We start from the raw sequence: 108,667 nt of genomic DNA on the forward strand, positions 1-108,667 counted from the left end.
AATATTTCTGGGTTAACTTTGAGATGGGTAGGTGGCCCCGTCCCTCAACTGGGGGCTGTGTCTATCCACTGGATATAGTCTCTATAGGTTCTCTCTCCCCTTTGGTGGATATTTCAGCTAAAGTCATCTACACTGGGTCCTGGGAGCCTCTTGCTTCCCTGGAGTCTGGGACTTTCTAGTGACTATCCCAGTTCCCCATCCCCCACTGCTACATGTTTCTATTCAATTTTCTGACCTCCTGTACCTCTCTCCTGTCCCTTTCAATACCTGATCCTGCTCCCCTTCTCCTCCCCCTCCCCTTTCCCACCCAGGTCCCTCTCTCCCTCTGCTTCCCATGATTATTTTGTTCCCCCTTCTATGTAGGATTGAAGCATCCACCCTTTGGTCTTCCTTCTTCTTAAGCTTCATATGGTTTGTGGGTATTGTGAGCTTTTGGACTAACATTCATGTATCAGTTTTGACATCTTTTTGTGTAGCATACCTGCAGTTTATAGAGTTTGTAGTCAATGATTCCATTCATATATTCTATTTAAATCTTTCTGCATAGTAAATTCCTTAGTCCTTAATAGGAGGTCTCTAAGGTCCAGTTTTTGAGACAGTTCAGGTTATATTAAAATCCAGAAATTTGTTGGTGATCAAACATATCAAGATCACAAACTAAATCTGAGTTTGTCTTTAAATGACCACCTTTCCCAGTTCGACAAGTTTGAGAACTGCCCCTACTCCTTCTGGTTTAGCCTACCAAGCATGGTGGCTATTCGGTGACATCGTAGAATCCTAGCAACAATAAAATATAAAACATTCAGTGACTTCCTGGGGTCAGTCTGTATAAAGAGCATTGATTATAGGCTGTTCTGCATCACACTGCCTTGCTGAAGTTCTCAGCTCCTTCTCTCAGAGATAATCTGTGTTACATACCCACTCACTCACTGACTGTCCCCAACATCTCCCTTGAATGGACTTTGCCTTCTAATCCTAAAGTATTCTATGATCTCATAATATAGATTTGATTCTCCAACCTGATCCTCAAAGATTTCTTCTCTGTAAAAACCACTATAAATAGAAGACACTCTAAAAAAACTCTCCCACGACTCAGGAAACCATGTTAAATATGTGTGTTACAAATCTAATTGTGATACATTTTACCTTCAAGTGGTTCCCATCTTCAGAAGTAGCATTATATATCTTCCTTACTCTCCCTTCGCTTATCTGCAAGGCTAAAGGTGAAAATGTTCTATTTGGCTAAGGAAAAGAATGGATGTGAAAATATATGTTTATAGATACGTAAGCAAAACTATCTCATTTCCCTCTTTTCAAATAGATTGTTATGGAGTCCACCTCTATCAATGGCCATATATTTGGGAGAAATTAATATCAACTAATAAAGTACTTTTTGGAAATTTTCACAATAGGAATTTCAGTGGCATAAAAGGATATTGAAAATGCATTTCTGATCATTAAAACATGGCATCTATAGGTAGTTTGGCTTTTCTACATCAATAGTGCACATATACACTGGGAACGTCTCAAAGGCAGTTCAGAGAGATGGCATTCTCAATCATTTCATCCAAAGCTTATCATGAGGAACATGATAATCTTTGGGTCTCAAGTTGACACTTCTGTGGGAATTTCAAACTGCCATTTGAGGAATCAATTTCAAGTCCAGAAGCTCATCTAAGAAGCTGTCATATCTAGATGTTTAAGAATTCTATGTGTTTTACTCTAGTTAAATGCAGCTACGAATTATTTTGGGTAAAATGTAGCAGGTAATAGATAAGATAGTAGGAGATTAGATAGCCTGGCTTGCCTTTCGTAGACATGCAGAGAAGTAAATAGTGAGCCATTTCAAAGCAGCTGTGCCCAAGACAGGGCAGAAATCTCAGGGAATTAAACATTGGTCCTTGTTGTAGGCTGACTTGTATTACCATCCTCAAATTCTGTGTTGAAATCATTAACCCCTAGTATTTTAAAATGTTACTATATTTGGAGACAAACCCTTAGAAAGAAATCCATTAGGGTGGGTCTTAATCCAATACAATTAATGTCTTCTCCATATGAAGACAAAGAGCCATGTAAATACACAGCAAAGAACAGAGTGAAGGAGAGGGAGAGGGAGAGGGGGAGAGGGAGAGGGAGAGGGGGAGAGGGAGAGGGAGGGACAGGGAGAGGGAGAGGGAGAGGGAGAGGGAGAGGGACAGGGAGAGGGAGAGGGAGAGGGAGAGGGACAGGGAGAGGGACAGGGAGAGGGACAGGGAGAGGGAGAGGGAGAGAAAGCCCTCAGGAAGAACTCAAACATGCTGGCACCTTGATCTTGGACTTCTAATTTCCAGAACTATGGGAAAATAAACCTTTGCTGTTAAATCTCTTCTGTCTGTGTAATTTTCCTGTGACAAGGCTAGCGTACTAATGTTCTTCCCTGAATATGATGCCTCTTCCAGAATTTTGGGAAGTCTCCACAGATGTATGATTGTGAAAGGCAGAACCTCTCCAGCAGCAGCAGCATCAACAGTAGCAGTAGCAGCAAATGTGTCAAGACTAAGTTTCTGGTTCAACACTGAGAGTAGTAGTAATGAGGCAAGCTCATTAGAGGTAAAGTCCAGTGTCCAGTGGTGGACACTGCAGTGATGTCATGAATGGACTAGGTTTCCGTTATTTTTTTTTCACCTTTCTGGCAAAAGGCCTCACAGACCTTATTTAAATAGCTTTATTTAAATAGCTTATTAGAGGAAGGATTTACTTTGGCTCATGGTTTCAGAGGTGTCAATCCATCAGTCTAAGAAAGGCATGGACAAGCACTTCAGTTTGTATCATGGTGAGTCAGGAGGGAAATAAATAGAAAAGGCCCTCCTTTATGTCATCCAGGCCCCTAGCCCATGGTGCACTAACCTCCCTCATTTAATCCTTTCTGGAAACCTCCTTAAAAGCATACATAGAAATCCCCCAGTTTTCCAAGTGATTCTAAACCAAGGCAAGCTGACAATTAGGATTATGAACACAGCCTGCTGTTGTAATAGGTTGGCTATTTTTCTTGTATTAACTTGACCTTGGTTTCCTACCCCCACTCCTTGAGGGATTTTATGAACTACCAAGACTCTTTAAATGTATTCCTTTTCTCCCTAAATTCATTAGTGATGGGGTCTATCCCCTACTGCTTTGCTGCAGGTCTGCATCTTAGGAGTGACCGCATTAGAAATAAAAGTCAGGGCATTTAGAACAGGATGGGTGATAACCCCAAGACTCAGGTTTTTTGAGCAGATATGCTGGCAAGGGTGACAGTTGAATCAGGCTGATAATTCTTTATTAAGTTTTTACTTTCTACCTTCCCTCTGTTTTCTTTTTATCCTCCTGGGCTAATGTTTTGGCTAGGCCAAAGGTAACATTTTGTTTGAGTTTACATGGGATCATTGGAACTAAGAAAATTCTAGTCCCTGCTTGGTGTGAGCTCTGTTGGGAATAAAAGCTGTTTGAAATGGGACCCTCTTGACCCACCTTAACCCATCTTGCACTTATCTATAAAGACTAAAAGATAACAATAACTCCACATTAGTTTTTCACAAACTGTGATTCTCAATTACTTGGAATGAAAGGTCAGCTTAGGACATAAGGAAAGCTCTAGAATATACCGGAAGAATATTGAGAGTGGTTATCAGTGAGAAGTATAGAAATTGTTGGAAAAAGAGACACTGACTTGAAGCTGAGTTCACACAATGAACGCACTCTTTCTATCTAGATGATATTTAACAGAGAAACAGGAAGAGAAGCCTGTGCTATGCTGTTTGTTAACCCTTTACCAGACATTATAAAACACATGCTGTCCTCATCAATCAATAGTGTAATGAGAGGAAGGACTAGGGATTGAACCTAGGGCCTCCTGCGTGCTAGACAAGCATTTCTACCATTAAGCTATGTACCTAGCCCTGGCTTTACCTCTTTTTGTTGTTTTGAGGCAGGTATCCAGGGTAGCTTTGATCTCATTTTATAGCCTAGACAGGCCTTGATCTTTAGATCTTATTTTAACTTTCTGAACTGCTGGCACTATAGGTCTGTGCCACTAAGCCTGGCAAGGAAGTTACATTATTTTTTTTTTAATTTAAACATTACTTTCAGAGACTTACGGAAATAACAGTTCCTGGATAAGCTCCCAAACAACTCGTCAATACTACCTACCTCTCCTGGGGCTCTTTCCCAATCTTATCTCAGAAAAGATTCATGCTGTTTCTCAGTAACTTGCTTGGGGTCTTACTTTCAGTTGCCTAGCAACCTTGTTGCACAGGATTTTTGTGGCCTCACCTCTTGGGCCCTGACTCTAGCTCTTAGGCAATTTGTTTGTGTGCATGTATGCATGTGTGTATGTTTGTATTCTAGTTTTGTTGGCTTGTTTTTAAGCACGCCCCTACCTTGTAGCCCAGGCAGACATTGGACTTGTGATCATACTGCCCCTCATCTCCAGACGGCTGGAATGATAGGCATGCCCCAGGCCCAGCAGCCATTCTTGTTAAAATATGGCTTCAGATCTATCAACTCCCAACTCTCCTCTGCATGGGTTGTCAAATATTTTTGTTATAGGCTGTAGAATATAGGCATGACAATGAAGTTAGCCTTTTTGCAGTGATATGCACAACCAAGGGAGAATTCTCAGGTTTTTGTTTTTCCTTTTGGAGAGTTTAGTTAGAATATATGGCTGGATATATAAAAATACAACAACAACGACACAGAAGGAAACAAATTGACTTGGAAATACAGGCTTTCTAGCACTCCCTAAAGTGAAAGACAACATTACACATAAAATATATCAAATTCCTTATCAAACTGCTTGGTTTAAGTTTTTATTTAATTTTTGGGGGGTGAAAAGGTCAGTAGAGCAAGGGTTTCCATAGCGACCCTGCAGTCACCCCTCTTGTAACCTATGAAATCATTAAGTAGAGAGGTGAGTAACTAAGTCAGAGAAGAGCTTCATTGGAGCTAGCTGACCAATGGTTACATAAGGTAAGGGAAGGTCACAGCCCACTCCTCCAGGAAGAAGCAGGTAGGACTCTCAAAAGCCCAAGGCTGCATCATATTGCCCTACGGTCAGGAGGACCTTCTTCACCTCAGTGTTGCCAGGATGAGAGGCCAGTGTGATGGATGCCACAAGGAGTCAAAGGACAAAACCTGAGAAAGCAGAAAAGTGTGACCAGGTGGCCCCCTGTTTACCTGCCACCTTGTCAAAAGGTCATAGGCCTCTTTGTAGGGGATTGGGGAATCCATCTTATTTTTTCAAGGCCAACTACGCTTTGAGAGCAAATGATGTATAAGAATAAAGCAAACAGGCAGGTAAACCAAGAGTGGTGTGGTAGCTGGAACAAAATCCCAGGCTAGTGTTACAGTCTAAATGTAGAATATACCCATGGGCTCATGTGTTTGAATACCTGGTCTCTAGCTGGTAGTCCTGTTTAGGGAGGCTGTGGAACCTCTGAGGCAGGAAGCATGGAAGGTAGAGGTGGATCACCAAGGGTAGGTTTTCGAGGGTTATGGCCCTGTCCCACTTCTGTTCAGGGTTCTTGGTTTCTTGCTTTACTAAGGTGTGAACAAGCTAAGTCAAAAACGCCTGTTGTGCTAGGCATGGTGGTGCAATGCCTTTAATCCTAGCACTCAAGTGGCAGAGACAGGTGGATCTCTGTGAGTCTGAGGCCAGCCTGGCCTACATAGCGAGTTCCAGGACAGCCAGAGCCACATAGTGAGACCTCAACTTAAAAAACTAAAACAAAACAAACCCTGCTGCCATGGAGCTACACAGCTGCTTTCTGGCCTCAACGAATTGGTATCTCCTGACTCTATGGTCCAAAAGAAATCTTTCTTTTCTTAAGCTGTTTGCGTGGATAGTCTGCCTCAGTGATGGGGAAAACGATTAATACAGATTAGGGAGCTAATGGTTTACCCAGATTGAGAGACTAAGCTTCTGTCAAACACCGCCCTTCAGATCCTTATTCTTCCCATTCTGTAACCCAGTGCAGTAACTAGAAATTCTCATTATGCTTACAAGTACAAAATTAGTGGCTTTACTCCTGCAAAACAAGCATAAATAAAATAATCAACCCAGTCACACGCACTGTGGGAATTTCAGAGAATGACATAAAGCAACCATTTTTTGTACCTGCTGAAGAGAGGAGACTTTGACTGGGAAAACTATTTCTAGGGTGGATCATCCAGAGACAGAGATGTATTCTATATTCTCAGCATCCCATGGCCCTACCATGGGGACTAGAGTCCCTACCCTGAGAAATTATGCCAATGCTGGAATGACGCTCAATTCTTGGACGTTGGAAATGACACATTTGTCAGACTCCTTGGTGTCTTAGAACCCATCTCTTCCCTCCTCCTTCTTCCAACAGCACATTTAAATACCTTACTTGCTGCCTTTGACCACATTTGCTAGAGGGAAGGAGGCATGAATGGGTGAAGGAGGTAAGAATCTGGGGGACTGGAGAGGAGGAGACAAGTCAGTTGGGAACAGCAACTAATCTGCAGTGCACTCATTCACTGGCTCTGATACTAAAGTCTAGGGTGATTCTGACTTGCTGGGTGACCTTCAGTGCTCCATGAGTCACAGCTTCAGCTGAGTCACAGGCAGTAGAAGAGGTTTTTTTTTCTGCTCATGCGACTCCTGCATGAGCAGATATATTGTTCCTCATTAATTGACAAAAGAACTAGATGTCTATTATTATTATTATTACTATTATTGTTACCTTCTGTAGATTCAGAGTCTCAGATTTGCCACTTACTATCTATAAATTGCTTCTGTCTGAGGCTTAATTTCCTCATCTACAAATGAGATCAAATAGTACTTTACAGCATATCACAAGAGCATGGTGGCATTTGGGTGGAATGAGTCATATAAAGAATTTCTCCAGGTCGGAAGATGACTCAGTGGGCAAAAAGTCCTGGCTTGTGTAAGTTTGAGGAGCAGAGTTTTTGGATCTCCATTACCTGTGCAAATGCCAGGTTGATGTGGTGTCCCACCTGTAAATTGAGTGCTTGGTAGGCAGAGACACGGCATCCCTGGGACAAGATTCCTAGACACACTGATTCAGTAAGCTCTGGGTCAAAGCAAGAGACCCTGACTCAATATAAAGTAACAAGCAATCAAGAAACACATGTAACATCAACCTTCAGCACACGCACACACACACACACACACACACACACACACACACGTTTACACATACTCACACATAGTGTGTGCCCACAAACGTGAATATGAATACATACGCCACACACATACAAATGCTAAGAAAAGAGTATCCAAGTTGCTATCAAATAGTAAAGACTCAAGGAATATGAATTTAATAATGAAACCTCAGTGTCTGGATATCATTCCTGTGTAGAAATCAGTGGACTATAATCCTCCATTATAAATTACTAACTTGGATTTTTAGTCTTTTTTTCCCATCTTTATTAACTTGAGAATTTATTTACATTTCAATTGTTATTCCCTTCCCCATTTCCGGGCCAACATCCCCCTAACCCCTCCCCTTCCCCTTCTCTATGGGTGTTCCCCTCCCCATCCTCCCCCCATTACCATCCTTCCCCCAACAATCACGTTCACTGGGGGTTCAGTCTTGGCAGGACCAAGGGCTTCCCCTTCGACTGATGCTCTTAATAGGCTATTCATTGCTACCTATGCAGTTGGAGCCCAGGGTCAGTCCATGTATAGTCTTTAGGTAGTGGCTTAGTCCCTGGAAGCTCTGGTTGCTTGGCATTGTTGTTCATATGGGGTCTCGAGCCTCTTCAAGCTCTTTCAGTACTTTCTAAGATTCCTTCAACGGGGGTCCCGTTCTCAATTCAGTGGTTTAGTCTTAAAAATCCATTTACCAGGACTTTGGTTAGTGAGGATCTTTATTCCAGAACACCATTACCCTAAAAGAAGGGGCACGTCTGGAGCTAGTTTCTAAAGTCTCAAAGATAAAGGCCCAGGACTCAGCACCTTTGCAAGCACATGCATGGCACAGGCTTACAGGAGACAGTAGATGGGCTTCTCTAGAAACCCTGCCAGCAGTGCATGGTACCTAAATGATGGATACATGCTGGGCTGTTACTAGGGGCTCAACCTATCTTGAGAGTCCTATATTACTGTTGACAGAGTGCTTTGTGTGGCCAACACAAAAAGATGAAGTTGCTTGTCACTGCCAGTAGAACCTGACCTTTGGCCACTGAATGTCTTCTTGGTGCCAGGCATGTGAGATCCCGTAGCTCTCAAAATGAAGACATCTTTGTTATGTTCCCCACACCCTGGAAAGAGCACATTCATTAAGGTTACTCTACTTGTTCTATGTTTAACTTCTCTCTTTACCCTCCAAAGAGAGCACCCAGTCTGTAGTGAGCTTGTATACAGTGTTCCAAAATTTCCCACAATAGATCCAGAGAACTGCTTTCAGGACAGAGTGTACTTTTATTATCTCTGGAGGTTGATAAGGACTGCCTTGTCATTTGGTCCTTCCTTTTCAGATCATGGTTATAGGGAATGGGAAGGCTGCCAGGCTCCAGAGCACAGCCCACTGTGTCCCCTCCCTAAGCCAAAGGTAAGATCAATGTAAATGTTATCATTGTTCAAGGCAGAATGTAAACAGAACCATCATGTGAGTGCAGCGTACAGTCTGCTAAACACTATCTATGGGAGGCCGTGGGTTCAGTGGGCCTCGTGGAGCTCACTGATGACGGACTCAGCTCTGTGCCATCTTTTCCAACAGAGTTTTGCAGAACAACTGCCATGCTGCAAGTCAACAACAGATTGCAGATGTGAGGCAAAGTGTGCTGTCTCAGAGTTGAGAAGTCGATGTGTTCTGTCACCTAAGTTATTACACTGGTGAGATCCACTAAGATCACTTGTTTCCTCACTTTGCAAGTGGGCTTCGCTGCAATAAGAGGTTTACAGAATTGCTTGGGGTGATATTTAAACTTTGGAAGGGCTGGTAGAAACTCCTCAGTTACAATGTTCATTTTACACACAGGAAGGACCTCAGGTTCAGAAAGATTCTCTTACTTAACCAAGCCCATTATGTCTATTTAATACCCAAACCAGAACTAGAATCTAACAATCCTGGCACTGATATCACTGAATCTTCAAGTACAACAGGCTACTTTTCACTGTAATGATTTGTTTTCTCTTAAATAATGACAGCTAATACTTAGTGATCTCTTTCTCTATACCAAGCAATCAAACGCATTACCACACCCGGTCCACAAGACATGCCTAAGTGACAGCAGATCTTATTTTCTTTGCTTAAACACGAAAAGATGGAAGTTTAGGTCAAGTAACTGAACCAAGGTCATCGCAAACTGAACTCCATTGAGATCTATTAGATCTAGTTGAATCCAAGAGGAAGACTGTTGAGACTAAAGGAGGTATTTATACACAGCAAACCGAATAAAGCGGAACATCCAAATGTACATTTGTTTATTTTGGTCCTGACAAGATAATTGCATTAGCACTTACAAGTCTATTTCTGGGAGACTCTTCCAGTTTCCGAATGCTCTCATCGATATTCACCACTATGTTTAGGAACTGTAATGACTGCATACAGGTTGGAATGAAGAGTGGCTTTATAAAGACTAGAGACAAAAATAGTAATCGATTTAAAAACCTTTCGTCTCAAAGAAGTTCAGAGTGAAATTGGAGTTTGGGGGTGGGAGAAGCATAGGAATCATCCCCCACTTACTCCTCAATTCAGAGCTAGCAGGTCCTCATACACTTGCGATTGGTTCTGTTCCTTGGCTATCTGTTTCTTGGCATAGGAAAATGTATACCTGAAACCACTGCCGTTGGCTGCTTGGCAGTAGTTTTTCAGAGAAGCCGACATTGCAGTAGTTTTGGGAAACATCCCTGTGTGGCTCTATGGTCTTAAAAGAATTTAACAATCCTAATTCATTTCCTATAGAAAGAGAAGTCATGCTCTGAAATGCTGTTAGTACAAAGGAAATATCCTTGACCTAAATTTTATTTTACTCTACCCCTCTTTCTCCACAAAGCTTTCCTGGTCACCTGATCAACACAGAACTCTTCCATGAGAAGGCCTGGTGAATTGAGAATTGCAGGTGGCCTTTCAAAATCCATTTTCCTAACTGGGCTGCCTTGTCTGGCCTCAGTGGGAGAGGATGCATCTAGCCCCTCAGAGACTTGATGTGCCAGGATCGGGGGATACCCAGGGGCCCCCACTTGTCCAGAGGAGAAGGGGAGGGGGAATAGGAGAGGGACTTCGAGGAGGCTGGGAAAAAAGAGCCATGGAGTTTCTCACACTCTCCTCAGCTGTGCGCTTGCTCTATTTGTTAGTGGTCTGCTGTCTCTCAAACATGCTGTTCACTTCTTGATAATTAGGCTATCTGTACTCAGATGAATGTTTCAAAATACAGCTGAGAATGGGCTGGGGGAGGATGTCATAAAACCCATGGTCTTATTAAGCATTTTAGAAACATCCAGAAGTGAGGGGTGGCAAAACAGCCAAGTACGTAAAGGGAATTGCTGGGGTTGGGGATTTAGCTCAGTGGTAGAGCGCTTGCCTAGGAAGCACAAGGCCCTGGGTTCGGTCCCCAGCTCCGAAAAAAAGAACCAAAAAAAAAAAAAAAAGGAATTGATGCCAAGACTAACGACATTCTTGATCCCTGGCACCCATACTGTGGAAGGAGAGACCCAACTCTGAAGATTGTCCTACCATCTCAATACATGCTCTGTAGCATATGCCCACAAACATTTGCACAAATAAATAAATGTTAACCATAAAAGAAGGGGAAAAAAGCAGTAAAGAGTCAGCTAGAAGGGAGTTCCTTTCATGAACGTCAGCTGTGACTTTTTTTCTGCAGGCGCTAAGACCATAAGTAAATTACACTGAGCTCCGTATTTAACCAGACTAAAATCTGGACCTTTTTCCCTGGGCCCTTTGCCATAATCACAGAGAAAACTCAGCCTTGGATGAGCGTCTGTTGGGAGGTGGAAAGACGAGGCCCAAGTGTTGGTGTGGGAAAAGCAGTGAGGATAGCTGAGTCACCTCCCTCACTGGAGGGTGACCAGGAAAATAGGAAATTACTATGCACAGTGGATTGTGGGATTGTGCTTTGTTGGCAGCTGGTGAGTGGCAAAGCTGGAATAAGAACCCAGGCAGCTGGCTCTACAAGCTGTGTTCTCAACTCCCGGGCTAGACAACCTCTCAGGAGAGTGCAGGGACTCTCTGTTTCTGTGCCTGTCTGTTGTTTCACTCCCAGTTCTTAACACACAATAACTGTTTTTTTTTAAAAATAAAATAAAAGCTTCTGCAAAGAAGTCCCTCTTCTGTCTCTACAATGGCCTATGATTATTGTCTCTGTCATTTCAGATGCTCTTGCTTCTGGGAAACTTTCAAATGAATCTGTACAAGAGGATCATCTCTGCATTTGGTAATTATCTTAATCATTTGGTGACACTGTCACCACACACACACACACACACACACACACACACACACACACACACATTCCATCAAAATGAGTTTCCTGCTTATTGTCCTGATGGAGAACATATAGCACAAACCGTGAGGCAGCTTAACCCTAGGATATTATGGGGTTTGGACTTTGGTTGAGTGGTTTCGAGGAAGTGAGTTGTGGTTTGCTCTATATTGGGCGTATCAGAAGGCACAGGCATTCTGTAAAGGAGTATCTTGATAAAACCTTATTCAGCAGGAGGGCAGACTAGAGCAGAGAAAGGTATATGAGGCAAGCAGCTGCAGGCACTCACGGAAGCTAGGAGAGGGTTGTTTTGTCATTGCGTTGGCTTGGGGAGTATTCACAGTCTGTCTGAATTCAGACATTATAGAGTGGTCTTGCTTTTGTCTGGATCAGTCATAGTCACAGAGCTGCCTTGTCTGATGCTGGCGTCCTGTGTCATTATGTTCAGCAGAACACCAAGACCTACTTTAGTGTTGCAACCATTGCCAGAGCAGCTCCTAGCAACACCATGGCCTAGCTGATAGCTCTACTTCCACTCCTGAATGGAAAAAAAAAGCAGCTTTTTCTCCTTATTCAGATCACCTTTTTCCAAGAAAGCTTTGTGCAAGGTTCTTTCTTAGGTGTGCAGGGGGGCTCCTGGTTGCTCTCACCATGTAGGTATGCCTATCTCCAAGCCTTTGTCCTCTCGTCCGCACCAAACTGATGTGTCATCATTACCCAGCCTATGGCATATTTCTGGGCTAACAGCCTAGCCTAGTTCACGTTCCTGTTGCTGTGATAAACAGGATGACCAAAAATCACTTGGGAAGAGCATCCATTCCAGCTTAAAAATTACAGTCTATCATCGGGGGAAGCCATAGTGGAACCTGGAGACAGGAACTGAAGCAGAAGCCATGGATACACACGGCTTTAGCCCGCTGCCAAACTCATATTCAGTTACCTGTCTTATGATGATGTAGGTGCACTCCCAGAAGGCTTTGTAAATCAGTAGTATGATGTGGCAATATTTTGCCAAGCAGTATCAAATGGACTTTTGAAGGTGAATTAGTCCAGAGCATGGACTAAGTGGGCTTCGCTGCAAAGGGAATTGTTTGGTTGCTTGCACAGGGCTTCCTGAGCTAGACTGGCACTCATTTTCTTTAGTTACAGTTATTTTCATTCGCAATGCCTCCTTCAGTGAATCTTTTCATAGTCCACTCGAGAACCAAGAACTCCTGGCTCGGCATAGAAATGCATCCCTGTTAGTCTAGCACTGAGGAGACTAAGGCAGGATGATGATGAGTTTGAGAGAAGCCTGGGTTATAGAATAAGACTTAAAAATATGATCAGGAGCCTACCCTGTTCTCCGAGAGGTCCACCAAGCTGCTGACTGAGACAGATGCAGATTCTTACACACAGTCAATGGACTGAAGTCAGGGACCCCTATGGTTGAATTAGGGGAAGTATGGAGGAAGCTGAGGAGGGGGCGACCTTATAGGAAGACCAGCAGCCTCAACTACCCCGGACCCCTGAGATCTCTCAGACACTGAGTCACCAATGAGGCAGCATACACCAACTGAGATGAAGCCCCTAACACATATACAGCAGAGGACTCCTGGGTCTGGGTTCAGTCAGAGAAGATGCACCTATCCCTCAAGAAAGTGAATGCCCCAGGGAGTGGGAAGGCCTGCTGAGGTGGGGGAGGGGAACATGGTCTTAAAGACAGGGTAGGAGGGACGGGATGAAGAACAGTTGAAGGGCAGAACAGGAGTTGGATAACAACTGGACTGTAAAAAAAATGATTAAAGATAAAAAAAGATTAGGTGAGGTAGCACAAACCTTGAATTCCAGCACTCAGGAAGCAGAAGCAGGCAGATCTCTGTAAGTTTAAGGCCAGCCCGGTCTGTACAGAGAAGTGAGCTAGGGAGATTCTGTCTCAAAATGAACAGAAATATTTGGATGAAAATAAAATAATAAAACAAAATAAAGACAGGCTAACCATTGGAAATGAGAGGCGAGGAAAATCTGGTTGCTTTCTTTCTGTCTGTCCATCTGTCTGCCTTCTGTCTGTCTGTGTATGTGACCTGAATTTTGTTCACGTTGCTGTGAGCTGGGATTGCTGAGATAGAACCTTGCCTGGTTCTTTCCCATTCTTTCTCTGCCTGCCTTTTTTGTCCTGCGTGGATCTGTGAGGCACCAGTGCGATGAGAATTTCTGAAGAATTAGCAGGCTGCTTGGCTGTGACACTGCAAGCTGGTGGAAGTCCTGGAAAACTCCTTCTCCCAGTTCTTTGTACCCTACTTCTTTTGTAACTCTCCGTTCAACTCCACTCAAAGGCTCGTGAGTGAGGCACAACATAAGGCAGGGCATCTGTGCATGTGGCTCTTTCTTCCAAACGTTATTTGAGCATAGTTCCCTTTATATAACACACTTCTGAAAATAGGTATGCCTGTGACTATGTTTGCTTGAACGAAGCAGCTTCCATTTCAGTGTGGATTAGAGTAGATTGTTGTGAGACTATAAGAAGACACTACATACCAAATCAGAACAAGTAAAATGTGCTGTGTAATTTTTTTCAATACCCTCCCAACGATGATACACTTGCCCTCATATTACATGTAAGAAAACTGAGGAAGTATGATTAGCAGAAGAAAAGAAAAAGAAGAGGAAGAAAGGATAGAGTGTGGAAAGATAAGAGGAAAATGGTCAGGAAAGTGCTAACCAGGAAGTAAGAGAATCTGGTAGAGCTTTGCAGAGGGGCCTTAGATGATGGAGAAAACTTTAAAGTAGATGTGCTTTTGTTATGAACGTAAGTCAAGAAGAAAAACTAAACCAAAACCTTCTTGAAATGGGACAGTGTGAGGTAATAATAATCAAGAATAACACAAACACACACACACACACACACACACACACACACACATCTTTTCATTACTTTGCTCTTTACTGTTGAGGCAAAGCCAGGAGTCTATTCCGATATAGAGCCATAGGGTTCCATCTTGTGGCCATCTTTAGAAAATGCATGAGGACTGTGCCATAGCCTCTAACAGGAAACTTGAAATACAGTGAAGCTACGTTATTTTTTTAAAAAGACTGTGAGGTCCTGTTGTGCTGCTACATTAAAATAAGTGTTGAATAATCATTTGTTTTACATATGGCAATCACCGAAGCACAGTGCCCTTGGATCAATCAGTCACTTCAGCCCACCTTCCTTTTTGCATTCTTCCCTCAGGAGGGTTACTCTTTGTCCCTCGGACCACTTCGCAGGATGTGTTTGTGTATCAGGTGTTGGGGACACAGTGTAGCACAATATTAACAATGTTCCTGTTCTAATGGAGCTTCTTGTGGGAAATATGGAATAGTCAAGGTCATTCCTTCCAATATTTTTTAAAACCTCTAATTTTCTATGGAAACAAAAGGCATTCAAAGGCAATCATAAGCAAAAATAATATTGCAGGATGTATCAGCATACTCGATTTCACGCCATAGTAACAAAGGAACGTGGTACTGACACGAAGACAGATAATGGAACAAAATGGAGGACCCAGACATAATCCCGTACAACTTTAGCCATTTGCTTCTAGACAAAAGTGTAAAAAGTGTATTTGGGAGATGAAAAAAAACCTTTTAAACAAGTGATGTTGTGAAATCTGGATGCCTACATGTAAAAGAATGAGACCAGATATGTATCCCTTACACTGAACAAAATTGAAATCCAAATGCACCAAAGACCTTAATATAAAAGACCTGAAACTTTGAAACTATGAAAAATGTTCAAGATAAAGGCATAGACATGGAGATTTGAAATAGGACTCCAAAATCACTAAAATGAAGCTTACAGTTGACAAATACAATCTCATAAGATGAAGCCTCAACACAACAAAGAAGATTGTTGGCCACGTGAAGAGACATCTGGGAGAATGGAACAAAATCTTTGTCACCTATACATGTGGCAAGTGATTTGTATCTAGAATATACAGATGACTCAAAAAGAAAAGAAAAATATCAACAAAGAAACAAAGAATTAAATCAAAACAGTGAGCTGGTCTAATAGTTAAGAATTCAGTTCAGAAGTCATATACAAATAAGTAACATTATAAGAACTGAGCTTCTATTTACATATTTAGGAACGTGTGTGTGTGTGTGTGTGTGTGTGTGTGTGTGTGTGTGTGTAAAATAACAATCAACAAAAAAGAGATAATCGATTTGAGAGAAAGAACAAGGGGGTACATGAAGGGATTTGAGGAAGGGAAGAATGATATAATTATATTTGAATTTCAAAATTAAAAGTAAATTAAAATAACAATGAGCTAAGAAATGGAATAGGGTACTCAAAATAAAATATACATGTGCCATTTATTTTTTAACTGATCAACAACTGTATCCTTTAGGGAAACATAAACTAATAATTACTTTTAGGCCCCACATCACTCCTGTCAGAATAGCAGTCATTAAGAAATCTAATACCGAGGTGGGCACTCCTGAGGCTGCAGAGCAGAAGAGACCACCAACACTGCCCACCCCTGCCCACATCCCTGGCCCAAGAGGAAACTGTATAAGGCCTCTGGACTCCCGTGGGGGAGGGCCCAGGAGCGGCAGGACCCCTCCCTGAGACACCACCGGAACCTGAAGGAAACAGACCGGATAAACAGTTCTCTGCACCCAAATCCCGTGGGAGGGTGAGCTAAACCTTCAGAGAGGCAGACAAGCCTGGGAAACCAGAAGAGACTGCTCTCTGTACATACATCTCGGACGCCAGAGGAAAACACCAAAGGGCATCTGGAACCCTCGTGCACTGAAGCTCCCGGAAGGGGCGGCACAGGTCTTCCTGGTTGCTGCCGCCGCAGAGAGCCCATGGGCAGCACCCCGCAAGCAAACTTGAACCTCGGGACCACAGGTAAGACCAACTTGTCTGTTGCAAGAAAGCTGCCTGGTGAAATCGGGACACACAGAGGCAGAATTCCTCTAGGACCAGGCACGTCCTGTGTTTACCGGAAGTCCCACACCCGAGGATCCCGGCCCACAGCTCTCTGCTCCCAGACCCCGTGGGAAAGAGACCTCACCGCCTGGTCAGGTGGGCACTCCTGAGGCTGGTAAGACCAACTTGTATGCTGCAAGTGACCTGCCTGGTGAACTCAAGACACAGGCCCACAGGAACAGCTGAAGACCTGTACAGAGGAAAAACTACACGCACGAAAGCAGAACACTCTGTCCCCATAACTGGCTGAAAGAAAACAGTAAAACAGGTCTACAGCACTCCTGACACACAGGCTTATAGGGACAGTCTAGCCACTGTCAGAAATAGCAGAACAAAGTAACACGAGATATATTCTGATGGCGAGAGGCAAGCGCAGGAACCCAAGCAACAGAAAACAAGACTACATGGCATCATCGGAGCCCAATTCTTCCACCAAAACAAACATGGAATATCCAAACACACCAGAAAAGCAAGATCTAGTTTCAAAATCATATTTGATCGTGATGCTGGAGGACTTCAAGAAAGATGTGAAGAACTCCCTTAGAGAAACACAGGAAAACATTAATAAACAAGTAGAAGCCTACAGAGAGGAATCGCAAAAATGCCTGAAAGAATTCCAGGAAATCATAAATAAACAAGTAGAAGCCCATAGAGAGGAGTCACAAAAATCCCTGAAAGAATTCCAGGAAAACACAATCAAACAGTTGAAGGAATTAAAAATGGAAATAGAAGCTATCAAGAAAGAACACATGGAAACAACCCTGGATATAGAAAACCAAAAGAAGAGACAAGGAGCTGTAGATACAAGCTTCACCAACAGAATACAAGAGATGGAAGAGAGAATCTCAGGAGCAGAAGATTCCATAGAAATCATTGACTCAACTGTCAAAGATAATGTAAAGCTGAATAAACTACTGGTCCAAAACATACAGAAAATCCAGGGCTCAATGAGAAGATCAAACCTAAGGATAATAGGTATAGAAGAGAGTGAAGACTCCCAGCTCAAAGGACCAGTAAATATCTTCAACAAAATCATAGAAGAAAACTTCCCTAACCTAAAAAAAGAGATACCCATAGGCATACAAGAAGCCTACAGAACTCCAAATAGATTGGACCAGAAAAGAAACACCTCCCGTCACATAATAGTCAAAACACCAAACGCACAAAATAAAGAAAGAATATTAAAAGCAGTAAGGGAAAAAGGTCAAGTAACATATAAAGGCAGACCTATCAGAATCACACCAGACTTTTCGCCAGAAACTATGAAGGCCAGAAGATCCTGCACTGATGTCATACAGACCCTAAGAGAACACAAATGCCAGCCCAGGTTACTGTATCCTGCAAAACTCTCAATTAACATAGATGGAGAAACCAAGATATTCCATGACAAAACCAAATTTACACAATATCTTTCTACAAATCCAGCACTACAAAGGATAATAAAGGGTAAAGCCCAACATAAGGAGGCAAGCTATACCCTAGAAGAAGCAAGAAACTAATCGTCTTGGCAACAAAACAAAGAGAATGAAAGCACACAAACATAACCTCATATCCAAATATGAATATAACGGGAAGCAATAATCACTATTCCTTAATATCTCTCAACATCAATGGCCTCAACTCCCCAATAAAAAGACATAGATTAACAAACTGGATACGCAACGAGGACCCTGCATTCTGCTGCCTACAGGAAACACACCTCAGAGACAAAGACAGACACTACCTCAGAGTGAAAGGCTGGAAAACAACTTTCCAAGCAAATGGTCAGAAGAAGAAAGCTGGAGTAGTCATTCTAATATCAAATAAAATCAATTTTCAACTAAAAGTCATCAAAAAAGATAAGGAAGGACACTTCATATTCATCAAAGGAAGAATGCACCAAGATGAACTCTCAATCCTAAATATCTACGCCCCAAATACAAGGGCACCTACATATGTAAAAGAAACCTTACTAAAGCTCAAAACACACATTGCACCTCACACAATAATAGTGGGAGATTTCAACACCCCACTCTCATCAATGGACAGATCATGGAAACAGAAATTAAACAGAGATGTAGACAGACTAAGAGAAGTCATGAGCCAAATGGACTTAACGTATATTTATAGACCATTCTATCCTAAAGCAAAAGGATATACCTTCTTCTCAGCTCCTCATGGTACTTTCTCCAAAATTGACCATATAATTGGTCAAAAAACGGGCCTCAACAGGTACAGAAAGATAGAAATAATCCCATGCGTGCTATCGGACCACCACAGCCTAAAACTGGTCTTCAATAACAATCAAGAAAGAATGCCCACATATACGTGGAAATTGAACAATGCTCTACTCAATGATAACCTGGTCAAGGAAGAAATAAAGAAAGAAATTAAAAACTTTTTAGAATTTAATGAAAATGAAGGTACAACATACCCAAACTTATGGGACACAATGAAAGCTGTGCTAAAAGGAAAACTCATAGCGCTGAGTGCCTGCAGAAAGAAACAGGAAAGAGCATATATCAGCAGCTTGACAGCACACCTAAAATCTCTAGAACAAAAAAAAGCAAATACACCCAGGAGGAGTGGAAGGCAGGAAATAATCAAACTCAGAGCAGAAATCAACCAAGTAGAAACAAAAAGGACCATAGAAAGAATCAACAGAACCAAAAGTTGGTTCTTTTAGAAAATTAACAAGATAGATAAACCCTTAGCCAGACTAACGAGAGGACACAGAGAGTGTATCCAAATTAACAAAATCAGAAATGAAAAGGGAGACATAACTACAGATTCAGAGGAAATTCAAAAAATCATCAGATCTTACTATAAAAACCTATATTCAACAAAACTTGAAAATCTTCAGGAAATGGACAATTTCCTAGACAGATACCAGGTATCGAAGTTAAATCAGGAACAGATAAACCAGTTAAACAACCCCATAACTCCTAAGGAAATAGAAGCAGTCATTAAAGGTCTCCCAACCAAAAAGAGCCCAGGTCCAGACGGGTTTAGTGCAGAATTCTATCAAACCTTCATAGAAGACCTCATACCAATATTATCCAAACTATTCCACAAAATTGAAACAGATGGATCACCACTATACCTTCTACGAAGCCACAATTACTCTTATACCTAAACCACACAAAGACACAACAAAGAAAGAGAACTTCAGACAAATTTCCCTTATGAATATCGACGCAAAAATACTCAACAAAATTCTGGCAAACCGAATCTAAGAGCACATCAAAACAATCATCCACCATGATCAAGTAGGCTTCATCCCAGGCATGCAGGGATGGTTTAATATACGGAAAACCATCAACGTGATCCATTATATAAACAAACTGAAAGAACAGAACCACATGATCATTTCATTAGATGCTGAGAAAGCATTTGACAAAATTCAACACCCCTTCATGATAAAAGTCCTGGAAAGAATAGGAATTCAAGGCCCATACCTGAACATAGTAAAAGCCATATACAGCAAACCAGTTGCTAACATTAAACTAAATGGAGAGAAACTTGAAGCAATCCCACTAAAATCAGGGACTAGACAAGGCTGCCCACTCTCTCCCTACTTATTCAATATAGTTCTTGAAGTTCTAGCCAGAGCAATCAGACAACAAAAGGAGGTCAAGGGGATACAGATCGGAAAAGAAGAAGTCAAAATATCATTATTTGCAGATGATATGATAGTATATTTAAGTGATCCCAAAAGTTCCACCAGAGAACTACTAAAGCTGATAAACAACTTCAGCAAAGTGGCTGGGTATAAAATTAACTCAAATAAATCGGTTGCCTTCCTCTATACAAAAGAGAAACAAGCCGAGAAAGAAATTAGGGAAACGACACCCTTCATAATAGACCCAAATAATATAAAGTACCTCGGTGTGACTTTAACAAAGCAAGTAAAAGATCTGTATAATAAGAACTTCAAGACACTGAAGAAGGAAATTGAAGAAGACCTCAGAAGATGGAAAGATCTCCCATGCTCATGGATTGGCAGGATTAATATAGTAAAAATGGCCATTTTACCAAAAGCAATCTACAGATTCAATGCAATCCCCATCAAAATACCAATCCAATTCTTCAAAGAGTTAGACAGAACAATTTGCAAATTCATCTGGAATAACAAAAAACCCAGGATAGCTAAAGCTATCCTCAACAATAAAAGGACTTCAGGGGGAATCACTATCCCTGAACTCAAGCAGTATTACAGAGCAATAGTGATAAAAACTGCATGGTATTGGTACAGAGACAGACAGATAGACCAATGGAATAGAATTGAAGACCCAGAAATGAACCCACACACCTATGGTCACTTGATTTTTGACAAAGGAGCCAAAACCATCCAATGGAAAAAAGATAGCATTTTCAGCAAATGGTGCTGGTTCAACTGGAGGGCAACATGTAGAAGAATGCAGATCGATCCATGCTTATCACCCTGTACAAAGCTTAAGTCCAAGTGGATCAAGGACCTCCACATCAAACCAGACACACTCAAACTAATAGAAGAAAAACTAGGGAAGCATCTGGAACACATGGGCACTGGAAAAAATTTCCTAAACAAAACACCAATGGCTTATGCTCTAAGATCAAGAATCAACAAATGGGATCTCATAAAACTGCAAAGTTTCTGTAAGGCAAAGGACACTGTGGTTAGGACAAAACGGCAACCAACAGATTGGGAAAAGATCTTTACCAATCCTACAACAGATAGAGGCCTTATATCCAAAATATACAAAGAACTCAAGAAGTTAGACCGCAGGGAGACAAATAACCCTATTAAAAAATGGGGTTCAGAGCTAAACAAACAATTCACAGCTGAGGAATGCTGAATGGCCGAGAAACACCTAAAGAAATGTTCAACATCTTTAGTCATAAGGGAAATGCAAATCAAAACAACCCTGAGATTTCACCTCACACCATTGAGAATGGCTAAGATCAAAAACTCAGGGGACAACAGATGCTGGCGAGGATGTGGAGGAAGAGGAACACTCCTCCATTGTTGGTGGGATTGCATACTGGTACAACCATTCTGGAAATCAGTCTGGAGGATCCTCAGAAAATTGGACATTGAACTGCCTGAGGATCCAGCTATACCTCTCTTGGGCATATACCCAAAAGATGCCCCAACATATAAAAAAGACACGTGCTCCACTATGTTCATTGCAGCCTTATTTATAATAGCCAGAAGCTGGAAAGAACCCAGATGCCCTTCAACAGAGGAATGGATACAGAAAATGTGGTACATCTACACAATGGAATATTACTCAACTATCAAAAACAACGACTTTATGAAATTCGTAGGCAAATGGTTGGAACTGGAAAATATCATCCTGAGTGAGCTAACCCATTCACAGAAAGACATACATGGTATGCACTCATTGATAAGTGGCTATTAGCCCAAATGCTTGAATTACCCTAGATGCCTAGAACAAATGAAACTCAAGACGGATGATCAAAACGTGAATGCTTCACTCCTTCTTTAAAAGGGGAACAAGAATACCCTTGGCAGGGAAGAGAGAGGCAAAGATTAAAACAGAGACTGAAGGAACACCCATTCGGAGCCTGCCCCACATGTGGCCCATACATATACAGCCACCGAATTAGACAAGATGGATGAAGCAAAGAAGTGCAGACCAACAGGAGCCGGATGTAGATCGCTCCCGAGAGACACAACCAGAATACAGCAAATACAGAGGCGAATACCAGCAGCAAACCACTGAACTGAGAATAGGACCCCCGTTGAAGGAATCAGAGAAAGACCTGGAAGAGCTTGAAGGGGCTTGAGACCCCATATGTACAACAATGCCAATCAACCAGAGCTTCCAGGGACTAAGCCAATACCTAAAGACTATACATGGACTGACCCTGGACTCTAACCTCATAGGTAGCAATGAATATCCTAGTAAGAGCACCAGTGGAAGGGGAAGCCCTGGGTCCTGCTAAGACTGAACCCCCAGTGAACTAGACTGGTGGGGGGAGGGCGGCAACGGGGGGGGAGGGTTGGGAGGGGAACACCCATAAGGAAGGGGAGGGGGGAGGGGATGTTTGCCCGGATACCGGGAAAGGGAATAACACTCGAAATGTATATAAGAAATACTCAAGTTAATAAAAAAAAAAGAAATCTAATACCAACAAATGTTGACAAGGATGGGGACAAAAGTGGATCTGTGTACACTGTTTTGAAAATGTAAACTAGTCCAGTAAGTGTGGAAATCAGTGTCAAGGTTTCTAAAAACTAAATAAAGCTCTATTATATGACTGAGCTATATCACTCTGGGTATTTATCCAAAAAGCTCTGAGCCAATGTATTAGAGAGACACTTGCATACCAATTATTTGCAATTGAGACAAAATGCAGGACTATTTACAACGGTTAAGCTGTGTGTGATGGTTTGTATATGCTTGGCCCAGGGAGTGGCAATGTTGGGAGGTGTGGCCTTGTTGGAGTAGGTGTGGCCTTGTGAATGTGGGCTTTGAGATCCTTGTCCTAGCTGTCTGGAAGCCAGTGTTCTGCTAGCAGCCTTCAGATGAAGATGTAGAACTCTCAGCTCCTCCTGCATCAGCCTAGATGCGGCCATGCTCCTGCCTTGATGATAATGGTCTGAACCTCTGAACCTGTAAGACAGCCCCAAATAAATGTTGTCCTTATAAGAGTTGCCTTGGTCATGGTGTCTGATCACAGCAGTAAAACCCTAAGACACTGTGGAACCAAACTAGGTGCTTCATGATGAGGAAATACGAAAATGTGGCATGGATATATTATAGAAAGATTTTTCATCCATAAAAAAGATAAGTGGTGTCATTTAAAGGATACATGTTGCTAAATTTTTCAAAGGGATTTGTAACCCAGAGGGTCTTGACCACAAACTGAACTGTAATTTCACCAAAGTTCACTCTAAGGAATCAATGAGTTTATTGCGCTTCCTAACAGAGCATAAGTGAGGGGTTAATTTACAGGTGTATGGGCACTTCTCTATCTCCCCCAACCTAAAAAGCCTTCTCATGAGACAGACAGACACACATACGCACATGTGCATGCGCACTTGTACACACACACCTCCCCTAGGCCATGTACAGAGTTGACAGCTGGTAAAGAGCAGTTGGATACTCCAGGGGGCTGATGTAAACTGTCAACAATTTAACTGGGATAATCTTTTACAAGAGGAACCTAGCTGAATGTTCCAAGAAAGCAGTTGGTTGCTCAGGATACAGTTACTGACAACACAGTCTACCTCTTCCTCCAGCTCTTACATTCTTTCCACTTCTTTCTTCTCCAAAGTTCCCTGAGCCACGCAGGGGATGGCACTGATGTACGACTGTTTCTTGTGCTTCAAGAGGGACTGTGCCTCCATTCCTTTCTATCCGTTCCTCCATCTCCAAAGCATAGTGGTTGAAGCCACTTTTGCACTAGTTGGTGCATCTTACCTGGTATTTCTTCTATCACAAATTATGCAGTATCCAGTGTGGAGGCACACATTTTTAATCCCAGCACTCAGGAAGCACAGTTAGGGGGATCTTTGTGAGTTCAATACTAGTCCGGTCTACCTAGCAAGTTGTAGGACTACATAGATAGGCCCTGTCTCAAAAAAGTGATTCAGTGGTACATTAAGGCTTAATTCTCCCCAGCATCCTTGGTAGCAACTTCTGATACTATAGGACGTAGCTCACAGGGAGAGGACACTTCAGGCCCTTTTCTAGTTTTGTTTCTCAAAGCACAGCAGTCAAAGTATATAACCTCTTCAGCTGTAGGCTCTAAGCATTCAGTGCTGGAATGCAACCAACAACTGTAGCAATAGCCTTTATTGTTTTGGAGGTCTCTGTGGCCTCTGTGACCTCTGTGGCCTCTGCAGCCTTTGCAGCCAATGGTGCTAGAGAAGTAACCCCTTTCCAGCTCTGGGATTTCCCATTAACCACCTTCCAGCTCCGGAGAACATCCATGGCTACCCTTTAGATACATTTCAACATTTACAGGACTTATAATGTCTGCTATAGACCTTCCTAAAATATCTTCTTACCCTCAGAGCACCTGACCTGTCAGGTGGCATCTTATTCCATAGCACCTGGAAGAACATTGCCTTTCTGGAGTCTCCTGCCCCAATGCCTGCACCTTACTTGCATGCTTCACTACTCTCTGCATGTTACATGCCCTTGGCACTATCCCTCCAAACTCTAGAGGAACAAACCACCACACCAAAACTTTCTCTGCAAGCATTCACACACAACTTCAGTTTGTCTGCTTACCTCATTCTGCATATGGGAGACAATGCTATTTGCAATTTCACTTCTCAACCCATTATGATTTTTGTTGTGTGTCCTCTCGACTATGCCAAGGGTTGCTAAAATTCCTTTCCCTGAGGTAGACTTAAAGGAACATCTTCCCCTGTTCCTGAGGTCCCAACAGCAAACTGAGCCAAAGAAATAATTCACCCACAGTTTACGCTGGCGAACCAATGAGTTCGTTCAACTTCCTCACCAAGGCAAGATGAGGAGTTACTTACAGGGCAACTTTCCTCCAACTGGCCCTACCTAAAAAGCTTTATTCAACAGGAATAAGGGCTTCCCTGGGACCACATGGTTGGGGTTCCCAATTCTAGTCTTCCCCAGCATGCAACACACACACACACACACACACACACACACACACACACACACACACTTCTCTTAGGCCACATGCAGGGTTGTCAGTTGGTTCGGAGCAGTTGGAGCAATTGGAAGGAGGTGGAGCTTGGTAATGTGCCCAGTTGGAATAATCTTTTCAAGGGGGGTCACAGAATACTACCACCAAGGTGATAATTACTTGGCTTGAGTGGCAGTTACTCACAATATATATGGTTCTTTGATTTTATATAGATATACAAAACCATATATATGGCACACATCTGGCATGAGAGCAAATGTGACACTGTCTAGAGGAACAAATGGGTCTGACAGGGGGATAAAAGGAGGAAGAAAAGTACAGAGGGTTCTGCAGGGACTATTCTTAGAATATAATAAATACTTGTATGTATGCCCTTTAACACACATGTACAGTAACACAATAAATGAAAGGAAACATCTTTGGGACACAGCAAGGCAGCTACACACATGAACTCACAGTATGCACAAAACCTATTCAATCCCAGGCCATACCAATTTCCAGAATAAAGAGGGGAATTGCGCACACAATCCCACCATTAGTCATAGAGTGTTTGGAAATTGATAGCTCTTGAGAAAGGAGACTGTTATCTCTAAGAGTATATGTGGACCCTGGTAAGTCAACTAGTGGAAGACCACACATCCAAGAATGTTTGGGCAATGAAAGTGGGTATTGAAGGTTTTTAAAAAAATAAAAAAGGATACCAAGGTGGGTGGCCAAGAAAAGGAGGCTGAATCTTGGATGAGTTGGGGGAGGATGAATATAATCAAGACATTGTATGAAAAGTGAAACTCTTAAAGAGTTAATAAAAGTGAAAAAATAAAATAAAAATGCTGCAAACAAGTCATTGGGAGTTATATTATTTCATGTTTACTTAAAATTATATACATACATATATATTACACAGTATAAACTACCCACACATGCACACACACATATATATATGTGTGTATATGTATATGTATGTATATATATATATATAATACCAAAATTGGGGTGACAATGATCTCTCAAAAACCCTAGATTATCCCAAAAAAACTCAGTTCCAAGCATGGAAAACCTCCTTTAGAGTTGTTGACCAGCACAGTCCAAGAGACCGGTAAAACAATACAGACCATTGCCATTGTCCTTAATGCCTTCCAGAAAAAGAAGGGAAGGCCCTGATGTTGAAGATATAACACATTTTGAACACAGGACTTTGAAAAATCAATCTGGATCCAACCTCAAAGCTGCCTCCCTGAAGACTAGCTCTCACAATATCAGGAGTCATGCAAGCTACCAAAGGCAAAAAGCTATTAATAGTCCTGTTCATCTATATACTTTTTGAAATACAACAATAAGCAGCATGGCAAGATATTTTGAAAAGCACAGTGTTGGCATTTATATCCCAAAGGTAACCAACAGCCACTCAATCAGACTTTAGGCCCACTCAGTGGGAAAGAATATGTATTTGGCACAATATATTAGCCAACTACCGTGGCTGGTGAGGCCATTGAACCTAGAGGAGACACTATTACTATCATATTCATAAACCAGTGTGATCTGTAACTGCAAATACCAATATTTGTATCCACAGATAAATGTTGCTTTCATTCCTCATCCAAAAACCCTTCCTGTTTTTTAGCAGATGGAGATCATGATAGAAAATTACAACCAGTAAAAATGCAGAAATCAACCGACCATGGAGTGTGGACTCCCAGTGAATACATTTACAATTCAAATCCTACACATAAGATTCAGGGAACATTTCAGAAGGGGAGAGGGGCACAAATATTATAAGAGCTACAGAACCAAGATAGTCTCTAAAGAAAAGAAAGGACACAGTGGGGTGGGAGTGGGAAGGGTAAGGAGGGGAGTGTTGGGTGAATACAATCAAGATAGCTTATATTAACTTCCCAAAGAACTAATAAAATGATTGTGTAATTTTTAAAAAAGTGGAGAAAAACTAATCACCAAATTTAATTGAGCAACAAATAATTTGTGTAGAAATTCAAATAAGCCTTGATTTTAACACACACTTTGAGATCAAGTCATATTTGCAAAACTGCTTTTCAATTCTAGCTTTAAAACTATAAAAATGTACATTTGATTAATAATAAAAAATAAGTGTACAGAAATATCAAACCCACAAAAGCTGTCAGACAAAATATCTGAGACCACAGAAAAGAATGAAGTTGAAGAGGGTATTTTGTTCCTAGAAGATATAAGCCACTATTTCAAAGATGTTTATAAAGTGAATTCACTATCTTTTAAAAATATATGGGGCTGGGGATTTAGCTCAGTGGTAGAGCGCTTACCTAGGAAGCGCAAGGCCCTGGGTTCGGTCCCCAGCTCCAAAAAAAAAAAAAAAAAAGCGTTAAAAATATATATTTATTATTAAATGTATTGGTGTTTTGTCTGCATGTATGTCTGTGCACCATGTACGTGCAGCATTCATGGAGGCCAGAAGGTGGCATTGAGTCCTCTGGAACTAGAGTTACAGACAGTTGTTAGCCGCTCTTTGGATGCTGAAAATTGAACTAGGGTTCTCTGAAAGAGCCATGGAATTCTCTTAACGACTGGGCTACCTCTCCAACCTCTGAATTTGTAATCTTAACAAAATATTCTAAAGTTTGTAAAAGGCTATAAAGCTGTTTACAAATCAACAGATGAACATTTACAATCAATTTTGACGATAGAGCACGTGAACATTAAACCTTATTTAGGCAGTATTGGCCTCCCAAAAGTTCAGTCTTGACCTTAATTCCTTTAAAAATAAATGCACTTACCATGTCTTAGTATAGTATTTGTGCAAATGATTTCTTTCCTTTCATAAATATATAATAATTTAGGTTTTAGCTTTCTCTGGGACCTTGAGAACCTAAAATATATACTCTCTACACTTTACAGAAGAAGCTTCCCTAACTTAGAATCCTTCAACTATATTTTAGCTGATAACCACAGAATCAAGAGAGTAGCACCAGGGATGGTGAGGCGGCTCGGCAGCTAAGAACACTTGCTGATCTTCCAGAATTTTGTTCCCAGCACTGACATCAGCCTGCTCATAATTGCCTTTAATGCTGGTTCTAGGGTAATCTGATGCCCTCGTAGGTTCCAACACTCACTAGGCATACACTAGCACATACACCTTTAAGAGAGGAGGGGAGAGGAGCAATAGGGTTGACTTTGATTTAAAGAGAGCCCGGATTTCTAAGAGCATAAACGAACGAACAAAAAGATGGTATTTCCTAACTATCACCCCACCACCGCAAGGTTTTCAATCATTTATTGGATGATGGACACATCAATCTTCACTTATCAGCCAATCATCTTAGACTATGTAATGACAAAACCGTTTATGTAGCCTTCATAAGTCCCGCCCCCACCACCTATGACATAAGCGTTTTCCATCTAGTCCCCGGATGTTAGCAGAGGCGCTTGGGTTGGCCTCCGCCTGGGCCGGTCGCTTCTGCCATCACGTCCCTGCTACTTCCATGGGACTACCTCAGGTACCATCACAGACTTTTATCCCTTCTCCTGCTGTCTCTTCCAAAACCCTGTCTCCTCTGAGCACGCCCTTCCCAACTTGTCTTTAGGGACCAGGAGCTTCCTAATCATAATCTTTACCAGAGGCCTTGTTGTCATCTCGCACTCCGTAGCCATCTGGTGTCATCTTGGCCGTTGCAGTCTGAGTAGTCATTATCATCATTATCCCAGGTCAGTCAAGGCCTTGTTGAGGTATCTACTAGTGTCATGTCGACCAGAGGGCGTCGAGATCCAATCAGAGAGAGCCGAGACAACCCAGTAACTCTTGAGGGAGAGTGGGTACTGGAAGCTGCAGAGGGCGGCGCGGTAGGCCTAGATGGGTCCTCTGCCACACTTGAAGCTGAAGAAGTAGTGGTAGATTGTCATAGAGAGGTGGAGGATGTTGGGCCCGAAAGAAACCCGGAGCAGGAGGGTGACAGGAGAGAGAGTGTGAATGTTGAGGAAGACTCGGATATTGAAGCTGTTGAGGAAGAGGAAGATGACCAGCACCAGGAAAGTGATTTAGCAAATCAAAACGTGGTGGATGCCCATCATTTCCCAATGGCTGGCTTCCGGTTTATGTTTCTGGATCTGGTCCATGCCATTCTCAATCGTGTCTATTACAACGACCACATCCTGGTTAGAGACCCCCGAGAAAACCAAGTGATGGGCTCATCTAACACTTCTGAATCTGGCCACCCACGTGAGCTCCAAGTACCACCCGGGCCCATCCCATCAACAGTGAGGGCCTCAGAGTATGAGCATCAGGGCTCCGACCTTCCGGAGGTTATCTCCACATTTCCAGAGCTGGAAGAGCCTGCTGACTTCGAGGAAGATTACCTGCAGGAGCCAGCATTTAGGGCAGCCGGACAAGCAGTGGAAGAGGTGGCAGAAGAGGCAGCAGCAGAAGAGCCAGCAAAGGAAATCATAGGGCAAGCCATGACTTCTGAAGGTAAGGAAAAAGGCCTAGGGTCCTAGAGGCAAACAGTACTGGGGAGGCAGAAGGGCAAAGATTGGCACTGGGAGGGAGGCTGCTGCTCTAGGTGAGAAACAATTGGCTGTTCAGTGTTGGCCTCTGGTGGGGAAAGTAATGGTTGGGTGGGTTGTACACATAAAGTCAAAGGTTATAAGACTGTTTTTTTTTTGTCGTTGTTTTCGCTTTTGTTCATTTGTTTTGAGACAAGGCCTCATTATTTATTTAGCCTGGGTGAGCCTGAAACTCACTCTGTAGCACAGACTGACGTTCCCTCACAATTCCCTGCCTATGCTGGCTACTGAGTGCTGAGATCATAGGCCTAGGTGACTAGGCCAATTCTATGACAACCTTTAGAGGTGTTTGTTTTGTGACAGTCTCACATAGCTAGGTTGGCCTTGAGCTCACTATGTGGCCAAGGTGTCCAAAAGAGAGCCTGGGAGCTAATAGAAGGTAAGGCTGACAACAAAAGAACAAGAAAATGGTATTCTTCATTTTGAGTTTATGGGTTTTTTTTTCTTTTTTCTTTTTTTTCGGAGCTGGGGACTGAACCCAGGGCCTTGTGCTTGCTAGGCAAGTGCTCTGCCACTGAGCTAAATCCCCAACCCCGAGTTTATGGTTTTTAAAAGTGTAAAAGTTCTTGGATATTTGATTCCCTGTATTGATGAAGTAGTTTTGAAGCACTTGCTGAAAAAGAAGTGTTGTTATTCATGGCTTGAGAAAAATTCATTATGGAATTTGTATTTGAGGCAAACAAAAGTATCTTACTTCTAATGTTCTGCCCAAGGTATAATGGATGCAAGGTGACTAACACTTCTGATGTCTCCTTCAAAGGAGAAGAAATGAACATCATTGCATGAGACATTTGCTAGGAAAAGGAATAATGTCACTAGAAAAATGGTCAGGTGGCAGAAGTGTCAGGGTTAGGGAAGCGTAGCATGAACAGTAGGAAGGTACCAACTACTGTTTTTGTACTTACTCATGCCTCCCTGTTTCTCCCAAGAGTATAAATATGCAAATTGTTTTGCTGTGTGGTTTGTAATGATCTTTACTAAATAAATAGGTGAAAACCATTGTGCTAGACAGTATAAAGATGACAACATAGTTGATGAGGAAGAAGAGGAAGAGGAAGAAGAAATGAAAAATGAAGGCTTTGAGAAAATGGATTCAGATGCAGAAGACTACTGCACCAACAAATTCAGGTCTCTGTGTATAGCTTTGAGTATCAATCACCTTCCCTATAGCTATTTATCAGCTTTTTCTTTTTAAATTCTAATTAATTAATTGAGGAAAGCTTTACTTTGAATTCAAACAAAATTCAATTTAACTTTCTTAGAATGTGACTAAAATATTCATGTACCTACTAATCTAAAACGTGGTGTGTCCTTTGTGGCTGTCCCTCACTTATTCTGAGGTCTTTTGTCCATGATGTAAGACTAATAACAAGTAGTAAATATATTAGACTTTATACTTGCATCAGATCTAGATGAATATGTGTTTAAAGAACAATTGTCTAAAGTAACAGTGGTGATGGCTGGGCCAGGCACTAATTAAGTCCCCAGGGCTTGGCCACAGTTATGCATATTTCCTCTATTCTAAGTAGGAAACAATGCTTTTAAGGTCCCTATGGACAAATAGTAAAAATGTTAGGCACTTTAAGTAGGAGGATTTTTTCAATGGTTAACACCTAACTATTCATTTAGCTGTGGATTTTTATATTTTATACCAGTCAAAAGAAATTTAGTTCTAATATGAACATTTAGCACACCAAATTGATAATTAAAATTTAAGGACTATCTCTTTAAATTAATTTTTCTTCTCTTTTATTTTCACAGCTGAGTGATCCATAAAATATGTGGAGGTAAAGGTCTGGGAGGGTAAGGAAGCATTATTGGTGGAATTAACACTGGCTTTTATAGTTCAATGACTTTCTTTACATGCCAACAGAGCCTTTCAAGCAGAATACAAGACTGGGGTTTTGCTCCGTGGAGTAGAGTGTGGGGTTGACATTTGCAGGGCTCTGAGTTCAAATTTTAGGAGCTGACCACATGCTTGTGTCTGTCTGTCTGTCTGTCTGTCTGTCTGTCTCTCTCTCTCTCTCTCTCTCTCTCTCTCTCTCTCTCTCTCTCTGTCTCTCTCTCTCTCTCTCTGTGTGTGTGTGTGTGTGTGTGTGTGTGTGTGTGTGTGTGTGTGTAGGACAGACTAATAGCCAAAAAGTTGGTGTAATCAGATGATCAGTTGCATAAGTACCCTGAGAGCCATGGGTTTGATTCATAAGAAGAAAGCATGTGTTCTTTTATAATTATTGAGATATAGCACAAACGCAGCAGGCATTCAGAAAGGCTGGTTGTTTTCTTAAATATAAGAGCCAAATTAATCTTGCATAATTCTTCATTTTCTCTTCTAGTTAAGAAGAATAGGAAGAAAAGGATGAAGAAGGTTTAATGAAGTTCACCAAATGTAGACTTTCCACTTCTTAGAAGCCCAACAAAGTTTCAACAATGACTTCATCCTAAAGTTCATTATCCAATAGCAAAAATCCCTCCTTCTACATTTAACATGGTTCGTTCAAGTTCTAAATGAAACAATGTCATGTAATAAAATAAAACACAGGCATGATTTGGAAACAACACTGTAATTCTATTCTACTGCTTTCATGTTTATTTGACAAGAATAACTTTGTAGTAATTCATTCTTATTTTAAAGTCCTTTATTGCAATCCAATAATTAAAATAACAAGGTTAAAACAATTTTATGAGTAGGAAGATGAAGTTTAAAGCATTAGTTAAAACTCCATGATACTATCCAGTTATGCATGCATTTTCTCTTACCTGTTACAGATATGTTTGACAATATTGGGTAAAGCAAAACAAACATATTGTAAAAAAAAAAAAAGAAATAGAAGTATTAGTAGCTTTCATTTAGATAAATATTCCTGACTTATTTCTACTTTTTACTTCTTTGGCCACACTACTTTAATTGTAAAGCAAACTTATTTTAGTCATTTTATTGTGGTTCAAATGAAATTAAATGTCAATTCTAAAACAATTTTTATATGTGAGAAAGCAAGGCTTTAGTGTTTTCTCTCCTACACGAGTGACTACTCTCATGTATCTATTGGATATTTAAAATACAGCTAGACTGATTTGCCATATGCTGTGTGAAAAACAATGTACAATATCTTATTGACTGCATGCCTAAATGACAACCTATTGGGCTAATTTTTACATGTATAATATTTTTATTCTATTTTTTCAATATAATAATTTTTCCTTATTTAAGAATTTCAAGGGACTTTTCAAAATATTTTTTAACTTTTATTTAAGTGTGAGTGTCTCAGTGGGTGGGTGGGTACCCATACAGACCAGACGAAGGCACCAGATCCTTTGGAGATGGAGTTCCAAGAGGTGTAAGAGTTAGGTAGCGAACTCCAGTCTTCTAGAAGGGCAGCAAATGCTCTTAAGCGCTGAGTTTATTCTCCAGTCCCTGTGATGCATTTTTGATTCATTGTTCCCTTTATCAGAATGACTTCTTTATCTTTTCTTATTAGAGTTTAGCTACTATTTATACAGATACTAGGATAACACTGCTTTGGTTTTTTCCCAAGTCCCATTTGCTTGAAATGCTTTTCTCTGTCCTCTCATTGTAAGGTGCTACCAGTCCTTAAAGCTAAAATGGATTGCTTGTAGACAGCAGAAAGATGGATTTTGTTTTGCAATTCACTGAAGTTGTGTCTTTTTGGTTGAATAAAATAACTATTTGAAGGTGTGCATTGAATTCTGTCTCTTCTGTTTGTGTTCACGGTCCTATTTGTTCTTCAGTAATTGTAGCTTCATTTGTTTTTAGCCTATGGCTTCTTGGATACACTTAGTTCTCTTCATAGTCGGAAGTTTCCAGTATTCTCTGCGGGGCTGGTTTGGTGGATATAAATTATTTAACCTTGTTTGTGTTGTGAAACACTCTTTGTTCTTCAATTCTGGAAGATAGTTTTGTTAGACAGAGTTCCTGGGTTTAGTATCGGAGGTCTCTTTGCTTTATGCTTATTTGACTATTCAAGTTTCCACTGGTGGTAGTTTCTCTGGATGAGAAAATAACTCAAGCTTAGTATAAAACTAGCTTTCATTGCCATTAAAAAGGCAAAGTAAAGGTTGGGAATTTAGCTCAGTGGTAGAGCACTTGCTAGCAAGGCCCTGGGTTTGGTCCCCAGCTCCAAAAAAAAAAAAAAAGAAAAGAAAAGAAAGAAAGAAAAAGAAAAAGAAAAAAAGGCAAAGTAGTTTGATTTTTGCAACATAAAAATGAAATTGCATAGTTATGAACATTAACCAATTTGCAAAACCAAATCAGACTAAATAGTATTTTCGACAAATTCTTAATTGTATCTGCTTCTATCTACCTGTATTACTGAAAATAATTTATAAATCATACTAGGAAGAAAACATATAGTTCATGTGACCGGAAAATACTGAAGTGTGACTATACCCCTTTCAAATATATCCTTTTCAAAAAGTAGGAGTATGTGTGTAGAGGGCTCGCACACTGCAAGCACATATGGAACTAGTCCCCTGGAACTCTCCGGCCCCTGTACTGGTGTGATTGCAAATACATGTTCCACCTAGTTGGTGATATGATCCAAACTCATGTGTTCCCCTATTTGAGCAGCAAGACCTTCACTCTGTGAACCATTTCCCCAGCACCTTTAAAAAACAATTTTAGCCATTTCAAGCCATCCAAAGTCTAGTCTTCTTGAGAACTTTTTTACTATTGCTGAATTTTGAGTTACATGCTTTCAAGACTATTCTGCTTGCCAGAATCAATACCAGGTGGAAACTGACAAATTACTCCGTTTAAACGTGTCTCAGGATCAAGTCTATACTGACTTCTATACTATGGGGAATACATATAAGATTACAACGGGGGCTGGAGAGATGGCTCAGTGGTTAAGAGCACTGAATGCTCTTCCAGAGGTCCTGAGTTCAATTCCCAGCAACCACATGGTGGCTCACAACCATCTGTAAAGAGAGCTGATGCCCTCTTCTGGTGTGTCTGAAGACAGCTACAGTGTATTCACATACATAAAATAAATAAATAAATATTTTTTTAAAAAACGGGCGGTATGTGTTTGAACATTTTTTAAAAGGTGAGAATTTCATACTAATTTTTAAAAATGGGCGGCCTGATTATTCATTGGATGATGGACATGTCACTCCTGAATGCTCAGCAAATCAACGTACAGTTTGTTATGCAAGGGGATGGGAAGTGGCTCTTGGCAGATCCTTGATAACACTGACCCCTATCGTCTGCTCCAACTTCCGGAATGAAGTCTGGGTTTTCCGTTCCTGAGATTGTACACCTGTCTTCCCGTAATTCTCGGGTGGCACTAAATAGGATGCTAGCCTATAGATTATTTCCTCCGTAGCACCTACTCTGCCCAGCCCCGGCCACTATCTTACTCTTCACTTCGTAACTCAGCCCCTACCCTCTTGTCCCACGAGTCCTATTCCCTATTCCCCTATTCCCCTTAAGCTCCCTTCATTACTGCAGCCCCCATCTCTTACCTTAGCCCCTCAACCCCTTTTCTCCTTTGGACCTCTCTTCCCCTCAGCCCCTACTTCTCACTCCACCCCTCTCCTCATTTGGAGGAACTCTACAAAGACAATGGAAGTAATGAAAACAACCAGACAAAAGAAAAGGGATTAATGCCAGAAGAACCTGGACAAGAAACTGATCCAGTACAAGGCCACCCCAGCAATTCCAGGTATAAGGGCATAGCTCTGAGTATTACTTCCCATCCCTGCATTTATCATAACTTTACTTTTAATACTATTAAAGTAACTGAGTAGACATATTTAAATTTAGATAGAAATTCAATTGATCCTTTTGTGAAACGTTGCCACAATATTCATGTTTCTTGGAATATAAAATGTGGTTTTGAAATATATAGTATAACATCTCTTCTGTACCTCTTTTTTAAAGACTATTAACAAGTAGTTATTACTCAGACTTGGTAGCTGTGTTCTACCTGACCGTTATCTCTTAAGTGAACAGTTAGTTACCAAAACAGCTTGGGCCAGGCACTGGTTGGCTGCTGTTATACAGTTAGTCTCCTGTAGTGACTAGAAGACAATGCCTTTTAGACTGTTATTACTGACAAACAGAAAAAGCTATTGATCACAGACAACACATGCTGCATGACTAAATAACTAAATATTAATTGGTGAATTTTATATTTTTGTCATTGCCTTAGAATTACCACTAAATGGTAATTAAGCTTTACTTTTTGTCTCGTTTATAAGTACATTTCAGTGACCATGAAATGCTTTCTACTCTTCTCTATTTAGTTTTTATTACTATATCTGTGTTTTGTGACAGGGTCTTGCTATTCAGGCCAGGATGGCCTGAAAATCCCTGTATAGACCATGTTGATATCAAATTTACAAAAGCATTTCCATATTAGATACTGAAATACTGGGATTACCAGTGCAAGTATTCATGCCCAGTTTCATTGTTCAATTTTTATTATTCCTACCCTCATATTTTCAATAGTGCAATTCCTAATACACTGTTCCTTTCCATCCTCCCCCCAGATTCCCCTCCCTACATTCCTTCCTCAAATTCATGTCCTTCCTCTTATTTGTTTGTTGTTGTTGCTGCTTTATAATCAAGATCTTTAAGATTGGGAGATTTATTTAGATTTATCTAAATCTCCAAATGCCCTCTCAAGCGAAAAGCAATCACCTAGTGTTAGGAAAGGAAGAAAGGATGCTGGCGTCACATGGTTGAAACCCCAATTGGAATAAGCGCTGAATAATGACATTGCAACATACAAGCTCCAAAAGGAAAGCGTGTCCTCTATTGGTTAATTCAGTACTCACATGGAGATCGATGGAGCTGTCTAGTTCTGTTTAGAGAGTTGTTGCAGCTGGTTGACGTTTAATTACTCCATTTTCTTTCAACTGATTCTGGAGTCAGGAGATATCAAAGGAAGGAGAAATAAAAAGAAATTCTGCTTTCTCTTGACTGGGGGATTTTCTGCTTTCAGAAGGCCTCAGAACTTTTAACGCTGATACCATTTTGCTTTTCATCACCGAAAGGTGGCTTTCCATGGCATGTGGCATTTCTTCTTCCTGTTGGAAATACATCTCACGATGTTTGGTGATCTTAGAAATAAAATTTAAAAATAGACAGAAACACTGTCAGGTTTTATTTACATAATCTTGACTAAAATCTGTGGTTTTCTTCTGGGCATTTTTAATTTCATTGAAAAGTGAACTTGTTTTAAAGTACTTTATGGAGCCCAAAAGAAATTAAAATGTCATGCCTAAAACAATTTTTGTGAAGAGGCAGATGGAGGCAAGCCTACACTAATCACTGAGTGCATGCGACAACTGAGTACCTACTTGAAACGGAGCCACTTGGATTGGAGATGTATTCTTTGGAGAGTAATTTTCAGATGAACAGTTAAAGTTAACATACAAAATGGTATGTTTTGTTCTGGCTTGTGTGTGTGTGTGTGTGTGTGTGTGTGTGTGTGTGTGTGTGCCTCTCTCTCTCTCTGTGTGTGTGTGTGGTGTGTGTGTGTGGTGTGTGTGTGTGTGTGTGAGAGAGAGAGAGAGAGATTTTTCTTTGTTCTTACTCAGATCTTTCAGTTACACTGCCTTATCGCTTCTGCCCAGACACTTTCTTCCCCATAAAAAGTCTTCCTTTCCACTTCTCCATGACATGTATTCCATTTTCTTCTCTTTTTCTCCTCTTTCATCTATCTCGACTCTTTTCTTCTCCTTTCTTTTTTTTATTAACTTGAGTATTTCTTATATACATTTCGAGTGTTATTCCCTTTCCCGGTTTCCGGGCAAACATCCCCCTACCCCCTCCCCTTCTTTATGGGTGTTCCCCTCCCCATTCTCCCCCCCCCTTGTCGCCCTCCCCCCAACAATCTAGTTCACTGGGGGTTCAGTCTTAGCAGGACCCAGGGCTTCCCCTTCCACTGGTGCTCTTACTAGGATATTCATTGCTACCTATGAGGTCAGAGTCCAGGGTCAGTCCATGTATAGCCTTTAGGTAGTGGCTTAGTCCCTGGAAGCTCTGGTTGCTTGGCATTGTTGTACATATGGGGACTTGAGCCCCTTCAAGCTCTTCCAGTTCTTTCTCTGATTCCTTCAACGGGGGTCCTATTCTCAATTCAGTGGTTTGCTGCTGGCATACGCCTCTGTGTTTGCTGTATTCTGGTTGTGTCTCTCGGGAGAGATCTACATCCGGCTCCTGTCGCTCTGCACTTCTTTGCTTCATCCATCTTGTCTAATTCGGTGGCTGTATATGCATGGGCCACATGTGGGGAAGGTTCTGAATGGGTGTTCCTTCAGTCTCTGTTTTAAACTTTGCCTCTCTCTTCCCTGCCAAGGGTATTCTTGTTCCCCTTTTAAAGAAGGAGTGATGCATTCACATTTTGACCATCCGCCTTGAGTTTCATTTGTTCTAGGCATCTAAGGTAATTCAAGCATTTGGGCTAATAGCCACTTATCAATGAGTGCATACCATGTGTGTTTTTCTGTGATTGGGTTACCTCACTCAGGATGGTATTTTCCAGTTCTGACCATTTGCCTACGAATTTCATAAAGTCATTGTTTTTGATAGCTGAGTAATATTCCATTGTGTAGATGTACCACATTTTCTGTATCCATTCCTCTGTTGAAGGGCATCTGGGTTCTTTCCAGCTTCTGGCTATTATAAATAAGGCTGCAATGAACATAGTGGAGCACGTGTCTTTTTTATATGTTGGGGCATCTTTTGGGTATATGCCCAAGAGAGGTATAGCTGGATCCTCAGGCAGTTCAATGTCCAATTTTCTGAGGATCCTCCAGACTGATTTCCAGAATGGTTGTACCAGTATGCAATCCCACCAACAATGGAGGAGTGTTCCTCTTCCTCCACATCCTCGCCAGCATCTGTTGTCCCCTGAGTTTTTGATCTTAGCCATTCTCACTGGTGTGAGGTGAAATCTCAGGGTTGTTTTGATTTGCATTTCCCTTATGACTAAAGATGTTGAACATTTCTTTAGGTGTTTCTAAGCCATTCGGCATTCCTCAGCTGTGAATTCTTTGTATAGATCTGAACCCCATTTTAATAGGGTTATTTGTCTCCCTGCGGTCTAACTTCTTGAGTTCTTTGTATATTTTGGATATAAGGCCTCTATCTGTTGTAGGATTGGTAAAGATCTTTTCCCAATCTGTTGGTTGCCATTTTGTCCTAACCACAGTGTCCTTTGCCTTACAGAAACTTTGCAGTATTATGAGATCCCATTTGTCGATTCTTGATCTTAGAGCAAAAGCCATTGGTGTTTTGTTCAGGAAATTTTTTCCAGTGCCCATGTGTTCAAGATGCTGCCCTAGTTTTTCTTCTATTAGTTTGAGTGTATCTGGTTTGATGTGGAGGTCCTTGATCCACTTGGACTTAAGCTTTGTACAGGGTGATAAACATGGATCGATTTGCATTCTTCTACATGTTGACCTCCAGTTGAACCAGCACCATTTGCTGAAAATGCTATCTTTTTTCCATTTGATGCTTTTGACCCCTTTCTCAAAAATCAAGTGCCCATAGGTGTGTGGGTTCATTTCTGGGTCTTGAATTCTGTCCCATTGGTCTATCTGTCTGTCTCTGTACCAATACCATGAAGTTTTTGTCACTATTGCTCTGTAATACTGCTTGAGTTCAGGGATAGTGATTCCCCCTGAAGTCCTTTTATTGTTGAGGATAGTTTTAGCTATCCTGGGTTTTTTGTTATTCCAGATGAGTTTGCAAATGGTTCTCTCTAACTCTTTGAGGAATTGGATTGGTATTTTATGGGGATGGCATTGAATCTGTAGATCGCTTTTGGTAAAATGGCCATTTTTACTATATTAATCCTGCCAATCCATGAGCATGGGAGATCTTTCCATCTTTTGAGGATACTTCAATTTCTTTCTTCAGAGTCTTGAAGTTCTTATTGTACAAATCTTTTACTTGCTTGGTTAAAGTCACACCAAGGTACTTTATATTATTTGGGTCTATTATGAAGGGTGTCGTTTCCCTAATTTCTTCTCGGCTTGTTTCTCTTTTGTGTAGAGGAAGGCTACTGATTTATTTGAATTAATTTTATACCCAGCCACTGTGCTGAAGTTGTTGATCAGTTTTACTAGTTCTCTGGTGGAACTTTTGGGATCACTTAAATATACTATCATATCATCTGCAAATAGTGATATTTTGACTTCTTCTTTTCCGATCTGTATCCCCTTGACCTCCTTTTGTTGTCTGATTGCTCTGGCTAGAACTTCAAGAACTATATTGCATAAGTAGGGAGAGAGTGGGCAGCCTTGTCTAGTCCCTGATTTTAGTGGGATTGCTTCAAGTTTCTCTCCATTTAGTTTAATGTTAGCAACTGGTTTGCTGTATATGGCTTTTACTATGTTTAGGTATGGGCCTTGAATTCCTATTCTTTCCAGGACTTTTATCATGAAGGGGTGTTGAATTTTGTCAAATGCTTTCTCAGCATCTAATGAAATGATCATGTGGTTTTTTTCTTTCAGTTTGTTTATATAATGGATCACGTTGATAGTTTTCCGTGTATTAAACCATCCCTGCATGCCTGGGATGAAGCCTACTTGATCATGGTGGATGATTGTTTTGATGTGCTCTTGGATTCGGTTTGCCAGAATTTTATTGAGTAATTTTGCGTCGATATTCATAAGGGAAATTGGTCTGAAGTTCTCTTTCTTTGTTGTGTCTTTGTGTGGTTTAGGTATAAGAGTAATTGTGGCTTCATAGAAGGAATTCGGTAGTGCTCCATCTGTTTCAAATTTGTGGAATAGTTTGGATAATATTGGTATGAGGTCTTCTATGAAGGTCTGATAGAATTCTGCACTAAACCCGTCTGGACCTGGGCTCTTTTTGGTTGGGAGAGCTTTAATGACTGCTTCTATTTCCTTAGGAGTTATGGGGTTGTTTAACTGGTTTATCTGTTCCTGATTTAACTTCGGTACCTGGTATCTGTCTAGGAAATTGTCCATTTCCTGCAGATTTTCAAGTTTTGTTGAATATAGGCTCTTAGAGTAAGATCTGATGATTTTTTGAATTTCTTCTGAATCTGTAGTTATGTCTCCCTTTTCATTTCTGATTTTGTTAATTTGGATACACTCTCTGTGTCCTCTCGTTAGTCTGCCTAAGGGTTTATCTATCTTGTTGATTTTCTCAAAGAACCAACTTTTGGTTCTGTTGATTCTTTCTATGGTCCTTTTTGTTTCTACTTGGTTGATTTCAGCTCTGAGTTTGATTATTTCCTGCCTTCCACTCCTCCTGGGTGTATTTGCTTCTTTTTGTTCTAGAGATTTTAGGTGTGCTGTCAAGCTGCTGACATATGCTCTTTCCTGTTTCTTTCTGCAGGCACTCAGCGCTATGAGTTTTCCTTTTAGCACAGCTTTCATTGTGTCCCATAAGTTTGGGTATGTTGTACCTTCATTTTCATTAAATTCTAAAAAGTCTTTAATTTCTTTCTTTATTTCTTCCTTGACCAGGTTATCATTGAGTAGAGCATTGTTCAATTTCCACGTATATGTGGGCATTCTTCCCTTATTGTTATTGAAGACCAGTTTTAGGCTGTGGTGGTCCGATAGCACACATGGGATTACTTCTATCTTTCTGTACCTGTGGAGGCCCGTTTTTTGACCAATTATATGGTCAATTTTGGAGAAAGTACCATGAGGAGCTGAGAAGAAGGTATATGTATCCTTTTGCTTTAGGGTAGAATGTTCTATAAATATCTGTTAAGTCCATTTGGCTCATGACTTGTCTTAGTCTGTCTACGTCTCTGTTTAATTTCTGTTTCCATGATCTGTCCATTGATGAGACTGGGGTGTTGAAGTCTCCTACTATTATTGTGTGAGGTGCAATGTGTGTTTTGAGCTTTAGTAAGGTTTCTTTTACGTATGTAGGTGCCCTTGTATTTGGGGCATAGATATTTAAGATTGAGAGTTCATCTTGGTGGATTTTTCCTTTGATGAATATGAAGTGCCCTTCCTTATCTTTTTTGATGACTTTTAGTTGAAAATTGATTTTATTTGATATTAGAATGGCTACTCCTGCTTGCTTCTTCTGACCATTTGCTTGGAAAGTTGTTTTCCAGCCTTTCACTCTGAGGAAGTTTCTGTCTTTGTCTCTGAGGTGTGTTTCCTGTAGGCAGCAGAATGCAGGGTCCTCGTTGCGTATCCAGTTTGTTAATCTATGTCTTTTTATTGGGGAGGTTAGGCCATTGATGTTGAGAGATATTAAGGAATAGTGATTATTGCTTCCTGTTATATTTATATTTGGATGTGAGGTTATGTTTGTGTGCTTTTCTTCTCTATGTTTTGTTGCCAAGAGGATTAGTTCCTTGTTTCTTCTAGGGTATAGTTTGCCTCCTTATGTTGGGCTTTACCATTTATTATACTTTGTAGTGCTGGATTTGTAGAAAGATATTGTGTAAATTTGGTTTTGTCATGGAATATCTTGGTTTCTCCATCTATGTTAATTGAGAGTTTTGCAGGATACAGTAACCTGGGCTGGCATTTGTGTTCTCTTAGGGTCTGTATGACATCTGTCTAGGATCTTCTGTCTTTCATAGTTTCTGGCGAAAAGTCTGGTGTAATTCTGATAGGTCTGCCTTTATATGTTACTTGACCTTTTTCCCTTACTGCTTTTAATATTCTTTCTTTATTTTGTGCATTTGGTGGTTTGACTATTATGTGATGGGAGGTGTTTCTTTTCTGGTCCAATCTATTTAGAGTTCTGTACGCTTCTTGTATGCCTATGGGTATCTTCTTTTTTTAGGTTAGGGAAGATTTCTTCTATGATTTTGTTGAAGATATTTACTGGTCCTTTGAGCTGGGAGTCTTCACTCTCTTCTATACCTATTATCCTTAGGTTTGATCTTCTCATTGAGTCCTGGATTTCCTGTATGTTTTGGACCAGTAGCTTTTTCCGCTTTACATTATCTTTGACAGTTGAGTCAATGATTTCTATGGAATCTTCTGCTCCTGAGATTCTCTCTTCCATCCCTTGTATTCTGTTGGTGAAGGTCGTATCTACAGCTCCTTGTCTCTTCTTTTGGTTTTCTATATCCAGGGTTGTTTCCATGTGTTCTTTCTTGATTGCTTCTATTTCCATTTTTAATTCCTTCAACTGTTTGATTGTGTTTTCCTGGAATTGTTTCAGGGATTTTTGTGACTCCTCTCTATGGGCTTCTACTTGTTTATTTATGAATTCGTGGAATTCTTTCAGGGATTTTTGTGACTCCTCTCTATGGGCTCCTACTTGTTTATTTATGATTTCCTGGAATTCGTTCAGGGATTTTTGCGATTCCTCTCTGTAGGCTTCTACTTGTTCTCCAAGTGAGTTCTTCACATCTTTCTTGAAGTCCTCCAGCATCATGATCAAATATGATTTTGAAACTAGATCTTGCTTTTCTGGTGTGTTTGGATATTCCGTGTTTGCTTTGGTGGGAGAATTGGGCTCCGATGATGCCATGTAGTCTTGTTTTCTGTTGCTTGGGTTCCTGCACTTGCCTCTCGCCATCAGATTATCTCTAGTTTTACTTTGTTCTGCTATTTCTGACAGTGGCTAGACTGTCCTATAAGCCTGTGTGTCAGGAGTGCTGTAGACCTGTTTTCCTGTTTTCTTTCAGCCAGTTATGGGGACAGAGTGTTCTGCTTTCGGGCGTGTAGTTTTTCCTATCTACAGGCCTTCAGCTGTTCCTGTCGGCCTGTGTCTTTAGTTCACCACGCAGGTCACTTGCAGTAGAAAAGTTGGTCTTACCTGTGGTCCCGAGGCTCAAGTTTGCTCGTGGGGTGCTGCCTACGAGCTCTCTGCAGCGGCAGCAACCAGGAAGATCTGCGCCACCGTTTCCGGTAGCCTCTGTGCACCAGGGTTCCAGATGGCGTTTGGTGTTTTCCTCTGGCGTCAGAGATGTGTGCAGAGTGCAGTCTCTTCAGGTTTCCCAGGCGTGTCTGCCTCTCTGAAGGTTTAGCTCTCCCTCCCACGGGATTTGGGTGCAGAGAACTGTTTATCCCGTAGATCCCTTCAGGTTCTGGTGGTGTCTCAGGCAGGGGTCCTGGCGCTCCTGGGCCCTCCCCCACGGGAACCCAGAGGCCTTATACAGTTTCCTCTTGGGCCAGGGATTTGGGCAGGGGTGGGCAGTGTTGGTGGTCTCTTCCACTCTGCAGCCTCAGGAGTGTCCACCTGACCAAGCGGTGAGTTCTCTCTCCCACGGGGTCTGGGAGCAGAGAGCTGCTGTGGGCCGGGATCCGCGGGTTTGGGACTTCCGGTAAACACAGGAAGTGCCGGGTCCTAGAGGAATTTTGCCTCTGTGTGTCCTGAGTTCACCAGGCAGGTCTCTTGCAGCAGAAAAGTTGGTCTTACCTGTGGTCCCGAGGCTCAAGTTTGCTCGTGGGGTGCTGCCTAAGAGCTCTCCGTGGTGGCAGCAACCAGGAAGATCTTTTCTTCTCCTTTCATGGTCTCCCTCCTACTTCCATGAAGCGCGCGCACACACACACACACACACACACACACACACACACACATTTAAATCTAAATTCCATAAATAGGAAACAATGTATTTGGTTCTTTTTTGAGTGTGGCTTCTTTTGCTATTTGATCTCCGATTTCGTCCATTTTCCTGGAGATCTCATTATAGTATTTCTTTGTGCAGATGGAGATAAACGTTCTATTTTGTATGTGCGCCGTGCTCTGTTGGTGCGTGTATGTCTTCAACAGCTATGCTGGCTCCGTTTTTAGCTATTTTGAATAGTGCAGTAGGAAATCGGGATGTGTGTACATCTCTGTGGCCTGTTGACTTGGAGTTCTTTGAGAACATATCTGGAACTGATATAGTTAAGTATTTGTTATTTCTACTTTGCGATTTTGCTTGCTTGCTTGTTTGTTTGTTTGTTTGTTTGTTTTGGAGGAAGCTCAACACCGATTTTCCTATGAGCTACATTAGTTTACACTCCCCTCAGCAGTATATAAGAACTGCTCTTCTCCTCTATCGCTGCCAATATTTATTATGATTTGTTTGCTTCATAATATCCATTCCAACTAGGGTGAGGAGCAATCTGAAAACTACTTGCCCTGTTTCATAAGGATACTGAGCACTATTTTCAAATACTTATAAACCATTTGTACTTCTTTTTAATTAATCATTTTATTCATTTACACTTCATATGATGTCCCTCCTTCTCAGCTACTCCTCCACAACACCCCCATCCCATTCCCCCTCTGCCCCCCTTTGACTCTATGAAGATGCTCCTCCACCCATTTGACCACTCCCGCTTCACCCCTCTAGCATCTCCCTATACTGGGACATCAAGCCTCCCTCCCCTCCCATTGCTGTCAGATAAGGCTATCCTCTGCTACATATGTATCTGGAGTTCTCTCTCTCTCTCCATGTGTACTCTTTGGTTGGTGGTTTAGTCCCTGGGAGTTCTAGGGGGATCTGGTTTGTTGATATTGTAGATCTTCCTATGGGGTTACAAACCCCTTCACCTTTAGTCTTTTCTCTAACTCCTCCATTGGGGACCCCTTGTTCAGTCCAATGGTTACCTGCAAGCATCCACATCTGTATCAGTAAGGATCTGGCAGAGCTTCTCAGGAAACACCCATATCAGGCTCCTGGAAGCAAGCAGTTCTTTGCATCAGCAATAGTGACTGGGTTTGGTGTCTACATATGGGATGGATCCCTAGGTGGGGTGTCTCTGGATGGCCTTTCCTTCAGTCTCTGCCCTACTCTTTGTCCCCTGTCTTTCCTTTGGACAGGAACATTTCTGGATTAAAAATTTTGAGATGAGTGGGTGGCTACCCAATTCCTTCTATGAACCCACAGTTTCACTGATACCTAAACCACACAAAGACCCAACAAAGAAAGAGAACTTCAGACCAATTTCCCTTATGAATATCGACGCAAAAATACTCAATAAAATTCTGGCAAACCGAATCCAAGAGTACATCAAAACAATCATCCACCATGATCAAGTATACTTCATCCCAGGCATGCAGGGATGGTTTAATATATGGAAAACCATCAGCGTGATCCATTATATAAACAAACTGAAAGAACAAAACCACATGATCATTTCATTAGATGCTGAGAAAGCATTTGACAAAATTCAACACCCCTTCATGATAAAAGTCCTGGAAAGAATAGGAATTCAAGGCCCATACCTAAACATAGTAAAAGCCATATACAGCAAACCAGTTGCTAACATTAAACTAAATGGAGAGAAACTTGAAGCAATCCCACTAAAATCAGGGACTAGACAAGGCTGCCCACCCTCTCCCTACTTATTCAATATAGTTCTCAAAGTCCCAGCCAGAGCAATCAGACAACAAAAGGAGGTCAAGGGGATACAGATTGGAAAGGAAGAAGTCAAAATATCACTATTTGCAGATGATATGATAGTATATTTAAGTGATCCCAAAAGTTCCACCAGAGAACTACTAAACCTGATAAACAACTTCAGCAGAGTGGCTGGGTATAAAATTAACCCAAACAAATCAGTAGCCTTCCGCTACTCAAAGGATAAACAGACTAAGAAATTAGGGAAACAACACCCTTCACAAGTCACAAATAATATAAAATACCTCGGTGTGACTCTAACCAAGTGTATAACAAGAACTTCATCCATGTGAAGTGTTAGCAATTAGAGCCGTCAGGGGGCAGCATCATGGGCAAAATCTTGTCCTCTGGAGAAGCTAATGCTGGTGGTTCCCTGGGATCTTGGTGCTTAACAGTCTTTGCAGAATTGAGTCAGTCTCACATTGGAACTGTGTAGATCCCATAACCAAAAGAGTTTCCTATCCAGGGGTTAAGGGATTTATTATGAACCTAGCCCCATGTGGTGTGTAGAATAAACTAGAGAAGACCATCTTCTTCTCCTTCAAGCAGGGGTGACTCCCTGACTGGTTGACTCATAGTTACTTAGGGGGGTTTTACCTTAGGGCTATATGTACAACCCTAGACTTAGTCACCTCCCATTCAATTGAAGTGACCTCAGAAGAACCTCAGGTTGGGCCCCAATCAGGTCTAGTACCCATAGCACTGTGGAATTCTTCACATAACTTGTTCACTATCAATTCAGAAGTTATATGTTTCCTAATGTTTATTGATTGATTAATTTTTCAATACAGACTTCATCATGTAGACCCTGGCTGTCCTGAAACTCACTATGTAGGCCAGACTGGCCTCTAACTCACAGACATCCACCTGCCTCTGCCTCCCAAGTACTAGGATTAAAGGATATGTGCCACCATTATCCAGCTTACATTCCCATTTTAAATTTCAAATCTTTTCTGTTTCTCCAGAGATCAATACCAGTGCCTTAGTATCCCTTTGATGCTTTTCCTTTGAGACCAGTGAGTGACACCTCGATATCCTATTGAGGCTTTGGATGCAATCTCCTGTTGGATGATTAAATTCATCTGGCTCCTCTTGTCTATCTCCAAGGGGGTCGAGGGGCTTACCTGATCTGGATGTTCAGCCTAGTCTCGTTTTTGTGTTTGTTTTTGTTTTCACTCTTGGATGTCACAGTCCCCTTTAGCCACTTGAATGAGACCCCAGAATCCAGTCAGAGGTGCACACTTCTATGCTCCAGAGACCTTTAGTGAGCTAAGAGGCCTGGGAGCCGCAGCCATCACCTGGGCCTCCAGAAATGTTGCAGAAATCATTGTGGAATAAGCACTCCAACAATGGTAAAAAGCAGAAGACAGGAGATATCACCACTCGACTAAAGCCAAGATAGCTCCTGAAAGGCCTTGGTCCTGGGTCTAGTTTCCATTCTCATTTTATACTCTAAAGCTATTAAGTGGGGTTGTGGGCAAGTAACGGAGATTTTATAAAAGGTATGTGGCAGTCAGATTGTTAAGGGCAACAACTTATTGTTTTAGCTATTTCTGCATTTCATTTTTTTCAGGTAGCAAGGAATAGCATGCTTGTCTAATAAGCAGTACAAACAGCACTTTAAGTAAATCATTAAATCAGTATCTAATAATTGGTCTTTTGTCAGCAACATATGAGAAAATTATTTTTCTTTATATCATCATGACAGAGCAATTTAGCACTTCACCCAATTTGTCTTGAGGAATGTAATTAAAGTAAATAGATAATAACAAATACTGAATAAAGAAGACAATATTTTCACTATATTTTCTTTTATTGGACTAGATTCTTTTATCACATAATATATCCTGATTGTGATTTCCCCTCCCCCTGCTCCTCCAAGTTCCTTCCCATGTCACCTCCCATCCAGATCTGTTTCCTTTCTGTCTCTCATTTAAAAAGAATAGGCGTCTAAGAGATAATAATAAAATATAACAAGATAAAATATAGTAAGATAAAACAAGAACATCAAATTGGACAAGACAAACCAACAAAAGGAGACTTGTTCATTTGCATACTCCGAAAGTCCATAAAACCACCAAACTGGAAGCCATAATATAAGTGCAGAGGACCTGGTGTAGACCTGTGCATGCTGCTTTAGTTTTAACTTTATTCTATCTTACAGACTTGTATTATTTTGATATTTATATTATTCTTATGGTTTTAGCTAAAAGTTGGAGTATTATATAGAACAAGAATGCTGTGAATGGGCACTGTAGTGATTTGAATAAAAATGGCCCCCATGGGCTCATATATTAGAATGCTTAATCATTGAGTAGTGGTACCCCTTAAGGATTAAGATGTAACCGATGTGGCCTTGTTGGAGTGGGTGTGGGTTTGTTGGAGGAAGTGTATTGCTGGGGGTGGGTCAAACGTGTTCCAGTGTTTCTGTCTTCCTACTGCCTGCAGATCCAGATGTAGAACTCTCCGCTATTTCTTTTCTTTTTATGCTTCTTTCACAAAATGCATCCCAATGATACCCTCCCTCCACTCCTCCCATTTACTCTCCACACTCCCCAATTTCCCCTCTCCCCTCGATCCATTGCTCCTCTGTTTCCCTTCAGAAAATAGCAGGCTTCCCAGTGATATCAACATGATGTGGCATAACAAGATGCAATAAGACAGGCAAAAACCCTCATATCAAGGCTGGACAAGGCAACCCAGTTGGATGGGGAAAACAGGCTATTAGACTTAGAGAAATAAGTCTCAGCTATTTTTCTAGTACCATGTCAGCCTAAATGCTGTCATGCTTCTCACCAAGGCAAGAATGGACTAAACCTATGAAACTGTAAGTCAACCTCCAATTAAATGCTTTCTTTTCCAAGAGTCACTGTAATTATGATGTTTCTTCCCAACAATAAAACCTGAAGACAGGCACCCTTATTATCACTTCTGATTGTAGAAAAGCAATTTCTTTTTCTTCCACATTTAGCCTAACGTTGACTATAGGTTTATCATGTCACCTTTGTTATGTTGGGATATTTTCCTTCTTTTATTTTTTTTGATTCTTTGTGCATTTCACATCATTCATCCTAATCCCACTCATTTTCCAGTCCTTCTATATCTACCCTTTACCCCTGTAAAACCCCACACAAAAATAAATGAAGATGAAAATAAAGAATAAACTATCTCATGGTGGAAGCTGCAGTATGTTATGGTATGTCCCACAGCTGTCCAAACAGCTTACTTGCAAATGTTCATTGCAATGAATCATTGGTCTAGTGTAAAGCCTCTGCTTGCTGCAACACCATCATACTGGACCCTCACCAAGACCCCTTTCATATATCCTGTGTTTCCCTGAATCATGGAGATCCTGAAGCTTTGGTTCTGCAGTACCAGCCACTTTATGAACTCCAGCAGCTCATAGGTGGGGTAGTTGTTAGGGTGGGCCAGCTCAAAACCCTGGAGCTGGACCTGGATGGTCAGCCTGCCAAATCTCCTTTGCCTCAAAAAATGGGACAGGCTTTCCTGGACCCATGCCGTCAGGGCTAACTCTTCTGCCCAGGGGAGGAGTGGGGCTAGCTCTTCTATGCCCAAACTGCCAGGATCAGCTCTCCCAAGATGTACAGGCAGGGGGTAGGGTCAGCTCTCCTGAGGGCCACAGTCATCAAACAACAAGGCCAGCTCTCTTGTACTAACACCACTGGGGACAGAACCTCGTGGCATGGGTGTGGGAGAGCTGGCCCCACCCCTTGCCTACTTTTCTTTTCTTCAGACCCTGTATCACATTGAGATATTGAACTTTGGGGAAAAAGACTTTTTCTGTGGCTATTGAGATGATTGTGTGATTTCTGTCCTTAAGTGTATCATCTATGCTGTCACTTTATATTTATTGATATTTTTATGTTGAACCAATCCTGTAACCTTGGGAGGATATCAGCTTTGTCATGGTGTACAATCTTTTTGAAGTGTTCTGTAACTTGTAAGGATTTTTTTTAATGTTTTCAATTTTTATATGATGCTATCATTGTATCATTTCCTTCCCTTAAGCCCTCACATATACTACTCCTTATCCCTCCCCCCTTAAAATTCACGGCCTTTTTGAAAAAATTTAAAAATTTTCTCACCTATGTCTATCAAGGAAAGTGGTCTACAGTTTTTTCTTTGCATTATACTCTGATCTAGTTTTCATATCATCAAAATACTGGCTTTATAGAGCATGTTTATAGGTATCTTTTCCTTTCTGATTTGTGGGTAAGTTTGAGGGGTGTTGATATTAGCTTTTTTTTTTCAAAAGTTCACTATGATTCGGCAGTGAATCTATCCAGTTGTGGGTTTCCTTGTTGGGAGTCTTAATCACTGCCTTCATCCCATTGAGCATTATATAAGTATTAAATGGCTTTTGTTGTCTTGCTCCCCTAAAGCCCTTTGCACTGAATAGATTCTGTGAGCACCCATTACAGTGGCAGCATGCTTTATTAACATCAATTTGATGTTTAAAACTTAATTTCATATAGTATTTCTTATGACGTTAATCACATAATGAAGCAGAAGCACAAAGCCTGTTGTCATTATTGGTTAAATTGAAAGGACAGAGTGGGTCAATAGATGGGTATTCGCATAGTGTGGTTTGGTGCACTAACTGATTATGATCTGTTATTATTTGTGCTGTATGACCTGTTAAAATAGCATTGCTCTTTAGATATAGTTATGAAGGATATATTTCTTTACCTCTATATTTCTTTGTGTGTGTATGTGTATATACAAACTGTATTTTTGTTCACTCATTGCAGTAGCTTAGCAGTAGTTATGAAGAATGGCCACAGCATTTTTTAGCACTACATGTGATACATGGGTGTCTGCCACCACCACCCTCCGCTTTTCACCAGCATAGTGGGTTTTTTTTGTTTGTTTGTTTGTTTTTAGTCTTTATTAACTTGAGTATTTCTTATTTACATTTCGATTATTATTCCCCTTCCCAGTTTCTGGACCAACATCCCCCTAATCCCTTCCTCTCTCCTTCTATATGGGCTTCCCCTCCCCATCCTTCCCCCATTACCACCCTTCCCCCAACAATTTCTGAAGTCACACCTTGGCCATCCTCTAGTTTTCTTTCTGTCTAAAAGGTCAGAAACCTATGAAACCAAAATCTTCCATTCTGCTGCAGTATGGCCCATATAGTTAATATCTCTATTTCCCAGTCTGCTTCTAGAGGCCACATGCTGCTCTTGAGATGGGCTACCCTTGGTAAATCTAACTGTCTTATCAGGGTATAGGCTCTCAGAGCTAAGTGTGTTGGCATGCCTAGAATTGGACCTAGGGCTTTGTCTAGGACATAGGCCAGGGACTAGAGTGGGAAAGAATGGTCACATCATTGTTTAAGTCTTTAGTAATTTGAATGTTCTAAAATTCATTCTACTCTCTAGGGTCATTATTAATATTACATGAAAAAAAGACGAACTAGTACATCAAACATGTTGTGATTGGGAGGGGTTGCTTGGTTGGTTGTGTTGTTCTTTTTTCAAGGCAGGGTTTCTCTGTGTAGCTCTTGTCATCCTGGAACTTGCTCTATAAACCAGGCTGACCTTAAATTCAGGGATTCGGGATTAAAAGCATGAGCCACCACCACCAAGCTCATAAAGCATGTTTTATTGGTTGATTTAAATGTTGATATTTCCAACTGATCTCCAATTCTGAAAATCAGTTAATCATTTCACTAGCCAGACTAAAGAAATGGTTTAAAACTCTTTTGCTCCCTTCACTGTGTGCCATGAATTTTCTGCATGATCCCAGTAGCTCCATGATGGTTCATACACCCAATCTTTCTATAAGACTTAGACTCAATCCTCAAGCTGGCTGGGTTATAGCCACCATGTTCCGTGTCCCTTCTGCCACCCAACAAGGGCACACTTGGAGGCCATCAGCTTTTGTCAGCTATAGCAGCATGGAGACTACTTCTGTACAAAGCAAACTCTTTTTTTTTTTAAGTTTTTTTTTATCTTTATTAACTTGAGTATTTCTTATATACATTTCGAGTGTTATTCCCTTTCCCGGTTTCCGGGCAAACATCCCCCTAATCCCTCCCCCTCCTCTTCTTTATGGGTGTTCCCCTCCCCATCCTCCCCCCATTGCCGCCCTCCCCCCAACAATCACGTTCACTGTGGGTTCAGTCTTAGCAGGACCCAGGGCTTCCCCTTCCACTGGTGCTCTTACTAGGCTATTCATTGCTACCTATGAGGTTGGAGCCCAGGGTCAGTCTATGTATAGTCTTTGGGTAGTGGCTTAGTCCCTGGAAGCTCTTACAAAGCAAACTCTTAAAATGTTGTTTCAGTGACAATCTTCAGTCTGGGTTGTCAATATTCCATATCCCTCCTTCCCTCATTTCCCAGAATGAAATGGACTACAGAAGGATCTTTACTGCCTTTATTTACTTTGCATTGATAAAATACAAAGAAAGCTAAAAAGAAAAAAAGAAAACTTATCAGAATATATTGTTAGACATTACAAAACTTAACCTTATGATGAAAAACTGAGTTTTCTTAGTAGTGGGAGAAATATTAATGGGGAGTTCTCAAAGTGAGAATGAGGGATAGGCAAAAAGTTGGGAAGGGAAGTGTTAGAGCTGATATACTGGAATTACCTAGGTTAAGGGCATTGATTTAAACTATTCACTATGGTAATAAAAGTGGAATGAAATCTAATCAATCAAAATGTACCAAAAGGGCAAGTCTAGAGGATCAAAATAAAGAGGTGCTTTATAGATTAAGTGAAAAACGTCCAGCATGTTGTTGTACAGTGTCTCATTATACCATTATAAGAAAAAAACCAGCACAGCTATTTAAGCTGGCTATAGAACCTCATTGCCTCTCTAAACTTGGTTTCGAATGTAGAAGCATCCAACATAGATGTTCAAGGCTGCATTTCTGTTTAAACGAACACCAAGGGACAGAAGTAGATGCCCTGTGGATCTAGGAAAATGATCCTAGGTTTACTCTTAAAGCATCTAAAGGTGGCTTTCTCATAATGTTTGCTAGAATTGAGAGTAGAATAAATGTGGAGAATTTATAAACATAAAGGTTAACTAAGGTAGGGAAACCCCACCCACCATAGGTGACACTATTCCCTACACTTGGATCCTGGACTATGTATATGAATGGCAGAAGTGAGTTGAGGACTAGAAATCATTACTTCCCATCTCTTGCCTGGAAAAGCAATGTGACTAACTTCCTCAAGTTCCTGTTTCCAGGAATTCCCTTGTAGTGATGGACTATGTATTCGAATTCTGCCAAAATAAGCCCTTTCTTCATTAGGTTGATTTTATCAGAGAATTTATTACATCAACAGGAAAATTAACTAAGACTCTGAGTTACACAGAGTTCTCTGCCCTCATCTTGGAGCCAGAGAGGAAAGTCACTCTCCAGAGGCAGTAGACACGCAGTCTAACTAGTGAACTTGCCACCTGCCTGGTGGAAAGTACATCCATGCCCTGGGCTAACTCACCTGAATCTTTCCAATCAAATTATTTGGTTGAAAGGAATGGCAATCTTTAAGTTGCTGAAGCAAAATAAGGTTGTTTTCTTTCTTTAAAGGCACAATGTCGAAAGTTAAGGATTTTACAGTTCTGTAGCAGAGCTTTTCTGGAGAACATGCTGGGTTTGGGGATGTTGGTAGTATGTTAGTGAGGGTTAGACCTTAATAGCATTTATTTCATTCAAATAAATTAAAATGGTTAATCCCTATTTCTAAAGTTATTTTCCCTAATAAAAACTAGCCCTGGCAAAAATTATTATATGGAATTATCATAGCTACTGGCAACTATTACTGAAATGCTGAAGCCCCATCCAGGAGCTATTTATTGCATGAGATCTGCCATTTGGCTCCAGGCTTGGGCTTTCTTCTTGGCCATTAAGAACCACTCCGGTTCCTGAGGTTGTATAAATCTGGGTGGAAGACTTGAAGATCGTCTGGTTTCTCTTTCCCTGGTGTATGGTTGAAGCATCGTCTGATCATCAAATGCAACTGGAATTACAGCAAACAATGCGAAGTCAGAAAACCCAGAGACACTGGAATATGTTTAAAGCTGAAATGAAATGGACCATTCTTTCAGGTTTTCTCTAATCACCTAGTACTTAGTACTTTCCAACCACTGTTCTCTTAGAAGTCGCTGTTCTAAAAGTCAGTGCTTGGGCAAATGCCGCAATAAGTATGTTCAGACATCAACGTAGATACAGCCATGGGGTCATAACCATAGGAAGGGATGTGACATAATTCTTGCAGTATAACAGCCAATTTTTTTTTTGTTATTTGAGACAGGGTTTCTATATTTAGCCCTGGCTGTCCTGGAACTCACTCTGTAGACCAGGCTGGTCTTGAACTCAAAGATCCTCCTGCCTTTGCCTCTCAAGTGCTGGGATTAAAGGTATATGACACCACTGCCCATCTGTAACAGCCAATCTTTTGACTTTTATTATTTGGATACCTTATACTTTTGAACTCACTTCCAAAAGGAAACATATTATACGTGTTCATTTTTTTAATTTAAGATCTGTTTTTAGCAGTCACTGACATTGTAAAATTAAATGACTGAAGACTCAATAGATCTATCTAATAAAAGCCTATGAAACAGTAATCTGCCAACTACTGTAGCCAAACAGACTGCTCTGTTTCCGAACTCCACTGCCTCCCTCATCCTGCTCTATGGAGGATGAAACTAAACGGTTTCAGCTAAACCAGTGGTTTTCAGTTCTAATTACATATTGGAACCACCCAGGAATTTTTTTAAAAAATACTAATGTATCTGGATGTGATGGCACATACTTGTAATCCTAGCATTTAGGAGGCTGTGGCTGAAGGCCTAGGAGTTTAATGCTCTAGATTGGGCAAAAATCAAATGACAACAACCAAAGAACAAAGAAACACACAAAAAAATAGCAGTGCTCACGCAATTTCTTGAACCAATGGAATAAGTAAGATAGCTTCAGGGCCATCTATCATTTAGAAGCTTCCTGGTGGTTCTACTGTTCGGGAGAGTCAAGAATCACATTTCAGGAATAAGCTCGTAAGACCTGGAGCAAGGTGATGCCTGCTATTTCCACAGTAAATAATGGGTTCACGAGTCCCCGGTCTTTTTTTTTTTTCTTTTCATGAAAAGGATTGAAGGCAATAGCAAAGCTAAATGTAAAGCCATCCTCACTCCTTTAGCTCCTGGTGAGGAAATCCCTCTGGCATGATGAGGTCACAGTGTATCATTTCCTGTCACATTTATTTGCAGCTGTCAACAAGCCTTTTCAATAGTTAAAAATAAATCATTAGTACTGGGCCTTTGCAGTAGATTTTTGTCAACAGTTTCATTGAGGATAGAACAAGTGAAGACATATTGCTTTGCTATCAGCTAGAAAGTGACTTAGTCCTTTCTTCTCCCTCGAGAAAAGACTGTTTTGTGCCTTGCCTTGAAAGTTGCTTCAGTGAGGTGAAAAACTAGAAAGGGCTATGGAAATTATACACTGGACTTACCTATAACAATTGGATTTTCTTAAACTAAGTTAATGTCTGTTGCACTTCATGGAAGAGACATGAAAGAATCATGAAGCTGATTTAGAAATATTTTGCGTGAAGTGGAAATTGCGAAACATTTCACCATTCCTCCATGGCTATTGTTGACAGGTCAGAATGAGTGTTCTCACCTGATTTTATAAACTGCCTTGACTGTGGCATCTCATGTCTGGAGATAGTGGAAAGAAAAGTCATCTTTGCTGTGACATCAGTTACGGATTCAGATTCCTGTAGTGTCAAAATAAAAAAAAAATTTTTTTGGTTCTTTTTTTCGGAGCTGGGGACCGAACCCAGGGCCTTGCGCTTCCTAGGCAAGCACTCTGCCACTGAGTCAAATCCCCAACCCCAATAAAAAAATTTTTAAGTCCTCACAATAAAGACAGCAAATTTCTTAGATGATTGCACGGTCCAAGCCCTGTCCAGAATACTATGAGTTCAACAGTAATCAAAAGAAAAGAGTTAGAGATATTGGCTATAGGTATTGAGCAGAACTATACATGTAGGTAGAAATATATAAGTATAGGAATTAACTATATAGATACATAATAAAAGATAGTGCAAAGCTCCTTGATCTTGGAATACATCCATGCATGCATGCATACAATTTAATGGCTGCTGTTGCTCATCCGTGGGATATGTTCTTCTCGCTGGGTGCCCTTGTCCAGCCTCAGTGCCTAGCCCTTCAGAGATTTGATGTGCCAGGTGCGGGGATACGAGGGAGTCTTCCACCTGCTCAGAAGGGGGAGGTGGGAAAGGATTGGGGTAGAGGGTGACCAGGACGGGGGCAGTGAGTGGGATGCAAAGTGAATTAAATAAATCAGAAAGAAAGGTGGATTAAAAAGATGGTCATGAGGTGCTGTATGGGTGGTGGAAACTGAGCCCATGTTCTCTGCAAGAACACTAAGTGCTCATAACCACTGAGCCACCTCCCCTGTCCCATAACTTATATTATCAACAAAACTCAAACTAACTCAAGTTTGCCACCCTTCTTTCAGACTTAGAAGAAGAGATAGTGTAAACAGATTGAGATAAGATTACCTTCTTTTTTGTGTATAGACTTACCACCCTGACTGTGCTTATCTCCGCTGATCTCACAGGCTTACTTGGCCAGACCTGGTTATTGCTTGAATGGGAGAACAACCTTCTCTCTGGCTTTGTACCACCTCATAGCTGTGAGCTTACCGAATATTACACGTACAAAGCTCATCAGTTGGTTGAAGTGAGCACTTTAAGACTTCTGCCTTCCAAAATGTGTTGTTATATGACTGGAAGTGCTTTTTCCTGCTAGGAAATGGTGTAGGTGTATGTTTAAGCTGATCTCTACACAACTGTTCTAAGACAACAGGTTTACACACACGAGGGTATTTTCCCCTGAAAAGAGGTAACCAGAGTGGGCTTTACCCTTACGATCCTCCTTCCACTTAAACACTAATGACTAGAAAGGGAAAGCTCTTTTAAGAAAAAGGTTAACCGCACCACATGATTCCTCGGTAAATTTAGGCAGCATTTAGAAGCATAGAATTTCAGATATAGCTTTTGATATGTAAATGTAATGTGCTTTCTTGAAGTCTGCTTTCTGCAGATTTTCTAAGAAAAAAGCAAGGCATTGTGCATCATTTCCTCATCCCCGATCTTCACGTCCAGCCCATCCTGAACATTTAAAGTCTACAGGTAGGTATGAAATCAAACCAATCAGTACACAGAAATGCAAACATCAACACTTAATTCATGTTAAGGGACTGATATGAAAAAGTACATGTAATGAAACTCTGGATGAAAAATACATACATTTTTCTTGTGGGTTTTCTTCCCAGTTTTAATAATGCATGGTCAATTATAGTCTAGAAAATGTTCGATGAGAATTTTCATAAGTAGTTGATAAACTTTACCTTGAATGCCATATCTGGCAGCATAGAAGTCTCATCCCTCCCCATCCCAACCTGACTATGAATCTTCCCTTTGTCTAACATGCACACACTGTGTGCTGAGATCTCTTGCCTATTACTTAGCTGTCTTAAATGTCTGAGGCCCTGTGATGGTATCATCATAGTGCCTGTTTCCAGACAACCCTTATTTAACACAATCATACCCCCAAAGTACAAGAGTACAAGGAAGTGGCAGCTACAAGGAAGAGAAGCTACAAGATGCCTCCATTACACTAATAAGCAAGAATCATAAACTTACTAAGAAAATATAAAAACATCATATGCTGAGATTGCTAAAAATCTATGGTAAGAACAAATCTAATTTTGAAATTGGGACAAACACTTGCTTTGAGCTCAATTTTTAAAAGGTAACAGCCACAATGGATAAGTAATGAGTTAAAATGAAAAGGGCATTCAGTCGCAGGGGTCTTTACTGTGTGAAGCCCAAGCATCCACTGAGAACCTTATTATGTATTCTCTGTGGGTAAAGGGGCCTACTGTGGTTATAGTTTGATTCTCATTTATGAAAATCATATGCATGTACTTGAAGCATATAGTTGCTCAGTCTTTACCCTACTGGTTATCTCTGTGGTTGTTGCAGTATTGTTTGTACCAATAGGACTGTTGTCTTATTTACTCGGCAACCAATTTCATGGAACACTGCTTAAGAACATTTATAGCAGGGTTTGATTTATAGACTCTCCTCATTTATAGGTCCTGTAAGAGTGTCAAGGCAGATATATCTGTGTGAATACAAAACAAACACTCTTGAATTGTCCTTCATTAATGCTCCAAGTAAGAGACAGTGACTCCGTGTCTGTATGCCTGTCATAATTCCCAGTGCAAGCTTAATCAGTGGTTCCACTAACCTTTGACAGAAGCTCCATCTCCGGATCATATTTCGTCTCATATCTAGGTTCCTTGGTCTCAGCCCTAATTTCAGACCTGGCCCTGGATTTTTTAGGAAAGTGGGATCCAAAGCCTCTTTGCCGCTGTTTCACCATGGCGATCCAAGTTGGCTCCATAGAGATATCTGCCTTCCAACTAGAGGTCTTGTCTGAGAAAGAAATGAGTATTAGAACCGAAGCCAGGCAGAAAGGGTGATCAGTCTGGTTGATGTTACCCACAATAGTGTTCCAAACGGGATCCTTTTGTTGGTTGCCAAGCAAAAATAAGTAGATGCCAATTGGAGAAGGGCCATTCTCTTCTGTACCCTTCCTACAAACCGGGAAGGCAGAGATCGAGTAGTTAAATAGCTATGCATTAAAATTGTCAATGTGCCACTTACTGGACCCCTTATTTCCTTTAGCCATACTCTTCCCATCACCACATCAGGGAAAACAATGCTTGACAGTTAGACTGAGAGAGAACATTCTCAAGACATCAGAGACTCAGACCATTGACATAACCCCTCCAACTCTAAGGAAAACCTTACAGTGCCTGTTACTTATTAAATATCATGGTGAAATAGGTGTGATCAGAGGCAGAGACAAGACTGTGAGAGGATGATTCTGAGGGCACAATGTTTTAAATGAAGAGTAGCGCCTACAAGGTCTCCTTGATCTGAATGAAATTAAGATGTTTTGGGGTAAGAGTGCAAACATATTCCTCTTAATGAATTCAGTTTGGAGGGTTCTGTTTGGCAGATTAAAGTGACATGGTGTTCAACAAGGTTAAAAAAAATACACGGGATTCTGTCCAAAGTATGGCATGCATGACGTAGATGGAGAAGGAAGAGGCGGTGTCATGAGTCTATTAATGAAAAGGGAATCAATCTCCTGAGTGGTGTCTCCCTGGGAAAAAAAGACTCCAATGGAGTTACTTCTGAATGTATTCATCCAGAATTGGACACTATCCCACCTCTAAATTCACAAGTAATCCTCCCAAAGCAACAGTACAGTTGGAAGCCTAGAGGCTAGAGAATTCACAGCCCAGCCATCTCTCTATCCTTACAAGTCAACCCTCTACCTAGAGACACAAAACTCTCACCTGGAGGCCTGTAAACTGCTGGCTTCTTCCAAATGCTTTCATATTTGGGCCTGTTCCCTTGCTTCTCCTCCAAGTTAAATGTTGTGCTGGACTTCTCTGGGCCTCTTTCTGAGTCCTGGAGAGCTCCTTTGTCTGCCTGTTCTTTGCTTACTACCGGTGAAACTGGAGCAAATGACTCGCATGGATCTGGATTCTCCATTCCAATCTTCTGAGAGATTTTTCGCAGCCGCACTCCAAAAACATTTTCGACATCACCCTTGGTGGTGGGTATGAGTGAAGGATTTCCACTTACATCACAATACTGAGGAAGCTCCTCCTTAAAATAAGCGCCCATGGAAACAAATGCTTTCTGGGCAGGAGCAGAAGCTAACTTGGCAGGTTTGGTACCAGAAGTTGAGGTGCTTTTAGTCAAGTCCCTGTAGCCTTGTCCATAGTTCACATTTTTTGTTGAAGCTGGGCCTTTCAGCATGGCCCAGCAGGCAATATTCTTCTCAGGAATGGCTCCTTCTGCTGCCGCATTGGGAGAGCTTCCATAACCCTGCTGCTGATAGTCAGTAATCAAGTAAGACTGAGGAGGCTGACCAGGAGGCTGATGGCCCTCAGGAATTCTCCACTCCACAGGAACATTTGCTGAGTCTGCTGATAAAATCGGTGGCTGCAACTCAGCTACATCAAAGGCTTGAGAAGGCTGTGTGGAAGGCAGCTGCCCTTCCGACCTTTTCCACTCATCAGGAAAACTGGCAGAAACTGAGACATTCTGCTTGTACTCGGGCTTCCCGGGGGACTGAGAGACATCCCTGACAGAAGTGTTCCACTTTCCAGGGACACCCTCAGAAAGTGCCAAAACTTCTTGAGGCTCTTCAGGCCTTCTGGATGACTGAAAAGGTGGCTTCGTGGGCAGATTCTTTGATTTGGTGTCTTTCTTGGGTTCATCATCATCCCAGTTATATAAGAAAACATGCTCATCGAGTTTAGGCTTCAACAAGGATCTGGAAGGACGGCTTCGCCCCCGAGCAGTAACAGGCTTTGCATAAGTGTCCATTTCACTGGTAGCACTGTCTGAAAATACTTGCTGTGCCATGAACTTCACAAAGGACTGGGAAGATGACCTGATATTCTGTGATTTCTTGGAGCTGTCTTGAGCAGTAGCACTGTCTAGACGGCAGGACGTTTCCTGAACTTTAGATCTTATTGACAATGGGGTGGGACATGTGGGGGGCACTGGCCTCCAAGGCATGCCTCCCTCCACAGAGGTACTCTCAAAGCCTGAGGGTGTTTTCTCAACTTTATGTTTGATAATGCTTTCAGATGGATGTCCCGAAAGCCAGGCCTCCGTCAAAACATTCTCCTCTTTGGCAACATTTTCTAAACTTGAGGCTTGCTGCTCAAATTCAGGGCCCAACCATGGTTGAGGAGCATATTTGGAAGGGATTGTCTCCATAGAAATGCTCTGTTCTCTGGAAGCTCTCAGAGAACCTGAGGAAACTTCTTCCTTGATTTCTGAGATCACTGAGGGCTGAGAATGCTGTCTTCTGGGCCTCCTCAATGTAGTAACTCCCTCCTCTGGGACATAGTGCTCTGGATCTGCTCTTGGCTGGACAGGGAATCTGGAAGGCAGTAGCTCCCGAGAGCTGCTCTGTGACACAGAAACATTCACTAACTCGGTAGAGGTTGGTTGCTTGAAAACGGATCCCATCAAGGGCTGGGAAGGTATTCTGGGAGCTGGTGGATCAATAGGGATGCTCCATGAAGCAGCAGCATGGTCTGGGGGTACTGAGACTTGTTCCAACGGAGTGCTCTGCCATGACTGCAAAGAGTACCTGGAAGGCTTTGGCTCTACAGTGAGAATCTGTTGTACAGATGTGTTCATGGGTCCTCTGGCAGCTGGCTGTTTGACTACTGATCCGATCAAGGGCTGAGAAGGCATGCTCGGAGCTGGTGAATAAATAGGAATGGCCCATGCGGCAGGAACACTGCCTGGGGGTACAGATATTTGCTCAAAGGTAGGGGTCAGCCATGGCTGTGGAGGGCATCTGGTAGAAACTAGCTGCACAGACATGCTCCCTTGGGCCTCAGGGCTATTGGAACTTACAGGGAGTTGCTTAAACTTAGGATTTGCTTGTGTTTGGAAGACATGTTTAGCAGATGTTGGCTCCATGTGGCTGCTCCATTGGATGGAAGGGCTCACTGGATCTTGGGTCATCGGTGGCTGGAATTTGGGCTTCACGGAAGGCTGAGGAGGCAGTAGCTCCACTAAAATGGCACCTTCTACGGAGGTGCTTTCTGAGACTGGTTGGCTTTGATGACTTGGTAAGGGCTGAGCAGAATATTTGGGGTGCAGTTGGCCCATGGACATCATTTTAGCAGCAACAGTCTCAGATTCTAAAGGCACTTCTTGACAAGGCTGTGACATAGGCTGGGAAAGGGTCAGAGTCATATGCTCCACAGAAGTGCTCCCTTCAAATCCTGTGTTCTCTGGAGATGAAGAAAATGATTGCTTTCCTTGAGGCTGCATCCATGGCTGGAACTGTGTCGGAAGCTTTGGATCCATAGAAACACTTCTTTCAAAAGCAGATACCTGTTGCTGAATGTAGGGTTTCAATATTGGCTGAGAATGAGGAGGGGGAGGGGGAGGAGGGGGAGGAGGAGGGGGAGGAGGAGGGGGAGGAGGAGGGGGAGGAGGAGGGGGAGGAGGAGGAGGGGGAGGAGGAGGAGGAGGAGGAGGGGGAGGAGGAGGGGGAGGAGGAGGAGGAGGGGGAGGAGGAGGAGGGGGAGGAGGAGGAGGAGGGGGAGGAGGAGGAGGGGGAGGGGGAGGTGAGGACTCCAAGGAAGTGCTCCCCTCAAATGCAGCACTTTCTGCACCCAATGATATGTCTTTCTTGATGCTTGGTCTCACTGAAGACTGGGGAGGATATCCTGAAGGCTGTGCATCAATACCCTCCTCAAAAATAATAAGTTCTGGCCCTGCAGAAACTTCTTGCTCAAGTCTTGGCCTGGTTTGGGGCTGAGAATGGTGCCTAAGATGCACCTCCTCCATAGAAGCCCCCTCTTCCATGGTTACAATGTCCGAACTGGAGGAGACATTTTGCTCAACATAGTACCCCTTCAAAGCCTTTCTAGGGGACACTGGCTGCATAAAAATGTCCCAGTCAGAAGCAGTGCCTTCTGGCTCTGAAAACACTTGATGTTCAGACTGAGGGCTCAACCATGACTTGGCAGTATGGCTGGGAAGCAGTGGCTCTACAGGTTTGCTTGGTCCTACAGAAATGTTCACCATGATGGGAGGTTGTTGTGGAGTAGTTGAACTTACAACCGGTGGAGAAGTGTGTATGGGACGCACTGACTTGGCAGGAGCACTCCACTGTTTTAGAGAACTCTTTGAAACTGGGGACACCTCTTGCTGCTCTTCCTCTGAACTGCTCAGATCCTCGGAACTGTGGTACTTCTCAACATAACTACTTGACTCTGTGGAGAGTTCCTTTTCCTCCAACTCCTCCTGCAAGGACGGGGAACGGCACCTGGGAGCTGACTGCTCTTCAGAGATGGAACCTCTGGTGAAACTTCGTGACTCTGAGCATTCTTCAAACTCCTCCAAGGACTGGGAAGAGTGGGCAGATGTCATTTCCTCACAAGCTCTCTCATCTTCTGAAGAGCTCTCTAGCTCTGAGGGGGCTTCTGGAGCTTTGGGGTTTCCTAATGATTGTGAAGAATACCCGAGAGGCTGCTGCTGCTCCATCTTGCTCAGTTCTACATCTACATTTTCTGATTTGAGGAAGACATCATCATCATCTTCTTCTTCATTGGCTTCTTCATCTTCATCATCTTCATCTTCTTTATCATCGTCGTCATCGTAGTCATTATCATCGTCATAGTCATCATCATCGTCAGCAGCAGTACCAGTAGCAGCATATTTAGGCTTCAATGTAGGCTGGAAAGACTCTGCAGGACTCGGTTGCATTTCAGAACTACTCTCATACTCTGAGGTACTCTTTGAATCTGAGGAGATTTCTCCTGTGTTTGGCCACCTTCTGAGAGGAAGAGGTGTTGTCTGTATAGAAGAATCATCTTCTGCAGTAGCACTTGAAACACTTGCAGAAAAGGACCGGAGACCACTTCTGAGATGCTTCTCTTTGTGGTAAGTTATGCTCTCCAAGGATAACTCCATTTGGGATTGAAACCTTTGCAAATCAGGACTAGATGCTTCTTCCTCTTCTTCACAGACTTGAGAAGGATGCATATGCACTTGGGCCTCTTCTTGGCTTGGAGATCTTCTTATCCACGGCAACACAGCAGATTTATCCTTTTTCTTCTTGCCTTCAGAAGAGACAATTTCATAGCATGATGGTGGACCACTAATCGCAGACTCTGCCACATCTGTAGATGTAGATTGCAAAGCTCTTTCAGCTTCAACATCTATCTCAGACTTTTCCATTTCCACATCCCCCTTATCTGATGGCATCTCCTGAAGACTAGTAATTTCTGCTTCTGTAGTTGTGGGCTGCCCCGTGCCTTTCTTCTCTTGGAGCAACTGCAAGAAAGAGTGCTCCCCACCAGCTACCTCTTGCTTAGCTGAAGACTCAGCTTTAGCGTTCAGGCTGCTGTACCCTTGAGTGGATTTTAGAAGGCCTCTCTCTATGATCCCCCACTCATTTTTGGCCCTTCTTCTACGTCTTCTTGGATGGAGTCCTAAAATAGAGTAGCTTAAGGCAGCGTCATTACTTAGAGTCTCATCTATTGTTGTCTCCTGAGTCTCGGTTTTGTAGCTCTGTTCCTGGCTTGAGAGTCCTGCACCAAATGTAAAAAGGAATGGAGAAATGTGTGTGCTTTAGACTTCCTAAAAGAATGGTATGTTTGCCACCATACCACTCCATAGATTCCCTGGTATGGAGAAGCAACTATGTAAAGGACATTCCCATGTTCATTGTTAGCTTTAAGCTATGGGGACATGTTTAAATCAAAAAGAAGTTTCAATTCTATGAGCAGATAGCACTGAACTGGCTCATTAGCACTTTATCAGTAATCTGGCCAACTATTAGGAATGAGATTCAGAAAGAGGCAAATTATGATCTTGTAACAATGATTACATTTGAGAAACTTGACTGGCGCAGGAGCAAGGGGAAATCTTTAAAATGCCCTTTATATTATTATTTTGTGTATGTGGCTATTTTGTCTGCATGTATGTCTACTCTCCATAGATGTGCCTGATACCTGGTGCCTGTGGAGGCCAGAAGATGGCATCAGTTCCCCTGAAACTGGAGTTACAGATGATTGTGAGTCTCTAAATGGGGAAATTAAGCCTGGGTCCTCCAGAAAAGCACCAAGGACTCTTAACCTCTGGTGCATCCCTCTAGTCCAGAAAGGAACTTTTCACTTTCTGATTAGTAGTCTGATTTTCTATATAATACTTATCTGAACTTCTTGAAATTCTATATTATATGGATTCATGCTTCCTCCGCTCAGAAAAAAAAAAAGTCAAAGGCATCATTTGAGAGGTTAGGATTATGATTCTTTTTCTTCCATTTTCTATCTTCTTGCCTTAAAACAGTCCTGCATGACATGTAAATCAGTTCTTTGAATACACACAAAGCAGTGCTCCCAGCACCTCAGCAATTGCATCCATGCGGATGCCCCTTTCAAGACTTTTTCTAAAAGTTTGCTCTTCGTGGCAAAGCCCTAGATACTTCCTTCTTCACAGATGTCTGTAGCGCCACCTAGTGGCTGCACAGGCAATATACAGCAGAGAAGAGCTGGCTATGCTTTCTCAATTAGGCCCTTCCTGAGGATGATCAACCAAAGAAAGTACCCAACCAGTATTGGTTCCGTTGTGTCTCCATGTATGAAAGAGACAACTGTGAAAAATAACATTATTCTCTTAACCTGTGTTCCCTCCTTCCTCTCTCACATCCTTCTTTGAAAGACTGTTTTTAGTGCTTTTCTTTTTTTTTTTCTTTTCTGGGGAAAAAAATACATACTTAAGGAAGTGCTATCTTTGAAACCACATGCAAAATCATTTGTGGAAAAACCCTGACAACCATTCAACTTAATTGATAGAACCAAAGTTTAATTTCGTCAAACATTGCATGAAATTAGCTTGCCATCCAGCTGAAGCTAAATTCCATCTGTGCACACATAAAAACACACGGAGACTTCCTCACTCTGTAAGAATTTGTTTGGGATCCCTTAGATAATGGCTCCCAAGGAAATCTGCCTGCTGCTGTGCAAAGCTCTGGTAACCACGGGTATGTGAAGTCATTGTGAATGCAAGACCTTCTCTATACTGGAAGAAAAAGATAACTCCTATAAAAAATAGTCGGGGGACAGGTAGTTCAGTTGTTCGTATTTCGTTGTTGTTGGAGAACACTGAACAGGCCATCATTACTTGCGCTCTGTAGAACTCAGCAAGCATATTAATTTGAAAGAATGAAATGCATCTACAAACAAAGTGCTTCTCTGGTTGGAAATTCATTTAGATAGGATATAAAACTCTGTGCAAACCTTTCCAAAAAGCCTGTACACATGTTCTTTTGCCAGTTTACGTGAAGATTCTAAGGCTGGACTTGTGTGAACCTCTTTTTAACTGAAAGTTTTGTTTTTATGAATTTTAAATTATGAGTCTGGGTATGTACCCCAGAAAAGGTCCTCAGACCTTTTCACTAGACAGCAAGCAGAATGACAGGAGGGTTGCATAAAGTCTCTCACAGTGGAACACTTGCCTCCCTGGGCTATGGTGAGGTGTCCAGGGGTGTAATGCATGCATAAGCCTTTAGTACCTTTTTAATTATATGTATGTGTTTGTGCAGGGAGTTGTCCACAGAAGCCACAGGTGTCAGATCTTCCTGGGGCTGCAGTTACAGGCAGCTGTGAGATGCCTTACTTGAGTGCTAAGAACCGAACTGAAGTCCTCTGAAAGCTAGTAGCCTCTTAGCTACTGAACCCTCTCTCCAGCTCCCTTGTGTGTATCCAACACTAAAAGCTCCAAGGGAATTTAGGGTAGCAGCCCTGGGGGCATGTTTGTTTACAACACTCCCCTGTGCAATGAAGCACTACATCCACTGAGTGGCAGTGAACATTTGCTAACCTGTATTGTCCAGTCTCTGCTCCTTTTGCTCAACTTGTTTTATCTTGGTTGTAGTCTTCTCTTTGGATGGCACGGAATAGAGTTGTTCTTCCTGCTTTCCTTTCACCTGAAACAAAGTTGGTGGTGGTTTTTTTTTTAAGTGAAACAGACAGACAGAGGAAGAGAGAGAGACAGAGACAGAGACATGTGTAGGCTTTGGCCTCTGGATTACCCTGTTAATGGGGCTACCCTCTCAACTCAGATTTCACCCATGTGTTAAAAAAAACAGGGGTGTCTTTTTTTCATTTTTAGTTTTGAGATTGTAATATCATTACAATGTTTTTCCCTTCCCTCACCTCCTCCAAAACCTGTCATATATTCCTTGTTGCTTCCTTTCAAATTGGTGACAATTTTTTCATAGTTATTACATGCATGTGTGTGTGTGTGTGTGTCTGTACTTCTAAATAGCATCTGCCCAATCTATACGTCATTACTTGTATGTGTGTTCTCACGGCTGACTGTTTGGTATTAAAAAACCAGCTGTGGAAGACTCTTTCCCCCCAACCCCAGCATTCCTTAGTTGCCTATAATTCTTTGTGTGTAGGGTTGAGGCCTCATGGGCGTTCTTCAATCCACTTTGGCATGTCTATTGATGTGTTTCTTGTTCAGCTCATGTTTAGGCTGTCACATTGGTGAGACTTCATGGGTGTAGCTTCTGAACGGTACAGGTAACTTTGGATGAGGCCCTGAATTATTTGTACTTTCATCCTTTTCAAGTCTCTTCCATCTATTTTAGTTAAGAATATGCAAATAATTAATGAATGCTTGACTGGCTAATTTCTTTTTAGCTGACAGATCCTTTTAAATACCAGTATCTTTGATTTCTTAACTGTAATTGGAAACATCATACAAAATCATTAGTTTTCCGTCTTCTTTTAAAAGGATTTAGTGCATTCATTTATCTATGTGCATTTTTGGGTGAGCATACTTATATGCAAATGTGTGTGCATGTGCCACAGAGGGTTTGCAGAAACCGGAGGGCAACTTGTAGGAGTCAGATCTCTCTTGTACCCATCTTATTACATGGGTGTTGGAGATCAAATTTGGGTCCACATACTTCGTGACAAGCAGTTTACTTAAATCCCTGTTATCATATATTTTTTTAATTATATGTGTATGGATTCTCTATCTCTCTCTCTCTCTCTCTCTCTCTCTGTGTGTGTGTGTGTGTGTGTGTGTGTGTGTGTGTGTGTGTGTGCGCGCGCGCGCGTGTGTGACTGCAGGTACTTAAGCAGTCCAGAAGAGGACAGAGGACATTTGATCACTGGAGCCTCAGTTAGACGTGGTTGTGAACCGTCTGACATAGGTGCTAAGAACCAAACCCAGGTCCTCAGTAAGAGCAGTGTGAGCTATTGATCACTGAACCATCTCTCCAGACCCCATTGCTAAGACTCAAACTCATTAGCTTTTCCTAAATGTAGCTCTGCTTGCTAGTAACTCATGTGGTGGAACTCTGTAGCAATGTGTGGAGGTTTTTGGAAGAGTTACCAGCTGAATTAGGGATTATTGGAATCACTGGATGTCTAATCTCTGAATAAGTGGGGCATTGCCACAGTTTAGAACTCCTAGGTCTCATATTATCAATAAGTCAATGAATCTTTATCCAGACTAGGTTTGAATGCGTTCTTCAGAGAGGACTCTGGGGATATCCAGGCAATAAACCCATAGGCAGGTTGAGTAGGGTTAACTCTGTTTCTGCTTTTCTCATCCCATTTATAAACATTTCAAATAGGACATTTCATGCAACCAATACTGCTCACCCCCTGCACACATCCAGGCCAGGACAGCACCATATACGTTACTATCCCTACTTGTGTGTATTGCTCATCAAATGTAGTCAACCTATGTCCCTCAGGAAGTACATGGCCACATGTGGCCGAAGATATCTATGAATATGGCCCAATCCAAAACCACAAACTTTAAGCATTATGAGATATTTTGGGCACCTTTTTATAATTCAGCTCATGGTTCTGAAGAATGAACTTTGTATATAACAATGCCATGGCACAATGTCAAAAGATTGGACACATCTGTACCCATATAGTTTCCTAGCAGCAGTGGGCATAGGCTAGACCTTTTCTCACATAGTTTAATGTAGGATCTCTAGAAAGACTTACAGACGAGAAACTTGTTTTCTTCTTCTGCTTCCTGGGGTTTAAAGCTATCTTGTATTTAGCAGCAGAAGAATCCAAGCAGCCCTGTGAGGTGGCTGGGGTGCTGAAACCCGAGGGCTGCTGACTGCTGCTTTCAGAAGACTGTGATAGCTCAGGATCCGAGGACAATTCAGAGAAGCTCTGGATAGTGGAAGAAAAGTGAGTCAAATCCATACAGATGCTGCCCTTCTCTCAATGCAGGAAATGCTTCTTCCTTGCTAAGGAATGTATAAGGAAGCCTTTTGTGGATAACTGCCCACTTTCTTTCCCCTTTCAGTTTAAATACCACACTTTGGTTCCTTTGTAAATGAAAATGAGAAATAGGAAAAAATTGTGGGTGATCCCTCTCTCAGAAAGCAACAGGGTTGTTCTGCTGTCCTCACAATTAGAACACAAGCACATAGTGGTATTTACGAGGTGGAATGCTTATGTGTTCTCTTTTCCCATGTCCTTTCTCAGTGACAGGAAGACATCTGGCTAGAAATAGAGATGCATTCCTGGATTAGTAAAACTCAGTGGGGCTCTGGGACTGCTGTGCTGGAGAGTTGGGGAGGGAGAAAATCCACTTGGAGGAAGGCTGTGTTTTCATAGAGAGCACACTAACGTTATTTATATTTACTGTTCATAGGTGCACGGCTCATGGGAAGACTCCAGGAACTGACTTCTCCAACCTCCAATGAAACATAAACAGAAGCTGTAACCTTGTTCTCTTTATAGTGGGCTCCAACTCTCCAATCTATTTGGAGCTGGGACACCCAGTTCCATTCCTTGGTAGGAACTTTCAAATAGGCCCAAGGTTGTGGACACAACATTTTCTATAGCCACACCAGAGCTCGCTCACTCCTAAGTACCTGCCCAGAAGTCGCATTGAATAGCATGTGGTGTGTCATCTCACTCCTGGATATCAGAAGCACTTGGTGTCATGTTCCTTTGCACTTCCCCTTATAAGTAGTGTTGTACAGTGCCAGGGACCCCTTGGCCAAAGGTAGAGTTCACATGCCCCCACATTTCCTAAGAACACTGTATGCTGACGCAGAGATAACCTCAGCTGCTTCTCTTGACTCTAAACATGGCCCTTGATTTCAGTGTCTGGGGGCTGAGTAGTGCCAGTGATAAACCTAGATCACCTTTCTGGTTTCACCGCTAATCAAGAAGAGGATACATAGCATCTGTTTTGTGGGGTCAACCACACAGCACTAACAGTGGCTCTAAGATTTTCCTAACCTTTTTTCTTTTCTTTGTTTTGTTCTTTTTGAGACAGAGTTTCTCTGCATAGCACTAGATGTCCTGGTCCTCTATAGACCAGGCTAGCCACAAACTCAGAGATCTGACTGCCTCTGTCTCCCAAGTGCTGGGACTGAAGGTGTGTACACCACCACAGCCTGGCTTTTCTTAGCTTTTTTTTTTTTTTTTTTTTGGAGCTGGGGACCGAACCCAGGGCCTTGCGCTTGCTAGGCAAGCACTCTACCACTGAGCTAAATCCCCAACCCCTTTTCTTAGCTTCTTTATGCAACCGTCATCCATTAACTTTTATAAACGCCCTTCCCAATATAATTTAGTCAGCTTGTGTTTGTTCCTTGGGTCATTTTAGTCCTTCTGTCTAAGACTTCACTATTTGCAATTAAAAGAAGATCAACATGTAGAAATCCTAAAAGGATACCATGCAAGTTGCCTTGTATGAAAGCCAATGTAGGATGCCTAAATGGTAAATCACACAAGTTTTCATTCAGTTGACTTCCCAAACCTTGCAGTATGAAAACTACATAATAGCATTGTTGGCTCCAGTGACACTCATTCTACAGTATAACAGAAAGATCAGGCAAAGCAAAACCCTACTGATTTCCAGACTGGGTATGAGCAAGAAGGAGTTCATTCCTTCCTAATCACAGTCCAAACCAAGGAGGTATCAAACTTAACCATCTTCTTTTGTTAGTTCAAGTCTCATTGATCTGATTACTGACCTACATCTATCCTCCTAACTGAACTAAAAAGATAAAGAAAAATCACCTGATTGTGGGGCCTTGCACTGAGACATATGATTCAAACTAGAAACCAGAGGTCCTTTTGTAGGCTCACAGGATGTATTGTGTGGAAATGGAGTATATTTGGATTTACACATTTCCTCAAATCCACCAGTGGGTTAAAAACTATTCTTTATACTCTGGACCTCTGGACAGTATGTCTTAGCATAGGGTTCAGGAACTCATGTACCACGATATTAAAATCATCCAGAAGGGGATGTTGAAAGGTACATTTGAGGGACATATCAAGACTGGACAATAACTGGGGGTATAGTTCAGTGGTAGAGCATGCACTTAGCATGTGAAAGGCCATGAGTTCAATTCCCAGCACCCAAAACAAAATAAAAGAGGCCTGGAGGATAAGAATATCAGGAGAAGGGCCTTAGAATGATTTGACAAACTCTTCTAGAGGGTATTTTAGGGCCAGGGTAAAGAACAAGAACTGACAACTGGTCTAGTACATTTTCAAATCAAAGCATATGGATTTCATAAATAATCCCATCAGTTTTCTTAGAACAGGATCCAGGAATCTATGGGTTTCTTCTGGTTCCTCCTTAGACCCCATCTCTTCTCTCAGCTATATTGTTTAGTATCTCCCTAGAATAGTTACCACAGAAGTCAATATATGAGAGCATGAGTTATCCGAGAAGAGCAAATTAAACCCCCTTTTAGCAGGAGTCTGAAAGAAAGGCGAGGAAACGGAATGAAACTCATTTCTTTAATTCTCTTTTCCCAGCTCCTCTATTTGTTCTCAGACCAACTCACACTGTCTGTACTCATGTGCAGAGTGTTAAGGTAGATAGGTGTGGTTTTCTTTCTGTGTGTAAGAGAGGGTTGAATATAGACATCCTTTCTGAAGGAAGCTGGTTAGGGCTTCAGGCAAAGCAAAGTAAGGGGTCCCTCAGTACTGGCTGGTAGGGGACTGAACTGGATACTCTTCTGCTGTTAAATAGATTAATGGAGGCTCTTTCAAATATTAAAATACATTTCAGTTCTATTTTCCTCTCCTGTCAAATATCTAGGCCCAGCTGGCAGCAGTTCAGTCAATAATGCACCCTTAGGGCATCCTTTAAATGACTGCACCTTTTGCCCTGTGTGTTGTTAGGCTTCTCTGTCTCTCTTTGTGTTGATAAGAAGATATTGGTAAAGGGATGTGAAGAACCAGCCTGCCTCCATCTTAGGCTTAAAAAACATCTTATAATATACGGCTTCTGGGTCCCCGTAGAGGAGGGCCCAGGAGCAGCAGATCCACTGCGTCTGAGACACCGCCAGAACCTGAAGGGACCGACCAGATAAACAGTTCTCTGCACCCAAATCCCGTGGGAGGGAGAGCTAAACCTTCAGAGAGGCAGACAAGCCTGGGAAACCAGAAGAGACTGCACTCTGCACACACATCTCTGACGCCAGAGGAAAACACCAAATGCCATCTGGAACCCTGGTGCACGGAAGCTCCCGGAAAGGGCGGCGCAGATCTTCCTGGTTGCTGCCGCCGCAGAGAGCTCGTAGGTAGCACCCCACAAGCAAACTTGAGCCTCGGAACCACAGGTAAGAACAACTTTTCTGCTGCAAGTGACCTGCCTGGTGAACTCAAGACACAGGCCCACAGGAACAGCTGAAGACCTGTAGATAGGAAAAACTACACGCCCGAAAGCAGAACATTCTGTCCCCATAACTGGCTGAAAGAAAACAGGAAAACAGGTCTACAGCACTCCTGACACACAGGCTTAGAGGACAGTCTAGCCACTGTCAGAAATAGCAGAACAAAGTAACACTAGAGATAATCTGATGGCGAGAGGCAAGTGCAGGAACCCAAGCAACAGAAAACAAGACTACATGGCACATCGGAGCCCAATTCTCCCACCAAAGTAAACACGGAATATCCAAACACACCAGAAAAGCAAGATCTAGTTTCAAAATCATAATTGATCATGATGCTGGAGGACTTCAAGAAAGACGTGAAGAACTCCCTTAGAGAAGAAGTAGAAGCCTACAGAGAGGAATTGCAAAAATTCCTGAAAGACTTCCAGGAAAACATAAATAAACAAGTAGAAGCCCATAGACAGGAGTCACAAAAATCCCTGAAAGAATTCCAGGAAAACACAATCAAACAGTTGAAGGAATTAAAAATGGAAATAGAAGCAATCAAGAAAGAACACATGGAAACAACCCTGGATATAGAAAACCAAAAGAAGAGACAAGGAGCTGTACATACAAGCTTCACCAACAGAATACAAGAGATGGAAGAGAGAATCTCAGGAGCAGAAGATTCCATAGAAATCATTGACTCAACTGTCAAAGATAATGTAAAGCGGAAAAAGCTACTGATCCAAAACATACAGGAAATCCAGGACACAATGAGAAGATCAAACCTAAGGATAATAGGTATAGAAGAGAGTGAAGACTCCCAGCTCAAAGGACCAGTAAATATCTTCAACAAAATCATAGAAGAAAATTTCCCTTACCTAAAAGAAGAGATACCCATAGGCATACAAAAAGCCTACAGAACTCCAAATAGATTGGACCAGAAAAGAAACACCTCCCGTCACATAATAGTCAAAACACCAAACGCACAAAATAAAGAAAGAATATTAAAAGCAGTAAGGGAAAAAGGTCAAGTAACATATAAAGACAGACCTATCAGAATCACACCAGACTTTTCGCCAGAAACTATGAAAGCCAGAAGATCCCGGACAGATGTCATACAGACCCTAAGAGAACACAAATGCCAGCCCAGGTTACTGTATCCTGCAAAACTCTCAAATAACATAGATGGAGAAACCAAGATATTCCATGACAAAACCAAATTTACACAATATCTTTCTACAAATCCAGCACAACAAAGGATAATAAATGGTAAAGCCCAACATAAGGAGGCAAGCTATACCCTAGAAGAAACAAGGAACTAATCGTCTTGGCAACAAAACAAAGAGAAGAAAAGCACACAAACATAACCTCATATCCAAATATGAATATAACAGGAAGCAATAATCACTATTCCTTAATATCTCTCAACATTAATGGCCTCAACTCCCCAATAAAAAGACATAGATTAACAAACTGGATACGAAACGAGGACCCTGCATTCTGCTGCCTACAGGAAACACACCTCAGAGACAAAGACAGACACTACCTCAGAGTAAAAGGCTGGAAAACATCTTTCCAAGCAAATGGTCAGATGAAGCAAGCTGGAGTAGCCATTCGAATATCAAATAAAATCAATTTTCAACTAAAAGTCATCAAAAAAGATAAGGAAGGACACTTCATATTCATCAAAGGAAAAATCCACCAAGATGAACTCTCAATCCTAAATATCTATGCCCCAAATACAAGGGTACCTACATACGTAATAGAAACCTTACTAAAGTTCAAAACACACATTACACCTCATACAATAATAGTAGGAGATTTCAACACCCCAGTCTCATCAATGGACAGATCATGGAAACAGAAATTAAACAGACATAAACAGACTAAGAGAAGTCATGAGCCAAATGGACTTAACAGATATTTATAGAACATTCTATCCTAAAGCAAAAGGATATACCTTCTTCTCAGCTCCTCATGGTACTTTCTCCAAAATTGACCATATAATTGGTCAAAAAACGGGCCTCAACAGGTACAGAAAGATAGAAATAATCCCATACGTGCTATCAGACCACCACAGCCTAAAACTGGTCTTCAATAATAATAAGGGAAGAATGCCCACATATACGTGGAAATTGAACAATGCTCTACTCAATGATAACCTGGTCAAGGAAGAAATAAAGAAAGAAATTAAAGACTTTTTAGAATTTAATGAAAATGAAGGTACAACATACCCAAACTTATGGGACACAATGAAAGCTGTGCTAAGAGGAAAACTCATAGCGCTGAGTGCCTGCAGAAAGAAACAGGAAAGAGCATATGTCAGCAGCTTGACAGCACACCTAAAATCTCTAGAACAAAAAGAAGCAAATACACCCAGGAGGAGTGGAAGGCAGGAAATAATCAAACTCAGAGCTGAAATCCACCAAGTAGAAACAAAAAGGACCATAGAAAGAATCAACAGAACCAAAAGTTGGTTCTTTGAGAAAATCAACAAGATAGATAAACCCTTAGGCAGACTAACGAGAGGACACAGAGAGTGTATCCAAATTAACAAAATCAGAAATGAAAAGGGAGACATAACTACAGATTCAGAAGAAATTCAAAAAATCATCAGATCTTACTATAAGAGCCTATATTCAACAAAACTTGAAAATCTGCAGGAAATGGACAATTTCCTAGACAGATACCAGGTACCAAAGTTAAATCAGGAACAGATAAACCAGTTAAACAACCCCATAACTGCTAAGTAAATAGAAGCAGTCATTAAAGGTCTCCCAACCAAAAAGAGCCCAGGTCCAGACGGGTTTAGTGCAGAATTCTATCAGACCTTCATAGAAGACCTCATACCAATATTATCCAAACTATTCCACAAATTTGAAACAGATGGAGCACTACCGAATTCCTTCTATGAAGCCACAATTACTCTTATACCTAAACCACACAAAGACACAACAAAGAAAGAGAACTTCAGACCAATTTCCCTTATGAATATCGACGCAAAATTACTCAATAAAATTCTGGCAAACCGAATCCAAGAGCACATCAAAACAATCATCCACCATGATCAAGTAGGCTTCATCCCAGGCATGCAGGGATGGTTTAATACACGGAAAACTATCAACGTGATCCATTATATAAACAAACTGAAAGAAAAAAACCACATGATCATTTCATTAGATGCTGAGAAAGCATTTGACAAAATTCAACACCCCTTCATGATAAAAGTCCTGGAAAGAATAGGAATTCAAGGCCCATACCTAAACATAGTAAAAGCCATATACAGCAAACCAGTTGCTAACATTAAACTAAATGGAGAGAAACTTGAAGCAATCCCACTAAAATCAGGGACTAGACAAGGCTGCCCACTCTCTCCCTACTTATGCAATATAGTTCTTGAAGTTCTAGCCAGAGCAATCAGACAACAAAAGTAGGTCAAGGGGATACAGACCGGAAAAAAAGAAGTCAAAATATCACTATTTGCAGATGATATGATAGTATATTTAAGTGATCCCGAAAGTTCCACCAGAGAACTACTAAAGCTGATAAACAACTTCAGCAAAGTGGCTGGGTATAAAATTAACTCAAATAAATCAGTAGCCTTCCTCTACACAAAAGAGAAACCAGCCGAGAAGAAATTAGGGAAACGACACCCTTCATAATAGACCCAAATAATATAAAGTACCTTGGTGTGACTTTAACCAAGCAAGTAAAAGATCTGTACAATAAGAACTTCAAGACTCTGAAGAAAGAAATTGAAGAAGTCCTCAAAAGATGGAAAGATCTCCCATGCTCATGGATTGGCAGGATTAATGTAGTAAAAATGGCCATTTTACCAAAAGCAATCTACAGATTCAATGCCATCCCCATCAAAATACCAATCCAATTCCTCAAAGAGTTAGAGAGAACAATTTGCAAATTCATCTGGAATAACAAAAAACCCAGGATAGCTAAAACTATCCTCAACAATAAAAGGACTTCAGGGGGAATCACTATCCCTGAACTCAAGCAGTATTACAGAGCAATAGTGATAAAAACTGCATGGTATTGGTACAGAGACAGACAGATAGACCAATGGAACAGAATTGAAGACCCAGAAATGAACCCATACACCTATGGGCACTTGATTTTTGAGAAAGGAGTCAAAACTATCAAATGGAAAAAAGATAGCATTTTCAGCAAATGGTGCTGGTTCAACTGGAGGTCAACATGTAGAAGAATGCAAATCGATCCATGTTTATCACCCTGTACAAAGCTTAAGTCCAAGTGGATCAAGGACCTCCACATCAAACCAGATACACTCAAACTAATAGAAGAAAAACTAGGGCAGCATCTCGAACACATGGGCAGTGGAACAAATTTCCTGAACAAAACACCAATGGCTTATGCTCTAAGATCAAGAATCGACACATGGGATCTCATAAAACTGCAAAGCTTCTGTAAGGCAAAGGACACTGTGGTTAGGACAAAACGGCAACCAACAGATTGGGAAAAGATCTTTACCAATCCTACAACAGATAGAGGGCTTATATCCAAAACATACAAAGAACTCAAGAAGTTAGACCGCAGGGAGACAAATACCCCTATTAAAAAATGGGGTTCAGAGCTAAACAAAGAATTCACAGCTGAGGAATGTCGAATGGCTGAGAAACACCTAAAGAAATGTTCAACATCTTTAGTCATAAGGGAAATGCAAATCAAAACAACCCTGAGATTTCACGTCACACCAGTGAGAATGGCTAAGATCAAAAACTCAGGTGACAGCATATGCTGGCGAGGATGCGGAGAAAGAGGAACACTCCTCCATTGTTGGTGGGATTGCAGACTGGTACAACCATTCTGGAAATCAGTCTGGAGGATCCTCAGAAAATTGGACATTGAACTGCCTGGGGATCCAGCTATACCTCTCCTGGGCCTATACCCAAAAGATGCCCCAACATATAAAAAAGACACGTGCTCCACTATGTTCATCGCAGACTTATTTATAATAGCCAGAAGCTGGAAAGAACCCAGATGCCCTTCAACAGAGGAATGGATACAGAAAATGTGGTACATCTACACAATGGAATATTACTCAGCTATCAAAAACGAGTTTATGAAATTCGTAGGCAAATGGTTGGAACTGGAAAACATCATCCTGAGTGAGGTAACCCAATCACAGAAAGACATACATGGTATGCACTCATTGATAAGTGGCTATTAGCCCAAATGCTTGAATTACCCTAGATGCCTAGAACAAATGAAACTCAAGACGGATGATCAAAATGTGAATGCTTCACTCCTTCTTTAAAAGGGGAACAAGAATACCCTTGGCAGGGAATAGAGAGGCAAAGATTAAAACAGAGGCAGAAGGAACACCCATTCAGAGCCTGCCCCACATGTGACCCATACATATACAGCCATCCAATTAGACAAGATGGATGAAGCAAAGAAGTGCAGACCGACAGGAGCCGGATGAAGATCACTCTTGAGAGACACAGCCAGAGTACAACAAATACAGAGGCGAATGCCAGCAGCAAACCACTGAACTGAGAATAGGACCCCCGTTGAAAGAATCAGAGAAAGAACTGGAAGAGCTTGAAGGGGCTCGAGACCCCATATGTACAACAATGCCAAGCAACCAGAGCTTCCAGGGACTAAGCCACTACCTAAAGACTATACATGGACTGACCCTGGACTCTGACCTCATAGGTAGCAATGAATATCCTAGTAAGAGCACCAGTGGAAGGGGAAGGGATTAACAATCGAAATGTAAATAAGAAATACTCAAGTTATTAAAGATAAAAAAAAGTAACTGAAAAAAAAAGAATTGTAGTCAGAAGGAATCTGCTAGGCAGCAATCTAAAGAACTCCACTAGCCAACATGATGAAAGACCTACAAACAACCTACCCTAGAACATGTTAACATAGAAACAATTATCCTTCGATGAGGCTAAGACTGGGCTATTTAATAAGCTGTGACTTTCACCTGTTCCACCCCATTCACTAGTGTGAAAATTTATCTGGTCCTGTGCGGATGACGACATGCAATTCTTTTTTCTTTTAAACAGGGTTCTGAAAAAAGAGTTCTATCAGTGCAGTTCTCTTATGTTTTGTGATAGCCTAGGAACAAAAGGGTGCCGGTGTTGGGAAGCTTTAGGCAAGGGAATCCCCTGGTTAAAGTATGAGGTGACTTAGGCCCTGCTCAGAGATAGCTGTTGATACTCACTGCCTTTTTCACCAAATGTGAAGAACTGAGCCCCTACCCCAGATTGGAGGCTGAAAACAGCAGAAACAAGAATAATCTGGGAGAAAACCACTGTGCTTTGCACACTGGAGTTGAAACACCAGTCACCTCACTAACTAAAGACTTGTGGAAGGAAGTAACTCTGGTGGCAGCTGTGTAAGTAATGCCTTTCAACTCCATCCCAGGGAATTCTGAGAAAGCAAGCCCGAGCATTTAGGGCTGGCATTGTTGGCTTGCATTCCCCTCTTCTGCCAGTAGAGGGCAGCAGCTGAGAGAAGAAAGAGCATGCAAATTGCTCCAAAACAGAGATTTAGTCATTGTTTACTCTGATCTGTCTGGATGTTTTCTTCTACTCCACTTAGTTCCCTTTTTGTTGTTCGGTGAGAAGGTAATGGGAACTGGGTTGTGGGGAAACATTTGGGGATGAGAGTCAGAGGCCATAGTGGGTAGACTTTGTCATCTATCTGCTTATAGAATCATCCACCCAGGCCATTTTATCTCCTGGATGCCAATGAGAGTTGTATCCATAGAAGCTGCTGTTGTGGCCTTTGCTGCCAACAGCGTACTCCCTGGATTCACCGTAGTTAAGTAATAGGTCTAGGATCATGGCAGATAGGGCACAGACACGTCTGGGAATAATTAGAAATTACACTGTAATATCAAAGGCTCGACTTCTACCTTACAGCCCAATAACTACTCTCTGTTAAGCTGACTCAACTTAGTCCAATTTGAGTGGGTTTGTTTTGATTTTGAGACATGAATGTCCATCAATAGATGAATGGCGAAAGAAAATGTAACGCCTACAAACAAAAGACAGCCATTGAGCCCCAAATAGGAACGAATCTCTGACACATGCTGCAACATGAATGAACTTCAAAACCAATGTGCTACGTGAAAAACGCTATCTGAAAAGAACTCATATTATTCGTTCTATTTATATGAAATACATCAAATAGGAAAATGAAGGCAAAGGAATTTAATTAGTGTTATTAGAGATTGATAGACGATAGGAATAGGGAATCACTGCTTATCAAGTACTGGGTTTCCATTGGGAGAACCAAACAAGTACTGGATGTAGAAAGTGGTAGTGGGCGTGTGTAATTCCACTGAACCATACTCCAAAATGGTTTGTATGCTTACTTTCACGCTAGCTACATTTGCTCACAAAAAAATTGTTATCTATCGAGCCCCAGAGCTCCCAGGGACTAAACCACCATCCAAAGAGTACATCTGGAGGGATCCATGACTCCAGCTGCATAGGTAGCAGAGGATGCCATTGTGGGGCGACAATGGGAGAAGAGGCCCTTGGTCCTGTGAAGGCTCGATGCCCCAGCGTAGGGGAATGCCAGGGCAGGGAGGTGGGAGTGGGTGGGCAGGTGGGTGGGGTAACACCCTCATAGAAGCAGGGGGAGGGTATGGAAGAGGGTGGTTCCAAGGGGGGTTTGGGGAGGGGAACCAGGAAAGGGAATAACATTTGAAATGTAAATTCAAAAAGTATCCAAAAGACATTATCTAATCCAACCCTTCCACCAACTCAGACATCCCATCCCAATCCATCTGATTTATTGGTGTTTGGCAGAAAATAATCATAACCCAACTCCATAAATTAATGATTTTTCCATCCACTTACTGTCAGTGTGTGCTTTTATTTTGGTTTAACCTAATTTTTGGCATATGTAGCCAAAAGCTGCTTTTCGTCATACAATCTTGTTTTTTCAGTGCTGGGATTGGAAGTCAAGAGCTTGCAAAATGCTACATCGGCCAATGAATGCCTTTACAGTATCTTTTAGCATCCAAATAGAGTTTTTTTTCTGACTGGCTAAAAGTATGCTTCTGTTTACTCTTAGTTCCCAGTACTAAAGGCTCCAAATTCTACAATCATCTAGGTTGACGACAACCAATTAAGGTAAACACAAATTAGACAACAGAGCTGTTAATATGATTACAATCAACTAACTTGCCAGTTGTTAATGGGTAGTATTTGGTTGGCAGATCTATACATACAAAACTAGTGGGCATGCATGCCCACTAGTGTGCCAACTGCCTTTTATTAATGCTAGACAGTTATAAAATAATATTGCATTGCATAAGCTCTGAATTTTTATTTAAAAAGGTACAGAGTTGGCTTCAATTAAAGAAGCTCTATTTTAATTTTCTTAAAATAACTGAACGTATCCAGAAACTATTATGTGTTTCTGAAACAATGCCTTCTATTATTTGTGAACTAAATGGGTGATTATTTGGTTTGTAAAACTGAATAAAAAATGTAAACTATGATGAAAGTCAAAAGCCAAGAATAGCAATTTCTTTTCCAAAGTACCCCTCTACTTCATCCCTGGAGTTGAGATATGGCACGAGATCACAGAACAAGAAAGTAAGTATATCTTTAATGGGTCAAACCTATTCCTGAGAATAGAACCAATATTCACCTTTCTTGATGTTGAATCGTGTGAAGACCTCCTTCTGGAGCTATTGGGTGTCCTGTCACTGGCAAAAAGATTTTCCAAGTCCTGAGAGACTTTCTCAGATCGGATGATAAGAGGGCTAATGCTGAGTCTCCGTGAGCGCAGGGATTGGATCTGTTAAAAGGGAGAATGGAAGAGTTTCAAACATGGGTGTTTCCATACGGTACTGGTATTCTGATGTTCTTTTGTTCCTTAACTGGTGAAAGAAGCCAAAAAGAAAAAAACGACATGCATACAAGTGTCATAATGAAATCTAGAATTATGTATAATAAATGCTACTAAGCACCGGGAGATGGCTCAGTAGGTAAAAATGCCCACCATGCAGAGATGAGGATCTGAGTTCAAATCTCTAAAACTCATGTAAAATTAAGATGGGTTACAGAAGCATCTGTAATCCCACTGCTTTGATGGCGAAATGTGGGTCAGAGATAAGAGAATCTCTGGAAATTTGCAGGTCAGGTTACCTGATGTATACAATAGAAAAACCGTAAAGAGACCCTGTCTGAAACAAAGGGGGTAAAAGGCAAGAATCAGTATCTGAGGTTGTGAGTTTGTCCTCTGACTCTTACTTCTACAAATGTGCCGTAAAGTATGCACACACTCACAATTGCGTGTGTGTGTGTGTGTATGTGTGTGTGTGTGTGTGTGTGTGTGAACAATGCCCATGAAGCCTCCATAGATTAATGTTAAAACTGAAGACACTGTGTGGTGTGTTAATTAATAATGGCCCTCATGACTTTTGAAGTGGGATAAATGCATTTTGCATTATGCTTTGACTACAAGCCTATGGGGACCAAGGAGTGGGATATGGTGGTGGTTTGAATAGGTTCAGCCCTCCTAGACTCATGTATGTGAATGCTTGGCCCATGGGGCATGGCATTAATAGGAGATGTGACCTTATTGGAATAGATGTAATTTTGTTGGAGGAAGTATGTCACTGTGGGGACAGGCTTTGAGGTCTTAAATGTTCAAGCTATGCCCAGCGTGAAATCACATCTCCTCCTTCTGCTGCCTATGGATCAAGATGTACAATTCTCAGCACCTCCAGCACCTTATCTGCCTGGATGCTGCCATGCTTCCTGCCTTGATTATTATGGACTAAAACCTCTGAAACTGTAAGGCAGCCCCCAAGAATGGCTCCACTGGCTCATATATTTGAATGCTTAGTTATCAGGGAGTGGAGATTATATATAGTCATATGTGTATATATGTATGTGTTGGGAATCGGTTCTAATGCTTTGTTTTAAATCAGCTTCCAAAAGCTGCTTCCAGATCTGAAGGTCCCTACCCCAGATGGCTTGGATTGGTAATAAATAATTTGCAGTACAGCCAATGGGGAGACGAGGTAGGACTTTTAGATTGTGGCAAGAGATGGAGGAGGAGGATAGTCATGACTCAGAGAAAAAGGGATGAGATTTAAGATCTGCAGGAGAGAAATCATCAAGCAGTTTGTGGGGGAAGGGAAAGCAGCCCTATGGGAGGGGGTGCTCAGAAGGTAACAGGGCAGCAAAGATAAAATATAGATTTAGAAAGTACTAAGACGGGGTTGGGGATTTAGCTCAGTGGTAGAGCGCTTGCCTAGGAAGCACAAGGCCCTGGGTTTGGTCCCCAGCTCCGAAAAAAAGAAAAACGAAGAAGAAAAAAGAAAGAAAGTACTAAGACAGGAATAACTGAGGGGGTGCTTGCTAGCCATGGGGAGGTTTAGAAGTGCCTAGCCACTGAGTATATATATATATATGAAAAATAGGCTCTGGAAGGAATTTCTTCCCTCCTTACATGTCTAATATATATTTAAACCAAAGATCAGCAAGCAATTTTGGTTTTTCTCTGGGTTTTAAACACTTTTGCCAATCCTCAAACAATGTCCAAAACTCCAAATTTTTATTTGATTAAAGTCAGTCTTGGTTTCCGTCTCTTCCAGCTTCTGTGTAGAAGTCTTGCTTCATTCTGCTCCTTATTTGAATTTTGCCCATGTATTTGAAGCCTAGTATTTACAGGGGCAAGCGAATCTTGAAGTTAGCATCTGGGGTTGATCCCCACACTACAACTGCTGTTCCTTTTGTTCCAGCAACTGTCTTGGCTGAGTCTTGACCTTGTTCATCTATTGTCTTCATATTATGAAGTTTGACTTTTCTAGAAATGTTAATGAAAATCTAGAGACCTAAGACTGGGTGTACAGTACTTCCTGAGCATGAATTCAATCTCCAGTATGAGATAAATAAATAGATTTAAAATTTTTTAATGTATTGTTATATCTTTAACTTTATTAAAAAAATTTTAGGGGATGCTTTTGGATGGAGGGTTGAATAATTTCAGACTAATGACAATGTTACATGATCCTCTTGATATGGATCGACATCTTTGATTTTATCTTTAACAAATATTGGATAAGCATCTAGAGTTTGTTACATCCAATCCTCTGAACGGGGCCTACAATACTTCACGAAACATGATTCTTTTTTCTTTTGAACTAATATCGCTTGCTTCTGTCTAAGGTTTTACATAGAGCCTCCAGATACTAGCCGGGGGGAAAATGGACACAGTGGAGGTTTGCCAACATTTTGCCCCTGGAAAACTCCTGGCCAGGGTCTCCAGTGCTCCCTTGTGACTACCAATCTAAGCCCAAATCAACTATTACTTCAATCAACCATCCCTAAGACCAGGAATAATGAGGAGGAGGAGGAGGAGGAGGAGGAGGAGGAGGAGGAGGAGGACGACGACGACGACGACGACGACGACGACGACGACGACGACGACGACGACGACAAATAACTTTCACGAAGGGATTATATTATACCAGGCAGTGAAAAATCTCTACAGTTCTTACAAAGTGATTGCTAAGTATCATGTCCATTATCTAAATGGAGAAAATGAGGTTTGAGAGATGTTGTGGCTGGCCAGTTGTAAGGCAAGTATTGGAAAGCTCTTGCCAAATTGACAGCTTGTGTTTTTAACCACTATTCACTCTAGTATCCTCTCCAGCATAAGTGCCACGGAAGTGGGGAGGTCCCATACTGAAGACCATCCATGTTCAGGAAGTAGAAAAGCAGCAACCAAAGCCAATGGTGTATTTGCTTCCTTAAGTAGAACTGCAGGGGGTGAGTTGGGTCTGAGTGCAGTAAGGAACCTGATTTCTACAGGGTTGGTTATGTAAACAATGAACTCAAGATCAGAAAGGTGCTAATAATATGCTATCACATTCTAACTGTTTCAAATCAAATAAAGAAAACGTCATCTAAGCAACCATGTTCCCAATACCGCATCAGGTGAATTCTGGAAGTGAATAAAATTGACTAAGCCCTAGTATTTCAGACACAACTGAATACGTGGATTTCTTCCCTCCCAATCTGTAGATGCTTGCCCTGGAGGGATTGCTCATTGATTAGGAGCATGTACTACTCTTGCACAGGACCCACATCAGGTGGCTCATAACAGTCTGTAACTCCCTCTGGTGGCTCCTTCACGAGTGTGCACATACCCCCACAAATATATTAATTTTTTTAATTTAAAAAAAGAACTCCACCCCATCAAGGGACCCACACACTGGGTAACCCTATACTTCCACCAGGTTCTATGGAGCACTGGATACCAGAACCCTTGATTCATTCTGTTCTGTTCATTGATGTGTGTGCTGTTTTGAGACAGGGCCTCCAACTATATCCCAGGGTATCTTGTGATTCACTATGTAGAAGAGGCAAGTCTTGAATATATGATCTCCTGACTCAGTGTCCTAAATGCTTATATTACAAGGAAGAGCCTCTGGGACCCTTACCACCAACTAACCTTCATTTAGTGCCATCATCTTGGCAATTAAAGGGAGTTTTCTACCCAAAGTTTAATCTGGTTATTGATGACCTATTACCACCTATCTTGTTTGGCTTTTTTCTTTCTTTCTTTTTTAAAAAACAAATTTTCTTTGTATAGCCCCAGCTGTCCTAGAAGTCAAGCTGTAGACTAAGCTGGCCTGAGCTCACAGAGAAGTGCCTCTGCCTCCCTCGTGCTGGGATTAAAGAGTGTGCCACCACTGCTGGACTCTTTTTTCCCCCAAAGTACAAGTTAGAGTTATCTGGGAAGAGAAACATCAGTGAAGAAAATGCTTCATCAGATTGCCTGTAGACAACTCTGGGAAATTGTCTTGAATGCTAATTGATAGAGAAGAGCCCAGCCCACTGTGGGTGGGGCCACCTCTAGGAGAGGAGGCCTGAGTGGATTAAGAAGCAGACTGAGCAAGCCATGGAAAGCAAGCCAGTAACCAGTTGTTCCCCTGTTCCCTCTGCTTCAGTTCCTGCCTTTAGTTCCTGCCCTGACTTCCCTCAGTGATGGACTGTTTACTTAGAAGTACAAGATGAAATAAACTCTCCCTCCCCCCACCTCCACGTTGCTTTTTTTATGCTCTTTATCACAGCAGTAGCAAACTAACTAATACAGCGCCCTCTGCTGTCCCTGGGCGTGTTTTGCAGGGGAAGGCCTAAAAAGGATGGGGCCCAATGTGTGAGCTATAGGCTCACTCTGGTCATTTAACAAAACTTGCCTTTGGACTATTTTCACCACCCCCTTCATCATGAAAAAGAAAGCTCCTAAACTGCTCCCCAGCAATCATCCCCCCAAATTAACTCTAGTTTTTAAACTGAATGTCCCTGCTACACGAGTTTCATTGTTTCTGGGTCTGAAAGAGGAGGGAAAGAGTACAGCGAGTAGGACCTAAGCTGCTGCTTACCAAATATAATAAACAACCTGTGGTACTTTTCGTGGCCACGAGGAAGCAAGGGGGTGTCACTACAGGCCTGCAGAAGCTGGTGTTGCTATTTTGGACTGAACAGCAGTAGAGGAGAATAGGTTTTCCCTAATGTACAGCAGGAAGACAACAGTCCACTACCACTAGGGGCCCCAAGCCACAGAGGCACATCCTCTGCTGATTTTTGCAGTGCTCTCTTCCCCACCCTTCAAGTTTAAAGCACCCAGCAGAATTTGCCCACAGTGCACAGACCACAGTCAGCCATGTGAAGTCTCTAACACGTGTCAGAAATAAACCCAACTTACTTTGGGCAAAATACAAAATTAAAATAGGGCCTTATGAGTGCGGCTGTGTCTGGAAAGCTAGGAAGAGTGAAAGCATCTTATAAAGTGGGGAAGAGCAGGCCTGTGGATTTTGAGGTTAACACACCTGAAATACATTTTTAAGTCAACAATGTACTAGCCTAGTGGCGCTGAATAATTTCTTTTAAAAACATTTATCACATGGATTTATGTTTATTTTATGTGCGTAAGCATTTTGCCTGCATGTAAGTCTGTGTTCCATGTCGCTGGTGCCAATGGAAGCCAGAAAAGGATAGTAAGTCCCCTGGAACTAGAGTTACAGATGATTATAGGCTATCATAAGGTATTGGGTATCAAACCTGGGTGCTCTAGCAGTGCATCTAGTGGTCTTAACCACTGAGCTATCTCTCCAGTCCCCTGAACAACTTCACTCAATCCTCATAAGCAAGTTTTTGAGGGAGATATTAAGACTGTACATTGTAGATGAGGAAAGGAAGGCTGAGAGAAGTTAAACAGCTAAAGCATGGTTTTCCACCAAGTAGGTTGAAGGACAAGAATTCAAGCAGACCTGTGTGGTGCTTTGAATGAAAATGGGACCTGTATGCCCGTAGAGAGCAGCACTATTAGGTGTGGCTTTATTGGAATAGATGCGCCCTTGCTGGAGGAAGTGTGTTGCTAAAGGTGGGCTTTGAGTCTCAGAAGCTCAAGCCAGACCTAGTGACTCACTGTCTTTTCCTGTTGCCTGCCGATCCAAATGGAGAACTCTCAGCTCCTCCAACACCATGTCTGTCTACATGCATCCATGCTTCCCAACAGTGTGAAAATGGACTAAACCTCTGAAACGGTAAGCCAGTCCCAATTAAATGCTGTCCTTTGTAAGAGTTGCTTTGGTCATGGTGTCTCTTCAGAGCAATAGAAACCCTTACTAAGACAGCAGTTGGTACCACGGACTGGGATACTGTTGTGATAATCCTGACCATGCTTTTGTTTGGAGGAATGTGAACTTTGGAGACTTTGGGTTAGAAAAGCATCTGAAATGCTTTAAATTGGGGCTTAATGGGCCACACTGGCAGAAGCATGGAAGACAGTGGTACTGGCATGATTTGAACTGTGGGGGGCCTGGCTTAAAGGCTTCAGAAGAGAAGAGAGTTGGTATGTTACTTAGAAATCATTCTTTTGATATTTTGTTGAAGACCGAGACCCATTTTGCCCTTGTCCAAAGAGTCTGCCTGAGACTAAATTGAAGAGTTATGGATTAACTGCTCTGGCGTAGGACATTTCTAAACAACCCAGCATTGCCTGTTTTGTGTGGCTACTGGAGGCCAGTCTTATGCAGATCTATACTGAAAAGGAGCAAGCTGGCTAAGGAAAAACACAAAGTGTACAGTTGGAGGAAAAGGGGGGGTGGGAGCACTAGAAAGTGTAAACAGATTAAAGAAAAGCCTGATGCTAAGTGGAATAAAGGGAGTGGTGACCTCTGAGCAAAACTCCACTCAGCTAAGCTTTGGGTTTAAGGCTAGCCTGGTCTATTGAGCAAGTTCCAGGACAGCCATGCTTAGGCAATGAAGGAAACCATCAAAACCAGAAAGCTGGTGACTGTAATCGAAAGAAGGAGTCGTGTTCCATCTCCAGCAAGCAGCAGAACTTGGCAGCTTTGGCCACATGGTTCTGGCTTTAGAGTTAAGAGCAGAAGAAAGGGGTTATGGAATCTCCCTCCAAGACCAAGGAAATCCACTGAGACCAGGCATGTGTGAGGGTGTCCCTGCATGGAAGCCTAGAGAGGCCATTGTGGGAAGAGGTGAAGGTGAAGCCTGGATTGCCTTGGAGATCCCAAGATGTTGGAGATGCCAGAGTCAAGAGATACATGCTGAGAAAAGCTGCTAACAGGAAGTGGAGCCAACAAAGCTGAAAGGAGTTGGAGATGTGAAGAGTACTTTGATATTAGACATGGAGATGACTTTGAAGTTTGACCAGCTGTTTTCCAGTCTTGCTTTGGTCCAGTATTTCCCCACTATGCTCCCTTCCCTACATTTTGAAACAGTAATGTATATCTTATGACATTATATATTGGAAGTATATGATCTGCTTTTTTTGATTTCACAGGAGATTACAGTTAAGAGATTGCATGGATCTCAGAAGAGACTTTAAACTTTGGACTTTTAAACAGTGATTATATGATAGAATATGGGGACCTTTGAAGTTGGACTACGATATGGCTACAAGCCTATGGGAGCCAGGGAATAAAATGATGTGGTTTGAATGAAAATGGCTCCCATAGGCCCCTAGGTAGCAGTACTCTTAGGAGGTGTGCCCTTGTTGGAGTACATGTGGCTTTTTTGGTGAAAGTGTGTCACTGGGGTCAAACTTTGAGGTCTCAGATGCTCAAGTCAGGCTCAGTGTCATTCTCTTCTTCCTGCTGCCTGTCAACCCAGGACCATGTTTGCCTGTACAAGTCATGTTTCCCACCCTGATGATGATGGACCAAACCACTGAACTATAAGCCAGTCCCAATTAAATGTTGTCCTTTATAAGAGCTGGCATGGTCACGGTGTTTCTTCACAGCAATAGAAACCCTAAGACCACCTGTCTATTTGTCTTACCCCACCATGTTACACATATCTCTATGGTATTACCTCAGTAAATTTGGAGCTTGAAGCCCAGGCTCCACTGCTGGAAGAATAGTGATCCCCAGATCCACTCAAACCTCCAAGGGCACTACTTCCTGAGACTCTAGGCAAAGTTCTGGAAATAGGAGATCTCTGTGGAGAGAAAGAAAACTTGGAGGGTTGGCATGCTACCAAATAAATACTCCAGTATCAAACTAATAAACTGTCCAGTATCAAAATAATAATGGTATCCCTGTGTGTGTTAAACAAATACTATGTGTTGACCATGTTACATAGTTAAATGTTACATAGTTAAATGCCTATTTATATTATTTGAGATTTAAGATAGTCTTGTGAGGTAGAATTAGTTAAGCAAGATCAAATTCATTCCTCTTTTGAGGGGGAGGGGGCAGGATAGAAGAATAGTGTTTAATCAGTCTGAGGTCAAGTTCATTGTTACCTTTAGTGATCTGCTTCTCTGGGGCTCTGGAGAAGAGTGTGGCTTGTCTAATGCTTTTTCAGGCTCAGGATCTGCACAGAAGACACTGTCGTGGGATATGGCCTTGGCTCCCATGCCACTCTTGGGCCTATGTGGAAAAGAAAAGTAAAAGCAGTGCAAAGGATTAATAATTGAAGGACAAGATATTTTCGTGAAATAGATACCATAGAAAGCTCAGAAGGATATAGAGATGCACGTGTGCTGACACAGAAAACCATCTCTGAGATGGAGAGTAAGAATCAAAACAAGAGTATAGGCCCATTCAACACACACACACACACACACACACACACACATATACACATATGCACCGACACACAGACACACATATATAGTTTATGTTCAACAAAATGACTGGGAAGTATCTGTCAAACTGTTAGTGGTGAGTCCCTCTGAAGAAGGGTCCTAAAGAAATTACAGGGATTTTCATTTTCTGCCTTGTGCTTTGGATTAATTTTAATGTTTAAAAATTATTTGTGTATGCTGGTCTTTGCTGTGGTTCATAGTCATCATAAAAGCAATGAGGAGTATATGGGAAGACTTGCATGGAGGAGAGAGAACAGGAAAATGATGTAATTATATCATAATCTCCAAAAATAAAAAAAAATAATTAGTTTGTATATATTTTATAGGCAAATTCTACTGAGATGGTTTAGTCATCGTAAAATTTGTCCGCATAGCATACAACTCCATAGTGACAATCTTGAGAAATGGAAAGATTATTAAAAATCCTTTACACTCAAATAGCCCTTGAGGGTTTTTATTTTGATTTGTTTTGAAATTATCAAGGATCTGCCCAAATACTATCTTTTCATTTTTACATCTATTTATTTATTTATTTATTTATTCATTCATTCATTCATTCATTTATGTATTGTGTGTGTGTCTATCTGTCTGTCTGCCTGCCTGCCTGCCTTCCTGTCTGTCTGTGTGTGTATATGCTTGCCCATTTATATAGGTCAGAGAGAACAACTTTGGGGAGTCAGCTCTCTCCTTTCCCCATGTAGGTCCCTAGAATTAAACTCAGGTTGTAAACTTAGCAGCAAGCAGCTTTACTCACTGAGCCATCTAACAGGCCCCACAATATAGGGGCTTTTCACTTAGTTGGTTTTTTCTCTTTGTTCCCAAGACCTTAAGGATATATCTATCCTATTTTCCAAAGCATCCTTACGCACCATTCATGTGTCAATGTTCAGGAAAATGTCTGGGCGGTATCTGTCGGATCACTTAGAAAGGTTTTCCAATTAGGAATGGGACCAGGTTGAAAGAACTTGGAGAAATGTTAGAAACAAAAAACAGCAAGTGGCTCGGAAGACACCCATGGGGACAAGGTAATATGTTTTTCAGCCATTTGACATGCAAGTGTGGATGCATGCCAATGCGACTAGGGAATGATGGGGATCTTTGTGTAAGAAACAAAGGAGTAGAAGGAGAGGAGACAGGAAAAGAGCACCAGCAGCAGGCTAGTGCAGCCGCACACAGGCCCTGGCTCCCTCTATTTTGCTGCGTCTCAAGTTGTCTCCAGGGGAGTTCATTCTAATCCTTGTTACCTGAACTTGCCACTATCTCATATTCAGGGAGGGTCTGAATCCTGACAGCCTCACAACAGGGCACTTGTTAGTCCTCTAGCCCAGCTACTTCAAGCACAGTTTCTTCTTTTTTCCCCTTTGTGATTACAAAAAAACAAAAATCTGTTCTTTTAAAATTTACATATTTATTTTATTCTTTGAGAATTTCATACAATATACTCTATATTCTTTCTTTTTCTTGTTAAAATATAATTACGTCATTTCCCCCTCCTCCATCTTCCCTGTAACCCCTCCATGTTCCACCTCGTCTCAAATTGATGACCCTTTTCTTTAATTGCTATTTATATATATATATATGAATAAGTATAAAAACATAACCCGATGAGACCATTTCCTGTTGTGTGTGCTTTCAGGTTGACTACTTGGGATTCAATAATCAAATAGTATTTACTCCCCCTCCCCCTCCCCCTTCCCCTCCAACTACTATTTTTTCCCACTTCTCCCTCTCTGCTTCATGTCCCCTTTTAAAGTTTACTTTCTTCACTTAGTGTTTCCAATATATACAAGGGTGTGGGGCCATCCACTGGGACACAGTTAAGCCACCAAAGGCCATAAGAAAACCGAGACTCTTCATAACCACCAACTGCCAATAGCTCCTCATTTAAGAGTAAAACCTCGGGGTTGGGGATTTAGCTCAGTGGTAGAGTGCTTGCCTAGCAAGCGCAAGGCCCTGGATTCGGTCCCCAGCTCCGGAAAGAAAAAAAAAAAGAAAAGAAAGAGTAGAACCTCATGGTCCCCTCCTCCATGCATGCTGGAATAGTGACTGCAAAGCCCTGTTTTTTACATTGCAACTTGCAATCCTGTATGGCTTTATGTACTTGGAAACATGCAATGATTAAAAAATAATTCAGAATCAATTGCATAGCAAATATGGGGTGCTTCTGGCAGGGTTCATCCATGTTATATTGTGAGCTTTCACTGTAACCTTGGCTCTGAATACATAACACATGTACTCTGCATACCAATGAGACACTTTGGGTTTTTTTTTCTACATGTATGGAAACATAATGGCTCAATTATAAGAAAGACAATATTTTCTTACTATCATACCTCAACATGGAAATATTAAACCATATATCTTTGGATTATACTGTGTTAAAATACTCGATTTTGTTTCTTTGTTGCATGAAACAGGGTCTCACCATGTACCCTTGGATAGCCTAGAACTTTCTGTATACACCAAACTGGTCTCAAACTCCGAAAGATCACCCTGCCTCTAGCTCTCAACTGCTGGTATTATAGACTTGGACCACCACCCCCAGCTGGCTATCAGTGTTAGCACTTGCGATGGTTTCAATATGCTTGGCCCTTAGGGAATGATACTGTTAGAAGTGTGGCCTTGTAGGTGGAAGTGTGTCACTCTGGGGGCTTTGAAACTCCGCCCAGTGTAAAAAAGCCATTATTCTCCTGTTTGCCTTCGGAACAAGATGTAGAACTCTCACCTCCTCCAGAGACATGGCTGCCTCCACTCTGCCATGCCTCCCACCATGATGATAATGGACTGAACCTCAGAACCAGTAAGCCAGCCCCAACTAAATGCTGTCTTTTTCATAAGAGTTGCCTTGGTCATGGTGTCTCTTTACAGCAATGGAATCCCTAAGAAATGGCTGATCAAAAGCCTTAACTCACTTCCAAACACCTGAGTGTCATTCTCCAAAGTTTTGGTCCTGTTATATTAAGCAAGGAACAAAAGCCAGGAGTGATCCTCAGGCTCTTAAGTTACACTTTATTTAACCTATGTTGCTCGCAAAACTACATCTCCCTCTTCACCTGCCTTGGGTGTTTCTCAACATTTCTCAATGTGGCAAATACAGCAGAGTTAATGGACCATTCTGAAGTGAGAGGTTACGGTCTTTGTAAAAAAAAAAAAAAAAAGGAGCCATTACCAACTTGAAGAAACAATGCACGCTAAAGCAGAGAGCCATTCCATCCCCCACCCCTCTGGTTCAGACATGCTGGTTATAGTCTTACTTTGAAACAATGTCCTACAATGGCATTGCTTGAAGGATGTGAAATAATCCCTTCTGTTGTTGTGAAATAGCCTTTGGCAAGTCCTCATGGTAGGTGCGCTCATTAAAGAACCATACGTACTTCAGTGTCATCATGTCATGGGAAGTGTTTGGGGGAGTATTGGGAGAGTCTTAGCATGGCAGAGCCTCAGAGGGTGACTAGAAGCACTAGTATGATCTGCGGCACCACTAGTTGTCTGCAGTTTAATGTCATGAGAATTGGTCTAAGGAGTGCTCCATAGAGGGTTCGGATACAGGGACACCTGGAGGTGCAGGATATCCCATAGAAAGAGAAATATGGTGCTTAAGTCAGAATATCACACATAAAGAATGTGAATGGGTGCGAGTGAGTGGCTGAGAAACAACCTTCCTCATATCTCTGTGACCACCTAGTGCCCTGAGGGGGGGATACAAGATGGAGTGAGCTTGTTAGCTTGTTTGTGTGCTTTTGCAGCAACAAAAGATTTTATGCTTAAGCTCTTGTATGTTAAAATGTTCTTCTTCTTGAGATTTTATTATCCAAGTCTGCAACTTAGGGGTGAGACAAGCATACTAGGCCAAAAGACTAAGCCTGTGCATGACATGGACCATTCCGATGTTATCAAATGGTTCACAAGCTTCTCATGAGCAGTAAGCCCAGCCCGGAGTCTGATTGTTCTCCTTGCTTGTGACTGTTGTATATCCAGCCCCAGCCCTGTAGGATGATGTCATTATGCAGGTGAAGGAAGGTGAAGATAGAACGAGGCCTGTCATTGGACAAGAAGGAAGGATGAGGGGAGAAGTTTTAGAGATGAGGAGGAGACTGGAGCGGGAGAGGGAGGCAGCCAAGAGAACATGGAGGCTGATGTTAAGATTCCACGCTGTACATTTACAGGTTGTTATGAATATCCTTAAGGGATGGATGTGTACAGGGCTTTGTATGACTAGGTGGGCAATTATATCCTATCAATTGGATCAGAAGTTACTGTGTTGTGTGTTCTTTCATGTGCAGATTTAATTGAATTCAAGAGAGTATGTGGTAGCTGGAGACACTGGACCACTGCACAATTGGGATGTGTGTGTCTGGCATGGTGGCAACCTGCCTTGGGAACTAGATGCGTAGGGAGATTGTTGCTCAGAAAGTAGCCATCGGCAGTGTAGGATAGGATGGGCAAAGCTGGCAAGAAGCTTTGCTGACTGAGACGAAGACATCCAACAGATGTCATGGGGCACTACGGTGCCAGATGTAGTTCGGGTTAAAAAAAAAAACAACATTTTTTATAATGTTATAGCAACACAGCCCCAGTCCCTGACCCCGTCTGGGCTTACATGGGCTCCATCACTTGCATTTCTAGAACTGGCTGCAGAGAAGACACACTAACACTGCTGCTGGAAAACCTTGGCTTTAGCATTGTTCCTTCTGAGACTTCTTCTGGTTCTTTCTTCTTCTTCTTGCCAAAAAAGCTCTTAAAGGCTTTAAACTTAGATTTCTTCTTTCCTGGAATCGAGAAATGGACGTGAGGCCACGTGTGATGGAGGAAGTAAAAGGAGAAGAGAGACAGAGCTGTAGTGGCAAGAAGAGGCTGGTGACTCCAGGTGCCTTGCAGATTTCGCCTCTGGTACCCGTCACACTATCCACTTGTGTGTGATACCCTTAGAAACTCGGTATGCAAGTGTCTGAATTGCAGTGGGAAGTCGCAAAACAGGCCATAGCTTGGGGTCATAAGGCAGTCTCAGGTCAAGCTAAACTCATAAGATAACCACTTGTTTGTCAATTTTGGTGACTGAGAAAGCTCGTCTGCATCCTTGTAACTTTTTGTTTTTCTATTTTATGTTGTTTGAATTTATTGGAAGGAAGGCACGGGATGTCACTATACAGAGCAGCTGGTCTTTTAAAATCCTCATTCGCCTGCCTCAGACTTCCCAATGCTGATATTACAGACCTGGGCAACTCACCCCTCAGGTATGGCTTTTATTCTTTTAAATGCTTAAATGTAGGAAATTGCTGGGGGGAGGCAGGTTCTTATTCTGTAGCCCAGGGTTCCTGCCTGTGTGGGATTGTAAGCTTGCGCTTCCACACTGCATTTGGCCTTCTTTTTTAATCTTTTAATTTCTCAAATCTAAGAAATTTTAAGGATTAAAAATGAAACAAAACAAAACAAAACAAAAAAAAAAAAAAACCCTGTAGCCCAAACTATCCAAACCTCTCTATCCTCCTGTCTCCACTCCCTTAGTGCTGTTAGTGTAGGCCTGTGCCACCACCCCGACCTGACTTTGTCCTTTAATGTTTTAATTTTGTAAATCCACTAAATTCTAAGGATTAAAAAAAAAACAGATCTCAAACTTTCAGTCCTCCTGCCTCCATACCACTACCTCTGCATTGTGTTTTAAACTTCTAATTTCTTAAATCTATAAAACTGTGGGGGTTTACAAAAATGGGGTATCACTGTGTGGTGGCAGCCTCACACTCTTGAGCCATCTGTCTCCAAAGCTAGGTTCTGGTATTACAGCCCATGCCACCACGCCAAGCCAAGCAGCAGTGCCTTCTCTTTTAATCTTCTAATTTTATTAGGCTATGAAATTAAGACTTTTTTAAAAGGTCTCAATATGTAGCCTAGGCTAGATTCATACACTTGACTCTCCTTCCCCCACAGCTCAAGTGCTGATATCACTGGGCCACCTACCAAGGCTTAACCTTGTCCTTTCATGCTAATTTCTTTAATCTAGGGAACTGTGTGTGTGTTTCTTTTCTAAAAAAAAAAAAAGCATCTCTATGTAGCTAGGCGTTTCTTAAACTCCATCTTCTGGCTTCTACACCTTCGGGACTAGTATTGTACACTTGTGCCACCATCCCAGGCTTGACCATCTCTAAATACTTTCAATGATTTAAGTTGATGACATTGTGGACATTAAAAGCAATAGGGTCTCACTCTGTAGCCTAGGCTGCCCTCAAATTTGGTATTCTCTTAACTCTACACCCAGAGTATATGTATAGCAAGCCTGTGATTCCCAGGCCTGACCTTATCTTTTACTTTTAATTTATTTTCTAAGAATTTCTGGTGGTTTAAAAAAAAACCTGAGTCTTACTCTATAGCCCAGGCTATCCTCAAACTTTTGATCTTTCTCCCACCATATCTGGTGTTTGGTATTGTAGGCCTGTGCTACCGCCCCAGGCTTGGCTATATTCTAGCACTGTAGGCCACCACTGCAGACTAGGCCTTCTCTTTTTAGCTTTTTTTTTTAAATAAGTCTTGGAAATTGTGGGGGTTTTTAAAAACTAAGGTCTCATACTGTAGCCCAGGTTAGCCTGGAACTCCCAGTTCTCTCTACATACCCTGATTGCTACTGGCATTGCTAGCCTATGCCACCACCCAGGTTAGATATTGTTATTTAAGTTTCTAGTTCTTAAAATCAAAGTTGTGAGGTCTTTTCTTTTAAAAAGTTTAAAAAAAAAAGACGGAGTCTCACTGTTTGGAATAGGCTAGCCTCAAACTCTTCATCCTCCTGCCTCCAACTCCAAGTGCTAGCTAGTATTCTAGGCCTTCATCACCAATCTTTTAATCTTCTAACTTCTTAAATCCATGAAACTGTGAAGTGTTTTGTTCAAAGATTTTGCTTTGTAGCCTAGGCTGGCCTCAAATTGTGGATCCACCTGTCTTCATACCAAGAGTATGGCATGCAAGTGGGTGCTACCACCCCAGATTTGACTTTCTTTTTTAATTTTTTTAAGGTCTTAAATCTAGGATATTATAGAGTTGAAAAGAAAACAGGGTTTCACTTCATAGATGAAGCTCCCACTATGCTCTGAGCACTGGGATTATAGGACTGAGTTAAATGTGTGCAATTCTAATTGCTAGAATCACATTTGCAGTTTGGGTCTAAAAAATATTTCCTTGCTAGCCCCTTGTAGGGAAATGCCCTCCCTGGTCTGCATTTTTTATCTTTTGGGTGTAGTGAAAACACTCCCACCATAGCCATTTTGAATCGGTCTCTAAAACCAACTTGAGCCAGTTTGAGCCTCTCTGAAACCAGTTTGAACCAGTCTGAGCTAGTCTGGGCCAGCGCCAACACACCATTCACAAATGGTCTGCCCTTGGAGAAGAGTTGGGCCAAGCAGGGAAGAATCTGCTACTTTTTAGACATTAGAGGCACTGCCATCTGCTTTCAAAATACAGAGCTTAGTGCCCCACTTGCTTCAAAATCCCAGAATGGGGGGCTGGGGATTTAGCTCAGTGGTAGAGCGCTTGCCTAGCAAGCGCAAGGTCCTGGGTTCGGTCCCCAGCTCCGAAAAATAGAAAAAAGAAAAAAAATCCCAGAATGGGAGACAGGAAAGCAAAGCTAGAGATTTCAGAGTTGCAAACCAGCTTCTTACAAACCAGCAAAGACAAGAGAGAAGCATCACAGCCAGTAGTTCCATTTGTAACAAAACGAGCAAACATGAAACAGCTGGGTGAACCTATTAAGAAATTGGTATCCAAAAACTGGTAAAGCTATGAAGCCACATTTGCCAAACGTACTCATGACGTGAACAGACAAAATCACACTGACACACTTTATCCTCCTAAATTAATAAGATGGTTTGTGTGTTAGCATTTCAATATGCACAGATTTCAAGTTTCATCTCGTTTTTCATTCTTTGAAGGGAAGTAACAGCTTGCTTCCCAGATTCAAAAATACTTTAAAGAATGCACATCACATCTCTTTCCACTAGGGGCACTAATGGATAAGAGACATTTCCATTGTACCATTGGGTGCTGTATGAGTATGGGGTTTGAATAGATTTGCTAGCAGAGATTTGGGGCAGCACAAAGAAATCAAACTGGCAAACATGGTGGGCCAGATGCTCACAGATCCTAAGCAGTGGCTTAGACAGTAACCAGTTGCTAAATACACACTTTTGAAAATCCCCAACCCCAATACACACTTTTGAAATCCTAATACAATCAAAGATGTTGGCCAGAGAGTGTCTCACCTCTCGAGTCTCTCATACTCTCTAGATGGTCGCCCCCCAGCTCCCACCCCCCAAGGCTGTTTATTTGCATTCATTCTCTTGACCCTCTGGGCTTCTCTCCTGTCCCCTCCCCCATATCTGATTCTGTTTCCCTTTCCCCTCCCCTCTCCTTCCCAAAGCCCTCCTTTCCTCTGCCTCCCATGATTATTTCATCGTCCCCCTACACCCCCTCCCGTCTAAGTGGGGTTGAAATCTCCTCACTTGGGCATTTCTGCTTGTTGTATCCTAGGTATTCTGGGGGTGATCTTAGCCAAAATGCCCAACATTGGGGAAAGGGAACTCGAAGAGTCCACCTCTAGTAGATAGACAGGGCCTCAAGAGGAAAGACAGGGTTACTAACCCACAGTCAAAATTCCTGAACCAGAATTGTTCCTGTCTAAAAGAACTGCAGGGACAAAAATGGAGGTCCAACTTGGGATCAATCTCATGGGGGGACACCAAGGCCTGGTACTACTATGCTATGATGTGCTTACAGTCAGTAGCCTGACATGTCTCTCCTCTGAGAGCCCCAACCAGCAGCTGACTGAGACAGAAGCAGATGCTTACACCAACCATTGGACTGAAGTCAGAGACCCCCCATGGTTGAATTAGGGGAAGGACTGAAGGAGTTGAAAGGATGAATGACCCCATAGGAAACCAGCAGACTCAACTAACCCAGATTCCAGGGAGCTCCCAGAGACTGAGCCACCAACCATGGGCTGATTGAAGGCCCTGGCACATATGTAGTAGAGGTCTGCCTGGTCTGGTCTCAGCGGGAGAAGACGTGCTTAATCCTCGAGAGCCTTGAGGCCCCAGGGAAGGGGAAGGCCTGGTGGTAGGGAGAGCACCCTCTCAGAGGCAAGGGGGAGGAGAAATGGGATGAGGAATTGTGGGAGAGAGGAGTGAGGGGGAGCAACAACTGGAATGTCAATAAATAAAATAATTTAAGAAAAAGATGGAGTTGGAGAGATGGCTCAGTGGTTAAGAACACTGACTGCTCTTCCAGAGGTCCTGGGTTCAATTCCATATCTGTAATGAGATCTGTTGCCCTCTTCTGCTGTGTCTAAAGAGAGCTACAGTGTATTTATAATAAATAAATCAATCTTTAAGGGGCTGGAGAGATAAATAAATAAATAAATCTTTAAGAGGCTGGAGAGATAGCTTAGTGGTTAAGAGCACTGACTGCTCTTCCAGAGGTCCTGAGTTCAAATCCCAGCAACTACATGGGGGCTCACAACCATCTATAATGAGATCTGATGCCCTCTTCTAGTGTGTCTGAAGACGGCGACAGTGTACTTATATAAATAAATAAATAAATAAATAAATAAATAAATCTTTAAGGGGCTGGAGAGATGGTTCATTGGTTAAAAGCACTGAATGCTCTTCCAGAGGTCCTGAGTTCAATTCCCAGCAACCTCATGGTGGTTCACAACCATCTGTAATGAGATCTGATGTCCTGTTCTGGTGTGTCTGAAGACGGCGACAGTGTACTTATATAAATAAATAAATAAATAAATAAATAAATAAATAAATAAATAAATAAATCTTTAAGGGGCTGGAGAGATGGTTCATTGGTTAAAAGCACTGACTGTTCTTCCAGAGGTCCTGAGTTCAATTCCCAGCAACCTCATGGTGGTTCACAACCATCTGTAATGAGATCTGATGCCCTCTTCTGGTGTGTCTGAAGACAGCTACAGTGTAGCCATATACATTAAATAAATCAATCTTTTTTTTAAAGTCTTGATGAAGGGTGGGGAGAGAGAAACATCTATTTCCTAGAATTTTCAAAAGATTACATTTTAGTTTTTTAGAACTAGCACTGACCAGAGAATAAAATGTCCATTTGGAGATGGAAGGGAGGAAAAGTTAGACATGTGTGTTTGTGTGTTTCCTAAGTAGCAAGGCAAAAGAACAAGGTTGTCGTTTTATAATATGCATTTTAAAGCTAGGTTCATCCCAGATAGAATGGATTGCCCATGTGCATGGTGCTATATGCCAGCAGTAGCAACACTTTCTTCACTGGATTTAGCTGGGATTTCTTCTAGAGGCTGTTTCATGGCACATGACACATTCATTATGGTCTTTGTTGTGTAGATGTTGAAAGTTGCTTGCTGTTTGGAAATTGGATTGAACATACAAATCAATGGCTTTGTTAGAGAAAGTCAGATAGCTGTCAGCATCCTGAGGTCAGCTATGTGCTCACTGGCCACAACAGCGACACCTTGTGGTGACATGAGTTATAGTTGTATAGGTGACATAATTGTTGCTAGGTATAAAGGTGAGTTTTTACTCCTATCTGCCTAATTACCTTTGTATTTTCAGTGGCTTCTGAAAACCAGCATTATATGGTTCATCTTCTGGAAATTTAAAAACAACCCTTACAAAAAGAAAACTTGAAAGGTTTTTTTTTTTTTATTAAGTTGAGTATTTCTTATATACATTTCGAGTGTTATTCCCTTTCCCGGTTTCCGGGCAAACATCCCCCTCCCCCCTCCCCTTCCTTATGGGTGTTCCCCTCCCCATCCTCCCCCCATTGCCGCCCTCCCCCCAACAGTCTAGTTCACTGGGGTTTCAGTCTTAGCAGGACCCAGGGCTTCCCCTTCCACTGGTGCTCTTACTAGGATATTCATTGCTACCTATGAGGTCAGAGTCCAGGGTCAGTCCATGTTTAGTCTTTAGGTAGTGGCTTAGTCCCTGGACTTGAAAGGTTTTTAAGGATATTTAAGAAATGGATATATTGGTGAATGAGTGGATGAACAAATGAATGAATGAGTGAGTGACGTGACTCCTCACCAAAGCAGACCTAATGATGTCATCAACTGACTGAGGTTGATGTCTACAGAAGAGGCAGCAGTGCAGAAGTCTTAATGAAGGACTGGAGAGATGGCTCAGTGGTTAAGAGCACTGACTGCTCTTCCAGAGGTCCTGAGTTCAAATCCCAGCAACCACATGGTGGCTCACAACCATCTGTAATGGGATCTGATGCCCTCTTCTGGTGTGTCTGAAGATAGCTACAGTGTAGCCATATACATTAAATAAATTATTTAATTTATTAAATAATTTATTAAATAATTAAATAAATAAATCTGGAGTTCCTAATAACTCTCTTGAGACCCTGCTAACTAAAGATCAAAGGCCTTCAAGGCTCCTCGGGCAAGCTCAGTATCCCATACCTCACATATTCAGTGAACTCAGACCTACAGGAAGCCAGGAGGAGGTTCCACTCTCCACCTTTCTAAATAGACAGTCTCTTGAGTTATACATGACTGAAGAAAACTCAACAGGCAAATGAAAAAAAAACAAGCCGATTAACTGTTACAGCTGGTTTTCAATGACAACTATTACTGTGTCTCATAGTTCCTTTTCTGAATGTGCTTTTAGAAATGGCGATGGGCATGGATCATACTAAAATTAAGTTACATGCATATATTAAAAACTTCACAATGAAACCTATTATTTTGTATAATTAATATACACTACTAATAAAAAAGGAAAACAATCAGTTTTTGCAATTTATAATTTATCTCTCCATTTCTATCATTCCACTCAGGTTCAGCTATCTCTCACGGATAGATGAACAACTTAGCTAATGGATGCATATTTGGGGAAGGTTTGCAAATGAGAATTATTTTAATTTAATATTTTTATTTTTAATTAGCATACAAAGTATTAGGTTTCATTATGGTGGTTTCAAATGACGTTTTGCTCTTGATTCTCCTCCCATTTCATCTCGCCATTCAATTGTCCCCACCCCCTTCCACTCCCAGCAGCTTCCTCCATTCTTCAACACCTCTTCCCCACCCCCACCTCATGGTCACCTTCCTGCAGTCACACCTACATACGCATAAACATTACAAGCTAGGATGGGCATATGAAGCCTTTCATAATCTGACTTTAGATGCCTGTGGTGACCTCTTCTTTCTATCCCCTTTACTCCTCATCACAAATCCCTCCCTTGGTTGAATCTGTCTGCAATGAAACCTTAGTGGAATCCATGACACTGTGATTCATTTTTTGGTTATTTCTGAATAAACAGAAATACCTTAATGAATAGAAACTTCTACAAAGGTTTCAGACCTTTCAGCTCCTCCCCCTCTCATGCCCCACCCTCCTTCATCCCTCCATCCTAAGCCTAGCAGCCTCCATTTTGTTTTCATGTCATGTGATTTCTATTATGTGATTTTTCCCCTACCCCACACCACACCTCCCTTAAGACCTCTTCCCCTGCCCCCTTCCCTTTCTAATGGTCTTTTTTTATAAGACTGAGTTCTTTTGCTTGATGGCCGTACACAGTAAATCTGGTTCTCGTCATTAAGGTTTCATTGGGTGACTTACCTTCCTCTGTGACTTCCAAACCTTCCATACTGCTGGACACTTCACTTAATGACTCAGCCATGATAGCTCACTAAAAAAATCCAGAACAAAACAGGGAAGATGAGTCCTTTGATATATAGGATACAAAAAAAAATCATTACACCTTGCTACTTATCCTTTAAACTATTCAAGAAAAGACATACAAACGCAATTGCCTGCTAAGGGTAGGCGTCATCTCTTTAAAAAATACAGTAATAATAATAGGCAAGTACATGGATACACAGGGTATCTTGCTTAGGGCTGGTGGGGAGAGAGTGTTGCCGGGAGTGATGGATGAGGAATCACTGGGACACTTGTGGCCATCTTTGTGAACATGGCAGCCCTTCCCAACATTCACACTGAGGGACAGGAAAACAAAGAAAAGGGGGTATTTTGACACCCCTGCCCCTCAGTGCCCCTATGAGAAGCAATTCTGTTTGACCCCAGAGTTCAGTCTAAAAATTTTCTTAAATACATGCCTCATTTCCTTCAACTAAATGCCCCGCGTACATCGCCACCAGGAACTACGCAATCAGACAGGATGGGTGGAACATCTCTCCTCCTCACCACATCGGCATTCACAATAAAATGAAAAGAGCTCCCCTTCGCTGCAAATCCTCTCCTGTTACCTTCCCTAAGTCTTGTTCGCACAAAATCTAAGCATTTTTTTCTACTTACTCTTTCTGTGGCTTCACTCAGAATTCTCTTGTGCTCTTCCCAGGAGAGCTCCAAACCACCTGTCTCCGTCCCCACAGCAGAACTGCTCTGGCCAAAGCCAGCCGTCCCACAGCTCCTCTATGCCTCCAGTCCCCCCTTTTAAAAAGGTTTGTATCAGTTTCTGTTCAGAACGGCACACGCCCCAATTTTCCTCTTTTCTTATTGGCTAGTCCTTCTCAGGCTGTTCTAATAGGCCATTGTCGTAGCCCTGATTTTGAAACATAGCTTTTGGGCCTTTGTCCTTGGCCCTCTTCTTTATCAACAATAACGTCCTGGTCCAGCAAATGTTAGAGCAGCACAATTGTAAGCCACATGCCCAATTAAAAACGCTCTGGTAACAACAGTTTAAAGAGCAACCCTGAAAATGGGCAAAATACATTTTATAAGGTATTTCATTGAATTCAATTTAAACAAAATATTATTTCACCATGGAATCACTATGAAATATTATTGGCCTGTTTTACATTTTTCTTGCCACACCTAACTGTCACATCAGTCACACTTGCCCCTTGCTCTGCTTAAACTCATTCACCAACTTTCTGCTGCTTGAAAGTCAAATGCCTTTTTATACACTCTGGAACCCCCTTGCTCCTCTGTCTCCCAAAAGCGCCCTATACTCCCATTCCCACACCGTAGTCTCCTAGAATCACGAGCCATTCCCAAAACGTACTGTTACTTTGCTTTATCTGAACTGTACAGAGCCTGTCCATCATGCCTGGGATGCCATCTTTCTAAATGCTTATTCCCCTAAGTTCCCTCTTGTTCTTTGTGACTAGGACACCCATGCCTACTCCCATCATGCTCTTTACCATTTGCATATAGTCTCCTATAGCTGGCATTGCCCGGTGGACTGAGACAACCTTTTGCTTATCTGAATAGCAGTATTATCTAGTAGCACCAAGCACATAAAAAGTGTTCACTCCGTGTGTTTGGTAAGGACCGATGCAAGAGAACAATGTGCTGGAGGGCAAAGACTGAATCAATTCAGAATGTGGTCCTCTTGTTCCAACGAATGGGAACAATTTGAGACACATTTCAAGTAAAGAACTTCTTTGCAGGAAGTTCTATGGAAGAAATGGCAAGACAAGCAAGGAAAGAGATAACACATTTTTATAGAGATGCCTTCATGTAAAGTGTGTGTGTGCGCGTGCACACACACACACACACACACACACACACACACACACACACACACACATGAATGAGAATGAAAAATGCACATTTTCTTCCCCGGGCCAACCCAGGCCTACCCTCCCTTTCTTCCTGTCTCACTGAAAGGTTGTGAATGCTTTGAAGGTAAAACAAAGAGAAAAGGCCTATCTTTCAGGCTTGATGAAGTTGTTTAAACACCATGGCCTTATTGAGGTTCAAGGATTCGGAAAACTTTGCTTGCCGGCTCTACTTCCTTTCCAGAACAGAGAATGTTATTGTGATGCAGTTAGCCTGATACTCTCAAAACCATTTAATTGCCTCCCGGAGGGTTGGGGAGGGGGGAGCACTCCAAATGGTTGTTCAGTGCCAAAGAGTCAACACTGAAAAGAGTACATGAAGTCAACAGATGGTATTTACGAATATAAGTCCATACACACACATACATGCATGCCGTAGCAATTAGTGAAAAAGGAAGCCATGAATTTGAAGGAGAGTAAGGAATGGTATAAGGGAGGGTTTGGAGAAAGGAGAGGGAGAAATATAGTCATTAAATTAAAATCTCAAACATTAAAAAATAGCCATTTGGTAGGATAAATGCTTTTCATGGGGTCTCCAGTAGACAGAATTCTTAAATAGATCCCAGGCTTTTTACTCCCTACCTATCCGCTCCCCTTGGATGCGGGTGCACCTAACCTAACTATATGAGTCCTGTAAATGAGGATATGGATGACAGCTATGGAAGTCAGAGAGTTGCGGCTGTCACGGATGCTTTGCTATTGACCTTGACAGAACCAACTGTCATGCTGTGAAGTCCTGAGTGGCAGAGAAACGGCAGTGGTTCATAGCTGAGAGCAACCTTCAGTTAACAAGCTATCAAGAAATCAGAGACCATACAGGTAGTCATGGTGGTGCATGTCGGTAATCCCTGCACTCAGAAGACTGAGGTAAGAGCATGGCTTGAGCTCAGAAACTTGGGTTAGCCTCGGTGTAAGAGTTTGGATATTAAGTGTTCCCTCAAAGGCATTGTTGAAGACCAACTCACTTACTAGTGCAGAGAATAATTAAGAGGTGACTCACCGGGCATAGTGGTACACTCATTTAATCCCAGCACTTGGGAGACATAGTCAGGATCCTGCCTGTTCATAGAGTGAGTTCCAGGATTACTTTGAGAGGGTAGGTAGATAGGTAGATATAGATAGATAGATAGAGAGATAGATAGATAGATAGATAGATAGATAGATAGATAGATGACTGGAAACTGAGGAGTTTGGCCTAATAAATGTATTCAACACCCAAAAGAGTTTTAATTTGATAGTATTAATGATAGGTGATTGAAACTTGGAGACAAAATCTGAATGAGGGTGTTACTGGGAGCAGTGTCAAGAGCAGTATGCCCAAATTCCCCACTAGTCTTCTCCTCCATTTCATGCCTTAGGTGTTTGCTTGTTTGTTTGCTTGTCATGGCTATTAATGTTATTAGAGTTCCTAATAGTCAATAATACATGAGTTGAGAGAAGTGAACCTCTCAAAAAATAGGGTGGGAAAGAGAATTGGGTAGGTGTGGGCTCTGAATTTCCATTAGCTACTTGGACTCAGTTCTTCCCTGCCCTTACAATTCCGGAGACACCAGAGAGCAGAGCCAGCAAGCGGGACTAGGGAGAGGAGGGAGGCATTGGAAGCCAGCCATTCTCCGGAACTTGGATACAGAGGCAATAAATAAGAATGAAAAAACAGGCAGAAACCTGGTCCCGTGCTGGATCATCTGTACCCTTTGTGAAACAATTTGAAACTTTTTAGTTTCACCTTGAGAAGCTTCAGCCCACAGTGTGCCGGTTGGAAGACACAATCTGCGAATCACCTCGTGATCTCAACAAATAGCCTTTGTTCTCTCAGTTCTGTCTGGTGGGAAATAAGAATGGTGTCCGAATAATCTTCATCTTAAAGCAGGGGGGATTGGCCTAAGGAGAGAAGATTTTGCTATCCCCAGTGAGTGCATGCCCAATAAAAGAAAAAAATGCCTCCCAGGGGATTCCTGAACCTTCCTCATTGGGGTCATACTTGTAAGTCAGTTAGTTGGGCCTTTAATTTTCTTAGATCTTAAATCCATAAGCATTCCTTCAACTGTGAAAAGGGGCAGCTGCTACCTCACATAATGAGCAGGGTGATTTGAAGTCACTCTGGATCCAAATGTCTTCCTTTACTGTACTCGGGGCACAGCCTTCTGCCTTCTTTGGCCTTAAATAGCTACTGGTAGACCTGTTCCCTTGAACCATACATCTAGTCAGAATGTTCGTTGTCACGGCCTCCTCCCTTCAGCACACCCAGACTCTGTTTCAATGCATACTATGTGCTTGGGTCTGTTTTAGATACTATGGAGGCAATAGCAAAAGAAATACAGAATGTTTGCTGTTTTTTGGACACTGAGCACATGCTGACACTGAAATGGTTTGCTCAAAGCCCTTCTCACTGAATCCTCAGACCTTTCCTGCTAGGTAGGTGCTATTTATTCTCACCCCCTCCTTCATATGGATATGGAAGCATGCTCACATGGTAAGTCTATGGTGCATGCAAGTTATGAAGTTAGAAGTAGAACCTAGAACTTCAGAATGCTAAATAAAATGTTCTGTTCCCTGATGACAGGAAAAAAAAAAAGAGGAGAGGAGAGGAGAAAGACAGAGACAGAGACAGAGAGACAGAGACAGACAGAGAGACAGAGACAGGCAGAGAGACAGAGACAGGCAGAGAGACAGAGACAGGCAGAGAGACAGAGACAGACAGAGAGACAGAGACAGACAGAGAGACAGAGACAGACAGAGAGACAGAGGGAGAATAAGCACATGAGAGCCCATGCCTGTGATCCCAAGAAGAAGGAGGTAGAGGCAGAGGCTTGTAAATTCAAGACTACATAGGAGATTTCAGAATACCCTTGCCTTTAGAATGATAATGTCTTCAAGAAACCCTGCCCTAATTTGTTCTCTGTTGCTGTGGTAAACACTGTGGCCAAAAGCAAGTTGGAGAGGAAAGGGTTTATTTCAGCTTACAGTTCCCAGGTCAGACTCTATGACTGAGGAAAGTCAGGGCAGGTGTTTTTAACTTAGAGTACTTTTGTAGGCCAGTATGTAGAAAGGGACCAGTAGAGGTGAGGAGGAGATGCTTTAAGGGGGAAATAGCAATAAAACATATGTGATATGAGGGTAAAGTCAGGGAATAATGTGGGTAGAAAGGGTTAAGTGAGGGGGTGATTGAGGAGACAAGGGGCTGGGGATTAAACAAAGTGAAATTTGTATGAAAAAGCTACACAGAAACGTTCTGGTAAGGTAATTTTAAAAATACAACTTTTAAAAGGGGGTGTGTGTCAAATATCCAATAAAAAGGAAAAAAAGAATAGAAAATAATAATGATGATAATAATAAATAAATAAATAAATAATAATAAAGAGATGTGTCTTGCGTAGGTAGATAATACTGCTCCCAGAAGCCATATTGTTTAGTAAAGATCCCAATGCCAAATATGGGATACCTTCTTATGAATGCAGGTACGGGAGGCACTAACAGTTCCCAAAGCAATGCAAACTATTGCCATTGTTCTTGGCTTCCTGCTAGAACTAGATAATAAGATTTTATTGCTGAAGACATTCATACTTATGTTTTTGGAGCTTACAATATCAACCAGTCAGGGAAGATACTCCCCTACCCTGGCTCAATAGTGACATTAATGTTTTCAGGATAACCAACCACCTTTTGATTGGATGAATCTAAGACTCATTCCACAGGAAGAATTCAGACATGGTTCTATAAAGCTGACCCAAAGCTCATGGCTGGGGATGTCATAAGTCCTAGAAGGACATCTACTATTATTGTTTAGATGTTGGACATGGTGTCAACAGGATCACAATATATTGCGTGATCACATTTTTCAGTTAAAAAGATTTTAAAAAAAAAAGAAAGAAAGAAAAGAAAAAATATAACCGGGTGGTGATGGCACTCAGGAGTGGGGTGGGGTGGCACAGACAGGCGAATCTCTGAGTTCGAGGCCAGTCTGGTCTACAAGGCAAGTTCCAGAATAGCCAGGGCTACACAGAGAAAAACATATGGGAGGTGGGGAGAGGAGGAAAGAAAGAAAAGAAAGAAAAATATAAATGGTCAATAAATGCTTGAAAAGATGCTCAACATTTTTTCACCATCAGGGAAATGAAAATTAAAATTACTCTGAGACTCCCCCTCATCAAAGTCAGAATCGCTAGCAGTCAGAATAACAGGGGGGAAATGCTAGTAGGACTGTGAGGGGAAAAAAACCCTTCTTCAGTACTGGTGGAGGTATACACCAGTTTAGCCAGTATAGAAATAAACATGGAGGTTTCTCAAAAAACTAATTCTAAAAATCATGTATGACCCACCTGTACTTGGACATACACTCACAGGATTCAATCTCCTCCAATACAGATACCTACTCATTCATGATTATTGCAGCTTTTTTCACAATAATCAGCATTGATGTTCACCAAAAATGCAATACATATAAACAATTGAATTTTACCCCATTACAAAGAAAAAAATTGAAAGAAATAGATAGATAGATAGATAGATAGATAGATAGATAGATAGATAGATATCAATACGATCATATTAAGTGAGCTATCCCCGAATCAGAAAGATACAGGGTTGGGGATTTAGCTCAGTGGTAGAGCGTTTGCCTAGCAAGCGCAAGGCCCTGGGCTCGGTCCCCAGCTCCGAAAAAAAAAAAAAAAAAAAGAAAAAAGAAAAGAAAGATACATACCGCACGTTCTGTCACATGCAGGATGTGACTTTTAATCTTTAGATATGTG

The 108,667-nt window shown here is 41.7% G+C and overlaps 2 protein-coding genes across 7 annotated transcripts; one reads left to right on the forward strand and one right to left on the reverse strand.

Annotated features, from left to right (window-relative positions):
* The first annotated feature begins 28,411 nt into the window (after positions 1 to 28,411).
* On the forward strand, positions 28,412 to 32,150 carry Ct47 (cancer/testis antigen 47). Of its 3 annotated transcripts, none has more exon segments than NM_001433074.1 (5): positions 28,412 to 28,518; positions 28,606 to 29,486; positions 30,571 to 30,709; positions 31,343 to 31,384; positions 31,915 to 32,150. In NM_001433074.1, coding segments are annotated over 3 exon segments (867 nt in total). In that variant the 5' UTR covers positions 28,412 to 28,518; positions 28,606 to 28,762; the 3' UTR covers positions 31,347 to 31,384; positions 31,915 to 32,150.
* Positions 32,151 to 52,288: 20,138 nt separating this feature from the next.
* Positions 52,289 to 102,764, reverse strand: Kiaa1210 (KIAA1210 homolog). 4 transcript variants are annotated; one of them, XM_087599326.1, is made up of 12 exons: positions 102,652 to 102,761; positions 101,956 to 102,025; positions 93,960 to 94,128; positions 89,015 to 89,141; positions 88,582 to 88,707; positions 80,876 to 81,025; positions 68,580 to 68,756; positions 66,424 to 66,529; positions 59,346 to 63,719; positions 58,226 to 58,413; positions 55,563 to 55,659; positions 52,289 to 53,898 (listed from the first exon to the last, which is right to left on the reverse strand). In XM_087599326.1, the coding sequence occupies exons 2-12, from the start codon at positions 102,014 to 102,016 to the stop codon at positions 53,732 to 53,734; spliced, it is 5,742 nt and encodes a 1,913-aa protein (XP_087455452.1). In that variant the 5' UTR covers positions 102,017 to 102,025; positions 102,652 to 102,761; the 3' UTR covers positions 52,289 to 53,731.
* Positions 102,765 to 108,667: the final 5,903 nt, after the last annotated feature.

The sequence above is a fragment of the Rattus norvegicus genome, chromosome X (genome assembly GCF_021556685.1).
Source record: "Rattus norvegicus strain SHRSP/BbbUtx chromosome X, alternate assembly SHRSP_T2T, whole genome shotgun sequence".
NCBI classification, from domain to species: Eukaryota; Metazoa; Chordata; class Mammalia; order Rodentia; family Muridae; genus Rattus; species Rattus norvegicus.

Excerpts from the sequence above, each read along its gene's own strand:
- Kiaa1210 (XM_087599325.1), bottom strand. The coding sequence starts at position 89,128 with ATGGGAGCCAAGGCCATATCCCACGACAGTGTCTTCTGTGCAGATCCT. Across the intron at positions 88,708-89,014 it reads AGAGAAGCAGATCACTAAAG|AGATCTCCTATTTCCAGAAC; the intron begins GTAACAATGAAC and ends TTCTCTCCACAG. Across the intron at positions 68,757-80,875 it reads ACGATTCAACATCAAGAAAG|AGCTTCTCTGAATTGTCCTC; the intron begins GTGAATATTGGT and ends TCCACTATCCAG.